The 121,896-nt window shown below is 44.7% G+C and overlaps 3 protein-coding genes across 3 annotated transcripts; 2 read left to right on the forward strand and 1 right to left on the reverse strand.

The window, feature by feature from the left end:
• The first annotated feature begins 20,206 nt into the window (after positions 1 to 20,206).
• On the forward strand, positions 20,207 to 28,465 carry MMP7 (matrix metallopeptidase 7). Its single transcript, XM_041772227.1, has 6 exons — positions 20,207 to 20,346; positions 23,164 to 23,390; positions 23,476 to 23,624; positions 24,986 to 25,114; positions 26,523 to 26,684; positions 28,196 to 28,465. Exons 1-6 carry the CDS (start codon positions 20,239 to 20,241, stop codon positions 28,210 to 28,212), a joined length of 792 nt encoding a protein of 263 aa, XP_041628161.1. The 5' UTR covers positions 20,207 to 20,238; the 3' UTR covers positions 28,213 to 28,465.
• Positions 28,466 to 42,063: 13,598 nt separating this feature from the next.
• On the reverse strand, positions 42,064 to 43,103 carry LOC121500423 (spindle and kinetochore-associated protein 1-like). The gene is given in 2 exon segments (XM_041772120.1): positions 42,064 to 42,620; positions 42,622 to 43,103. Coding segments are annotated over 2 exon segments (765 nt in total). The 3' UTR covers positions 42,064 to 42,337.
• An 18,163-nt stretch (positions 43,104 to 61,266) lies between these two features.
• TMEM123 (transmembrane protein 123) lies at positions 61,267 to 120,173 on the forward strand. Its single transcript, XM_041771891.1, has 5 exons — positions 61,267 to 61,496; positions 65,922 to 65,978; positions 114,767 to 115,012; positions 116,132 to 116,285; positions 118,179 to 120,173. Exons 1-5 carry the CDS (start codon positions 61,397 to 61,399, stop codon positions 118,201 to 118,203), a joined length of 582 nt encoding a protein of 193 aa, XP_041627825.1. The 5' UTR covers positions 61,267 to 61,396; the 3' UTR covers positions 118,204 to 120,173.
• The last annotated feature ends 1,723 nt before the right edge of the window (positions 120,174 to 121,896 follow it).

The following is a 121,896-nucleotide window of genomic DNA, read 5'->3' on the forward strand; positions in this document are numbered from 1 at the left end:
TCATGCTCTCTCTCTCTCTCAATGAAAAAATCTTTAAAAAATAACAATTTTTCTTCCAATTTGCACTTATTTTTTTCAAATAGTTTCTAAGTTTTTGAAACAAAAATAATAAGTTTATTTGGACTGAACTACTTCATAAATAGGGCTGTTGGACATCTCCTTTGGTCTGAAAGATTACTAAGACCCAGAAAACCAGAAACAAGAAAGTTTTAAGACTTCTAAATTAACCCACTTCAGAGGTGAGAAGAGGCCCAGAGGAGTCCAGGAACCAGTCCAAGATGATAAAAGTGAGACTTGGATCAATGAGCATCTGATTCGGGCAGCCCCCGTGGCACAGCGGTTTAGCGCTGCCTGCAGCCTGGGGTGTGATCCTGGAAACCCGGGATCGAGTCCCACATCGGGCTCCCTTCATGGAACCTGCTTCTCCCTCTGCCTGTGTCTCTGCCTCTCTGTCCCTCATGAATAAATAAATAAATAAAATATTTTAAAAAAATAAAATGAGCATCTGATTCCAGAGTCCTTCCTCCTGTCACAGCCCCACTCTGTCAACACCAAGGAACCAGGACCAGACTTTGCCTCCACCTCAAGGCGTTCATAGACTCAGTTGTGAAGGCTACACGCACTCCGACCAAATCTCGGTATCTCCAGCATACCACCCCCATCATCTGTAACTCTCCTGGAACCTCCATTCCCTGGTCCCCAATGGAAAAGATGGTTTCTGCACCCCATCCCCAAGTAAAGTAACTGTGCTTATAATGCATGGAAGCCTGATGTCAGCTCAGGCTAGTCTGTGACCAGACAGGGATGGAGGAAATTCAGAACAAAGGGACCCCGTGAATATGAAACCCATGGTGGGGTTTCATAGTAACCAAGGGGATCTTTCTGACTTGGGAGATTCTGACTCCAATGACCAGCCTAAGACATGATGCTGGAATTCCTTCCAAGGATTAAAATAAACATCAGAGTAATCATTCTTGTACCAAAGTGACTGCAACTTCTTCAAAACAAACAAAAAAACAGAGGAAAATCCTGACAGCAGAAACTGTGAATGTATCACTAAATGCCACACACGCAGAACAGTAGTGGCATGGTGTCTAATTTAATGGTGATTTACATTGAGAGGAAAAGAGGACAAAAATAAATAACATGCAAATTATCAAAAAACACCAGCTACTTTCACAGGCGTTGCTGTAGTCCCCAGCACCTTCTCCTCCATCCGTGCTCAACAACCGTGAGAGGGGTAAATTGAATCAAATTATTGGACACGAAGCTAAATACCAGAGTGAATTTGAAAATTCTACCATGAGCTAAAACAAAACTCTAACTAGGACTCTTCTCTTTAAAAAAAAAAAAAATCAACACCATTAGCAGGCAAATTTTATGGTATATAAATTGTAGCTCAATAAAGCTGAGGGTTTTTTTTTTTAAGATTTTATTTATTCGTGAGAGATAGAGAGAGAGGGGCAGAGACACAGGCAGAGAGAGGGGCATAGAGAGAGAAGCAGGCTCCATGCAGAGAGCCTGACATGGGATCCTGGGTCTCCAGGATCACGCCCTGGGCCAAAGGCAGACGCCAAAACGCTGAGCCACCCAGGTGTCCCAATAAAGCTGGTTTAAAAAAAACTATTAATATCTACAAGGCTCTTTTTAAAAAAATCACAGTTTAAAAGTTTAAAAATCATAGTTTAAAATCATAGTTTAAAAATCTCTCTTCATCTTGTAGAAATTACTCTATAATTTGTAGAGTAATTTTGTAGAAAATTACTCATTTTCCCTTCACATTTCTTATGACAGTTTTAAATTTCTCCAAGACATATGCTCATTCATGAGCATGCTTACAAAATCCTCTAAAGTGCAGGAGAATTGAAAAGGCAGTTTGATGATTAAGAAGAGCATCGGTTTTGGTGTCCAACTCAGTCGAACGCTTGGCCTTACCTCTTACTGGAGAGTCACTTAAAAACTTTGAGCCTCACTTTCATCACCTGTGAGATAGAGAGGATGATGATCGTAACAGTGACAGCAGTTTCCAGAGCACTGCCAGGCGTCTGGGGCTGTTCAAATAAGTGACATGGGCTGTAGTACCCTCACCTGCAGGGGATAGGCCCGAGACTCCCAGTCCACACCTGAAACCACAGGTAGGACCGAATCCTACGGATGGGGTGTTCCTCCTACACATACTTGCCCCTGATAAAGTTTAATTTGTAAATTAGGCTCAGGAGGAGATTGACAGCCGTAATTAATAGTCAAAGAGAACGACGGTAATAAGAACTAAATCAGGCACCTGCTGACTCTGCTGACTCCCAGCCCCGGTGGCAGAAGGATCACCCACTTCGGGCTGCAGTTGGCCCCAGGTGACAGGAAGTCCCTTGGGCGGGGGAGAACTGCTGTGCATCCCAGGTAGTCCTCACAACACACCCATAACTTAGGGACCAGGTCTATTTACATTTTGCAGGTGAGGAAGCCATGACTGAGGATCCCGGCACCTGGTTTACAGGTCACAGTCACACAGCCAGTCTCAGACACAGCGTGTGAACTCAAAATCTGTCATATTTGCAAAATGCTGCACTCCCAACTTCCTCATGGGGTTTCCATGAGTCAATAAATAAAACAGAGAAAGCTATAGAACATGGCCTGAAACGTGCAATAAATGTTAACTTGCATCAATTGTTATAACATAAAAAGCAAAAATTTCCCCTTCTCTGTATCCCACTGCCCTCCTCTCCCCAAAAGCAACCACTATTGCACATGGTTTATATTTCAATGTGTATTTACTTCTGTAAATGGAATGTATGTAAATACTAACCATATTGTTCAGCTACTTTTAACTCATATGTCTTTGGACACATTTCAATGACAGTGGGTAAACATCATTTAATTTAGGATAAAGATGATGGTTCGATTCAGTGGGAAAGATGGATTATTTAATTCACAGTATTAGTACTACCAGTTATCTTTTCTTCCATACAGTTCTGTTCACCATATATTGGGTCCAGGAGCCTGGGGCACACAGAATGTCCCCTCCCAGGTGAACAACAAGCTCCTGCATCTTCTACCTCTTACCACTAAGAAATAAGAGTGACAATCTTTACATTTTTGAGATAGCAGCTATCCTTCTGACCTATTTGGAAGAATGACAAGGCTCCCAGATTTAAATAGGATCAGATTTAAATAGAGGAATAATGTTATTACAGGTTCACACCTATACGACCTAACAAGACCCCAAAACAGAGTCCTGAGGCAGACCCCTGGGATCCTGGAGCAAGAATGTGCTCCCCAAAACAGAGACATATTCATGGCAGGAAGAATGCGAGTGATGGCCCAACCTGGCCTGGAGAGCATGTGTCACATGGACAGGTGGTCAGAACCTCTAGGTCACCCACACCTGTCCACCATGCCTTCCCCCCGCTCATAATCTTGTGGGGTTCTCTCTGAGTGATGCAGGGGAGGAAAGAAAGTTTTCTCCTGGATCCTCCTGGGTTCTCTGGCTGGCACCTATAAATTAGATCAACAAAAGACAGATTAAGGAGAAAAGCTGAAGTTTATTAACACAAGTGCCTTACGCCTACACACAGGGGCACCTGACTCATGAGTCAGGAGTGCTTAGAACTGGCCACAACAACAAAATTACATTTTCAGAGAAGGAACAAGACAAAGGAAAAGAAATCTAAATTTCTAGGGGCAGCAAACTGTGGGAAGGTCAATATATAGGGAACCAATGAAAGAAACCACCTCTTAGTAGAGTTTATCACATAAATGCCTCTGGGGCCCCTGGGGGCTGGCAAGGATATAGGGCTGCCCTGGGGGATTAACTTCTGTCCTTCCTGGAAGAGAGGGAAGTGGTGGGAGGTGCAGAGGCACGGCCTGTGTCCTAGTGAACCCGGACAGGGCAGAGGACACTTCTCAGCTGCCCTCAGATCAAAATAACGCCTCTGGCAAAGTGACAGCACCCTCTGCCCCCTTCACAAACCAAGGAGGAAGAATACATTCATGCCTGGGTTAGCGGCTGTCACCCCACGTGGGGGGACCTTGGAACGGTGGAGAGGGGTGGCGCTTCCAGCAAGCACAGCGCTGAGTCCCACAGTGCTGATGATAAGCAGTCATTAGCTCCGTGTGCAGGGGACAGACCGAAGTCAGAGGAGACATCAGTCTCTGGGTTTTCCCAAGTCACCTGACTGGTTCATCAGGGTCTGAAGGAACGAGACAGAAAGATTATAAGATCAGAGACAGAGAGGCCCTGGAAAGGCCACCTGCATGGACGTGCGCAGTTGAGCGCATGACGTGGGATCTCTGTCTCACCTGAGTGAGCCCGGGAGAACTTGTACTGAAGAGGAAGTGGGGCTCGCCCACGAGGAGGGTGGCGCGGCAGCCTCTGCCCGTGAACACGACAGGCCCTCGAGCAACGGTGCCTGGCGATGGGCATGTTTAGGAGCCCGAGTACCGTCAACCCAGCCACTCCGCGGCAGGTCGGCCTTGTCAGTACTGAACACTGCATCTGAGCCCTCAGGACGGGACCATCCTCAAGGGGAAGTGGACACACAAAATTAGAACATAACGTGGTGTGTTCGATGATACCGTGTTTGCTGAGATGCTGAGGTAGGGGGAGGAGGATCAGTTAGCCCAGCCTGGAGGCACGCTGAGGGCTGTGAGGCAGATCCATACCTTCAACGCCTGGTTTAATCAGTAGGTCAAAAGGGACTCGTTGGTCCCCTCAAGGGAAGATTCCAGGGATTACTCTTCATGAGTCCCCAGCCTCACCACCAGGCCAGACCACACACCATGTGCTTTATAAATATGTGGTAAATAAATGAACAAGCAACCAAATCACCCAAATGCTCCAGTGAGGGTAACTAAGAGCCATAGCAGGGCAGTGGCCATGGATTTGGGGAGTCTGGTAGGGTCAGCCCCGCTTACCACACCAAGATTATGACAGCCAACAACCCAGCCCAGGGGCTGGTGTGTAAGAAACATTCTACACATGTCTGCAGAATGAATGACTGCATGTGGGAATGAATGAATGAGCGGTGGCATGGGATCCTGAATAGGCTATGGACTTCTCAGACAGGCAGGTTCAAACCCCAGCTGTGCCACTTGTTACCGATGTAACTTTGAAACTCAAAGGGAGACAACAACTTTCTGAATGATTTGGTTGAGAGCATCAGAAAACCAACCCAACGACACACAATCAAAAACCAACTAGGACACCTGGGTGGCTCAGTAGTTGAGTATTTGCATTCAGCTCAGGGCATGATCACAGGGTCCTGGGATCAAGTCCTGCATCGGGCTCCTGAGGGGCCTGCTTCTCCCTCTGCCTGTGTTTCTGCCTCTCTCTGTGTCTCTCATGAATAAATAAAATCTAAACAAACAAACAAACAAATATATGGGGGGATTTTATCAGCTGGCACAACTGGGAAATTCAGGTAGTGAGAGTCCCTTCAGCTCTGGCCGAATGTAAGCAATCAAGTGGTAGGACTGGACACCTGAGGCCCTCTGCTCCATTTCATTCTCAGACAATGGTTCTCAGGCTAGCAGGACAGCCGTTAGCTGCTCCAAGCACACATGGTTCTCACAGCTCATATGCCAAAAACACAAGCCCCTCTCTCTACAGCTGTGCACACTGAACCCAGAGAAGGCTTCCCACGCCTACTCCTGGGGTCACCTGCCCACTCTTGAACTAGTGGTGTATGCGAACCCCTAGGGGGGAGGTGTCTGGGGAGCAGGACAGACGCAGTCCACAGAAGGAAAGTTTGCTAAGACCAAAAAGTCACACTCTTGCACTTAATAATCTGTCAGCACTGATGTGATGATTAACAGCAAAATCACATGTAAAGCACTTACTAAGTCGTGAAAGGCATCCAACACATAGCAGCTATTGTCCATAACAATGCCGTTAAGGGGAACAGAGTTCAAAGGAACTACAAGAATTATACATTCAATTTGAATTGTGTCCTTATTCAAATCCCCCCAAAAAACTCTTCTTTTTGAACGTTGAATTTCATGTGTCATATGCCATGATTTAGGAAACAGAAAACTGCAGCGGTCTCACCAACCAGCAAGGAAAACTCTGAATGTTGAGTTAGACCATTAGGCCTTCCAAGCACAGTCACAGAGATGTTCGATGTCATCATCCAACCAGCTTATCTGATTAGCACTCTGCTCTTGCTCATTTGGTGAACAGGATCATACCCTGGAACAGAAAAGGACCCAAACCAGTGAAATCCAATGAAAGCCCATAGACTAGGTAATAGTGATATGCCAATAAATGGACCCTGGTTAGGTGAGATGTTAACCTTCCAGAAAACTGAGGACAGGGTATTTGGGAGCTCTCTCTCTTCTATCTTTGGAATCTTTCTGTAAACATAATTTTTTTTGTAAACATAATTTTAAACTAAAAAGCTTTTTAAAGGCAAATATCAAAAGAACAAAATACTTGGAGGACCGGCAAAGTGGAGGACATAGAAAAAAACACAAGTCCCTGCTCTCAAGGACCTTGTAGTCCTATTAAGGAAATAATCTAGAAATAATTTATGAGCAATGTTTCATCCCGAGAGAAGCAGTGTTACACAGTGATTTCAAGGACCGACTGCTGTCCTTCCCACGTACTAGCTGTGCGATGCAGACTCTGCCCCTCAGTCACTTCATCTGTGAAAGGAGGTGATGATACCACTACCTGCCACAGGGCTGTTTGAACACTTAGCACAGAGCCAACTACATGGTCAACTTTATAAGGATGATTACTATTATGACGATATTATAAAGTACAAAAATATACAGCACTTGTTAAGGGAAGCAGGAAAGCCTAGAACAATCCATTTCAACAATATTGATGATTGGAACTTAAAAATAATTCAAAGACCAATTGTTGAGCTTTAATTACGTGTCAAGCTTGGTTGCTTTTTTTTTTTTTTTTAAGATTTTATTTATTTATTTCACAGAGAGAGAAAGAGAGAGAGCCCAAGCAGGAAGGAGGATCAGAGGAGGGGGAGAAGCAGACTCTCTGCTGAGCAGGGAGTCCCACATGGGACTCCATCTCAGCATCCTGAGATCATGACCTGAGCTGAAGGCAGACAGTTCACAGGCTGAGCCCCCCAGGTGTCCTCAAGCATGGTTTTAAATATGCCATGTGTATTATTTCATTCAATGCTCAAAATAACCCCATGAAGTACGTGCATCAGTCAGGATTCGGCTGAGAATGACAGGATTTGCCTCTGCAAGTTTTAGAAGAAAGGAAATACAGGGAATTAATTACCTGTTAACAAAAATCACAGAAAGCCCAGGCCTCCGAGAAGGACTCCCGGAACAATAGCATGAACTAACTGACTGTAGAAATCATTCATTCCACAGCCTGGAGACTAGGAAGTCGGCAAGCTGCTCTGTGCATCCCAGGTCCCAGGATGCCACCGTCAGATCTGCTGCCTCCCAAACCACTGTGCCTGCAGAGCCATAGGGGTAAATGTGAATCATGCTAACATTCACCAAAATAAAAAACAGATGAGAAGAAAACTGGTGCGAAAGTTCACAATTTCCATTTAGCTCCTATAGAACATCCAAACGGACATTTCTAGAAGGCAGTAGGAAATACGAATTTAAAGGAGACAGACTTAGACCAAATTTAGGCCAGGGAATGAGGCCAGTGTTTTACAAATATGTCCATTATCCTAATAGCAACTAAGTGATGAGATATAATCACCAAGAAAATGAGGTTTAGAGACGTTAGTACATGTCTGAGGTCGCATGGTTCATAGGAACCAGCCAGAATTCACAGTCAGGACACAAGCACTTCAGCACTGGACAAGCCTGGAACTGACTGTGGAACCAAGGTGAGTTCTCCATTTTGAGCAACGCAGTCCACTATTCCACCCTGCTGCCACGCATTTATACTTTAGTATGTAAGAGGGTCCCATTGTGCCTCCCCATAAGATGTTTGAGGTCAGAGTACGTGTCTGTTTAATCCTTCGTCCCTAGGACTAAGCATATATGATGGATAAATTAGTGTTTCTGTTGCATGAATGAATAAATCTGGGGATATAGACATATATTTCCTTTTTTCAAAAGATTCTATATTTAATTCACCTCTATGCCCCACGTGGGGCTTAAACTCACAACCCCAAAATCAGGAGTCACACCCTCCACCCACAAAGCCAGCCAGGCACCCCCTAGATATATACTTCTTAATGGTGCTAAATCCACCCAGCTCAAAGATGAGATCAGGGGAAAAGCCTTCTCTCCTGACTGGAGTCCTGTACACAAATGAGAGAGTTGCTATGATGAATTAAAAATATACCTACAAAGAAAGAGTTGTCAAACAATGCAGGAAGTATTGCTATCTGGTTTTAGGAAGACCCCCACTCCATTATCCCTTGTCCTCACCAATATTTACCTAGTCTGTGTGACTCTTTTTTTTTTTTTAATAAAAATCATCTAAAGCTGTGGCCCCAGTTCAACGAAAGCAGGTGCATTCTGTTGGCAAAGTGATGGTGTAGACGGAATGGCGTGATGACACAGCAACTGTGCACTCCTGTAGTTCTAGGTGTGATCCTGCTTCCTCTCCAACTCATCACGTTGGTGTCAGATCCGCAAAATATTTCAACTGATATACCATCCAAAATAAGGAAGCAAAATGGCAAAACACAAAGGAAATTTTTGAGAAGACTTAATGTCTTCAGACAGCAAGAAAAAAAGAAAGAAAAAATGACAGAACTTGCTGGCCAAGAGAAGGAAGATGAGTCTCTGCAGCCCACGTGGCTCACCTCCTGAAACCCGGAAGGGAAATAGCTTCCCCCTTTCCCACATCATGTTCAACAGAACCCTGTGTCTTGGAAATGCCTAAGTAATTAGAAATCCTTGGTCAAATAAGTTTGGGAAATTAAAAAATAATAATAAGTAAAATCATAGATTCAAAACACAGGTTTGCACGTTGGAGGCTCTAGGAAATTCTGCAGCAAGGAAACCTGTGAGCCTGTTTTAATATATTCTTTCCCAAAGTTATGTTGCCACAGCGTGTTTCTACTTAGTATCTGTTCATGTCCTATATTTATGTTCTTGGGAAGTCCTGCTGGATAGGCTGGTCTGCCGGTGCAGACCTTGGAGGCTTGGCAAGTGTGTAACCAAATAATCAGGTATAAGACACATCAGAGACATCTCCCCAGCTATGGTGAGCTCCTTGGGCTGCTCCCTTAGACCCCTCAAGGGTGCCTGAGTGCAGAGGTTTGGGAAGCACAGGTATAAGCAATAAGCAGCTAGCTATAGAACTCTTTTTTAGGAGACAGAGGCCCAGAAACAAAGCAGGGACTAAGGGAAGGCTGGAGGGGCTGGGGGCGGGGCAGGAGGCAGGGCTGGGGACCGGGGAAAGGGATGGGGGCAGTGCAGGAAGCGGAAGACACAGCTGGTGAGGGTTTCTGTAAGAACGAGGACGAGGATGAGGATGCTGGCACTGGGTTTCACAGGCCCCTCGGCGGGGTGCTGGGCAGTGACCCTTCCCCCGCCACCCCTACCGTCCAGTCCTGCGTGAGCCAAGTCCAGCTGTGGAGTTCCTGGGAGGAGATCAAGCACCCATCAGGGGAGGCAGGTGGGCACCTCCACAAGGTGCAGACCTTGCAGGCTGTGGTCCCACCAGGACAGAGGAGGAGAAACACCCGCTCCCATGTGCTCCCTTTGGTGCTGGTGGAATAGGAAGCACACGGGAGCAGAGCAGAGGCTGTAGTCCCAGACGCCTCTGTGCTCCTTCCTCCTCTGTTTCCTAATTCTAGAACTTTCCGTGAGCTGATGCTGCGGCTTCAGGGAGTGGTGACCTCACGGAGAGTCAGCGCTCCTACAGCAGCTCACACTGACTTGCGAGGGGCTTGGAGGCCACCTGCAGGGGCCGCTGGTCACTGGGCGGGGGCACAACCCGAGGGCCCGCCTCCTCTGTTGCGTCTCTGCCTTTCTGTGCTCTGCAGAGAAACCCGTCTTCTCCTGAACGTGAAATGTGTCTGTGCATTAAAAATTAATCTGTGTCTTGTCAAATGCTTTCTCTGCATCTAATGAGAGGATCATATGGTTCTTGGTTTTTCTCTTGCTGATATGATGAAATACATTGATTGTTTTACGAGTGTTGAACCAGCCTTGTGTCCAGGGGATAAATCCTACTTGGTCATGGTGAATAATTTTCTTAATGTGTTGTTGGATCCTATTGGCTAGTATCTTGTTGAGAATTTTTGCATCCATGTTCATCAGGGATATTGCTCTGTAATTCTCCTTTTTGGTGGGGTCTTTGTCTGGTTTTGGAATTAAGGTGATGCTGGCCTCATAGAACGAATTTGGAAGTACTCCATCTTTTTCTATCTTTCCTAACAGCTTTAGTAGAATAGGTATGATTTCTTCTTTAAACGTTTGATAGAATTCCCCTGGGAAGCCATCTGGCCCTGGACTCTTCTGTCTTCGGAGGTTTTTGATGACTGCTTCCATTTCCTCCCTGGTTATTGGCCTGTTCAGATTTTCTATTTCTTCCTGTTCCAGTTTTGGTAGTTTGTGGCTTTCCAGGAATGCGTCCATTTCTTCTAGATTTCCTAATTTATTGGCGTAGAGCTGTTCATAATATGTTTTTAAAATCGTTTGTATTTCCTTGGTGTTGGTAGTGATCTCTCCTTTCTCATTCATGATTTTATTAATTTGAGTCTTCTCTCTCTTCTTTTTAATAAGGTTGGCTAATGGTTTATCTATCATATTAATTCTTTCAAAGAACCAACTCCTGGTTCTGTTGATCTGTTCCACAGTTCTTCTGGTCTCGATTTCATTGAGTTCTGCTCGAATCTTAATTAACTCTCTTCTTCTGCTGGGAGTAGGATCTGTCTGCTGTTTTTTCTCTAGCTCCTTTATGTGTAAGGTTAGCTTTTGTATTTGAGTTCTTTCCAGTTTTTGAATGGATGCTTGTATTGCGATGTATTTCCCCCTTAGGACTGCTTTTGCTGCATCCCAAAGATTTTGAACGGTTGTATCTTCATTCTCATTAGTTTCCATGAATCTTTTTAATTCTTCCTTAATTTCCTGGTTGACCCTTTCCTCTTTGAGCAGGATGGTCCTTAACCTCCACGTGTTTGAGGTCCTTCCAAACTTCTTGTTGTGATTTAGTTCTAATTTCAAGGCATTATGGTCTGAGAATATGCAGGGGACGATCCCAATCTTTTGGTATCGGTTCAGACCCGATTTGTGACCCAGTATGTGGTCTATTCTGGAGAAAGTTCCATGTGCACTTGAGAAGAATGTGTATTCAGTTGAGTTTGGATGTAAAGTTCTGTAGATATCTGTGAAATCCATCTGGTCCAGTGTATCATTTAAAGCTCTCGTTTCTTTGGAGATGTTGTGCTTAGAAGACCTATCCAGGGTAGAAAGAGCTAGATTGAAGTCACCAAGTATAAGTGTATTATCATCTAAGTATTTCTTCACTTTGGATATTAATTGGTTTAAATATTTGGCAGCTCCCACATTCGGGGCATATATATTGAGGATTTTTAAGTCCTCTTGTTGGATAGATCCTTTAAGTATGAGATAGTGTCCCTCTTCATCTCTCACTACAGTCTTTGGGGTAAATTTTAGTTTATCTGATATGAGGATGGCTACCCCTGCTTTCTTTTGAGGACCGTTTGAATGATAAATGGTTCTCCAACCTTTTATTTTCAGGCTGTAGATGTCCTTCTGTCTAAAATGAGTCTCTTGTAGACAGCAAATGGTCCTGCTTTTTTATCCAGTCTGACACCCTGCGCCTTTTGATGGGGTCATTAAGCCCGTTCACATTCAGAGTTACTATTGACAGATATGAGTTTAGTGTCATCATGATATCTATTCAGTCCTTGTTTTTGTGGATTGTTCCACTGGACTTCTAAAAGGGGAATTTTAAGAGTCCCCCTTAAAATTTCTTGCAGAGCTGGTTTGGAGGTCACATATTCTTTCAGTTCCTGCCTGTCTTGGAAGCTATTTATCTCTCCTTCCATTCTGAATGAGAGCCTTGCTGGGTAAAGTATTCTTGGTTGCATGTTCTTCTCATTTAGGACCCTGAATATATCCTGCCAGCCCTTTCTGGCCTGCCAGGTCTCTGTGGAGAGGTCTGCTGTTACCCTAATACTCTGCCCCATAAAAGTCAGGGATTTCTTATCTCTTGCTGCTTTAAGAATCTTCTTTTTATCTTTGGAATTTGCAAGCTTAACTATTAGATGTCGAGGTGTTGAACAATTTTTATTGATTTTAGGGGGGGATCTATTTCCTGGATCTGAATGCCTGTTTCCCTTCCCAGATTAGGAAAGTTTTCAGCTATGATTTGTTCAAATACATATTCTGGCCCTCTGTCCCTTTCGGCGCCCTCGGGAACCCGAATTAAATGTAGGTTTTTCTTCCTCAGGCTGTCGTTTATTTCCCTTAATCTAACCTCATGGTCTTTTAATTGTCTGTCTCTTTTTTCCTCAGTTTCCCTCTTTGCCATCAACTTGTCTTTTATGTCACTCACTCGTTCTTCCACCTCGTTAACCCTCGTAGTTAGGACTTGTAGTTTGGATTGCATCTGATTCAATTGATTTTTAGTTTCTGCCTGATTGGATCTAAATTCTGCAGTCATGAAGTCTCTTGAGTCCTTTGTGCTTTTTTCTAGAGCCACCAGTAGCTGTATAATAGTGCTTCTGAATTGGCTTTCTGACATTGAATTGTAATCCAGATTTTGTAACTCTGTGGGAATACAGCATCCATTCCTGATCAAACTCTTCAGAGTGTAGGGATAGAGGGAACTTTCCTCGACATCTTAAAAGCCATCTACGAAAAGCCCACAGCAAATATCATTCTCAATGGGGAAGCACTGGGAGCCTTTCCCTTAAGATCAGGAACACGACAGGGATGTCCACTCTCACCACTGCTATTCAACATAGTACTGGATGTCCTAGCCTCAGCAATCAGACAACAAAAAGACATTAAAGGCATTCAAATTGGCAAAGAAGAAGTCAAACTCTCCCTCTTTGCCAATGACATGATACTCTACATAGAAAACCCAAAAGCCTCCACCCCAAGGTTGCTAGAACTCATACAGCAATTTGATAGCATGGCAGGATACAAAATCAATGCCCAGAAATCAATGGCATTTCTATACATTAACAATGAGACTGAAGAAAGAGAAATTAAGGAGTCAATCCCATTTACAATTGCACCCAAAAGCATAAGATACCTAGGAATAAACCTAACCAAAGAGGTAAAGGATCTACACCCTAAAAACTATAGAACACTTCTGAAAGAAATTGAGGAAGACACAAAGAGATGGAAAAATATTCCATGCTCATGGATTGGCAGAATTAATATTGTGAAATGTCAATGTTACCCAGGGCAATTTACATGTTTAATGCAATCCCTATCAAAATACCATGGACTTTCTTCAGAGAGTTAGAACAAATTATTTTAAGATTTGTGTGGAATCAGAAAAGATCCCGAATAGCCAGGGGAATTTTAAAAAAGAAAACCATAGCTGGGGGCATCACAATGCCAGATTTCAGGTTGTACTACAAAGCTGTGGTCATCAAGACAGTGTGGTACTGGCACAAAAACAGACACATAGATCAATGGAACAGAATAGAGAACCCAGAAGTGGACCCTGAACTTTATGGTCAACTAATATTCGATAAAGGAGGAAAGACTATCCATTGGAAGAAAGACAGTCTCTTCAATAAATGGTGCTGGGAAAATTGGACATCCACATGCAGAAGAATGAAACTAGACCACTCTCCTTCACCATACACAAAGATAAACTCAAAATGGATGAAAGATCTAAATGTGAGACAAGATTCCATCAAAATCCTACACAGGCAACACGATTTGTGAACTCGGCCACAGTAACTTCTTGCATGATACATCCACGAAGGCAAAAGAAACAAAAGCAAAAGTGAACTATTCGGACAGCAAAGGATACAGTCAACAAAACTAAAAGACAACCTACAGAATGGGAGAAGATATTTGCAAATGACATATCAGATAAAGGGCTAGTTTCCAAGAACTATAAAGAACTTCTTAAACTCAACACCAAAGAAACAAACAATCAAATCATGAAATGGGCAAAAGACATGAAGAGAAATCTCACAGAGGAAGACATAGACATGGCCAACATGCACATGAGAAAATGCTCTGCATCACTTGCCATCAGGGAAATACACATCAAAACCACAATGAGATCCCACCTCACACCAGTGAGAGTGGGGAATATTAACAAGGCAGGAAACCACAAATGTTAGAGAGGATGCAGAGAAAAGGGAATCTTCCTGCGCTATTGGTGGGAATGTGAACTGGTGCAGCCACTCTGGAAAACTGTGTGGAGGCTCCTCAAAGAGTTAAAAATAGATCTGCCCTACGACCCAGCAATTGCACTGTTGGGAATTTACCCCAAAGATTCAGATGCAATGAAACGCCGGGACACCTGCACCCCGATGTTTCTATCAGCAATGTCCACAATAGCCAAACTGTGGAAGGAGCCTCGGTGTCCATCGAAAGATGAATGGATAAAGAAGATGTGCTCTATGTATACAATGGAATATTCCTCAGCCATTAGAAATGACAAATACCCACCATTTGCTTCAACGTGGATGGAACTGGAGGGTATTATGCTGAGTGAAGTAAGTCAATCGGAGAAGGACAAACAGTGTATGTTCTCATTCATTTGGGGAATATAAATAATAGTGAAAGGGAATATAAGGGAAGGGAGAAGAAATGTGTGGGAAATATCAGAAAGGGAAACAGAACATAAAAACTCCTAACTCTGGGAAACGAACTGGGGGTGGTGGAAGGGGAGGAGGGCGGAGGGTGGGGGTGAATGGGTGACGGGCACTGAGGGGGACACTTGATGGGATGAGCACTGGGTGTTATTCTGTATGTTAGTAAATTGAACACCAATAAAAAATTAATTTATTAAAAAAAATTTATCTGTGTCACATGTCCTAACATCTGATTTACTCTGTCTTCATCTTTGTGACTTTCTACTGGATGTTTTCTTGTCCATAGAGGACACCCAAAGATTTAATTGATAAATACCACAAATGCTTTTCTTATTTAGAAAGTCAATAGCAACTATGATAAGACGATTTCTTAATTGCTTATTATAACTCGCCACATTATAATATTAAAAATAATTCATTCTGTCTCAATAAAAATTGGAATTATTAGCATAGTAAAATTTTTGGAACAAAACCACTTAAACTTCCTATTTTCTTTTATACCTAATAATATGATGACCATGCTGAGTTCATAGAGGTTCTGGTACATAAAAACTCCCAGCTTATGACAAGGACAATGATCCAATTAGCATTTATTATGAAAGTCTTCCCATGCTTACACACTTAATCCCCCCATTCAGTCCCCACCACCACCAAAAGAGAAAAGCAGCATCCCTATTTTTCAGATGAGAAGTTTGAAGCACGAGGGGTCAAGTACTTAGTCACTATGACACAAGGAGGCTTCCCAGGACTGAACACCTGCCTTTAATATGAAAAGTCTGTCTGGTCAGGACACCAAAGCAGAAAATCACACTACAGCAAAAGAGTGCAAAGGTATGAAAAGGAAATCTGTCAAAGATAAAGTGTTTACACACCTGTCAGGATGGCTAAAATCAACAATACAGGACACAACGGGTGTCAGCGAGGATGTGGAGAAAGAGAAACCCTCATGCACTATTGGTGGGAATGCAAACTGGTGCAGCAACTGTGGAGAACAGTATGGAAGTTCCTCAAGAAGTTGAAAACAGAGATACCCTTGACTCAGCAATTGCACTACAAGGTATTTACCCAAAGAATACAAAAATACACATTTAAAGGTTACATGCACCCCTGTATAGAGCAGCATTATCTACAATAACCAAGCTATGGAAGCAGCCTAAGTGTCCATGGACAGATGGATGGATAAAGAAGATGTGGTGTATATACTATGGAATACCATCAGAAGGAATGAAATTTTGTTTTACAATGACATGGATGGAGCTAGAGGGTATTATGCTAAATGAAATAAATCAGTCAGAGAAAGACAAACCATATGATTTTACTCATGTGGAATTTAAGAAACAAAACAAATGATCATAGGAGAAAGAAAGACAGGGAGGGGGCAAACCAAGAAACAGACTCTGAACTACAGAGAACACACTGAGGTCATCAGAGGATGTGGTGAGGGGATGGGAGAAACTGGGGATGGGGATGAAGGAGCGCATCTGTCATGACGAACACTGGGTGATGTAGGGAAGCATGGAGTCACTATATTGTACACCTGAAACTAATATGTTAGCTATATGTATTTTAACTAAGTGGAATTAAAAACTTTTAAAAAGAAAAAAATAATAAAGCATGTGGAAATAAAGCACAAGAAAATATAGACAAATTGGACTTAATGAAAATTAGAAACTTTTGTTCGTCAAAGGACATTATCATGAAAAGACAACCTACAGAGAGGGAGAAAATATTTGCAAATCATATAAAGATTTAACATCCACAATATATAAAGAACTCCTAAATTCAACAACAAAAAGGCAACTCAATTAAAACTACAGTCAGAAAGCTTAAATAGATATTCCTCTAAAGAAGATTTACCATGGACAACAGCACATAAAAAAGATGGTCAACATCGTTCACTGATCATTAGAAACACAAATCAAAACTATAATGAGATACCACTTTGTGATTATAATAAAGAAAAATTTTTAAACAGGGGAGATAGTAAATGTTCGTGAGGATATGGAGAAATTGAAATCCTCCTACGTTGCCGGGAAGAATGTAAAATGATGCCATATCTGTAGAAAAACATTTGGTGGTTCCTCAAGAACTTAAACCTAGAATTATTCTATGGCCAAGCAATCCCACCCATAGGTATCTGACTAAACTGATTGAAAACAGGGACTCGGACAGATATTTGTACACTGCTGACATTGTACAATCATTCACCATAGCCAAGCAGTGGAAGCAACCCAAAATGTTGACAGATAAATGGATAAATAATATGTGATACATTCATATGATGGAATATTATTCAGCCATAAAAAGGAAGGAAGTTCTGACATCTGCTACAACATGGATGAACCTTGAGGACATTTTGCTAAATGAAATAATCCATACACTAAAGGACCACTCTGATATGTATACAATCGTGTAAGTTGCCTAGAATAATCATATTTATAGAGACAAGATGTAGAATTGAGATCACCAGGGGCTAGGAAGACAGGGAGGAAAAGTATTATCATATAATGGATATAGAGCCTCTGTTTGGGATGACAAAAAAGTTCTGGACATAGGTATTGGTGATGGTTGCCCAATACAATGAATGTACTTAATGAAACCAAACTGCACAATTAAAATGGTGAAAATGGTCAATGTTATGTTATGCATATTTTATTACAATAAAAAAGCATGATTCTCCTTCTTTTGAAGTAAGTCACTTGTGATCGCTCTCTGCAGACCAGATCACCCCCATGAACTCTAGATCTGATTTTCCAGCTGAAAATACCCAAACTCAATACCCAGAACTGATGTCACAATCAACCCCGTTTCCCTTGAAAAATTTACTTCTTGGGTAAATTTTACTTCTGTACCTGGATGGTACAGTTGGTTGAGTGTCCAACTCTTGGCTCAGGGTGTGATCTCTGGGTCATGGGATCGAGCCTTGGGTAGGGATCTGAGCTCAGCAAAAAGTCCGCTTGAGTATTCTCTCCTCTGCCCCTCCCCCCTTGCTCTCCTTCTCCCTCTCAAATAATTTTTTTTTTAAAGAAAAAGAAAAATTTACCTCTTTCCCTTTCTCCAAAGCCTCATCTCTGTAATAGCAGCACTACTGTCCACAAAATCCATTAATCCATAATTCTGTCTTCCTCGCTCCCAAGCCCATCAGTGCTTAAGCTTGGTTTTGGCTTCAGTCTTACCTTCCAGCAGATCATGAACGGCCTTCCTCTTTCCCATTCCTGGGTGGGTCCTGGTCAGGGCCTCACCTTTCCTCTCTCGCCTGGATTATTCAATGACTTTTTTTTTTATTTGTCTGCTCTTCAAATACCATCCCTCCACGCTCCATCTTCAGGACAACCACCAACATTTGCTGACAACCTTACAGATCTAATAATGCTACTTTCTTCCTTTGAAACATCCCTGACACTGTTGGGGATAAAGTCAGAAGCCGGTAGCAGACACAACTGGCTCTTCACAACTTGACCCAAACTCCTTTCCCAGCCACTCATTTGCCAGCAACGCCAACAGTTTGCCCTTCATCATGTGTCTTTCCTTCCCCTGTACTCCTCCTCTGAGGCCTACCCAGGGCAACCGTGAACTACCCTCCCACATCCAGCTATAAGGCCACTTCCCACAGGGATCATTCCTCCATTCCCATAAGAAGGACTAGCTGTACCCCCTCCTGGATCACATCACATACTATAAGCAATTGTCCCATTGTTTTAAGAGTATTTCCCTCCCTGTACCCCCACCCCAGAGCATCAGCTTCTGCAGGCAGGAACTGGTACTTGATCACTTGATCTCGTTCATTTTTCTCTAATTACAATTCAAAGGAACAAGACAAAAATTTCTTTCTTGCTCTCCAGAAATAACTACTCGAGGGGTCACTGAAATTTATTTAAAGTATTTGTAATACCTGGGCAGCCCCGGTGGTGCAGCGGCTTAGCGCCGCCTGCAGCCCGGGGTGTGATCCTGGAGACCCCGGGCAGTACCGCGTCGGGCTCCCTGCAAAGAGCCTGCTTCTCCCTCTGCCTGTGTCTCTGCCTCTCTTTCGCTCTCTCTGAATAAATAAATAAATAAATCTAAAAAATAATAATAATAAATAAAGTATTTGTAATACCTAATGCTTTTTGAATTACTAAAAGTAACAAAAATAGAAAAGATAATATCTGGAGAATGTCTTTGAATCTTAATTCAAAGCAAAGATGATGGAAAAGCTCATATACCCCATATGAGCTGATCCAAATCTAGAAGTGTTAATTTACCCTATAAACATGCACTGACCTGTTACATGCCACATGCTGACTAAACATACAGGTTCTCAAGTACAGTTGAACTGTGATGATACAGAATTAATGCATTTATGTAAAGAGAGTAAATTCAAGTTATTGATCTGGAAAGTTTGCTAAGTCACAGCACTCAATCTCCAGATGATTTAGGAGTTATTTGAATAAGTAAATTTTTCAGCTCCAGCATATCTGGAATGTTTCCCATGATGTATTACAGTCCAAAGCCATGGGACTCTCCCAAGAAATGTATAATAAGTACAACAACAAAATGAAGAGGCAACTCTGGACTGGGAGTCAGGCCTACTATCAATTAGCTGCAACACTGGGGAAATACGTTAATCTGTTATTTGGGCTTCAATTTCAACTTTGATAAAAATAAAGAAATTAGGGGATCCCTGGGTGGCTCAGTGGTTTAGCCCCTGCCTTTGGCCCCAGGGTGTGATCTTGGGGTCCCAGGATCGAGTCCCGCGTCGGGCTCCCTGCATGGAGCCTACTTCTCCCTCTGCCTGTGCCTCTGTCTCTCTCTCTCTCTCTCTGTCTCTCATGAACAAATACATAAAATATTTTTTAAAATAAAATAAAAATAAATAAGTTGGACTCAAATCTTGACTTTGGAGATTGTTACAGAATGTTTGCTTGGTAATTGTTTGATTATTTTTATGTTTTATGCACTTTTCCATGCATTTCAAATCTTAAAAAATATTTTTAGGATGCATGTACAAGGTTCAGTCAGTGAAGCACCTGCCTTCAGCTCAGGTCATGATCTCAGGGTCCTGGGTTGGAGCCCTGTTTCGGGCTCCCTGCTCAGCAGTGTCTGCTTCTCCCTCCCCCTCTACCCTCTCCCTGCTCTTGTACTGTCTCAAATAAATAAATAAAATCTTAAAAAAAAAAAAAAAGTTACATGTACAATATGTCCTAAATGATGCTCCCCCAAACTTTAAACTGCAAAAGTTTTATCTGAGTAGAAATTTGATTCTGGCAAATAACATGAGTTAAATTTATACAGAAGACAGGAAAAAAAAAATCCTTTGAAAGGCAAATACACTGTGTGTTTCCTGACAATAAGGACATAAAACTTCCTTGTTGGCATTAATGAAAAATAACACACACTTCCAAAGTTCTGTAGACAACTACAAGAAAGAAAACAGCTGAATGAGTCACCTATTTCCACATCAGGGCTGAGAAGCTATATAAATGTCTGCAGCCTCTGGCAGAACCGAGCAGACTGAGCCTCGGTCCAAGAACTGTCCAGGGCAGCGGCGATGCGGCCGGCTGTGCTATGTGCCCTGTGCCTGCTGCCCAGCTGCCTGGCCTTGCCGCTTCCCCGGGAGGCAGGTGGCATGAGTGAGCCACAGTGGAAACAGGCTCAGGTAGGTCACAGGTCCACTCCCCGGGAGCTCCCCATCTCACCATCAGCATGATGAGGTGTGGTTTTTGATTTGGGTGGTTTTTCTGATTATATATATGTTTTAATCAAGTAGCTATTAAAAGCAGGCTGACTGGGGGGCTCAGTCAGTTGAGCATCTAACTCGATTTTGGCTCAGGTCGTGATCTCAGGGTCGTGAGATCAAGCCCCATGTTGGGGTCCAGGCTCGGTGCAGGGTCTGCTTGAGATTCTCTCTCTTTCTCTGTCTGCCCTCCCCTCTGCCCTCTCTCTCAATATCTTTTTCTCAATCTCTCTCTCTCTCTCTCTCTCTCTCTCTCTCTCTCAAAACAACACACAAAACCAGAGTGGCTTTATTGCTACCCAAACTGGGTTCACACCGCAGTTACTGCTCCCCTCACCAAGTAAACAGACATGAGGATGTTATTACACTTCTCTGCACTTCGACATTCTTTCTGACTTGGAAATTGGCAATGATAGTGGCATCACCAGGTGGGGTGCCATGAGGCACTTAACCCAGAGCCTGGAACACTGTGTCTACTCAATGAATTGAAGTTGTTAATGTTTTACTTATTGTGACTTGAGATTCTTTTCATAAAGAGCTGAGTGTTGCCTCTTAAGGTGAGGAATCAGGTCATGGAGAAGCTTGAAATCAAAAAACAGAGGTTACAGCTGGCTGCTCAGCAGCGGGGAAGATGATGGGCAGGTGCAAACTCCTGACTTTGCCCAGTAGGGACAGCCATACTATGTGCTCACAGGATTCCTCTCATGAACAAAGAAGTGACAACAATGCCAACAATCATGAGTACAATAATCATAGATTACAAAGTGCTCCATATACTTTGTGTCATTGAATCTTTAGCTCCAATTCCGGAAAAAGAAGGAGCCAAAGTGATATTGATTCACATACTTGGTAATGAGAGTGATAAGAGTCAAGGACAAGTTTTTCTGGTTCAAAAGTCATGGTCATTCCAATATACTACTTAATAAGCAAACTGATAAGTATAAATAATAATATTTGGTAAAATAATGGGTTGTTTACTCCTAACTACTATTCAAAAATTTAAGCTTTAAACATAAGAAAAGTCTACTTTTATTTCACAGTAACTTTGACTTTGAAAAAGCCCCAGTAATATGTTAGATTGAACAGTATTAAATTACTGATATTTAACTGGTTTTTTTTCCTGTAAAACAACAATTCCATAAAGTTCGATCTAATGGGTTCTCCATAAGGGATGCTTTTGCAGGAGCATTGAGTCCCTTGACTTCATGCACAGGTCGCCAATAAACTAGAGAGACACTAGCTGGGTTTAACAGAAGGCAGGAAAATTTCTGTCAAGAATGAAAAAAGATTTCTTCCAAAAGAGTGTGTTTGTGAAGCCTGTGGCTCTGGAAGAGATAAAATGACTTACTTATTTTAAAACAACAGATTCATTCTTAATTGTCCTGGATGTTTGTTGAGTGAAGTAAAACACAATCACTGGAATCTTGAAAAGAGAGCTCAGTATGATGAAGTTTACTTCCCTGACACGCACGCCCCTGAGGGACTCAGACCACACGTGCGTGCAGGTGTTTGAATCACTCCAACACCATCATGCATCCTACATCCCTCCGCATTTTTCTAATGAAATGGACTTTGGAGGTGGAACACGAGTTCAAATGCAGCTCCTCATGGGGTGAGCTCGTGCAAGTGATTTCCTTGTTTGAGTCACTAGTCTTCATGTGTGAGTAGGAATGATAATGCAACACCTACGTCCCAGGTGGCTTGAGGTCTGGATGAGATTTGCACAGAAAGCTCCTGGTCCTGTCACTCAGAGGTGCTTGACACAAGTTCTCGTGAAGGTGCTGCTCCTCTGTCATTGACTTTTAATGTGTCCTATTGAGGCCACTGGGCTGCCACCCTCGTGTCCACACACTGGAGTCTTTGAAGAAGGTCCCAAGGCCCCAGGTGGAGGACGCCTGAGAGAACAGCTGTGTCCTGTAGCCCACAGGACAGGCCGTGAGGAACTCAGGGCCAGCTCTGCTGCTAGATTAACATGTGGCCCGGGCACATCACTCAGCTCTCTGAGCTTTGCTATCTTCACCAGGAGAGTGTGCACAGTAAATGAAATAATTTCATAATACCCTGTCCTAAGACTAAATTCTTAAGACCTTTTAACCTCAGAGGACCAGTCCTCTGGAGAACCTCTGATATGGCTGGGGGACCTGGGACCTCCCACAGGGTCTCTGCTGTACCCCCCAAGGACATGCTGGGTGCTCTTCCTGATTGGCTCTTACAAGCAAGTCTGTGTTTTATAAAGCATACGGTGGGTTTCTCCTCAAAACATTTAATGGATAGGGGGCCTGGGTGGCTCCATCAGTGAAGTGTCTGCCATCGGCTAAGGCCATCCCAGAGTCCTAGGAATAGTCCCAAGTTAGGCTCTGGTCTGCTTCTCCCCCTCCCTCTGTTCCTTCCCCCTCCCCTATTCATTCTCTCTCTCTCTCTCTCTCTCTCTCTCTCTCTCAAATAAATAAATAAAACCTTTAAAATAAAAAAAAATCATCTTCTTAAAAAAAATGTAATGGGATAAAAGGGAAATGGAGGGACTCTTTGGCTCCTGAAAAAGAAGGACAATGTATCATTATCAATATTAGATTTTCTCCTCATCAACGCACACTTGTTTTACCTGGTGGCTGCATAACTACTCTACCTTCAAACCACTACTTGAGTCCACAGAAATCCGAGGCAAAGATGCATAGCCCTCTGAGACCTATAAAGGAGACAATAAATAAGATGGTAGAACAACCACTCTCTTTCCAACAGGACTATCTCAAGAGGTTTTATCCATCTGACTCAAAAACAAGGGATGCTGACAGCTTCAAAACCAAACTCAAGGAGATGCAAAAGTTCTTTCGCCTGCCTGTAACAGGAATCCTGAACTCCGGCACGATAGAAATAATGCAGAAGCCCAGATGTGGTGTGCCTGATGTCGCCCATTTCTCACTGTTCCCAAACAAGCCAAAGTGGACTTCCGAAGTCATCACTTACAGGTTAGTTTTACTTTGGCACGTTTTGGGGAAAGCAGCAAAGCCCTCTCTTCCTAAGTTCAAATGTTGTGTTCTTCTTGGCTTCCAGGATCGTATCGTACACCCCAGACTTACCACGCTTCAGAGTGAATCAATTAGTGGCAAAGGCTTTGGCAATGTGGAGCAAAGAGATCCCACTATCCTTCAGGAGAGTTCCAAGGGGAACTGCAGATATAATGATTGGCTTTGCAAGAGGAGGTAAGGCAGGCTGCTGTAGGCTGGTCCTGTGTGTGGTCACTGCCTTCCTCTTTTTAGGACTTAAAATCTTTATAATAGTCTTTACATATGATATATATGTGACATGTATAATATGTAATGACATATCTCTGTCATTATAGTTTTGCTAGTTTAATTTAAAGCCACTTTTTATAGCAGGAGATGCCAAATTACAGCCCATGAGCCAAATGTGGCCCACCATCTATTTTTGTAAATAAATTTCTATCTTTTTTGTGTGTGAGGGTAGTTTCAGCATTTTATGGAGAAATTTTTATCAGAACACAGTGATGGTCCTTCACTTACCTACTATCAATGATGCTTTGGGGCGACCATGGGAGAATTTAGTGATCATGACATCTCAGATACCATGAAGCTCATAAATCCTAAATTACTTATGATCTGGTCCTTTACACAAAAAGTTTGCCAGCCATTTTTTGCAGTGTGAATCCTGATGGATGTACATATGTGTCTGTAGTTATGGAACAAGTTAAAATATAGCTAACTAACATCAACATTAAACCAAGACACTGGGAGACAACCTCCAGAGGCCCTAAGTGCCTCCCCAAGGGCCTGTTGCCAACACCCTCAACGGAATAAGAAAGTAGAAACTCAGAGAACTCAGATTACAGGACTCAAGAACATAGAACCCATACACACAAACTATTAATTGCTAGCGTTTTATGGTGCAAATTTGAAGAAAAATGTCGTTCTTCTCGGTCTGTTCTAATGTTGAACTGCTTGGGTGCTGTGAATTTAGCTGAAATTTGAGCTTTGGCCACAATACTGACAACAGCAAAGAAAATGTCACAGAAGGCGTGGATCATGGCCACTATGTCTTCCAATCAAGGATCTTGAATCCATTGGATTCACATGGTTACAGCCTGATAGCAATTCAAAAACAAGCATCATAAATACCAGCACTAACAAAATTCATTTTGACACTTTGTGTGTGGTTCTCTGAGACTTTGTCTGTTCTACGCACAAAGAATAAGCTAGGTTTTTAAGAAAGATTGTACTAAATGGTGCACAAGTAACGTGATGAGTGCAGTGCACCACTCCTCCATCCTGCCACCATTCGGCCAAGTGCAGTGATTGGATTTAACCCTGGAAGTTAACTGTGATGTATTTAAAGTCTCATATTCTGGAAGCCTTCAGTCTCTGGTGGTTGTCAGGGCTGAGTCTGGACTAGTGCCTGTGACCAGTAAACACCCCAACCCCCTGGGCGCGCAGCTGGTAACCAAGAGCTCACAGCCACACTGGGCTGATCTTTGCAGCCTCTGTAATCCTGTAAACTCCCAGGTAAAATGGCTGGAGATCATTTCACTCACCCTATTTTCTTTCAGCTCACGGGGACTACTATCCATTTGATGGACCAGGAAACATCCTGGCTCACGCCTTTGCACCTGGGCCAGACCTAGGAGGAGACGCTCACTTTGATGAGGACGAGCGCTGGACAGATGGTAGCAGGATAGGTACGACACACTAGGGCTCTTCTGCTGCATGTGGTTCCTAAAAATCTGAACTTCCTATGCTAGCTTGAGTTTGATGATGGCTTTAGTTCATGCTAATTACCAACCCGTCGCTAACTGCCAAAGACTACGTGATTCAAAGGCATGACTTCAGGATGGAAGGAGGCTGAGCGCCCAGACACACTGGGCTCAATTCACCATAGCTCTACCAGCTACTCACCACATGTCTCTGGTCAGGTTATCTGACTTCTCTGAGCCAGTTTCCATCTATAAATAATTCCCACCCCATAGGATTATGGTTTGAAGTAAATGAGATCATGTTTACACAGTGCTTTACACGGTGTTGGGATATCTTAGTATTCGATAAATTACAGTTCTATTTCCCAAAAGTAAGTTTTTTTATTTAAGGAGAAGGAGGAGCAATGACTATGATATTTAAGAATTGTGTACAATTCTGAGATTATAGTCTGTTGTTCAGAAGGCAGCCAGTCCATTGTATTCATCACCTTACAAAGTAGGAGATTACAGACACTCCAGGAAACTAACAGGAAAGCTCTGGTATAAATCATACTAAGTGGAGAAGATTCTAACAAGATATTAATTAAATAAAATAGCATGGCTGCTCACTGTCCCTGAGAAGGAGATCTGTGCTTATGTTTGGTGATGGGAATTCATCTCCACAGCAACGCCTGACTGTCAACATCCAACCTTTGTGAGGTGGTGACACTGGCTGGCTTCCACATCCTGCGTGTCTGGCTCATTCCCCTTTCTTCCCCCTCGGGGTCAGCTCACTGAGTGTCCCTCCATCTTCATGCCACCCACTATCCGCACTCTGGCCACTCGGCAAACTCCCAGGCTCACCCCTTCCGCCTTATCAAATACATCAGAAACCAAACCCAGTGGCACTAGAGGACATTTCATCCCAGCTTCCTCAAACTGTCTCTCCTGGTAACTCACCATCAGTAAACAGCCATTATTTCCCAGAAAGTGGAAACTCCCAGTAGAATGACAAACCTACACAGTGGGAGGATTATCTCTGTTATCAGATGAGGAACTGAGACTTGGGGCGGTCAGTGTACGTGTCCAGAATCTGCACTGGTAGTAGCAGAGCCGGATGTCAAGCCGGGATCCTCGTGCCTCTGAAGCCTCGTGTTCCCCTCCAGAAGCCTGCTATTTGATTGCATTAGAAGCACATAGGCAGAAACACAGCAGAAGGGGCGATGAGATTAAAGCACTCTGTGAGTCTCTTCAACCGTCCAGTTGGGAGGGCCTAGAAACAAGGAAGTGAGCTGCAAAGGCTCTGAAGATGTGTGCATTCTTACAGTTCTCCTATTTTTTTTATTACGTGTTATGTGTGACGTTATTTACAGTGTAGCTCTTATAGTCACCGTGTGTCACTCTTGGGTTGTAGGAATTAACTTCCTGATTGCTGCAACCCACGAGCTCGGCCATTCTCTGGGCCTGGGTCATTCGTCAGATCCCGATGCCGTGATGTATCCGACCTACAGCATTAGAGATTCTAAGAATTTCAAACTTTCACAGGATGATATAGAAGGAATCCAGAAATTATACGGTAATGTTTAAGATTTCACATTGTCTCCTGCAGGAAAGGCTGGGAGATGGGTATCCACTAGGATAAACAAACTGGAATATACATCTAAAGGCCCATTGAGGGGAGAAATTTGAGACCTTAGATACTTGAAATGTTGCCAGGCTATTTTATCCTGTGATATTGATTTTAAGTTTTCGGTAGCATAGTATCATTCCATGAAATCAGGAAAATGACACTAGGCAGGTTGTTTGTTTGTTTTTCCCCAGGCTGCCACCCACTGTTTTTTCTTGCTCTGCTCAGATACTTTAGGAGATTGTCCCTAGGGGATGGACTGAGAAACTACCACCTTCCTCCCTAGTTGCCAGTCAGAATGACCAGAAGGCAGTGGAAGTGCTTCCAAATCACCAGGCGATGTCCTCAGGAGATAATCATTCCTAGAATAAAATGGATTTAAGCAATTGATCAAACCTAGAATTTACTATCAATGGTGTTTCCTAAACTGTGTTCCCCGAACACTAAGTAGTCCTACAGGACAATCCCCAACAGAGGAAGCTAGAGAAGAACAAGTTCAAGAAGCAGGAGCTCCCCTACTTCAGGTGTACATGATCTTGAGGTCCCCACTGTGCATGCTGACTCAGCGCCCCCAGGTTACAATCTCCTATACTGAACAGCGACTGAGCACTTGCCGATCAGCACTGCAGGGAACATATTTTGGAAGATACCATGTAACTGGGCCTGAAAGTTGTGACTCAAATTGCTGCGATTGCCAAAAAGTTCACGTGACACAACACTTGCCGATAAAGTGATCGCCAGCAGAGTAGAAACAGCGCCTCCCCTGCCATAAATCTATGGCCCATCGAATACTCCTGGCATCTGTAACTGTCCTAGAACCTCAAGAAAATTAGGAAGGGCTTGATCAGATTTCACATGAAGCAGACAGACCAGGGCATTATATTATTAACTATCAGACAATGAGGTGCCCTAGGCCACGGCGGAAAGAGGTAGCTTCTGGACAAATGAAACCAAGACTTAATGAAATAGGTTTTAAATTTAACCAGTTCATTAATCCAAGAAGCCCTATGAACAGAGAATATAAGTTCAGAAGTATATCATTAAACTCATGGATGTTCTTCTCAGAATCATAAAAATAATAGCTATAATGCACCCCGCGCGTTGGGCACCCAGCGTTCCACGTGCATTAGCTCATTGAACACGACAATCCAGCGAGTTGCCCTTACCCTCATCTCGCACATGGGAGACCGCACCTGAAGAGGGGCTGAGCGGTACCTTATCCTGAGACGGTGCAGCTGCTGGACGGCAGGCATGGGGCGCACAGCCACCCAGCCCCCTGCCCACGAGCACCAACACCTCCCTCTCCGCCTCTGGAGGAGGGTCCTCAGAACCTACATTCCAGGCACGAGAAGGGGGCTGGGGGCGGGACAGCTTGTGACACGTCTTCTACTTTTAGCATCTCTCAATGGTTTTCATGTGTTGTATATACCATATCAAATGATCTCATTTTCTCTCAACAGGAGAGAACAGAATTTAAGGAGAAATTTGGAGCTGCAGGGAGAACACACTTCCATTCACTGGATTCGGTGTCATTGTCCTCGAGCAGAGGTAATGCACACGGTCCCTGAGCTCCACTGAGTACCTGGTTCGTTCTGCCCCATGCCGTGGTCATCACGTGTCTTGCTGTCCCAAAGAGAAGCTCTTCTATGGTGCAAGTGCCTCATTCGTCGATGACTTTGCATTTGGTGAATTTTAACAAATGCACAGATAAATAAAGTTTTTATTCCATAGCAAAAGGATTTCTATCAGGAAGCATTGTTTCTGGGTCAGAAAAGACAGGCTATGCAACAAAATCAAGACCAAAGCAAACAAACAAACGAACAAAAATCCCACCTCACCCCAGGTCCTCCATGGCACACTGACCTGTCACCGTGTGGGCAGGGCAACCCCAGCTCTTCCTTGTTCCTTATGAAGCCCGTGGAGGCACCTAGTTCCCCTTCTTCTGCTGGCCCAGGCTTTCACTCTGAGTATTCTGGAAGTCCAGTTCTTCCCACTAATACATGTGAATTCCCAATGTTTTACATTCCTGTCATCACTTCTGGTTGAGTCCCTACCCCTGACCTGACTTCACTGTATCTCCCCTGACACTGTCGCACCTGTGTTCCCTTTCCTGGGCCCGGGGCCAGCCCCGAAAGACTTTGGTGACACACTGAAGACGTGCCTCCGTAGTGGGATTTCATGTAGTACGAGGTTGATGGAATTGGACAGTATCCCCATCCCTCAAAACCTCCTCCTGCCCCAGCATCAGGGGTTTCTCAGCAGCTGCCTACCTCCCCAGGCCCCGGCCCCCTACCCCCGGGTCTACACCCCATCCCTCTGACTTCTCCCAGAAACTCATTTCCTGACGTCCACACAGCTCTCCCTGCAGCACAGAGGATGTGTTTCTGTGGGAGAAGCACTCTCTGTGGAAGAAAGAATCAGCAAACTTGAAAGTAGGGCATTGGAAATTATCAAAACTGAGGGAGAAAAAGAAAAAGAACTTAATGCCCCTGTGGGACACCATCAGGCAGACCGTAGTGGGAGTGCTGATAAGGAGGGAGGCTATGCCTGAGAAAGAATGGAGGCCTGTGGAAGACATCATCCCTTCCACTCGATTTTGCTGTGAACTTTAACCTTATAGATTAAACATTAAATTACAATCTGGAATTTTTCAAATCAACGAAATTGACAAGACTTTACCTAGACGCACTAAGGGAAAAAGAGAGAAGGCTCAAATCACTTAAAGTTTAGCTCTGAAAGTGGGGACATTACTAGTGACTCTACAAAAATAAAGTTTAAAAGTAAGAGCCCTGTAAACAATTATATGCCAGCAAATTGGATAACGTAGACTAAATGGAAAAGTTCCTAGAAACACAAAACCTGCCAATATTAAATCATGAAGAAATAGAAAATCTAAATAGACTCATAACTAGTAAGGAGATTAAACCAGTAATCAAGAATCTCCTGACCAAGGAAAGCCCAGGACTGAAGGCTTCACCAGTGAATTCCACCAAATACTTAAAGGAAAATTGATACCAATCCTTCCCAAACTTTTCCAAAAATTTGAACAGGAAGTAACACTCCTTTACTCATTTTATAAGGCCAACATTACCTATATATCAAAGCTAGACAAAGACACTACAAGAAAACCACAGACCAACACTCCTTATGAAATTGATACAGAAATTCTTAACAAAGTACTAGCAAACCACATTCAGCTGCATAGTAAAAGGATTACACACCATGAAAGTAGGATTTATTCCTGGAATGCAAAGGTGTTGCAATGAGATGAAAATCGATCAATGTAATAGACCACATTAACAAAAGAAGGGGGATACTGCATAATCATCTCAATTGATGCAGGAAAGCATTTGACAAAATTCAGACTCTTTTATGATAAAAACACTCAACCACTAGGAATTAAAGGAAACTCCCACAACATAATAAAAATATGAAAAACAAACATCATACTCAGTGAGGAAAAATTTAAATCTTTTCCTCTAAGATCAAGAACAAGACAAGGGTGCCCGCTTTTGCCACTGCTACCCAACATCATACTGGAAGTCCTAAGCAAAGCAATCAGATAAGAAAAATGAATGGCAGCCAAAATAAAAAGGAAGGCGTAAAATTATCCCTGGTCACAAAGATAAGATCTTACACACAGAAAACCCTAAAGATCTCTCTCTCTCTCTCTCTCTCTCTCTCACACACACACACACACACCTGTTAGAACCAATAAATTCAGCAAAGTAGCAGGACAGAAGGTCAACAAGCAAAAATGGGTTGCATTTCTGTACACTAACAATGAACAATCTGAAAGGAGATTAAAACAATGCCATTAATAATTGTATCAAAAAAGAATAAAATACTTAGGAATTAAGGAAGGAGTAATAGAAATCAAAGAAGGTAAATTAGTGGGAAAATCTCACGTTCATAGACTGGTGGACCCAATACTGTTAAAAGGTCAGTAGTACCCAAAGTGATCTACTACAGATTTAATGCAAATGACAAAAACTTCCGCTAAAATTCGTATGGACTCTCAAGGGACCCTAAAGAGCCAAAACAATCCTGAAAAAGAACAAAGCTGGAAAATTCACACTGCTGAGTTCAAAACTTACTACAAAGCTACAGTCAAAACCATAAGGTGCTGGGGCAACTGGGTGGGTCAATCGGTAAAACATCTGCCTTTGTCTCAGGTCATGATGTCAGTGTCCTGGGATGGAGTCCCACATTGGGCTCCCTGCTCAGAGGGGAGTCTGCTTCTTTCTCTCCCTCTACCTGCCGTTCCCCCTGCTCATTCTTTCTCTCTCTTTCTCTCTCTCTGTCTCTCAAATAAATTAATAAAATCTTTTAAAAAAATAGATAGTACTGGTGTAAAGAGAGACCAATGAAATAGAATAGAGTCCAGAACAAACCCCCACATATATGGTCAAAGGATTATTCCTGTAACTACACATGAGACATAATTTGATCATTATTCTCAGCATTCAACAAACATTCATTGAATCAGGAACCTGCAGAGAGAAGAAGCACGGAAAGGTAAAAAACAACAACAACAACAACAACAACAAAAAACACATAGTGTGTACCTTCCAGAATCTAAAAGTTTGGTGAATAGAACAAATATTCCAGAAATTACTATAATATACCACATTAAGTGCTACAATAAATGACTGAGAAATGGGTAATGGGCTCCGGAGCTCCACTGTATGAATTCTAGCACAGATTATATGCAAGTCCAAAACTCCAGTTTGACCAGATAGTATCCTGGACAAGTAGGGCCTCTCTAGCAGGCTTGGGACTCACATTGGCCTGACTGAGACTGTCTTACAACTGTGATGTACCCTAATACCTCACAGAGTCCTGACCCACATCATGGCCTGGAGGCTCCCTCCACCTGCTCCATTCTTTTCCCCTGTATCCCTCCTAGGCATGGGAAGGATACCCAGCAATAAATCTCTTGTGTGTCTAATCATGTCTTGGCATCTGCTTTTTGGAGGACGTGAGCTAACATAAGGGGTGTTTCAGTAACCTATCACTGCACTAAATAGTGGCTTACACCAACAATCCTTTTATGAAGTCCCATGATTTTGTGAGTCTGAAATTTGGGCAAGTCTCCACAGGGCAATTTGTTTGCTTCATGGGGTGGACTGGCTGGTTTGGAGGGTCCAAAATGGCTTCCCTCCCATGTATCCATGTTGTTCAGGTGCTGGAGATCTGGGCTCAGCAGGGACTGCAGCTATATCGTGCGCACGGTCCTCCAGCTTGGAGATGGGAAGATGATGGGACTCCACATGTGGAGGCTCCAGCCTCCAGCAGCAGGTGTTCCCGCAGGCAAGGAGAAGCTATATTGCCTTTTGCATCTAGCCTCCGAAGTCACAGAGCTTCAGTCCTGCTGTAGTCACTGGTCAAAGCAACCCCAAACCCACTAGATTCAAGATGAGGGTGTGTACAGGCCACCTTGATGCAGGAGGTGCTGAAACATTGAGGTCATGTTTTAAAACTGCCACAGGGGGTCACCCTTTCTCTTATGAAACCATCTATCATTTAAACTGGAGGAGCTCTATTCATTCCAACTGAAAGTACACTTGCTTCAATAAAATGCTGTGTGGATCAGCAAAAATAAGTCCTAGTTTCTACCCTCTTTGCCACCACAGCCCAGATATCAATGCCCCAACCAACAAAGAGGGAATTCAGTGCTTCAGTATACAGGAGACAGATGAAGTTGGAGAACGTGCCTCTGGTGACCACAACTGTTTCTTTATATTTTCTGCAAGGATGGAAGCTGTCACGCAACACGATGCCTGCCCACATATTCAGTGATCTTTCCACGTGTGTGACAAGAGCCACTCCGATGCTAATGGCCATGGAGAGCACAGGGACTCGCACTTTGACCTGACCTCCAGCTAAGGGACAGCTGTGACCCACCAGGCAACTTCACCTGGTGACGAGAAACATGGTGTCATGGTTACCAAAAGATGATGGGTCAAAGTTTAAGAAACAGCACCACTTTGAGAACTACCTCAGCATTCTTCAAATACGTTTGAAAGGCTGCTTCTTCTTCTTGCATCTCAAATTAGCAAATTTTCCTAGCCCCGAAAAGAGCAAGCAACTATATAGAAAAGTTGGGAACCTTACATAATAGGTTAAAGTTCTGTTCAAACTTAACACCTAGTCCACATCCTCAGGTTACCTGTAACTAGATCACACACAGGAAGTATCTACCTCAGCGTTCACAGACCACAACCTCATAATCTATGGCACCATTCTGAATCCGTGCTCTAACACTTCCTTAAGCTTCTCCTCCCCTGGTGATACCAGCAGGAACAGTGGAATTCTCGGCAGAAAAGGCAGAGTCTGTGTCTGAACTGTTTGGAGTCAGAAGCTTAATGATTAGCATGATCACTGGTACAGAGAAGTCACTTCATACACATTTGTTGAATGGTCAAATGAATGAATGAATGAATAAATATTAATTTGAGTTAACTTGCTCAATTAAAATTTTCATTTTAGAGATCTTTCAGATGATGATATAAGTCAAGAATGATAGGCAAAATACAGGCTACTTTAAATTTGAAATAGCTAAATGGTTTCTATTCAGCTTGATGAGAATTAATACTTGGAAGGATATTCATTAAAATTTACTTAGATAAATTTCCCCTGAACTTCATTTCTTTTGTGTCCAGACCAGAAAATGATGCCTTTTTAGTGAAACTCTAATATTCTGATTATCTTAATAACCATCACATCACCAAAGACTAAAGGGTATCATTTTAATTACTTTCAGACAGGGAAGTTATCTGTTTTGTTCAGTACCTAGAAGAGCATGTGATAGAGAGTAGACACCCATTTAACATTTGTTGATGTTAATGAATGAATTAATTGACATATAAATGGTCTGGAAAAACATCAAATGGAAATTGACTTTTTCCTGAATGAGAGCCCTTATGCTGGGCTCCCTGGGATACTGGAGTTCTGTCTTTTGAAGCAGACATGCTGCCAGGACACAGGATTCAAAATGAGGAAAACAAACTCCATTTCTCCATGGGAGAGCATGACAAAGAACATGAAACCACCTTCAATCCGCCCTACCTGCTGACATTCTAGGAATTACAGCTACCCTGAGAGGTAGGTAGTATCTCATCCACTTCATAAAAGAGGAAATTCTCGCAGCTGCCATGTGATAACTCTTGGGTTTGAAGATATGTTTGTGCATCTCCAGTCTTTTTTACTGCCTCTCTAATAAGATACCATTAAGGATGTGTACAAAATAAAACCAAACAAAATTACTTGATACCTACTTTATGTCTTGCTCATGTGTCTCATTCATGTACCTGAAAACCATGTTATTTATAGAATTATCAATCAGGGCCTTGTGTTACTTTTTGGCTCCAAATACTATGCCTTTGGGATTTCCCGTCATTGTGTCCACAAAAAAGACATGCATTCCCTAAGCAGTCTGACATGACCCAGACAATGGTTCCTTCACCAGTGTGTGGCCAGTGCTCATTCTTTGAATGAGACTATGCTCACCTGAGTTGACCACACAGATTCCAACTCCAGGCTAACTTGACCTAATAACACTATCACTTTCTCTGCTGATGTGTCCTCTGAAAAAACAAAATAATGTTCAATAATGGCCTACCCTAGCAATCATAATTCCTCCCTACTCCCAAGTCCTGAAGATATTCCATATTTTCTTCCAGGAATCTTATTCTTCCATATTTAGCTTCTTACTTACTTTTAATATTTTGAGCTTCTTTTTCTATTTTGCCAGAGGTACAGATCTAATTTACTTTTTTTCCATATAGTGAACCAATTTTTCCTACAAAATGTTTAATTAACCCAAACTCTTATGGGCCTCTTTCTGAGTTCTATCCTGTTCCTTGGGCCGTTTGTATGATTCTATGTTCATACCACGTTGTTTTTCCCACTGTGGTTGGGTAATACGTCTGACTAGTTAGTAGAGTGAGTCTGTGTCCTTGTTGCTTTTTTTTTTTTTTTTATGATTGTCTTAGGGATCAGGGAATTCCAGCCCATGGGCCAAAATCTGCCCACTGACTATTTTTGTAAATAAAGTTTTATTGGAACACAACAAAGTGTGCTTACATATTTTCTGTCAATGGCTGCTTTGAGCATTACAGTAGAGTTGAGCAGCTGTATCCAGCCACCAAAGCTTAAAATGTTTAGTATTTTTATAGAAAAATTTTGCTGACTCCTGGTTTTAGTTACTCATAGTAGACTTGAATTCTTCCACACAAATTTCAGAAATATTTTGGCAAGATTCTCAGTTCCAAGTTCTTGATTACAAGCAACAGAAACTGTTTCTATCTGATTTAATGCAGAAACGAATTTGCTGCAGAAGGCATCAGAGTTCACTGGAGCTCTCAGGAAAAAGCCTAGAGAAACAGGCTCAAAAAATGGGCATGCACCAAAGAAGAACAGACGGCAGCATGACAGGGCTACTGCAGGGAGCACCTATTTGGGATGCCAGTGTGGCTGCTGCCATGGTGAAGTCTTCTGAACTCTCCCTGCATCCCTGTACCACTCAAGACTCAGAGCCCTGAGAAGGAGAGTTTTTTGTTCAAGCTAGGATCACATACTCATGTGCGAGCTTCCAAAGAGCAAGGAGTGAGATACCTGGGTGGTTCAGTGGTTGAGCATCTGCCTTCAGCTCAGGGCATGATCCTGGAATCCCAAGATCAAGTCCCCCATCAGGCTCCCCATGAGGGGCTTGCTTCTCCCTCTGCCTATGTCTCTGTCTCTTCTGTGTCTCTCATGAATAAATAAATACAATCTTTAAAAAAAAAAAAGAGCAAAGAGTGTCTGGCCCTTCTTCCACTTCCACAGAGAGAGGTGGGAGGTGGGTTCCTGCCTTCTACCAGGACTTACTCAGTGAAAGGTTCATTCAAAATATGAGCAGGGCGGGATCTCTCCAAAGGTGGCTGTGACTTTGCTTGAAATTGCATTAAATTGAGGCAAAATTGTTATCCTTATATTCTGCATCCTCATTCATGAAGATGATTTATCTCACTTTTAACTCCGCTTTCTTCATGCCCTTTGCTAGAGTTTTAAATGTTCTTAATGGTCTTGTGAATTTTTGTCTCATAAGTCCTCGATATTTTACAGTTTTGTTATTGTTGTGTTGGATGTTTTGGTATTTTATTGTCTATTATCTTCTTGATTTTATTATTGCTGGTATTGAGAGATACCTCTGATTTTTGTATATTGATCTTATAGTATTTAAACTTTCTTATTACTTCTAAAAGTCTGTTAGTTTTCTTTAGTCTTCCATGTAAATGATCACAATACTTGCAAGTGACAATTTCATCTCTTTCCATCCAATCTGTACATTTCTTACTATTATTCCCTGTCTTATTACTTTGTCCTGAAACTTCAGTGATACTATGCAGAACATTCTGTTACCACCATGTATTCTGGTGTTTTCCTGGTCTTATGCATAGCCAATGCTTTTCAAGTTTTTCCAGGTAAAAAGACAAATACCTTTCTATCCCATTAGAGGAGTTTCTTTTTATTTCTAGTTTTCTACTAACTAAAATTGTAAAGAAGGTGCTTTTTCTGCATCTGTTGAAATGTTCCTAAGTATTTCCTTCTTTAGCTTATTAGTATGTGAATTTACATTAATAGATTTCTTTTCTAGTGTAGAATTTTCTCCTTGTATTACTAAAAATAAACCATAATTTATCACTATATATTTTTCATCATTACTGAATTCAGTAAGCTAATATACATTAGGGTCCTTGCATCTGTATTCACAAATGAGACTGGACTGTAATCTACTTTTATTGTACTGTTTTTATCAAGTTTTGATATTAGGCTTAAATTGGCTTTTTATTTTTTTAATAAATTTATTTGTATTGGTGTTCAATTTACAACATACAGAATAACACCCAGTGCTCATCCCGTCAAGTGTCCCCCTCAGTGCCCATCACCCATTTCCCCCTCACCCCCCGCCCTCCTCCCCTTCCACCACCCCTAGTTCGTTTCCCAGAGTTAGGAGTCTTTTAAATTGGCTTTTTAAAAGGAGGTGGCAATCCTATCTTTCTTAAAGAAAAGAAATGATAAAACTAAGGTTATGGATCAATAATATGGGGAATTTTTAAAAGCAAAAATGATTTCTAAAATCACAATTTGTTCTTCAAAAAGGTTAATAAAAACAAAAAAAATAACCAGGTGCCCATACTCCCCAATCTGCCCTGGAGGCCTCCATGTTACACCCTCTCCTAGCACAGTTATTCACTGCAGCCCCTTTTAGCCAGAAAATGTCACTGCTGGGCAGCAAAATATTCCCAGGGGTGAACCAGCCATGTGGACATGGGTTTGATGCTGCCTATTAGCTGGATCGTGTGGCGAAGTCACTGGCCTCTCTGAGTTTCAGGTTTTCCATCAGTAGAATAGAAATTGAAGAGTTGGAATAAAGCAAGTAAACTCTTAACTTCTAAACAAAAGTTAGTTGATTCCAGCACCAGCGATCACCAACCCAGAATCCACAGTACGGAGCAAGGATCCCAGCACCCAGACTCAACCCAACAGAATTCCAGAGCTGTCTGGACTAGAGGCAGGGAAGTATATGAGGCCACACCGTAGTGAATGACTGTCTCTGCCCCAGTTCCTGGCACAGAGCACCTGAAACCCTTTTAATGTCCTAAGTGGCTAGAGCACGAGGAGCATCTTTTGTTCTAATATTTGGTCTTTGACCCCAGTGCATGATTCAGGGCTCCTAAAACTCTTGTACTTTCCTAGTGATGAGTGCATCTTTTACTCTTATGAGGTGATGCTGGGTGGGTGGGATCCACACAGAGACCAAGCCATGATTGGAAGCCCCCCATCATTGTCTTAAGAAGGGAGAAGGGATGAAAACGGAGTTAATGACCAATCACACCTACATGATGAAGCTTCTATTAAAAATATATATACAAAATAAGAACCTCTGGGAGCTTCCAGGTTGGTGCACAGATCCATATATTGGGATGGTGACACACCCCAAGTCCAGAAGCACCATGCTTGGGACCCTTGCAAACCTTGCCCCACACACCTGTCACCTGGCTGCTCATCTGTACCCTTTCTCATGTCCTTTAATAAACTGGTAAATGTGGTTCCCCAAGTTCTGTAAGCTGCTCTAGCAGGTGATTGACTCCAAGTAGGGTGATCATAGGAACACGAGATTGTGGCCAAGTTGGTGCCAAGTTGCAGCTAACTGGGAATCTGCGGCTGGAAACTAAAACGGGCAGTCTCTCAGGACTGAGCCCCTAATATGTGGGGTCTGAGGCAGCCTCAGAATTGAGTTAAATTGCAGGACAGGCAGCTGGTGTGACCGAGAGCCAGAGTCAGAAGTGCTGTGTGTGGTCGTGGCAGAGAGACCCAGGAGGAAGCATGGCTGTTTTTCCCATGCCATCGCAGTGCCCACCGCCCCACCACCTCCTGCCCTCCCCACCACAGCCTTGAATACAGGCTCCTGCAACGCTCCATCCTGAGGACCAGGGAAGCCCAAGTGCAGAGACCCCACTCTCAGCTGCCACCTGCCCTGCCCAGCCCTGCAGGGCCTGGGGTCTTCCTTTCAAGCACCATCTCCTCACCACCCATACAGGGTGTGATGTTCACACCACTTCAAAGCATCATCTCACCATGTTTGTTTTTCTCTCTTATCTTTGATGTACTAGAAAGTGGAATGGAAAATATTCTTTCTCATCTTTGGTAAAGTCAGCCTTCCCTTCCCTAGAGCAAGGAGAACATGTTTTAGACCAGAGCAAGTTTTTTTTGTTTTTTTTTTTAAGATTTCGTTTCACTCAGCATAATACTCTCCAGTTCTATCCACGTTGAAGCAAATGGTGGGTATTTGTTGTTTCTAATGGCTGAGGAATATTCCATTGTATACATAAACCACATCTTCTTTATCCATTCATCTTCCGATGGACACTGAGGCTCCCTCCACAGTTTGGCTATTGTAGACATTGCTGCTATAGAGACTGGGGTGCAGGTGTCCTGCTGTTTCACTGCATCTGTATTTTTGGGGTAAATCCCCAGCAGTGCAATTGCTGGGTCGTAGGGCAGGTCTATTTTTAACTCTTTGAGGAACCTCCACACAGTTTTCCAGAGTGACTGCACCAGTTCACATTCCCACCAACAGTGCAAGAGGGTTCCCCTTTCTCCACATCCTCTCCAACATTTGTTGTTTCCTGTCTTGTTAATTTTCACCATTTTCACTGGTGTGAGGTGATATCTCATTGTGGTTTTGATTTGTGTTTCCCTTATGGCAAGTGATGCAGAGCAGAAAATAAAATATTTAAAACAACGGCAACAACAAAAGAATTAACAGAATCCATGTAAGTTGTAAGACAGGCTGACCACCTGAGCCACAAAAGCCCATGTCGTTTCTTTTCTTTCATCCCCATGTGGCTAAATATAGAAGGAAGTAAACTACACCCATTTTTTTCAGAACAATTAGAGACCAACCAGTTCCACCCTATTTACCACTTCCTCTTTTCACCAAATGTCTTAGAAAAGAATATACAAAATCAAATAGAAAATGTCAACTTCTTCAGTAGACATTTATGTATTTCAAAAACATGAGCAATTACATTTTTTAAGGCATTTTGTCTTTTTAAAAAAAGATTTCATTTATTTATTCATGAGAGACATGGAGAGAGGCAGAGACACAGGCAGAGGGAGAAGCAGGCTCCCTGCAGGGAGCCCGATGTGGGACTCTTCCCAGGACCCCAGGATCACTCCCTGACCCAAAGGCAGAGGCTCAACCAGCCACCAGGTGTCCCTAAGGAATTCTGTCCTAACACTGACAGAGTGAAACAGTTAAAAAGCATATTCTAAGAGTTACTTTGCAGGTAGTACAATATCTAATTTGCAAAAAAAAGACAATTTGCAGATAATGCAGTTGAATTGCTGGTTTTCTAACCCATTTTCCTGAAATGGATCTGCTTCTTTGTTATTAGAAACTTCCTGGAAAATGGACAGTAAACACAGGTGTTTTTTTTTTTTTTAAGATTTTGTATTTATTTATTTGAGAGGAAGAGAGAGTATGGAGGAGCAGGAGGGACAGAGGGAGAAGGAGAAGCAGGCTTCCCCGAGCAGGGAGTCCGACCCAGTACTCAATCCCAGGACCTGAGATCATGACCTGAGCCCAAGGCAGATGTTTCACTGACCTGGCCACCCAGGCCCCCTAAATATGTACGTTTTATTTTCATGTTAATTACAAACTTGTCAACAATCTGCACAAATCATAGTGGAGAGATTCTTCCTGTGAACTTCCCCAGGGAGAGTGGTCCCTTGAACCAGGAAAACACACAGGGTAGCCGTGTTGGGAGGGCACCAGGATTTCCATAGATACTAGAGATCTGTCTCCATGGAAGGCGCTAGACTTCTACCCTGGGAATGCGCTAACTGCAATAGGTCTTTCCTTCCCCGTAAACACCTCCTCTTTGATCCTCCCACTGACTCCAGTGGTTATCCAAGTGTGGCTTGGCAGCATCAGCAGCTCTTGGCGATGGGTGAGAAATGCAAATTCTTGAGGCCCACGCCAACCTACTAGAGCACAAACCCCAGGGTGGAGCCCAGATGCCATGTCTGAACCAGCCTGCCTGAGATGCTGACCTGTGATGGTAACTCCTTACGGTTCAGAGGTATTTAACCTTTCACAATCCAGGTCCCCTCACGGAGCTGAGAAAGAAAGTAGGGCTGGGAGCTGGCCTGAACTCATGACATGGCCCTGGGGTACAACATGAACAATTTCACAGAACATCTTCAGACCAGGCCACTCTGTGACCTCATCTGAACACAGACAGGAACAGGAACATGTCCAAAGCACAAAAATAACCAAAATGTTTTCCATCCTAGCTAAAAATGAGTGCCATTGTCTCCTAGCCAACTAAAGCTGTAGATTCTGTTTCCCTCTGCCCCAGACCAACACTTAGTTCTGGAACTTGCTGACACCATCCAACCCCGGGGAAAACCCCAGGTCTCAGTAGGACTGAACACAGGCTGAAATCCCTCCTGAAAGGTCCTTTCTGATGAGTTCTGAAAGAAATGTTGCAGGCATGCAGCCTCCCTCACTGCACTAAGTGACGACCCCACTGTCTTAAGACAAGTACGTTCCTGGTGCTGTTTGACTGGATGGTGCTAACACGGGGATCACTGCACACACCCCCGGCCAGCGGGAACTGTGCCCCCCATGAAGCATTCACCCCAGGCCACCCACAGTAAGTACAGGAAACACAATAATTTCAGAAAGTGGTTTTATGTCTGTTGAATCTAAAAATAGGTCATCGGGCTTGTATTGTGTATACCAGCTATTTAAATTTTATTTTTCTAGCCATTCATAATTGTGCCTTAAAAATGACCAAAATTAATTTTTTTTTTGCTTGAAAACTGTCTTTATTACTCTTTGATGAACACAAGTCTACCAATGTAAGCCCAGATTAATGTAACAAATTACATGCTAATGATTAGGGACTAATTGCTCACCTCGGTACCCATTCTACAAGAATTAGACACATTTATTGCCACAGTTGTTCACTATGAGTTTTAGGAAGATATAGTTCAAGCAGATAAAGTGTTTTGTTTTGTTTTTTTTTACAGAGAAAAATCAAGCAAGACTTAAAACTGCAAAGTAAAGGGATAATGCCATTGTTTTCATATGTAGAAAGACATGAAATATTAAACACACCTACATTTAAATTAGGAAGAAAGGATAACACTATGTTGTGCCTATAACACACAGTTATCACAGAGACAGTAGGAACCAAGCCACCAGGCCTAGGACAGGATTTTTCCCTCTGCTACAAGGATCGACCTGCCCAGCAGATAGCACAGACAGTGATGGTCAGCTTTCTGTGTCAACCTGCCTGACTGGCCATGGGGTGCCACATTACACCTTATTTCTGGACACATCTGTGAGGGTGTTTGGACTCAGCAGACTGCTGTCCCCAGTACAGGCGGGCATCATCCAATTTGTGAGTGACCTGAATACAATCAAAAGTGGAGGGAAGAACTCACTTTGTTTCTTCCTGCTTCACTGCTGGAGCCGTCACATCTCATCTTCCCTGGTTCTCAGGCCTTCAGACTAGGACTGAATTACACATGGGCTTTCCTGGGTCTCCAGCTTGCAGACGGCAGGTTGGGGCACTTCTCAGCCTCTGTGATCACATGGACCAATCTGAACCATGGGCCATGGGCCCATGCCCCTCTGTGTGTATCTCCTATTGGTTTTACATCTCTGGAGAACAAGGACTAAAACACATATAGCCAGACACTCCCTCTAAGTGCGGAGAGAAACATCCTAAATTCTTGCAATCCAACTCCCCCCCCCCTCCATTTCCCAGGACAACTATCAAACTACTTACATGTTATTTTATCATCTCTTTCATTTCATTCATCATTATATACCTAGCACAGAGGCTCCTCTGGTAGGGGGTTAAATAGGTGCTGAAAGATAAGTGAATTTTAAAATATATCTGCTTTATTTACTAAAAAGTTTTATTTTTATAGGAAACTATAAAAAAAAAGCCAAAGAAATCATATATAAAGAAATTACATATAAGGCAGCTCCAGGAGTGGCCTCTATACCCTACAGTTGGCCAGACCATAAGGCTTCAGGTTATAACGTATCTGGTGAGGCCGCCCCCTCGGATCTCTGAAAGCCTCCGGCAATGTCGTAAGATATTCAGTATCACATGAAACCGCTTGTCGGCTTTCAAAGCTGTGAACTCTTTTATATCAGCTTCCACTATGAAATATTGACCTTTGGTATCCTTTGTTTCTTCGTCAATAAATCTGTGATAAAGATTTCTGGCCACGGAACTCATAGACTTTTTTGGTTGATGTAGAATCTTGTATTTACTAACTACTGCCTTGTTGATTTCTTTAACAACATCATATTTGACAATAGGTTAAGCGGGATTTCACGTGCGCTGGAAGGCCATTAAATTCATCAGAAGTTATAAATGGCATTTCTTTAATACTTCTTTGTTCTTTGGGGGGCTTCTTTGTGGGTGCAGTTTCCTCAACTTTGACTGGTTCTTCAGGGTCAAGGTCTGACACATTAGCTAGGTTCTGGCTGACTGTTATTTGAGGTAAATGGGGAGGAATGTTTTCCTTGAGATGTTCCACATCTTCATAATCCTCTTCAAGAGATTCACAGAGTTCCTTGAGTGAATGGTTGGTTTGCTCTTGATACTGAATCTCCGATTCCAATTTATTTAGAAGTTCATTTACTACGATGATCTCATCTCCTATTTTATCTAACATAGTCTTCAAGGTAGGTTCCTGACCACAGTTTCTCAGGGACAACATTCTCTTGATGTTGCCAATCTTCTCATTGATGTAAGAGCACAACTGTTCCAGATCTGACCATGCCATGGCTTCAAGCCTCTGCAAAGCCGAGGATCGCGACGCGCCACTCCGGGGGCCAGATTCCAAGAGCCCGCCCGGACGCGGCGCCGCAACATTAAATCTTAAAAAGAAAACGGGCACTTTGGTGGCTCAGTCGGTGAAGCGTCTGCCTTGGGCTCAGGTTGTGATCCTGGGTCCTGGGATCAAGCTCATGTGGGGCTCCCTGCTCAGCAGGGAGTCAGCTTTTTCCTTTCCCTTTGTCCCTCCCCTTGTGTGCTCTCTCTCTCTCTCTCTCTCTCTCTCTCAAATAAATCAATAAGATCTTTTTCTTAAAAGGTTTTATCTTTGAATCTTGAGCCACCCATGCATCCCAATCAATAAAATCTTTAAAAAAGAAAAACCAACCGAGTCCCTGGGTGCCTCAGGAGGTTAAGCATGCAACTGTTGATTTTGGCTCAGGCTGAAATCTTGGAGTTCTAGGATTCAGCCCTGCATGTGGCTGCATGTGGCTCCCTCCCCCTCAGTCTCCCCACCCCTGCTTCCACACAGGCACTCTCCCTCCTAAATAAATAAATAAATAAATAAATAAATAAATAAATAAATAAATAAATAAAATCTTTTAAAAAATAAAAAAAAAAAACACATTGGCTCTTCATCTCCAATTTTTGGAGCTCAATCCCAAAGGGTCCTCTAATACTTTCTCAACACTGCTCTCCCAGTAATCATCTTAAAGTTAAACCCTTTCTCAGTTATCTTCAGCATAGTCTCCTCTGTTTTCGTGTTGCAAAGGAAGCTAACATATTTTGAGCACCTACCATATACTAGTAATTATGCAAATTTAAATACACCCAATACCTAGGAAAGAATTTTTTTTTTAATTTTTAAAAAATTTTATTTGAGGCGTGGGAGAGGGAGAGAGAATCTCAAGCAGACTCCTCAGTGCAGGGCTCGATCTCAGTACACCAAGATCATAACCTGAGCAGAAATCAAGAATCAGATGCTTAGCCAAGGCACTCTAAGAATTTTATTTTTAAATTTTCATTTATTTTTAAGTAATCTCTGTGCCCAGAGTAGGGCTTGATCTTACAACCCCAAGATTGAGAGTTGCATGTTCTCCCAACTGAGCCAGCCAGACACCTCACCAGGAAAGAATTCCAAATAAATATTAGCATCCTCTTCCAAAACCTACTTCCCAGTGTTTTTATGGGTAAATTCTTTTAGACATCAAGGAACATATATCTCAAATGTTATTTAGAGAAGAATAAAACAGGACAGGCTTCCTGATTAATTTTTTTAGAGACCATCCTAGTACAGCAAACCTGATCAACATAGCATTTGAATGTTAGCATGCAGCATCGTTAGAACTGATGCTACAGTGATGTGCTAGACCCTTCCTAGAATCTGTTCCTGGGCTGACATTGGCAGGTGCTTGCTGAGTGTTGGATTGTCCATGCTCATCAGCAGCCACATTCCTACCGCCTCCCCTTCTTTCGATAATAAGCCATCATCCGTGGCTACAGGAGCAGGTAAGTGACACAGGCAGCACTGGTCAGAATTCCTCATACCTCTGGCCTCACTGATGGACCGAGAGGTGTGCCCATGACCCACAGTGAGTAAACCCGTGTTCCCCAGAATGGTTCTAACTACAGGTCACAGCAAAGTGCCTTCTGTCCTTTGTTGTGAGCTGTTAGGCCAGTAACTGCACTCGCCAGTACAGGGAGAAGATCTATCTGACACGGAAAAAGTAAATCCAAAATGCAGAGACACTAGAACAAGGGTGAGAGCAGGAGTGCGTGGGAGACTCTCAACCCTGTGGGATCCCTGGGGCTAGGGTGGCCCTGACGCCAGCACCTTCTCTTCCCCACCCAGTGCTTGGCTTCAGTCCAAATGCCAAAATTCCTTCTTTAGTATGAGATAGTTGGATTTCATTTTCTGTCACTTGGAACCCCAAAGCCCTCCTGACACAAATCTTCAGGGAGTGGCAGTGGGCAGAGGAGCGAGTGCTGAAGACAGACAAATACACTTGTCCCCACCTTGCAGGTCTGGGAGCACTGGTCCCTGAGCCTCTCTGGGCTTTGTTCACTGTGTTTGTTTTCAGGGATGGAAAACAGCCAGTCCTTAGACTTACCCGACAACCTTTGGAAAGACAGGGGGTACATCTTATCTTCTTTGCTGTGTCCTCAATACTTAACCAATTCTCACAAATTAGGCCCTTAGTAAGTGTTTACTGAATAAAATGACAAATGAGAGCATAAATCGAGAGCCTAAACACAAGACCACCAAGGCTCCCAGCAGGATGGATGGCGTGTGGGAGGCGCTCACCTACCTTGCCCCGTGGAGGCAGAAGCATCTGTCCTCAGGTCCTGGGTGCCCTGTCCCTCCTAGATGAGCTGCCTCACTCACCTTTTCCCCAAAGCATGGTGACCAGGGTGAGGATGGGGGGGGCAGGGCCTGCAGTGGTCAACTAGGAAGCTGCCTGCATTCAGGGGCTGCTGGCCACCGAGGGACTGCCAGTGGCTAGGGGTTCAAGGCCAGGAGTAAAGATGGGTGCTTCCAGGAGGGAAGGACAAGGGAGAAATCCAAGAGGACGCCAGGATGACAGGCATCCCTCCCACTGCCACCACTTGCTCATGCCCCTTCAGCTCCAAATAGTCAACCCACCAAGATGTCATCATCTGGGGCCGTGAGCCTATCACTTGAAAACCAGAGTGTGGTGCGGCCAACATCCTCACGGCAATAGTCAGCTCTATGACCTTTCCGTACTTTTACTCTCACTTACTTGTTCATCTTTGAAACTTCATAACTTCATCCATTTGTCCAAATCTTGTTTTCTAAATGTCCTTCTATCCTTGATCAGGCGTGTGCATGCATCTCGCTGTGATGGTTCCCCAAGGTCGCTGGCCCTACACCACTGACCAGCAGGTCTGCCCGGCTTTTCTCATGGAGCTCCATCCACTGATTTCATTTTGAAAACAGCCCCCTTGCTTGCATTCTGTCTTTAGTATCACAGAATATGGTCACATCTTAGCCCCGTTGGTCTTTCTTCTCACAGCTCCTCACTAATTTGTCCAGGGTTTCCCAGACTCAAGACTATCTAACCTTTAAAGCGAATAGGTGCTCAAGATTATATGCAATTTTTATAAAATGATCAGTAAAGCAAAGCAGCTAAGAGCATGAATTCTGGATCCAAATGTCCTGGCTTCAAACATTCACTGCCGCTTAGCTGTGTGAACAGTGCTGCTTCCTCGAGGAAAAATGGGGTGATGGTACCAGCACTCTCCTCCTCGGGGACTGAAGAGGCATCTGTGTAAAGTTCTTGTAATGTGGCCACATAATAAGTGCTAGACTGTGTTTATTTCATTAAAATCGTAATTCTGATTAAATGATTGAAATTGTTATTGCTACCCGGCACCTGTCAGTGACAGCATTTAGAAATTAGTAACTTTTTAAAAAGGATTTTATTTATTTATTTGAAAAAGAGATTGGTAAATTGAACTCCAATAAAAAAAATATACAAAAAGAAAGAAAGAAAGAAAGAAAGAAAGAAAGAAAGAAAGAAAGAAAGAAAGAAAGAAAAAGAAAGAGAACACATGCGTAGTGGGAGGGCAGGGAGAAGCAGACACTTCATTGAGCAGGGAGATAGACGACGCAGAACTCCATCTCACGACCCTGAGAACATGATCTGAACCCAAGACAGATGTGGTTGGACGGAGCCCCCAGGCACCCCTAATCAGTAAGTTTTTTGCATAATCCTGGAGGCTTGTGCTTCCTCCGGCTGGAAAAATCTTAGAGAGCCTGCTCACGCTCAGGGGGACCTCAGAGAAGCTGGACCTTAGTGCTTCAGAGAGAGAGAATTAATGGTGGACACCCGCTGGGCTGGGCACAACTGTGGGGCCTTCAGTGCACTCCCTCATTTCTCCTCTCCTACGACACGGTGACAAAGGTACCCATGTTGTCCTCCTGTCCACATTGAAGAAGTGGACGTTCTGGGGCCAACCTTACGCTGGCACAGGAAGGAAGGACAGACAGACAAGAGGTGGCAGGTGGCACCATGAGTGTGTCTAACTTGGTGGGTGGCAGCCTTGAGTCTCTGGGGTCAGCACACATGCACGTACCCTGAATTCACAGGGGTGGTTCCACGCTGCCATCATCACATCAATCCTCCTAATGTCACCTAAGGGGACAATCGGGCCACCAGGGCTCCAGGGCCACCAGGAGGCTGACCTCCCGACTGTTACACGGAGTCATCCGCGGCGACTTCCTTAACCTTGAAGCCGCCTGGTTTCCCTGGTGTTTTATAAAGTATCAGATTTATCTGATGTGGGGAAAATACAAATTTTGTTAACATAGACATTCAGCGAGTTGAAAATTTTATTAGTTTATTATGGTTACATTTATGATTTATAACAAGCATTAAAACAAGACAATATTATATGGTCTCATTCATTTGGGGAATATAAAAAATAGTGAAAGGGAATAAAGGGGAAAGGAGAAAAAATAAGTGAGAAATATCAGAAAGGGAGATGGAACATGAAAGACTCCTAACTCCGGGAAACGAACTAGGGGTGGTATAAAGGGAGGTGGGTGGGGGGTGGGGGTGACTGGGTGGCAGGCACTGAGGTGGGCACTTGACGGGATGAGCACTGGGTGTTGTTCTATTTGTTGGCAAATTGAACACCAATAAAAAATAAATTTATTAAAAAAAAAACAGGACAATACAGAACCAAACAATTGGAACAAAATTACCTTCAAAGAAGTAGCTGGTGTTTATGTTAGACTATAATGCCTCTGTCAGAGCCACACCACGTTTCTCATATGCTGGACAGTCACATAAGCCATCTAATTAACAAGAAATCAGTATTTTAGGCTTCAGTGAAACTTCCCTTTTCTTCTGAAGCGCACTCACTATCTGTGAACAGATACAGAGAAATGTGTGTGATGACCAGGAAGGCTGCCCCCAGTGGGAATGAGGAGCACCACCTCCTTGGGAGCTGCCCCAGGCCTGGCTGGCCCATCAGTGGCTCCCAGCTCCCCATCCCCGCCCCCAGCACGGGCAGCTCAGTGCAGAGCAAAGACCTGCAGGCCCCGCAGCTGACTTAGGTCGGGATGCACCACCAACACGGGGACGCTGCCGGCAGCTGAGCTTGGGCTGGGAACTGGATGTGCTCATCTCAGCCTCCCGAGCACGCCGCCCAGTCCTGATGCCTGGGGTGGGCAATCCTGCTTCAGAAGGTCATAGGGATGAATGAAGACTTGGTAAGTTCGTGGACATGCTGGGACTGAAGGTCACAGACAGAGGCTCCGATGTGGCCTCTTCCTCCTGCGCTCACAGGCAAGGTTCCTGCAGAAGCACAGAAGGTCACCTCAACTCACATGAGCCTCACATGAACCAGCCATGAGACGTGGCTGATGAAACAATTTTAATGCAACCTCAAGACTGAGTTAGCAGCAGTTCAATGCTCGAGGGAAAGCCAGCTGATATGGGATTCTTCCTGCTGCAACCATGTCTCCAACATCCCAAAGGCCATGCCCAATTCCAAGGGAAGTGATCTTTCCCACACAGAGCCTCTCCCTTTTGTTCTGTTGACAGGGTTTTCTCCCACCACAAAAATTCTTCCCATCTCCACTGTCCTCCTGGGGATCCTCCCTGTCCCATGTGCCAGTCCCCTCAACCCCAACATATTTCTATTTCCCCCAAATCCCTATTACAATATATTGTACTTACATTTTTTACCCAATATTTCCATTATTTATTTACATGTCTTATTTATCAAAGAATGTCAGCTGCAAAGCACTGATCAGAGGCAAGTGGTTTTCATGATTTTTGTTGTACTTGCTTCCTTGCACATTTCACAGGCTTCGATTATTAATCTTCTAAAGGCCAGTGAGAAACCAAAGTTGTTTCTTTTCTTTCCTCTGACATTATGCACTACGCCCAGCTAGTTGCTCTGGGAAAAGAGCAGAAGTCACTTGTCCACGGCTGACTCAGACATGTACAAGCCACAACAGGAGGAAGGAGACAGACTGGCAAGGAGCAGGAGCCAGCATGCTCTCCAGGCCAGGGGCTGGGCGTTGAAACAACTCTGAGTATATAGATTCATGTACATAGCTCGCATGAGAATTAAGCAACCAAAAATATAAACAAATAATTCCCAGAACAGGAAATACAAATGCCCAAGAAAATAACCAAAGCTGTGCCATCTCCCTTAATAGGAAGGAAAATGCAAATTGAGCAAAATGAGCCTCCATCATTCATTTATCACCCTAGCAAAAGACAAACGGGTCATGTTCAGTGTTGGCAAGAGCAGGAACATACATTTTAAAATGCATTTTACAATACTGATCAGAATTTTTGAAACATATATGCCCTAAGTACTCACATTTCTAAGAATATGCTCCTCAAAATTACTTTTTCCATGTTGCCAGATTTTGGCTGAAGGATGCTCACAGTGCCATGAATTTTTATTAGTAGAAATCGGAGATGACCTACATCTCTGTCAAAATAAGTATGTTTACATAAACAACACATCTATGCTCTGATGCTTCATAGTCATCACACAGATGAAGTATATCTCTTTCTGTGGATATGGAAAAATAACCCACAATATATTGTCAAATTTAAAAAGCAAGTTGCAAAACAGTAACTAGGGTATAATTCCTTTTTTCTGTGGAAAAAAAAGACATATGTTCTAGGTTTCCACATTCATATAAATGCACATGCAAATTTCTACATAACTACGTGTGCAAAGACAAAAACAAACATATAAACAAAAACAGGTCTGAGGGGCAGCCCCAGTGGCCCAGCGGTTTAGCGCCACCTTCGGCCCCAGGTGTGATCCTGGAGACCCAGGATCGAGTCCCACGTCAGGCTCCCTGCATGGAGCCTGCTTCTCTCTCTGCCCCTCTCTCTCTCTCTCTGTCTGTCATGAATAAATAAATAAAATCTTCAAAAAAATAAAATAAAATATTTTTAAAAAAAACAGGTCTGAGAAGCAAACCCCCCACACCTGTGGTTTCCCCTAGGGAGGTAAAACAGGAAGGGACTTTTTACGCACCTCTGTGTATTGTTTAAATTTCCTTCCAGCCTTTATGTAAAACTTATGGCTTTTTTCAAATAGAAAATAAGCCCAACAAAAGTAGAGGCTTTTAAAAGTTGTTATAAAATGTTTGAGTATTTGCGGAAGCAGTCATCAAACTTCAGAGACTGCATGCATGAGTAATCTCTTTATTTTAAGTATTCTTTAGAACTCTATGCTCACAAAATTATTCACATATATTTGCGTCAGTTACAGAAACCTGAAATCCTGTGTGGTTGCCCAGAACAGTCACTTCCATGTTGTAGATGTGATAGGAAAGGAACTAAAAGAAAAATAAATGTCTCTGACACTTTGCTTTTAAAAAATCGACACCCCAAGCATAGGGCTCTCAAAACAATTCACCTGATGGCTGATTGATGCTCTAGGATTTGCACATTCATGTGCCACTGGACAGGGAAGTAACCAGGTGAGAAGATTGGTGCAGCCAGTTAGAATGAGCAGGTGAGCAGGTGAGCACCCTGGGACGTTGGGAGGTGTGCTGCCCACAGCTAGCTAAGAGCTCTTCCCGCCTCCAGCCTGACTGACAGGACAGACGGGTTATCCTGGATCTCCTAGCATTTCTAGAGAAAGCAGACATCAGAATTTTTCGTTGCAATACCCCCAGCTTTTACATTTTAACAACTAATTATTTAAAATAGTAAGTGCTATGCTGGTAAATTGCAAAGGCCAAACAAGACCTGTCTCCCACAGGATTTGGCCAGCTGGATTTCCCACTTGCCATATTTGGGTTCCACTGTCCTCACGGAGTTTCAGGGGACTCATTCCAACACATCTTAATGACCCCACATCAGTCCACTCTTCTTTCATCAGCCTTTGGCCATGGAACTCTAGGACATCAGAGTTCAGAGATGTTTTAAAAATATCTCATTGGAAAAAAAAAAAAAAGAAATATCTCATTGGGGGCACCTGGCTCAGTGTGTTAAGTTTTTTACTTCAGCTCAGGTCACAACCCCGGGGTCCTGGGATTGAGCCACAGGTAGTGTGAGTCGGCTTCTCCCTCTCCTGCTGCCCCTCCCCTGCTTATGATCTCTCTCTCTCTCTCTCTCTCTCTCTCACACACACACACACACACACACACACAATTTAAAAAAGAAATATCTCATTAAAAATCTTTAATTAATCTAATCTCTCATTAAAAATCATTTTGGGGAGCACCCATGTGGCTCAGTGGTTGAGCATCTGCCTTCAGCTCAGGTCATGATCCTGGGATCCTGGGATTGAGTCCCACAATGGCTTCCCTGCAAGGAGCCTGCTTCTCCCGCTGCCTGTGTCTGCCTCTCTCTGTGTCTCTCATGAATAAATAAATAAAATCTTTTTAAAAAATCTCTCATGTTTCACTGTAGTCAAATATAAGATAAAACAATTTTATGTGTACAATGCAGTGGCATTAATTACATTCACAGGGTTGTACAACCATCACTACCAGCTATTTCCAAAAATTTTTAATACCCCAACAGAAACTCTGTACTCCTTATACCCCCACCACCTTGTAACCTCCAGCCTGTTCCAGGCACCTCAACTGTCTGCAGTCACCTATTTGCCTTTTGCATCTGGCTTATTTCACTTCACATGATGTTTCCAGAGTCCATCCACATGGTACCATGCATCAGAGCTTCATTCCCTTTGCTGGCTGAAGCATACTCCACTGTATACCGTCTATCGTGATTTTTTTTGTTTTTAGTTGGGCTCCACACTCAATGTGGAGCTTGAACTCATGACCCCAAGATTGAGAGTCACACGCTCCACCAATTGAGCCAGCCAGGTGCCCCAGTATTGTGGTTATAGTAAGAAACAAACATATATTTGGTCTTCATTTCCCTTTCAGGCATGAGAGCTTCTAAACCCTCAGAATTTCCCGAACTGTCAGAACAGTCAAGGTGTCTTTTGTTATGTTAGTGAGTGGCTTTTGGGTAAGCCCCTTGGTCACCTGAGGATGAGAACTAGTTGCCAGGGCAACCAACCAGGAGATTTGGGGTTGGAAATTGCAGTCCCACCCCCTGATGTCAGGGAGAGAGGGTCTGTAGGACCTGTAGGTAAAAATGCCCACCTGCGGCCAATGGTTACATCAACCATGCCTACGTAATGAAGTATGAAGTATCCATCAATAACCAAAGAGGACAGGTTCATAGAGCATCCAGGGTGACACTGTGGGGATCAGGGCGATAGCCATGTCCCGAGATGGTATAGCTCCGTGCCCTCCCCCACCATTCCCACTGATCCTGAGTTCTGTCCTTTTATAATAAGCCAATAATTCAGTGAGTAAAAGGGTTTCCTGAGTTTAGTGAGCCAGTCTAGCAAATTAATCCAACCCAAGGACAGGCCGCGGGAACCTCTGGTTCACAGCCAGTAGGTCAAAAGCACAGCTAAGCTGACTGGCTGTTGGCCTCTTAAGTGTGTGTTTGTTGGGAAGCTGGGACTGAGCCCCTTACTTGTGCAGTCTGATGTTCTCTCCCCATAGACAATATCAGAAGTGAGTTAAATTGGACACCCCGCTGGTGTCTGAGCACTGCTTGTTGGTGTAGGAAATTGAGCTTAGAACATTTTCTATGTGTCTACCATGTTTGGTTTATCTGTTCCTCTGTTGATGGGTTGTTTCCACTTTTCAATGCTGTCAAAAATGCTATGAATATTGGCTTAAAAATATCTGAGTCCATGGGGAATCCCTGGGTGGCTCAGCGGTTTAGCGCCTGCCTTTGGCCCAGGGCGCGATTCTGGAGTCCCGGGATCAAGTCCCGCGTCAGGCTCCCAGCATGGAGCCTGCTTCTCCCTCCTCCTGTGTCTCTGCCTCTCTCTCTCTCTATGTCTGTCATAAATAAATAAATAAATAAATAAATAAATAAATAAATTTTTAAAAAAAAATATCTGAGTCCATTTTTTATTCCTTCAGTCTATACCTAACAGTAAAATTGTTGGATTATAGAATAATTCTATATTTAACTTTTTGAGGAACTGCCAACCTGTTTCCCACCATTGGTACCATTTTACAAACCCACCAGCAATGCATGTAAATCCCTTATTTTTAAGGTGAAGAAATCAAGGGTAAAACTGGTTAAATAACTTGACCATATTTGACAGAAAGTCAACTGTAGAGCTGATTCCAGAAACAAATATCTTGAGTACCAATACAATCCTCTTTCCAAGGTTAACACTGCTGAGATGTAAGTCAGATGATTAGGCAAATGGCAGTGATGTCTGCACAAAGACTGGACCATTGGAAAGAGACTCCTTAAAAAAATTTTTTTTCAAATAAAAAAAAAAAGGAAAGAGACTTCTTGGTATATTTGGGGAAAGAATTTGAATAAGCTCTAGATTTTGTTCCCCATATAGAATTTTTAGTCTCTTCTTCCTCAGGTCTAAGCTCTAAGAGAAGATTAAATCATGCTTGTCTCTTGCCTAGTACCTAATTGTAGTCATAGGCACATATTTGATCATTATTACATTTACAGTTCTAAAATAAGGGCTTAAAATATTAATTTAAATGCAATAAGTGTTCGTTTTAGAAAAAATGGCAAATTCACAAAAGTGGGGAAAAAAGATTACATACAGAACCATCTATCAGAAAAATTACTACTAAAGCCTGAGTACTTTTCCCCCCATTTTTTTCCCTAAAAATGGTGGTTTTGTTTGATATATATAGTTGGAATTGCAAACTCTTAAAGTTTAAGAAAATTATTGCAATATGGGGGAGGCAAGCTTAAAAAATAGATTAAGGAAAAATAGATACTCAGTTCTAGGAAAGGGCCCAATATACCACTAGTGGTTCCTCCTACCAACTCAGCAGCCCTCCTAGTCTTTTGGCATCCCTTTTGGTGGTATGTTATTACTTAACTGTTTATAGAAAACTTTCATTTATCCAAATATAAGAGCCTCAGAAGCTTGGCCATATCTTATACTATTTTGTTCCTTCCTCCATGCTACAACTACAGTTGGTGCTCAGCAAAGAAGTTTTGGATGATTTTCGCTGATTTCATATCACCCTCAAGGTCAACATTCCTCTGAGTCTTCAGTAAGGGGTAACCCAACCCAGGCCCTACAGGGCTTCCCACTCCACATTCAAAAATTAGTTCAGCCATCAAAGGCCATTTAAATATCGTTTGAGGGGCACCTGAGTCGCTTAGTCAATTGGGCATCTGACTTCTTATCTCAACTCAGGTCATGACCTCAGAGTCCTGAGAGTGAGCCCTGCATCAAGCCCTGCATCCAGCTGCAAACTTAGCAGAGAGTATACTTGAGGTTCTCCCTCTCCCTCTGCCCCTCCTCCTGCTCGCTCACTCTCTCTCTCTCTAAAATGAATAAATCTTCAAATGTCATGTGAATCTTTTGTTTGCCTAACTTGAAGAATACTGAATGGAATTCAACACATAACCCATAATAACACTTCTCCCCCCAGGCCCCAGCTCCCTCTCTCCAAGTCTCAAGGCTACAGGGGACTCAAAGCCCAGTCCCAAAATTATCACTAAAAATTCTCTCTGAACTCCATCCTTTGTGGTTTTTGGTCTCACTTTTCTTTCCTATTCCTTTGATTTCTATTGCTTCTTCCTTCTAGCCATTAAAGACAGCCCTTTGAGTCTTGGTATGCGTTCTTGCTCTTCCGGGTGACCCTCACTCTTCTGGGCCACTGATCATGTGTTATGAGAGCCCGGGCATGGCGGTGGCACACTCAGCCACCCTCTTGGCAAGAGACACAGGAGTTAGGACTCGGGGGAATATGGGAGGGACTGGGAAAAATCACAAATGCCTGTAATGTATTATCCTGACTTTATTCTCATTACACGATGGAATTCTCACACATTATTTATTTGAGGTGGACTATAGAAAGGTCTTTGGAAAAAATTACTTGGCAAACTATAAGGGTAAGATGATGAGTTTTCTTTGAGGAAGAAGGTTCCTGCATATGTGTCCTCTGCTCTTCAGAGTGTCCACCTTGAGGACACAGCAGACTTGATACAAATGGTTTAACCCTTTGATCTTACCAAGCAAAGCCTTGGGCCTTCTGACCCTTGAAACTAAAAACTTCCTCTGGAGTCAGCTCAGAGGTCCATCTCTCGTGGGTATAATGAGGCCATCACAAGGTACACTCTCTTGTCTTCCACACAGAGAAGTTTTCATTTTCCTCTCTTCTACTTTCTGAATAATTTGTGTGAAATTCTCTCCAAATTTTGTAGTCACTTTAGCTCACATCCATGTTATTATCACTGATAATACTTGCCCAATATTGAAATCATGTTGATATAGAGGGGTCTTTTGTTGCACTCTTTCAGCTTTATTTCCCCAACACTCCAAGGATCCTCCAAAAAACCAGTTTCATCTCTTCAACTATATTTCTTATTTTCCTCTCTGTCCAGTCAGGTAATAGCCACAGTGCACGACTTGTAGGTGAGAGGGCACTTCAGTAACACCCAGAGCCACTCAGTGACCTCCTTGACCCAGGAAGACACCAACACAGGATCATGGAAATCTTTGGTTCCACCGGGGGGGCTCTCTGTGTGCCTTCTGGAGGGAGGCTGCTCTGAGGAGCTCAGAAATGACAGAGGGACAGTGAGATAGAGTTCAGAAAGTACGTGTGAATATTCTGGGCCACCGGGTGTGGAGCTACTGCCCACCCACTTACTGAAGCCACAAACTGAGGGCTCAGCCTTAATATCTCTTTCCTCAAGTACCACATCCAGTTGAATCCACACCCCAAACCCATTTGCTGCTTCCATTGTCATTACATACATAACAGGCTCCTGACCAGACTCCCCGTTTCTACTCTTGCTCCTCATGAGCAGCCTGTGTAACCTTTCCTAAAAATATAAATCGTAATGTGTCGCTTTGTCAGTTCTCCAATGGCTTTCCATCTGCCCCGGTTCACTGGGCTTTGGCCACAGTGGCTTCCTTTCTTGTGCCTCAACACACCAAGCTTGGTTGAAATGTACTACCTCTGGTTTTTTCACATGGCTCCTTTTAAGGACTCAAGACTGTAAGTGTCCCCATTACCTCCTTAGAGAAGACTTCCTTGACTACTTATCCTGAACAACTACCCTGATGTTCTGCATCACACTATGGAGCACTCACTTCCAGGGCTTCCTTGTGGGGCTGGGTTCACTCAATGGCTCTAACTCCTGTTGAGCTAGTGGAGCATGAGCCCTCTTCCTCTCCTTCGAGATAGGAGGCAGGAAATACCCAGCAGGGATCAAGATGACAAGACCTTTATATCAGATCTTTTTGTACTTCCCCATAATGGCTCTTTTATCTTTTGTCGCTATGATTAGCCATGAGTCTTGCTACAGAATGTGCTCGTGGTCCAGGGCAGCTAGTGCTGCCGGGGACTTGCAGCCAGCTCCATGGGAAGGCTCACAGAAGTGAGGACGCTGCTGGGGAGGGGGGGGGGGGGTTGGGGGCAGGTGGCTTTCACTGACCGGGTCCCTGCAGCCTCCTCCAGAGAAGAGCCGAGGGTGAGAGCAGGAGCTGACCTACAGCCTGGCACTAACAGCAGTGGAAGAGCCCAGCACCTTGGCCTTGGCCCCTGGGGCTTGTCTTCCTCCCATCCTCAAGGTACAACATAATCCTGTCCAGGTCACATATGGGAAACTAACCACCCCCCAGCTCCCCCACCTCCATCACCCTCACCTCCCCCCTCTCCCGCCAAATCCTTTGGATTCAGACACAGCTCCCTACTCCTTTTTTGTGAAGTCATTCCTTAGTAGTCCAGGAGGAACTCTCTCTAATCTGACTTCCTTGTTTGGGGAGAAAACTCCACCTGTGTAGGAGTCCATTGTTCCTGCTGGATCTTCCCCTTAACTTGTTTCTGGCTTGTTGTATTTTTGCTTATGCTGTTGCCTTAATGTGAGAATCCTACAGAGCACTGAATACAAAATCAATACCCAGTAATCTTTTTGGATTACTGGTACTCTGAGGGAAGAAACAAGAAGGAAAAACAAGAAGCAGAGGGAAGAAGGCCTGAGAAAAGCCGGGGCTTCCAAGCACAGGGAGAGGAAGCAGAGGTGCAGGAGAGGGAGGAAACCCAGGGAATCAGCTTTCACTGGGAACTCATAATCACCATGCATGACATGCTGCCCATCTGCCAGAATGGAAGGCGACAGGAAATTGGCAGGAACAGGGAAATGGCCACGGACCAACTCACACTTTCCTTACATCCTCCCGCTGCCTTGTCATGCTTGCTGCTCCCTCACGATCCCAAAGTCCCGCAAATTCTGATTCCTTCCTCATACAAATACTGACATCAACAGACCGGCTTGTACGTGGCTAGACCTGTGCACATCTAACCAGATGACCATTCCCTTATCACCTCTTTTTCTTTTGATGAATAAAAACTTACTGTGGGATATAAGCAAGTTTCAGTGATAAAACATGGAATCTCTATCTCTGTATCTCCTGTACAGTCATAACAGATGCATCATCTGCCACTCTTACCTCCCTCAATGGGATCTATCATTTCATGGGGCAGGTAAATCTGTATTATTTGCTATTTCCCAGCACCTAGCATCATGCCTGGTGTATGACATGTGTTCGATAAATTTTTGGATATCGATTACTTGAATGGATGATGGTTCTAGTCTCTGCTTCATGTTCGGGTGACCTTCAGTCTAAGACACAGACGTGTGGGAAATACAGAATGGACAGAACAGAATTGCTGAGCGAGAAGAGTAACAGAGGTTGGCTCTGCCTCTGTCTACCCAAAAAACCCACACATGTAAATTGAGTGCCTTCAATGTGATGGGACATGTGTTAGATTCTCAGATAGGGAATCTAATCCTGCTTTTCCATGATCGCATCGTAGTGTCCATCACACTCTGTCAGCCACTAGACTGTGAACTCTGGCAGGACATTGGTCATTGTGTTGTAAGTGCTCAATAGTTGACAAGGCACCTAAATGGACGTGATAGCCTTCTGGGGGAAGAAGACATATCCCATTGTATAGAGTCAGGATCCTTAGTTGAGAGAAGAAAAGCTGACTGTTACTGATGTAGCAGAGAAGGAGGGCGTTGAAGATACTGGGTGGCTCTCTAGATTGTTGGAAGTTGTAGAGAATCATGACCAAGGCTAAGTCCCAAACCCGGCAAAACTAGTCCAGTGAGAGACAGTTTCTATGGCAGCTCCCAGCCAATACTACACCTGCATCAGAAACTCAATCTTACCTCCACTGAGAAACTGCTGTTGCTGGGAGCACTGCCAACCAAGCCAGTCACCTCTCCTGCTATCCACATCAGCAACACAAGCAACTGCAGACAGGGCCTGTGTCCTCACTCAAACCCAGATTTAAGTTTCACGTGGATGAGCAGGATTGGCACAGCCTAGGTCACCTTCTGGAGCCCAGTTGCAAGGGAGGCTGGGGATTTAAGATCTAAAGCAAGACAAGCTATTCCAACAGTGATGAGTGACCAAAAATATGACCAGTGTCCACTGTATTACAGCAGTACAGATAGGAGAGAAATCTGAAATATGCTCTCAGAGATAGTGTCTGGTTCTCAGGGAACTTGCATCCTTGAAGAAGAGACTAACAATAAGCATATAAATGACCCTAATGACGGATAGTGCTAGATGCTACAAAGACACATAAAACTGTAAGGTGGGTGTCTAAGACAAGCTTTTCTGAGCTGAGTAAACACCTACATGGCATGAGGGGCAGCCAGCAGAGTCCCTGAGGTAGGAACTGATTTGTCATTTCTAAAAAAAATAAAGGCAGCTGGGGCTAAGTAAGTGAACAGGGAGAGGGTAGAAAACGGGGCTGAAAGAGCACTGGGGCCATATGGTGTAGGGCCACGATTCTGGCCTCTGGAAAGTGGCAGGGGAAGAGCATGATCATTCAGTATTCTAGAACGATCATGCTGGCTGGCTGCTGTGAGAAGAGGGTGGAATCAGGTGAGCAAACAATCAAAGTATGGGTAAGTGGATCAGGTCCACCTGATTTCTGGGGAGAAGTGAGACATGGAGAGAATTTTGAGAGATGAGTGAAAAGTACCCAGGAAAGGAGGTCAGGAGGCATCCTGGCAAAGGGAAGAGCAGGAGCAAATGCACAACAGCATGGAAGGCCCTGGAATATCTGCAGAATGCTGAGGAGCCTGGTGAGGTTCCAGAGACAATAGACATCTAGGTCTCCTAGACTGCCAAGGCCTCCAGTGCTGCTCTATGTGAGTAACTCCTCACTCACCAAAGTAAAGGGCAGTGATGGGGGCAGAGCCAGACACGAAGCTGGGGACAGATCTTCCCCAGGGAGTCCAGGCCTCCCCTAGGACTTCCTACAAGTGCAGGAAGGTCATAGTTCCTTGTCCTTCTACCACTCCCTCCTTAGACTGGAGGAAACTGTGGGCCAACCCAGTCCTGTGCCGTTACCATCAAAGCAAAGCTGGTAGTGTGGAAATCAGATAACAGGCAAGATCTAAGGGTGTCAATGCCATTCCCAGGAGAAAATGCCAAGTGACATCTTGTTTTCTATACTTTCTCATCTCTCTTCTGGAGGCAAGTTATGTTCCAGTCCAGACTCCCAGGGACACATACCCTGAGCCCTAAAGGAAGCATTTGAAGTAGGCTGGCCAGAAGAATAAGAGGAGAGTATTTCAGAAGAGAGAACAATATGCAAGTGCCCAGGAACCAGAAGCACCCGCGTCCACGGTCAGGCGAACCAGGGCTAGAAAGGCCGGTTGGACTCAGGTTGTGAAATCCTTGGCTGATGGGCTAGACAATCACCTGAGCAACTGATTCTCAAACCAGATTCCCCACTTGGGTAAAGAAATCAAAACCTCAATGTGCAGTGTATGCTTTAGTCTGCGTGGATGCCAGGGAGTATGTGCCGGCTGGCTCCCATCCACAGATGGAAATCTTCAGATTGAGGGCAGATTGCCCCATTTAGTCTCTACCATCAATCCTGTTCTTACTGGTAGACTTATCTGAGGCCTAAAAGTCCTATCTGTCCTCAGTTTTGGGAATTTAGCTGCAATGATGTGGCCTTTATATCACAAAATCTGGGTCAGATGTCAAAGATCTGCACATGTAGAGGGTTGCAGGCAGGGGCTCACCGCCATTTCAAGCACCCTGCACCCTCTGTCCTTCCGCCCAAAGCGGGACCTGGGCTGCTCTGCACCTCAGCTGTGGGTGTCTCACGTCCCTCCCCCGGTCTGAGCAATAACCAAACGCGGGCCTGGGAAGCACTGCAAGTGAGCAGGGGCTGCGAGGGCTTCGGAGGGACTTGGCCAAGCACTACCCAGGTCAGGTTCTGCCATGCGCGCAGGGCCCCGGGAAGGAGGCCCAGGTGCAGGAGCCGGGGCCGGGCATCAGGTGCACTGTGGGGTACAGGTGCCACTCTGCGGCACCACCCCCCCACCCCCCCCCCACCCCCGTCTGCGCTCAGCGGACAGCGGGTATGGGCACAGTGTCAGCCTCCCAACACCTTTAAGGAAACACCTACATCCATGCCCTCCAGCTCTTTTCCTGCAAGCAGATTCCTCGGGGGCGTTTGTTAGCAGGACAGGCCTTTCCCGAAAGCATCTGGCCGAGCGGGCTTCCCCAGAGGGGCCCACGGCTGTGCTCCGCGTGCACCGGAGCGCTTACCGTGCACTTCCCCGCCCCAACTCGGCCTGGGTCACCACAGAGCTCCCGCGACCCCTGCGACCCTGCACAAGCCCCGCCCATCCGAGCTCTGCTCCTCTCAGCCCCGGCCCTCCCGCCACGATCAAAGACTTCCTTCCGGGCCTCGCGAGGCCCATCCCCAGGGCCGGGAGAGGCCGGGAGAGGCCGGGAGAGGCCGGGCTCCGGCTCGGCTCAGCTGCAACAGGACCGCGGCTTCCGACGAGAAAAGAAACCCCGCCACCCGCCGGGGGCCTGTCAGTCAGCCAGCCAGGCCCCGCCCCTTCCGGGCCTGGCCCTCCTCTCGGCCCCGCCCCGCCCGCTTCCCGGACAAGTCCCGCCCCCGCCTCCTGGCCACGCCCCTCGCAGAGGCCAAGCCCCGCCTCCTCGCCTCGCGCCGGCTCCTCCTCCCCCCGCCCCGCGCGCCGCTTTGCCGCCCCACCTCAGCCCCGGCCCCCGCCGGCCCCGCCCCCGCCGGCCCCGCCCCCTCGCCGGCCCCGCCCCTCGCCGGCCCCGCCCCTCGCCGGCCCCGCCCCGCCCGTCGCCCCAGGCCGGCTCCCGCGCCCTATTTGGGCATCGGGGGGCCGGCGGCGGGAGGCGGCGCGGCGGACGCTGGGTCGGGGAGCCGCGAGGCGGCCGCGTCCTGCCGTCGGAACAATGGGAGTGGGCGCGCGCGGGGCCTGGGCGGCGCTGGTCCTGGGCGTGCTGCTGATGCTGGCGCTGCTCAAGGCGGCTGTGGACAGCGCGGGCCTGGACGGTAGGTGCGGGCGGGCGGGCGGGGAAGCTGAGGCTCCGGCGGGCAGGGAGCCGCCTGCGGGTCCGCAGGGGCGGGGCGGGCGGGGCGGGCCCCCTCCCTAAACCCGCGTGTGGACCCGGGCCGGGGAGCCTCGGATGGGCCCCGGGGAGCCCGGACGCCCCAGGCGCGGGAAGGGGGAGCTGTGGGGCACTCCCCGCCCCGCCACGGGGGCACCTGCCGCGGCGCACCTGCGGCGCACCTGGGGTGGCGGCTGCCGGGGGTGCGCCCCGCGCCGTGGTGCAGCGGTTCCGGGAGCCGGGGGCGGGGGGGGGGGGTCTGGAAAGTCCCGGAGGAAGAGTGGGGGCGGGAGGGGCTCGGGGAAGAGTCTGGGGCGGGGGTTCTCGGGGAGGAGCCTGGGGGGCGGGCGGCTCGGGGAACCGTCTGGGGGGCTGTGAACCTCATTTCCTTTGGTCAGCGACTGGAGCTGCTGGTCCCCATAATGGCCGGTAAACTACGGTAAGTTATTTTAAGTGACTCGAGTTTTCCCTACTTTTAAGTTCTGTCCACTGGCTGTTTGTTGAGCCTTAGAGGAGTTTTATCCAGGAAAAGATAAAGACCTCAGTTCAGGCACAGCACCTGCTTTGCTTAGAATAATCGGGGTGAAAGAGACAACAATTTTCCTTTGTTTTGCTCATCTTGTTGTTCTTTGGCTTTGTTGAATTGTGCACGTCAGAAGTCGGCTTTGCAGACCCGATTCTGAAATTATTTAAGAAAACAATGATAAGCAAATCACATCTATCCTGTTTTCAACAGATTGTAAGGTGAACAATCTGGAACCAAATCAGTCTATTTTGGTGCTAATTTCAAACCAATATTTTTAGGGGAAAGTCTCCCTTTTTTGCTATTTTGTGAAAGTAAACCTTTTTCTTGTCTCTCTGATGAATTACTGATTAGAGAAACTAAGTGTCCTTGCTTTACTTTTTTTTCCCCTAATAACACAGATTTTTTTTTGCCCTATTTTAATACTCACTGTTATGTTTATTAAAGTCTCGCTAGAGGTTAATGCTATTTGGAAATCTTGGAATGAATGCTCCATTATAGGAGAGCCTTCATTTCATGAACGAATATAGCCAACATGAGCTGGGATCCATTTCTACCAACTCTAATGTCACTTTGAAATTAGGGTAGAAGGTTCTGTAGAGAATTTCTCAAAACAAGTATCATTATGAAATTCAGTGACTTTTAACAATAATACAAGGGCTTATACAGTATTTTTTACTAGACACTCTTCCTGTGTATTCCCCATTATGCTAATTTAGGCCCACATATCATGCCATTGGATCCTTGCAGTATTATTCTCACTTTATAAATGGAAAAAACTGAGGCTTAAAAATTGCCTAACTTTTTCAATGTAAAACAGCTATTACATGTTTGATTTCAGAGATTAAAATCCCAACTCTCAATTTGCCATTTTGCCACTCAAGCCATTTTAGGTGGTGTTGGCTATTCAAGTAGATAATGCTTAAATGTATAATCTGCTATTGCCCAGAATATTGTAGGAGAAGATAAGAACATGGAGATTCTTTTTTTTTTTTTTTAAATATCCTGCACAGTCTGCTGTGTAGCTTCAAAAATATCCTTAGCTGGAGGAGTGAGGGAGGTGATGAGCAGGTGAGCAAAGCAGTGAGCAGGATTGATATTGGCAGTGCAGGAAGACATGGTGTGGGGGTGAGGTTATTCAATCAGGACCTTTGGTGGCAAGTGGCCAAAACCCACCTGGAACAACCTTAGTGGAAAGCAGGGACTTTACTTGGTCTGCCACTGGAAGTCCAGGGTGACTTCAGAAATGCACTACCAAGTGTTCTAATAGGGCACCAGGAAAAAAGCCATTCCCACTCCCTTGATTACACCTGTCAGCTCCCAGGGGAGCTGAGCCATTGTTCAAGTGTTGTCAGCCTGTTGGTGGGGATGATCGTAGGGTTCAGGAAGGGACTTCAAGTAGCAGGGACTTTCTAAAGTGAGTCCCAGGCGCCAGGCACCATCACAGTGGGCAGTTAGGAGAGTAAATTAATCTCTAGTCGGTGCCACTTCATGAATGTAAGTTTCTTCTCTTCCATTTAGTGCATCGTTGTATGTTAATACTTAGTCTCTGTCAAGTAAAGCATCATCCTCTTTATAGTTGGATGTCCTGGTATTCTTTGTCTCCTAGGATACAAAACCAGTGCCTACCCACAGTAGGTGCATCGTAATTGATTTGAAAAGGAGAAAGGCTCTAAAAGAAGAAAGGTCCTAGAGCTACAAAGATCATCAGCTTTTGTCTCCTTTTTTCAAGCAAAAAAGGTTGCTGGGACATAATATATCCTGAGTGATGACAGCAGGGAGAGAGAAAGAGGAGGCTCCTGCTGTGGTCTAGGCAGAGGGCTGTGGCACATTGGCCCGTGTATAAGTGCATGGATTCCTTTTGTGTTTGGCGGGGGGGAGGGGTGGTGACACTGAACAATCACCTGCAAACGGACTGGAGGAGAGAATGGGGACACACAGGAATCGAGGATGACCTCTTGGTGTGGGGACTGAACAGTTGGTAATTCCACCACTGAGAAGCCTGGGAGAGAAGCAAGTTTATAGTAGAAAATCAGCCCTTTCTTTTGGCACTTCTACATATAGGCTTTGTAGTCAAACAGCTTGGTCCAAGTCCAGGCTCTGTCACATACTAGCTAGGTGGCCTTCTCTGGGCCTCACTATCCTGTCACTGCAAAGTGGTATATTCCTGTCTCAGAATTGTTGGCCAGGCTAAGTGAGCTAGTGCAAGTTACATGCTCCCCAGGAGGCCTGGTGTGGTGGAAGCTCTTTATAATACTGGCAAGTACTTGATGCCAGCTGTTGCATACAGCAGGTATGCACTCGATGCCAGCTGCTGCATATAGCAGGTATACACTCAGTGCCTGCTTCTGCCTCCAGTAGGCTGGTACACAAAGCCTAGAGTCATCCCTTCACGAATCCCTAAAGTAAGGGTTGCCCTTAGAGGCATCAGTAAAGGGTCATCTCATTCTAGCAGAGTCATGACCTTGATCTTCTTCATGTTTAATCTTCACACCACATCCTTTGTGATAAATGGAATAATTGCATTAAGAGGAAGAAATTTGCACAGCGTAAAGATAGGTCCTTCAAAGTTGTTATTTCTTACCTTGTAGTTTGAGAGGCATTTGGGTTAGGGAGTGCTACCTTTGTGAATAATACACTTATTCTCTTCCCATATGCTACATATATTCAATATCCCGTTATACAAAGACCCAGATTGAGTAAACCACTCTGAAAAGTTGCTTAACTGGGGCATAGAATTCTTCTGAAGTTTTTCCAAATCTTAAGGTACTAATCAAAAATTAAAAGAATCCTACTTCTATAAATAGGCTTGCAATTAAAAATGAAAATATATAATGAATATATATTACGTATAAAGAATATAACATCACCATCAGGAAAATGAAAATCAAAACCACAAGGAAAGATCATTTCACACCTGTCAGAATGCTAGAATAAACAAGAAACAACAGGTGTTGGTGAGGATGTGGAGAAAGAGGAACTCTCTTACACTGTTAGGAATGCAATGGTGCAGCCACTGTGGAGAACAGTGTGGGGGGTTCTCAGAAATAGAGCTACCTTGTGATCCGGCAGTTCTACTTCTGGATGTGTATTCAAAGAAAATGAGGACAGTTATTTGAAATGATATGTGCACCCATGTTTATTGCAGCATTATTTACAACGGCCCGAATATGGAAGCCACCGAGTGTCCCCTGGTAGGTGAGGGGGTCAGGGAACATTACTGGATTATAAAAGGAATGAAATCCTGCCATTTGCAACAATGTGGCTAGAGCTAAAGGGTATTATGCTAAGTGAAATAAGTCAGAGAAAGACAAACACCAGATGATTTCACTCAGATGTGGAGTTTAAGGAAAAATGAACAAACAGAGAAACAAACTCTAAAGTATAGAGAACAAACTAGTGGTTGCCAGAGGGGAAGTAGGAAAGCAACAGAAAGTCCTACCCACTCATCTTGTGTCCATGGTATGAAGTTAAGGGTCTCCATGGTAAGAGGCCCCGGGTGCTGAGCGTAGAAGGGGCCCTCACAGGTGGTCGGCTGTGCTCCCAGAGCGGAGCTGCCTGTGCAGCACGTGTCCTTGTGTGGGCGCGCGCACTGCACTAGCCAGCCCACGGTCAGTACCGCGTAGGCCCCGTGTGTTCTGCCCTGAAAACCCCGGTAAGATAGTCCCGTGCTCCCTGGCAGTTGAAGGTGTTTCCCAGCAGCAGTGGCCGAGGCAGAACCTGCGTGCAATGCTGTGCCTTCCCGCACGCCCCACCACACCCAGCGGCTGGTGTCCTTAGATGTTGGATGCTTTTTCATCACAGGATGTGTTTTGTTTTTATAAGATCTCTATTTTTTTTTTATAGGATCTCTAAACACAAAGAATTCAATGCCTTCAGGAAACCACAGTGCTAACCCAACAGGTGAGTTTAAGAAGGTTTGAGCAATAGATGTCACCTGTCTAGGATGCAGCAGGTCGAAGAGGCTGGGCAGGTACAGGAAGCTGTGCCCCGACTTGTGGGCACCATGGCTGCTGGTTCCCGAAGCCCAGTGGCTTCCATCTGGGTGGCCGTCCCAGGCATCGTAAGAGCGGCTGCCGCGTGGATCATCGTTCTCCGCCTCACCCAGTGTGAGTAACTCTGAGTCTTTCCGTCTGAGCATCCTGGGCTTCCACCCTGAGTTTCCAAGCCCATTTTTAGGCGCAAAGTCTTTGTCCGCCGCATGTAGATTAGGAATAGGACTCCCGGCATCTGCCGGCCTATGGGTGGGACAGGCCACCCTCACTGGTCAGCGGGGGCCACCTCCAGGGAGCCTGCCAGAGTTTCGCCTACCGCGTGGCTCCCCTGCCTGCACAGTCTGGGACAGAGGGTGTCCCCTCGGGAGGCCTGAGGCCACAGGGGGAAGGAGGTCCGCAGTCAGCCACCGCATGCGTCTGCTCATCTCCTTCTCTGGGTGCTGAGCTGGACGTGAGGAAACGGCACACGTGCCTGTCACCAGCCCTGTTTGTCTGCCCAACACTCACCAAGTGTCCCCCATATGCCAAGTCATTGTAGGGCTGAGGTACCAAGTTGTCCTGGCCTGGCTCCTGGGAGTCGTCATGGGCTTTTTGTCTTATTTCTCTGTGGGAGAATACACACAACAGGACACCAGCCAGGGAGCCTTCCGCAGTGCACATTTGGGCGGCAAGAGCACTCACAGTCCTGTGCCCCCTGTGCCGCATTGTTGGCAGCATCTCACGCTCTGCCCACCTCACATTCTCACCCTCATCCCCACTTCTCAGCGTCTCTGCCATGGCTCCTGGGTTCCATCTGAATCGAGAACCTTCTATTTCATTCAGCTTTCCTGATTCTGCAGCAAAGTTTTCATTTGGGGAGAAGAGACTAGAGCGGTTGCTGCAAACTGTAATAATGATTATTGCTGGGCACATAAGGGAGGGTTTTTAAAAACATCTTGTTAGATTATTAGGTGTCTTTTACTGAGAGCCTACAATGTGGGAGAAACTTCTCACACATTTGCTAACTGAGCAGTGCTGAGCTGGGGATGGTTCTGCATCACACGGGTGGAGCGAGCAGACACCCAGACTGGTTAGGACCCTGCCCAGCGTCACACAGCATGCTCGGGATTTGATTCCAAACCTGTGCCCCTTCACCACATTTCCTGAAACTGTGATATGGTCTTACCTTTGGAAATGTTTTTCAGTGGAGAAGTCCCACTGCTAGCAGTTGTCAACAGTTGTCAGAGATTAACACGGTACTTTGAGATCACCTCCAGGGTCCATGCGATGATTCAGATGCCCCGTCTAGCACTCGGAAATTCACAGGAAACAAAAAAAAAGAAAGCATTGCCTCAAAACGTTTTCCTAAAGACAGCAGATAATACAGTAATAAAAACTTCGTGTAACACTTCCCACAACCGTTACAGTATTCTTCTTATATCCTCTTTGAATCTTGAAAATTCTTAGGTAACATGTTGAATGTGTGTATTTTTGTAGGACATGGTGCTTAGTATTTTGTCTTTTGTGGTAACAGGCCCTTCTTATGTGGAAACACTGTTTTTGAACATTACCAATTTGTTTGGTGCTGTTGGTCTAATGTGGTTTATTTGGCATCACTTCCAAAATGATAGTCACATTTTTCTTTGGCAAACTCCTATGCTCTGTTACTGGAGGCATACGGGCCTGGGAAGCATGCAAACCGCCCACAGTCCTGCTGGCAGCATTGTTGCTTATTGCTTTTATAGGGTTCACCACGTTGGGTTCGGCAAATGTTCTTTCCCCGTTTTGTTTAGTTTTTGGTCTCTATCTAATTTCCTTGAGAGTGGGACCCATGACTTACTCATCCTAACACTGGGCCTGGTACACAGGAGGGAATGCACGTGTTGGTTAAGCTGAACTGAGGAACCAAGTGCATATTTTACTCCCAACTCACTTTATGGACGAGCCACTATGTGTGGTTTGCAGACATACCTGGTCCATGCTCCAGTGTGACCCATTATTACAGCTGTTTTGTCGTCGTCATTGTTTGAACAGTAGGATGGATACTTGAGGTCAGAGAAGCAGGAGTTGAGGTCACCCTCCTGTTGTACCACTCTGTTATATGTAAGCGTTGTGTTTCCTTTTATGCCCTAATCGTTATCTGAGGATAGCCATATCTTTGACCTTCTATGCAGGGCCTTATTTAGTTTTAGTAATTATACAGAAATTTTTCCACTTGGGGGGTGGACAAAAAGACTACAGGATTACCCAAAATGTAATCATGATTATTGTTGGGTAGTTATGAGAGGAGTTTTTTAAAAATGTGTTTTACTAGACCATTTGCATATTTTCAGCTTATAGAGAAAATAATTTTTCCCACTTTAGATGTAGTCAGAGGGCTTCGATTTTAGGGTCTGTGGATGGATGAATTTATTTTTTACGGTGTAAGGATGTCACATACCCAGATTTTTTTTCATAACAGATTTGGGCAAAGATACAAGAGAATGTGACATGGTTCAGAATGGACAGCATTTCTCATCCGTAGCCAGAACTCTGAGCCAGTAGCTCAAATGCCCTCTCCTTGACCTCTTATCACTGATGCTTCCCAAGAAGAGGAATCCGAGAGGTGGAAGGGATGACTGTCTGGGGGGAAGGCCCTCTTCTTGGGCATAATTTGAACCAGGCCAGTTTCAGAGAAGTCCATTACCCTCAATGTCCCATGTGTACAGAATGGCTTCTGGCGTGGTAGCCCACCCTTGGTTCCACCATTTTGGCCTCTTGTTGGTGTGGTTTTATCCACAGATGTGGCAGGACTATAGCAATTTTGAGCAGATGGACTTGGCTTGGGCTCAGACTTCAGCAACTTCCCTAACTGTTCTGAAAAACTCGCTTGTTCTTACAGAACCACATCCGTTTCTCCAGGACTGGTTGTTGTGTTCAACACATGTTTCTGGGATGGCATTTGAAAATGAATGGTAACTTTTAACATCATCAGATGTTGTCTTAAGGAATGCAGAGTGGAAAATCTTGTAATATTATGTTCATTGAACAGATGTTTGTTTTGTCTGCCCACTGCACCAGGCGCTGTTTTAGTCTCGGGCAGGAAGTGGTGAATAAGACAGGTGAGTCCCTACTCCCATAAAGGGTACCACACCAGCAGATACAGACTAAGGAGAGAAACAACTAAGGAACTCGGGGTCAGGTGGTGATTGACAAGAATAAATGGCGTAGACTGAAGATATACACAAGTCAACTGGGAAACATGGCAAAAGCCTGGGAAGGGCTACTTCAGATGAGGCTGTTGGGGAGGAGCCGCCATCTGACAAGACTATGATGGGAGGGAGGACAGCCCTGTGGATACGGAGTGGAGGACACTGCAGGTAGACAGGTGCCCTGAAACAGGACTGGGCCTCTCGTGTGCAGGGACATGGGCAGGTCATGGGCTGGCACAGTGGTGGCACGAGTTACATCATTACATGTAGGAGAGGAGGAAGTGGAAACCATGTTTCAGATGCACTATGATATTTTGAGATGTCAAAAATATAATAGAGCAGGGGTGCCTTGGTGGCACCGTCAGTTCAGCGTCTGACTCTTGTGACTCTTGATTTCAGCACAGGTTGTGATCTCAGGGTCCTGGTATTGAGTCCTGCATTGGACTCCCTCTCAGTACAGTCAGCTTGGGACTCTCTCCCTCTCTCTCTCTGCCCCTCCCCCATCTCATGCATGCTCACTCTCGCTCTTTCTCTGAAATGAATAAATAAATCTTAAATGTGTGCGCGCGCGTGCGTGTGTGTGTGTGTGTGTGTGTGTGTGTGTGTGTGTATAGTAGAGGAGACCAGAAATGTGGATTCTGGCCACTATGTTCACTTTTCTGGGTCTTTCTTGTGCGAGGCGTAGTAGGGTAGTTAGCTCTCAGGCATTAAAATGCTCCAGTGTTTCTGGATCACTGTGCACCCCAAAGACTGCAGGTGCAATGGTGAGTTGGAACACTCTTGGTGTTTTCTTCACTGAAGCATGCCTCTGTCCTAAACTAGTTGTAGGAGCCAAATGAGATGCTCCCAGTTCACATCAGAAAGTGCTGCTCTATTTTATTGTGATGTGAATAAGAGAAAAAGAAGTTTGAGGAATATTAGAATGCAAAGGCAGGAAGAACAAAAGACGGTATAGAAGACAAACTTGCACTTGTCTACCCTCCCAGCACCTGCCCCATGAAAGGGTTGACCCTGGGCAGAAGGCTGGCTCCCAGACTGCGGTGTCCCATCTTGTAATGCCTGTGAAAGTCAGGGTCATGTACACTGGGGTGCAGGAGGGCCCTTCCAAGCCTGAGCTTGGGGATCCAGCCCATGGGAGCATTTACCTTTTTTGATCCATAGAAAGCTGGTAGGCTTGCTCCGGGCTCCCCCGACATCTGTCAGACTCATTGACGGCTCCCGCCTCGTGTGTGGCAGTACAAGGGGATTTCTCAAGAATGTTCCCAGGTGTACAAAGGTGTCTCTTCCAGAGACATGGATATGCTTCTTAGAGTGTCCCATAGGGGTGTCGGGCACTTACTTGGGCTTTGGCATCTCACCCTTTTGTTCATCTATTATCTTACTTTTTCTTACTATGTAATTTCTTCACAACTAATTATAAAATACAAGGAAGGCACATACGTGATGAAAAATTTCATGCAGTGCATAAACACGCAATACGTGCTTCCAGCCTTCCTGTGGGCACTGAGCCCCACCCAGCCCTATTCCCAGGTGTGCTGTTACAGCTCAAAGCCCAATTCCTTACTTACACCCAGAGATCTTCTCCTGTGTTTATCCCCGTTAATGGAACCACCATCATATGGTGTCTATAGCCAGAAATGTCACCAGTTTCACATGGATCCTTCCAAAAATTCATGCAAGTATAATTCATCTATAGTATAGACGCTTGTTATTAACATAAATGTGTAATGCTGAGTGTACTATGCTCTGCCCAGCTGGTCTCACCTAAACCTCATTGCTCCTCAAGGCTGATTGCTCTTCCTCATCCTCAGCCACGTGCTCTTCCATGGAACAGATGCAGCATAACGCACTCACCCAGCCCCCTGTTGATGCACATGTAGGTTATTTGCAGCCTTCGCTGTGTCGAGTGGGGCTGCAGTGAGTGTCCTCCCTGGTCCACCTTGGTATACCTCTGCAAGGGCTCTTTTCTAGTGGTGGAGTTGCTGAGTCACATGGTGTATTATTTTAACTGGGTATGTTGCTAAATTTTCTTCCAAGAACATAACACATGTTTACTCCCACTAGCAGTAAAAGGAACCTGTTTCCTACAGACTCAGTGGCACTGGGAAATAGCAAGCACTTTACTATTTGCTAAACTGAGATGTGATTAATAAACATGTCCTATTTGGAGTTAGTCTCAACTCAGTTGAAGGAATCTATTTTCATATTGATTTGGAGGGCTTTTGGGGGGTTCTTTTTAAAAAAACCACTTCTTTAAGATATATTTCACATACTGTACAATTTCAAGTGTACAATTTGGTGGTTTGTGGTATATTCACAGATATGTACGGCCATCATCACAGCCCATTTTAGAGCATTTTCATGTCTCAGAGACAGATTTTCATGTCTCATCCACCAGCCGAACCCCTGCCCTAAGCAACCACTGATCTGCCTCTGTCTCTGGATTTCCTCTCAGACTTTGATGGGTGTGGAATCCTGTGGTATGTGTCTTCAGTGGGCAAAGTTTCCAAGGTTCATCCACGTTGTAGTGCATCTTGTATGGCCGAATGCTATTGCTCCTGCATTCATTTGTCGATGGACACGTGGGCTGTTTCTGCATTTCAGCTCTTGTGCCACAGCTATAAACATTGGTGGACATGTTTTGGTGGAAGTCTGTGCTTGGGCATGTCACTTGGGAGAGTTGATGGGTCACAGGAAAGTACTGTGCTTAAGGACCTGCCAGGCTGTGCCCACCACTGCCACTGCACCTTCAGTTGTGCCGGCAGCGAATGACAGTGTTGCGATGGTTTGAGTCTGCCTGTCCTCGTGGGTATGGGCGATACTGAGATTTGTAAGAAGCATGTATTGGGTCATTCAGATGGCCAGAATATATTCCCCATGTGTATTTGGTCATCGTCTATGGTTCCTGGCGGCCAGCTCCTAAACCCATGGAGTTTCCTAGAGTTTCCTAAGCCTTAAGAGTGGTCAAGTTGTTTTTTGTTACACTAATGAGGTGATCCTAGGGCACAGGGCAAAGGTGGGGCTGGACCAGCCACTGGGTTAAATGGTTGGTGCTCTGCCCACCCACAGCCCTCAAAACTCTGGGGGGAATGGGGGAGCTGGAGATTCAGTGGCCCATAGCTAATGACTTGGGCACAACTGTGTGGTGAAGCCTCCATAAAAACCCAGACAGCTTGGGGAGAGCTTCTCATTGGTCAACAGGTAGGGATGCGGGGAGAGTGGCACCTGCTGAGGGCCTGGAGGCTCTGCCCCTTCCCCCTGACTCATCCTTGTCCTCCAGCCCTCCCCCCCCCGACTCCCCGCACCTGTTCTACACTTCCTCTGGCTGCTGCTTCATGTCCTTAGTCCCTGAGCTGTGAGCCACTCTAGCAAAGGAAGGTAACTCAGGTTACCTGAGGTCATTGGAACCTCTCAGCTGCAGCAGGTGCTCAGAAGCACAATGACTGGGGCACAGGAGGGGGCTTGTGGGTGTTATGGGGGCCCATGCCTTCAGCCCTGGGATCTGATGCTGTCTCCAGGTAGGTAAGTGAGGACAGTTCTCAGACACCCCGCTGCTGTCCCAACAGTTATAGGGACCCTCTCACCCTGAGTTGGGATTGGGAACCCATGTTAGTAGGAAACCACATCTCATTGTGGCTCTAATGGGCTTCTCCTCATGGACTAGTGGGGGTGAGCATCTTCTCACATGTTCATTGGTCAGTGGTACATCATGGAGAGAAGTCTGTTTGCATCCTTGCCCACTAGTTAACTAGGTTGTCCTTTCAGTACCTTGTCTGTGCTGCCTCATTTTTTTATAACTATGAAAATAGCACATAGTTTGGAAATATATTTTTTAAATCATTTAAATTAGTCTCACCGAGTATTTTTAGTTTTTTTAGAATTCAAACTTAACTACACGGACATCGTTTCTTAAAGAGGGAACTAACCCTCTTGTATAAAACCCAACACTGGGGAACAACTAGTTAAAAAATGACAAATTGAGTGTATTCCAAGTTTGGTTAAGAACAGGTTTGACTGCTTTCACCCTACAGTGAATTTGATTTGCTGGAGTTTTGTGCCCCCACCTCCTGGTTACATGTGCTCTCTGACATTTTGTGACATTTTGAAGAAGACAGAATTATTGCTTTGCTCTTCAGTGAACTCGGGCCAGTTATTTAACCTCTTTATGCCTCACTTCCTTCTAGAGGAAAAAAAGCTGGTAAAGTACAGGTGTTTCCTGGGACAAATGAGATAATAGGTAGAGCACCTGCCTTTCATACAGCCCCTGGCACAAACTAAAAATTAAATGTGCTCCTCCTTGCTCTCTGGTCACAATGACCTTTTGTTGGTCCCTCCTGTGTCCACCTTCTTTGCCAAGGGGCCTTTGCACATGCTCTTCTGGTTCTCTGAAGAGCTCTTCCCTCTTGCCTCTGCCTGGTTAACACCCATTCAGCTTCCCATTTCTGTGCAAGCTTCTCTGGGTTCCAGACCCACAGAGGACCCTCTCTACCTGATGGTTTAAGTCTGCCTCAGCAAACAAGTCAGCTCTGCCAGGGGCTTGCTGGCTTCAGGTACCATCTCGTTCCCAGTGCTCTGGAGAGGAGAAACATGCTCGGGGAGGAGGAAGTCAGTTTCCAGTCTCCAGCCTCACCGGTGAGATTCCTGGCAGTTCCTTTGTCAAGGTAAATCATGCCCAGCACTCCCCCCAGTGTGCTGGGAATTGGAAGCAGGGCCTTTCCCTCCACGGTGACGAGGAACAGGGCTTCAGTGTTAATGGGAGACTTGCTGCACTTGTGTAACTGTGACCCAGGGGAATGCTGTTTTCTTGGCTTGTGTTCTGATGAAGCCTCCCAGCAAAGCCTGATGTGATGAACAGGGAAGTAGTCAGATGGACCGCTCAGATTGAAGAGGATGGCAGGGACCTGGCCTGGCTTACCAGGGCCGTGATGCTGAGCTGGGGGTACTGGGGTTCAGCCCGGTGACCTTGTGGCTGTGCCCTGACCTGAAGGAGTGGCATGAAGGTGATTGGGGGCTGGGGGTTTGGGGTTTAATAGCGCCGTGGGAAGCCACTGCAGCTTTTGAAACAAATCTGCCCAAGTGGGATACAGGTCTGGATGGCAGTGACAGAGATGGAGAGGAGATGCTGGCTGGCTGGACGCAGCAGGTGTGCAGAGGGGGCAGCTGGCAGCTGGGTATTGAGGTTGGTGCTCAAGTGGCTTTTTGGCCAGTAAAACCAGACACCTGGCACTGTGGGCCTCAGGTTTATCACAGGTGGAGAAGTGAGGCCTGAGGACAGCAGAGAGATGCCTGCAGGATGGAAGGCAGGGGGGCAGTATCCCAGTGGGGACGGCCTCGTGAGGATGACAGGCCACAGGACTGCACTTAGGTCATGTGGGGAGTGAAAGGATGCCCCCGTATTATGCTTCCTGGTCCCAGAGCAAGATGGTGTGTCAGTGTGGAAATCCTGCAGTTTGAATGGTCGGCAGCCCACTTATCAGATATGAATCTGGGGGAATAAATCTCAGACAAGGTCATCTGTTGGTTACATTATTCCATTTTTATTTTATTTATTTTTCTTATTAAACTTTTGTTTTAGTGGGTCTCAAAATTCTGTGACAGATTTTTGGTCAAATTGTTTCCATTAAAAAGTACTGATTTAAAAAACTAATAACTTAAAACTGCCACACACGCACAGAAAAAAACAAATGGGCCACAAAACATTCTCCTTTCCTTCTGAAGGTTTTACGATGCATTATCATTAACCAGTCTTTACTATTAAACTTAAATGGCCAATTGACACACAGTTCTTTTTTTTTAAATTTTTTTGAAGAGTTTATTTATTTATTCATGAGAGACACAGAGCCATAGGCAGAGGGAGAAGCAGGCTTCATGGAGGGAGCCCTATGTGGGACTTGATCCTGGGACTCCAGGATCACACCCTGCGCCAAAGGCAGATGCTCAACCACTGAGCCACCCAGGTGTCCCTTGACACACAGTTCTGAGACCGTTCTTCCCCCACTGATTAAGACTGGGGTGGCAGGTATTGGGGATAATATTCATTTAGCCTTCTGAGCTTTCTGGGCAGACTTGGTGACTTTGCCAGCTCCAGCTGCCTTCCGGTCCACTGCTTTGATGACACCCACAGCAACCATCTGTCTCACATCACGAACAGCAAAACAGCCCAGAGGAGGATAGTCAGAGAAGCTCTCAACACACATAGGTTTGCCAGGAACCATATCAGCAATGGCAGCATCCCTAGATTTCAAGAACTTGGGACCATCTTCCAGCTTTTTTCCAGAACGACGATCTATCTTCTCCTTCAGCTCAGCAAGCTTGCAAGCCATGAGCTGTGACAATCCAGCACAGGTGCGTATCCAGCACTGATTTGGCCTGGATGGTTCAGGATACTCACCTGAGCCATGAAGCCAGCTGCTTCCATTGGTGGGTCATTTTTGCTGTCACCAGACACGTTGCCACGACGAACATCTTTGACAGATACGTTCTTGACATTGAAGCCCACATTGTCCCCAAGAAGAGCCTCACTCAAAGCTTCATGGTGCAGCGTTAAAGCACTGTCATCCCAAGGGAATTAATCTCCGTTAACTGTTTACCCCATAGTCTGATAAAGAGAAAACCAGCAGTAGCTTTATAGGTAACAGAATCATTATTGTGAATCATTTATGACTTTCTCCAGAGAAAACAGACTTAACACTGTGTCCTACAGAAACTCCGGTAGCTTTTACCATAGAAATGTATGTATTAAGATCGCCTGTTTCACAGAGACATGAGGACACTCTTTTTTAAATAATTGTAATGCTAGTACTACACTTAAAAGTTAACTTTTTTAATGGCTTTAATGAGGAATAATTGACATTGTGTAAATTTAAGGTGTGAGCATAACTGCTTGACTTACACTGTGAAGTGATGGCCACTCAACACCCATCATCTCATAGATAGAAAAAAAAAAGGAAATAATAAAAAGAAAAAATGCTTTTTTTGTTCATATGAAAGAACTTTGAGGATTTCCTCTTAATTTTCCTGCATCTCATACTGTGGTGTTAACCAAGGTACCGTGTGGTGCATTACATCTCTGGTATTTACCTTACACCTGGAAGTCTCCTCCTGGCACACCTTCATTCACCTCCCCCTCCCTCACCCCTGCCATGACCACAAAGCCGATTTCTTTTTCTGTGAACTTGGTTGGTTTCTTTGTCTTAAATTCCACATGTAAGTGACATCATGTAGTATGTGGCTTTGTCTCAGTTTTCTTAACATGATGCCTTCAAGGGCTATTCATGTTGCTGAAAATGGTGGGAATTCTAACTTTTTTATGGTTGGTAATACTCCATTGTATATATTAACTCGCTCATCCACTGATGGGCATAGATAATGCTGCTGTAAACGTGGGGCACAGGTATCTTTTGGGCACAGTGATCTCATTTCCTTTGCATAAATATCCAGCAGTGGACTTGCTGGATCTCATGGTACACCTATTCTTCATTTTTTGAGGAATCTCCATACTGTTTCTCCAGTGGCTGGACCACTTCACAGTTCTGCCAACAGTGCTCAAGATTTCCCTTTTATCCACATCCATGTCTTTTTTATCTTACCCATTCTAACAAGCATGAGAGGACGCCTTCTCACAGTTTGATTTGCATTTTATTTTACTGAGTGATTATGAGCATCTTTTAATGTACTTGCTGACCATTTGTATATCTGGTTTGGAAAAATGCCCATTTTAATTGGATTAAGGATGTTTTGCTATGGAGTTGTAGGAGTTCTTTTAATAATCTTTTTAAAACGATAGTTGGCATACAAACTTAGCTTCAGGTGTTCAACATAGTGATTTGACAGTCATGTACATTACAAACTGCTCACCACAGTAAGTCTGGTTACCATCTGTCATCAGTTATTACCTTATTCACTATACTCCCTCTGCTGTACTTTAAATCTCTGTGACTTCTTTATTTTATAGCTGGAAACTTGAACGTCTTAATCCCCTTCACCTGTTTTACCCATCTTCCCATCCTCCACCCTGATGGCAATCATGATCTCTTTCTTATATTTGAGTCTCTTTTGTTTTTTCATTTGGTTTTTTAGATTCCACATTTAAGTGAGATCGTAAAGTATTTCATTTCTCTTTCTCTGACTTACTTCATTTAACATAGTACCACTAAGGCCATCCATGTGGTGGTGGATGGCAAAGTTTCACTCCTTATGGGCAAGCAATATTCCACTGAACAATCTATGCTCATTATATATCCTCTATTCATTGATCTATTGATGGACACATAGGCTGCTTCCATAATCTTGGCTGTTGTAAATACTGTGGCAGTAAATAGGGATGCAGTACCTTTTTGAGTTATGGTTTGCATTTTCTTCAGATAAATACCTGTAAGTGGAATTGCTAGATCATATGGTAGTTTTACTTTTAGTGTTTTGAGGGACCTCTGTACTGTTTTCCAGAGTGGCTGCACCAATTTACATCACTAGCAATAGTGCATGAGGTTTGCTTTTCTCCATATCCCCACCAACACTTGCAATTCTTTTTGATAATAGCCATCCTGACAAGTATGAGGTGATAGTTCATCGTGGTTTTGATTTGCATTTGCCTGATGATAAGTGACGTTGAGCATCTTTTCATGTGTGTGTTGGCCATTTCTATGTCTTCCTTGGGGAAAAAAGTTTTTTCAAGTCCTCTGCCCATTTTTTATTCAGATTGTTTTTTGTGTTGAATTGAACAAGTTCTTTATATATGTTAGATATTAGCTCTGTACCAGAGATATCATTTACAAATGTCTTCTCCCATTGATGGTTTTCTTTGCTGTATAAAAGCAAATAGTTTGGTACAGCCATGATTGATTATTTTTGCTTTGTTTTATCCTTGCCTGAGGAGACAAATACAGAAAATACTACTAAGACTGTTTTCTCCTGGGAGTTTTATGATCTCAGGCCTTATATTTAGGTTTTTAATCCAGTTTGAGTTTATTTTTATCTGTGTAAGAAAGTGGTCTAGTTTCATTTTTTTGCACGTAGCTGTCCAGTTTTCCAAATACCATTTATTGAGGAGATATCTTTTCCCCATTGTATATTTGCCTACTTTATCTTAGATTAATGGATCATTTAAGCATGTTTTTTTTTTTCTGGGCTCTGTGTGTTGGGCTCCACTGATCTATGTCTGTCTATATTCAGTGCCATACTATTTTGATTGCTGTAGCTTTGTCATATAGGTTGAAATCTGAATGTGGTACATCCAGCTTTATTCTTAGGATTGCTTTGGCTTTTCAGGGTCTTTTATGGTTCCCTACACATTTTAGGATTATTTTAGTTCTATGGAAGATGTCACTGGTATTTGATAGGGATTGCATTAAATCCATAGTTTGCTTCAGGCTGTTTGAGTATCTTGACAATGCAGTATACATCAGAAGATTGCAGGTTTGGTTCCAGACCATCGCAGTAAAGCAAGTCATGAATTTTATGGTTTCCCAGTACATGTAAAGTTGTTTACACTATAGTCTATTAAGTGTACAATTGGATTATGTCTTTAAAAATGTACATACCTTAATTTAAAAACATTTTATTACAAAAAGAATGCTAACCATTATGAGCTTTCCAGGAGTTTTAATCATGGATCACTGTAACAACAACAACAAAAAGAGAATGTTTTAACTATTCTGAGAATAACCAAAATGTGACAGACACGAAGTGAGCCAGTGCTATTGGAAAAATGGCACCAGTGGAATTACTTGATGATGTAGTATTGCCACAACCTTCACTTTGTGGAAAAAATTCATTATCTGTGAAGTACATAAAGCAAAGTGCAGTAAAACAAGATATAAATTATTCTCTTCCATGAGCGTGGCATATCTTTCCATTTATTTGTGTCTTATAGTTTCTTCCATTATTGTCTTTGGTTTTCAGAGTACAGTGATTTGGTTAAAGGGATAGTTTATTCTTTTTTTATTAGTAGGATTGTTTCGCTTTTCCATTTATAACTGCTGTATAGGTACACAACCAATTCAGGAATACAAATTTTGTATCCTGCAACTTTATTGAATTCATTTATTTTAATAGTTCTTGGGTAGATTCTTTAGAATTTTCTAAGGATAGTATCCTGTCATCTGCAAATAGTGAAAGTTTACTTCTTCATTACCACTTTGGACGCCTTTTATTTCTTGCCTGACTGTCATGACTAGGGCTTCTAGTTGAATGAAAGTAGTGAGAGTGGGCCTCTTTATCTTGTTCCAGATCTTAAAAAGCTCTTAGCTTTTTTACCCATCAGTGTGATGTTAGCTGTGAATTAGTCATATATGGCCAATATTACGTTGAGATTTGCTCCCTTATTACCACTTTGTTGAGAATTTTTTATCATGAATGGATGTTGATTTTTTTTTTTGTCCAGTGCTTTTTCTGCATTTGTTGAGATATTTTTATCCATCATTTTGTTAATGTAGTGTACCACGTTGATTTGTAGGTAGGGAAACATCCTAGTATCCCTGGAATAAATCTCACTTTGTTGTGGAGAATGATCCTTTTGATGTATTGCTGAATGCTGTTTGCTCATGTTTTGTGGAGGATTTTTGCATCCATGTTCATCAGAGATATTGGCCTGTAGTTCTCTTTTTTGTTGGTGTATTTGGCTTTAGAATCAGGGTAATGCTGGCTTTATTGAATGATATTACAAACATAACTGCCTCTGCAGTTTTTTGGACTAGTTGGTAGGGTGGGTATTAATACATTTTCAGATGTTTGGTAGAATTGGCCTGTGAATCCCTCTGGTCCTAGACTTTAGTTTGTTGGGAGTTTTTTACTGCCAGCTCAACTTCTTTTCTGGTCATTGATTTGTTCAAATTTTTCATTTTCTTCTTGGTTTCTAGGTTGCCCAGTTGTTGGCATAATTATTCACAGGGGTCTCTTACCCCTTGTGGTTTTGTATTGTTGGTTGTAACTTGTCCTGAGTTTCTGATTTTGACTTCTTCCTTTTTCTTGATGAATTTGGCTAAAGGTTTTCAAAGAATCGTTCTTGGTTTCAGTGATTTTCTTTTGGTATTTTTTGTTTTTCAGCTTCTCTAAGTATCTGTGTTGATTTGAAATTTCTCCTGCGTCTTAAGGTAGGCCTGTATCACTGTAAGCTTCCCCCTTAGAAAAGTGTTGACTGTGCCACAGATTTGGGGATGTTTTCCTTTGCATTTGCCTCAGGGTGTTTTTTTATTGCATCTTAGATTTCTTCCTTGACCCACTGATTGTAGTGACATGTTGCTGAGCCTCTACCTGTGTTGTTTCCAGTTTTTCTTGTAATTGACTTCTGGTTTCATACTCTTGTGTTTGGAAAAGGTGCTTGATAGGATTTGTCTTAAACTTACTGAGATTTGTTTTGTGACCCCACATGTGCTCTGTTTCCTGTGCCCTTGAAAGACAGTGTGTCTTCTGTTGTGTTTGGCTGGAAGGTTCTGTCCACATCTGTCCGGCCCATCCATCTGGTGTGTCGTTTACAGCTACTGCTTCCTTGACGATAGTCTGTCTGGGCAATTGATGTAAATGGGGTTGAAAGTCCCCTGCTGTTGCCAGTTTCTCCTTTATTTATCTCAGGAATGTAGATACTAAAATTGCTATAGCCCCTTATGGAGTTGATGCCTTTATCATTATGTAACACCTTTCTTTTGTGTAACACCTTTCTTTTCTTTCAGTCTGTTTTGTGTGATATGAGTATTGTTTCCCCAGCTTTCTTGTTATTTCCATTTGTGAGGACTATTCTTTTCCCACCCTCATGAATGCGCTCAGTGTGTGTGTGTGTCATTGAGTCTGCAGTGAGTCTCTGAAAGGCAGCATGTGGATGGGTCTCTTCTCCCTTCAGTCACCCTGTCTTTGGACTAGAGGGTTAAGTCCATTTACATTTAAGGAAATTATTGATATGGCAGTACTTGCTGCCATTTGGTTGCTTCCTGATTTTTGTAGTTCTTTGTTCCTTTTTTCTCTTGCTCTTCCCTTGTGATTTGATGAATTTCTTCAGTATTTGGATTTCTTTTTCTTTGGTTTTTGTGAACCGGCATACCTTGAAGATATAGCAGTTTCAATTTCAGTCTGCCACAATAAAATGAGTTAAATTAATATTTTCATTTCCCAGTGTACTTAAAAGTTATGTTTACACTGTAGTCTATTAAGTATGTAATAGTATTATGTCTAAAAAACTACATATCTTAATTGTAAAGGCTTATTGGTTAAAATACTAGTATCATCTGAGCCTGCAGTGAATCCCGATCCTCTTGCTAGTGGAGAGTCCTGCCTCAATGTTGGTGGCTGCCAAGGGGTTAGTGTGGGGCTGCTGAAGGTTGGGGTGGCTGTGGATTTATTAAAATAAGAAAACAGGGGGATCCCTGCGTGGCTCAGCGGTTTAGCGCCTGCCTTTGGTCCAGGGCATGATCCTAGAGTCCCGGGATCAAGTCCCACATCGGGCTCCCTGCATGGAGCCTGCTTCTCCCTCTGCCTGTCTCTCTCTCTCTCTCTCTCTCATGAATAAATAAATAAAATCTTTAAAAAAAATAAAATAAGAAAACAAATTTTGCCAAATTGTTTGACTTTTTTTGCATGAACGATTTCTGTGCCATGCAATGCATTAGATAGCTTTTTATACATATTACACTTTTTAAAAGTGGAATCAGTCCTCCCAAACTTTCTGTTGCTTTATCAACCAAGTCTATGTGATACTCTGAGTTATTCTGAATGTAATATTCTGAAATATTCTGTAATACTTTGTTGTCATTTCAACAGTCTTCACAGCATCTTCATCAGGAGTAGATTCTATCTCAAGAAACCACTTCCTTTGCTAAGAGGCAACCCCTCCTCCATTCAAGTTTGATCATGAGATTGCAGCCCATCAGCCCCATCCTCAGGCTCCACTTATTTCTGATTCTCGTTCTGCAGCTATTTCCACCCTATCTGCACTGACTTCCTCCCCTGAGGTCCTGAACCCCTCAGGGTGCTCTGAAACTCTCCTTAATGTTGGTATTTTGACTTCTTACCATGAGTCAATATTCTTATTGGCATCTAGAATGAGAATCCTTTCCAGACGGTTTTCAGTTTACTTTGCCCATATCCATCAGAGGAATCCATGTCTGGCATAGCCATGGCCTTGTGAAATATATTTCTTAAGTAATAAGTTTTGAAAATAGAAGTTTGTTCTTGATCCATAGGGTGCAAGGTGTATATTGTATTAATAGGTATAAGAACATTAATCTCACTGGACATCTGCATTGGAGCTCTTGGGTGACCAGATATATTGTAAATGAATATTTTTTTAAAGATTTTATTTTTAAGTAATCTTTACACCCAATGTGGGGCTTGAACGTACAACACCAAGTTTAAGAGTCACATGCTCTGCCAACTGAGACAATCAGGTGCTCTAGCACCAATATTTTTAAAGAAAATGGTTTTTCTGAGCACAAGATCTCAGCAGTGCACTTAAAAGAATACAACATGGCCTTTGGATCTGTTCCCCCATCTTCCAGTCATTCGCCAAGATGACCACCACAAAGGAAAAGAGAAAAGACACCTGCTGTGTATTCTTTAGGCCTCTTAGAAAACGTGGCATTGTTCCTTTAGCCACATACATGTGAGTCTTCAGGAAGGGGATGCTGTTGATGGGGAGGGAATGGGCACAGTTCAAACAGGAGCACCCCACAGTGTTAGCAACACAAAACTGGAAGAGCCTACAGAGGCTCTTACTGCTGGTGCTGCTGGGAATAGGCACGTTAAGGGAAGATTCTTGCCAAGAGAAGTAATGTACATACTGAGTGGAGACAATTTCCTGAAGTGAGTGAAGGGAAATTATCAGGGAAAAGGAGGAGGCCAAAGAGCAGGGTGTCTGGGTTCAACCATAGCACCAGCCTGCTCCACTCTGAAAAGAACACTTTGCAAAAACCAGTAGAATGGAGCCTGAGCTGCTAGAACCAGTTCCCTATGATCATGGCATAATAGGGGTTAAAAAAAAAAAAAAGACCTAGACTATCAAAGAATTTTAAAACTTAAAAATTAAAAGGGTGCCTGAGAGGCTCAGTCAGTGAAGCATCTGCCTTCAGCTCAGGTCATGATCTCAGGGTCCTGTGATCGAGCCCTATGTCAGGGTCCCTGCCCAGTGAGGTCCCTGCCCAGTGAGGAGTCTGCTTCTCCCTCTCCCTCTGCCCCTCCCTGCTTGTGCTTGCTTGTGCTCTCTCAAATAAATAAAAATCTTAAGAAAGAAAAAAAATTTAAAATGATGTAAACAGTTGTGCTCTCATCTAGGCTTTGTTCAACTTCTAGAGTACATGCAGAGTAGATAGAGGATAATTTTCAAGGGCTGGGGATTTTCCCAATCCTCAATGAGCATTGGCCTCAACATAGCCTCACCTTTGCCTTTATCTTAACAAAAGTGGCAGCCTGTCCTTTCAAGCTCTAAAGCCCAGCATGATCTCTCTCCAGCTGTGAAAGTTCTGGATGGGGTCTTCAGTGAAGGCCATTTGTCTATACTGGTAATCCGTTTTGTTCAGTGTAGCGGTCTCCATCAGTTATCTTAGGCAGATTTTCTGAGTAACTTGTACAGCTTTGACATCTGTGCCTGCTGCTCTGCCTGGACTCAGATGCTATGGAGACGGCTTCTTTCCCGAAGCCTCACCAGCCCACCTCTTCCAGCCTCCAATTTCTGCACCTTCCTCAGCTCTCAGACTTTGGATTAGCCTTTGACTTACAGGAGCATTGTGGCTGGCTTGATCTTCCCTTCACACCCTTAGAACTTTCTCCGTATCGACGATGAGATTGCCTTGCTGACTTTCTTACTCATGAGCTCGCTAGAGGAACACTTGTTACTTTTCTGGGGAACTTTCCCTTTGCATTCACAATGTCACTGTGAGGCTGAAAGTAAGGCGTCTTGTGCCAGTCTCCACTTTCAATATTCTTTCCTTATAAGGTGTAGTCACTTCTAGCTTTGGATTTAAAGTGTGAGACCTGAGACCCTTCCTTGTACTTGAATACTTCAGAGCTGTTAGGCAGCAAGAACATTCTGTCTCCTTGAGGTTATTCTAGCTAGAGTGAGAGAACCAAGTGGACCAGAGATGGATTAACAGGAAATCACACTCAATAACGTCCATATGAAGAATCCACACAGATGGGGAAGTTCCCAGACTGGCACAATGAGGCATACATGTCCTCCTCAACTAAGGAGAAAGGAGTGGGGGTCTGAGTCTTCAAAGGAATGAATGCCATCCTCTGAAGAGGGAAAGTGTGCTGGGCCCCTGCCAGTCCACCATCCCTTGTTCATACCAACATGTAAGCATCTCTGGTGACTGCTCTCTTCCCTAAATGGGCCCTCCAGGTGGATTCTTCTGGCAGTTATGGAGGAGGTCGAGAGCTTTTCCTGCATCTGCTGAGTCTTGATGGCTTTTAACACAAAATAGGCTTCATGGCAGAGCGGCCCATCTTGGGGCAGCTGCCCTGTGGCCCTACAAGGCCACTGTAGTATTACAAACTGGTCTACTGCCAATACTGTTGTGTCTCAGGGAAGAGGGAGGTTGAGGGGAGGGAGAGATGAGGACAGCCAGTCAGTGCAGCAGTCAGCCCACACACAGGTGCACTCTGTGGTGTCCGAAAAGAGCTAAGACATAACCTCAAAGATGATCACCATAACAAATATATGGAAGTGTGAAATAATGTGAGAATTACCCATGTGTGGCACAGACACTCAGCGACTGTGTTGGAAAAATGGGACTTAATAGGCTTGTTTGGTGCAGGGTTGCTGTAAACCTTCATTTTGTAAAAAAATAAAAAATAAAAATAAAATAAAAGTCACACTTATAAAGCACAGTAAAGTGAGGTACAATAAAGGAGGCTTGCCTGCGTTTGTTAGAGGTTCTGGAAGTTCATGTATAAGACCATGAGTACAGAACTGTCAGTTTCTAGTTGATGGTCTCTGAAGTTGGAACATATTTGAAAAACACTACATTTTTACTCCCTCCACATTTTACATATTTCACATTATATCTTACATCTTTTGTTTTGTATACCTTTGGACTATCCTAGAGTTTATTTTACTACTTTTCTCTATTAACCTTCATGCTAGCTTTTGAAGCAGTTAATTCACTACCTTTATTCTATGTGTGCTTTTGCCAGTGAGGTGTTCTTATTCTGAACTTTTCTCTAGTTATGGCCTTTCCATTCCTGCTTTCAAAAGTCCCTTTAACATTTCTTATAAGGTTGGTTTAGTGGTGATGAACTCCTCTAAAAAAGGTTTTCATATGAGAAACTCATGATCTCTGCTTCAGTTCTGAATAATAATCTTTCTAGGTGGAGTATTCTTGCTTGTAGTTTTTCTTAAAGCACTTTGAATATATTCCTCTCCCTTGTGACCTGAAAAGTTTGTGCTGAAAAATCAGCTGGTGGTTTTTGGAGTTTTCCCTTTTATGTGACTAGTTGCTTTACTCTTCCTACTTTGAAGATTTCCCTCTTTATCTTTAAATTTTGACATTTTAATTACTTGTCTTGATGCGGACCTCTTTGAGTTTATCTTGTTTGGGGCTTTCTGTGTTTCCTGGGCCTGGATATCTGTTTCCTCCCCCAGGATAGAAAACTTAATTATTTCCTCAAATATATTTTCTGCCCTTTCTGTCTCCTCCTTCTGGGACACCTGTAATGCAAATGTTGGTGTACTTGATGCTGTCCCAGAAGTCACTTAAACTGTCCTCATTTTTATAATTCCTTTTTGCTGTTGAGCTTGAGTGATTACCACCACCCCGTCTTCCAGATCTCTGATCCATTCTTAGCTCCGATTGGTCCTATATTTTCATATTTTCTGTTTCTTTGAAGTTCTCTGTGTGTTTATCCAATCTCCTAATTTTGGTGATTATCTTTTGACTCTCACTTTGAACTCTCAGATGGATTGCTCATCTGTTTCATTCAGTTATTCTTCCTGAGGTTCGGTCTTGTTCTTTTGCTTAGAACATATTCCTGCATGTCCTAATTTTGCCTAACTCTGTGTTTACTGCTTGTATTAGGTCAATTAGGTACATCCCCTGATCCTGAGGGAGTGGCCTTATGGAGAAGGCATCCTCAGGGCCCAGAAGCACAATGTGTCAGGCTGTCAAAACTAGGCCCTCGAGAGCTATCCCCTGTGTGGGCCTCATATACTGCCCCCACTGTGGCTGGGGGTGAGCTGATGGGCAAGGCTCCCACCCCCACCCCAAGGCAGGAGCTGCTTTGGAGGCTGCTGGTCCCAAGGCCCCCCGCTGTCTGTGGTGGGTGGGGGACACCCTGAGAGGGTGCTGGTCCTGTCTGAAGCCATGCACTGATGCCTATTACTTCATTACACTCCCTAAAAATAGTCAGCAAACTTCCTGCATGTAGAGCTGGGTGCTTTTCAAAGTGTTGCTTCTGTGCTAGGTCTCCAGATGAGTAAGTCTGAGTGCAGGCTCCTTAAGAGTGGAGTCTTGATTTCCTGTCACCCTCTGCTCTCCTGGGGTTAAGCCCTGCTGATTTTCAGAGCTCCCAGAGTGAAGCCCCCCATTCTGCAAAGCCAGACATGACCAGGCCTCCCTCTCTTGTTGCAGGCCCCCAGGGCCCTGCCAGTGCAGGGCTGCCATCCTTGATCTCAGGAAGAACATCTGCATCTGTGACCTCCTGTTTGGTGGTTGCCACACAAGGGTTGTGAGTTCTGACCAGACTGTGTCTCTGTCCCATTTCCCTTTTTCAACATTTCAACTTTTTAAATGTTACTTTTTATCTTTAGATGTGAAAGAAGTGTTCTGCTTCTCTTTGGGTTGTCCTCAGAGAGTTACTCTGTATCTAGCTGCAGCCTTGGTCTGTCTGTGGGAGGAGGTCAGTTCAGGAGCCCTGTACTCTGCCATCTTCATTGGGATCCCTATGTAGTATTTATTTTTGAATAGTAAACCTTTATCAGATATTTGGTGATACATATTTTTTTTCCCCATTACACAGATTGTTTTTCATTTTGTTGTTTCCTTTTTGTACAAGGTTTCTAAAAAAAAGATTTTATTTATTTGAGAGAGAGGAAGCACAAGCAGGGACAGAGGGAGATGGAGAAGCAGACTCCCTGCTGAGCAGGGAGCCTGACGTGGGGGCTCGATCCCAGGACCCTGAGCCGATGGCAGATGCTCAACCGACTGAGCCACCCAGGCACCTCTATTTCTTTGTTTCTTAATGTAGACATTTATTGCTATAAACTTTCCTCTTTGAAATGCTTTTGTTGTATCCCATAAGTTTTGATACATTGTAGTTCCATTTTCATTTGTATACTTAACTGTTTCCCCTTTAATTTCTTCTTTGATCTATTAGTTGTTCAGGAGAGTGTTGTTTAATTTCATTTCTTCATGAATTTTTTAGTTTTACTGCTGTTATTTATTTGTAATTTCATTGCTTTATGGAAAGAGAAGATGCCTGTAGCTTTTGTCTTCTTGAATTTGCTAAGAGTTGTTTTGTGGCTTAACATACGGTTTATGCTAGAAAATGTGCATGTGCTTTTGAGAAGAACATGTATTTTTGTTGTCAGAATGTTTTGTACATGTCTGTCGGGTCCCCTTGGTGTACCTTTTTCAAATCTGCTGCTACCTTGTTCAATCCATCTGATCTATCCCTTATTGAAAGGTGGGGAATTAGAATCTTCCACTCCTGTATTACTGTTTCTCCTTCTGCCTGTTAGTTTTGCTTTATATTTTCAGGTGCCCTGATGTTTGGTACATAAATTATTACAACTGTTACATCTTTTTAATGGACTGACCCTTTTATCATTACCTAATGGCTTTCTTTTTGTATTTTTACAACTTTCAGTTTATTTATTTATTTTTAAAGATTTTATTTATTTAATTCATGAGAGACACAGAGAGAGAAGCAGAAACACAGGCAGAGGGAGAAGCAGGCTCTGTGCAGGGAGCCGGATGTGGGACTTGATCCTGGGACTCCAGGATCATGCCCTGAGCCAAAGGCAGATGCTCAACCGCTGAGCCACCCAGGCCTCCCTACTTTCAGTTTAAAGTGTATTTTTGTTTACTATAAGTGTAGTAACACCACTAATTATTTGTATACCACTGGCTTGAAATAACTTTTCTCATCCTTTCACTTTCAGTAGGTGTGTTGTAAGCAGCATATCACAGATCTTGGATTTTTTAAACCCATTCAGCCATTCTGTGTCTTCTGATTGGAGAATTTAATGCATTTCTATTAAAAGTTTATTACTAGGTAAAGATTTACTTTTGCCTTTTCGTTGATTTCTAGCTGTTTTGTAGATCCATTGTTTTTTCATTTCCTGCTTTTCTTTGTTGTGTTTCTTGATGTCACATATGCTTTGACTTCTTTATCATGTTCTTTTGTGTAATTATAGGTTTTACTTTGTAGTTATTATGAGGCTTACATAAAATATCTTACAATTTAACACCCTGTTTTGAACTGATACAACTTCAATAGAATTCCTAAACTTTACAATTCTACTTCTGCTACCTCTTATATTTGCGGTTATTAATGTTAGTTTACATATGCTTTTTGCATGGTGTAACTTGTAACAGATCTATGGAGTTTTTTGGTGAATTTTTAGAGTAGGATTCTAAATGAATTATGCATCACCCTTACCACAATATAGAATACAATGGCCTATGTTTATTGTCAGATTCTATAAGCATAGACCATTATCATTGAGTTTTATGCTACTTTATGTTTTGGTGATACCTAGCATCTCTTAAATTCCACTTGAACTCCCTTTAGCTTTCCTCACAAGATAGGTCTAGTAGTAATGAATTTGCCAAGCTTTTGTTTGTTCTAGAAATCTTTCTCTCTCCTTCATTAATGAAGGTCCACTCTGCCAGGTATAGAATTCTTGGTTGACAGCTTTTTTTTTTTCTATCAATATTTTGAATATGTCATCCTCTTCCCTTCTGACCTGAAACACCATTGTTGAGAAACCTGCCTGCAATCCTGTGGGCGTTCCCTTGTATCTAATTTCTCTTTTCCTTTGTTTTTGTTTTTTGTGGTTTTTTTTTTAAGATTTTGTTTATTTATTCATAAGAGACAGAGAGGGGGCAGAGACATAGGCAGAGGGAGAAGCAGGCTCCTCACAGGGAGCCTGATGCAGGACTCAGTCCTGGAACCCTGGGATCATGCCCTGAGATAAAAACCGACACTCACCCACTGAACCACTCAGGCGTCCCTCCTTTGTTTTTTTAAAGAAATCATTCTTTATCTTAGACTTTTGACAACTTAATTAAAGTGTATCTTGGTATAGCCCTGTTAGAGTTTGACCTTTTAGGGCTCCCCAGGGCCTGATGAAACTGGATATTCACTTGTCTCCTCAGGTTTGGAAAGTTTGAAAGCTGTTATTTTGATTCCTTTGGTGACAAATCAGTAGATTTTTCATGATTCTTGATTTTTCACATGGGTTCTGTGCATTTCAGCCAACAGTCTCCTCTCCTAGTCTTTGCAGGTTGGCAGAGACAACTCCTGATCATTCAGCTCCATCTAGGTTTGTGGAGGCATCTGCTGTTAACCTGCCTTGGGCAGGTGGGACTTGCTGTCTGGGTCTGCCGTGGGTGGGGCCACTGCCCTGGTTCTGCTGTCTTAGAAGGCCGTGTGCCTCTGGTGAGGACAAATGGACAGGACTGCCCCTGGGTTCCCTTCCCAGGTGAGACCACGGTGGGACAGGCTCTGTAGGCGCCTGGCTACTCTGGGTTCTGGGCAGCTTACCGTCTATGCTAATGGTGTAAGCAGCAGTAGATGGGGCTCCAGGCTAGTTTCTCTGCTCTGGGTATGGTAGCAGGACCGTCTCCAGGGCCTATGCTGAATCAGGCAGGTCACGGAGTGCCCTCACCCGAAGGGGCCAGTTTTTCTCTACAGACAGGTGAAACCACCAGCCTTGCTTTTTCCTAGCACCCCTGGAAGCAAGGCCTTTGCAGAGATGATGCAGCTTCCTGTGTCTTCTGTCTCATGTCCCAGGGCAGGTGCACGCGGCTGTGAGTTCGTGTTCCAAACTAGTAGAGAACTAGCTCCACTGCCAGTGAGGCCTATGTCCCAAGCTTTCTGGTTGAACAGGGCCACTGCTTCATCTACTGCTATGCAGATTCCTGGCGTTCTTGTAAGCCTGTTTGGGCTGTCAGGGCTGTGCTGTGACTTGGCTCCGCCGCCTCAGCAGGACCGGAGTACCAGTCCCGGACTGCCCGCAGGAGCCTCCCGCTGCACTCCACAGCACCCTGGGGTAGGATCCTGCTTCCTTGCCCTGGAGGCAGAGCAAGCTCCAGGGCCAGCCAGGGTCTTCATTTGAGGATCCAGAGAAGGCAGAGCTGTACACAGCACATCCCCTGGGGGTACCCTGACTGCTGGAAGTGACCACCTGGAGGTGGGTAAGCCTACAGGGAGCCTGCAGGTAGGAAATCAGCTTGCCAAGATGCCTGCTAGGCAGAACCTGGGCGGGGTTCCCAGAAAACCCCCTACAAAGCCGGGGAGCTAGATATCCACCCTGGGTCCTTTCCTGCCTGTGGGAGCCTGTGCGGGCCTGGGATGGGGTGATGCACTTGGCTCGTGGTCACTTCTCTTGCCTGTGTCCTGGGCTCCGCCATAGGCTGTGGTGCAGGGGCTCCTTCGGCCTCACTCTAGTGTTCTAGACTCTGGCAGTGGTGTTTTGTATGTGAACAGTTGTTAGTGGTCGTTCTGGGAGAGCAGTCAGAAGGCCCCTGCCGCCACCCTGGAACCCTCGTTCCATAATTTCACACACACGGACACACGGGCAGTGCTGTTTAAATTACTTTTCTGCGATCTGTACTTTAGAAATTTTAGGAAAAGGAGTAATAAAGTATTTATAAGTAAAGGAGTAGATTTCGGAAGTCTTTAAAATGAGAATATCCCTGATCTACCTCCTTTCTTGATGAGAATCCCTGTTTGATTGAGTAAAGTAATATGTGGCTCCAGCTCCTGTGCAGAAGGATAGCGGTGGGCTCGTGACATAGCATTGAAGGCCCCGTGAATTCTGGGAATCTGGCTGTGTCTGGCATTTGTGCCAGTCGTGGGCCCTGGGTAGAACGTGAAACTTCTACCTCCGAGAATGCTTTGATTTTCATAGTTTATTTTTGAACCAAAAATAGTCTAGTTGGCTTCAGTATAGTAACACTGCAGCAAACAGACATGGGCATTTATGTTTGCATGCTTATTAGTTTGAGGAAATGTCTTCTCAGGGCCAGAGTGAAAGATTCATGGAGGAGTGTGACCATTTCTAGGAGAGACATCTCACGTTAGAAGCTGCGCACATCTGTCCTGCGGGCATAGTTGAAACGTGCATTCTGTTGGAAGGAAAAATGTTTTAAAAACTGAAGAGAAACCATAAACATGATGACAAAGAACAGGAAAACAAGAAGAAAGTAGACCTCACCCGAGTTATGATGGTTAGGGTCAGGAAAGAACCGAATATCTCTTGGTGCCTTTTACTCAGATTCCCAGGAGGCCCCGACCAGCCTGGCTGTAGTTCCAACGCCCCACGCTGAGCAGTGAGCAAATGAGGTCCCTGCAGGAGGGAGAGGGAGACAAAGTGGCCATTCAGGGCTCGGCTTACACGGCTGTGGGCGCAGCAGGGGCTCTGTCTGGCCTGGAGCCGGTGGTTCCCAGCTGCTGGCCTTCACTCCTTTGCACATGAGCAGCCAAGCCATTGGTGCGCTTCAGGCTGGTGATCCGTCACGTCCCATGGACCCAGAATGTCTCTTTCAGTAGCTTTGTGAACTGTCTTGATAACCAAGAGTTTCCCACATGGGGCAAACATGCAAGAATGAGCAGCCCATCCCCCCATGAGTGTGTTCCCTGGAAACACTAGCTCTCAGCAGCTGTGTGTGCACCTTACATCTCAGCAGAGATCGTCCCTATCTTCCTGCTGAGCTGGCAGGACCGCTGTATCTCACATCTCCTGAGAACCCACTGCCCTGTGGCAGCTCTGTGATGGCCATGGGCTGGTGCCAGCCACCTCCTGTGAAACCCCCATTGTCTGCAGAAGCCAGCGAACAACACCTGACTTAAGTGTATGTGGGAATGGAGGCTGCATCTGACATGAGAAGACCTGTGTCAGTCTCTGGGCCGCCCCACGGCCACGAGTGCCTGCAAGAGTGAGGGCGTGCCCAAGGCCAGCAAGTGCACAACACAGCCCAGAGCTGCAGAACCTCCAGTAGGTGCAGGATGCCTGGGGCCAGCAGGGGCTCCAGGGATGGGGGCACCCTCAAGTGCGCTAGGGAAGGGTGGGAACACATATCCGCATGGAGGAAGAGGGAGGAGCCGCCACTGGGGAAGGAGCACCCAGCAAGGAGGAGCCTCCCTCTCTGTGCATAGGAAGGTCTTCCCAGGGAACAGGAAGGAACATCCTTCAGGAAATTTTAAAAAGCCAGCCATGAACAATAGTGTTGGTCAGTGAGTTACTGGATGGCAGGGGTGGATACGTGTGAGTTCCCACCACACAGAACAGTTGTAAACAGAACACATAAAACAAAACCACCAGACCCTGGCCACTGAACTCTAGGGCTCCATCCCATGCCGGATGGTGAAGCGTTGGCTCCTGGAAGACTCCATGGTGCCTCCTCGGGGAGGGTGCATCAGGGCCTGTGAGGGACATCCCTGACACCCTGGAGGGCCGCAATGCCAGCAGGTCAAACATAAGTTCTTGAATGGTGACTGGAGTCACTTGTCTAGGACTCGATCAGGAAACGAGGAACCAAACTGCCTCTGTCCCCGGGAGGCCACGTGCTCATTCCATCTTGATGTTTGTGGTAAGTGAGTCTGCTTTCACGGAACACAGCAGCGACAAGAGACCCTGAAATCCCTGCCCGTCTCATTAATTGTGAACTGGCTGGTTTTTCCATGATTATGAAGTTAAGACACTTTGTATAACTTCCCTGAGTAGCTGAAACTTCTGAAGTTTTCCTTTTTCGGGAGAAAGCTGACATAAAGAAATTGACCCTAAGTCACCTTGCACCCAAAACACAGTTTTACTTAGATAGGTTTTTTTGGTTTGCTTCTTTAAAATCCTCCTGTATTCAGTTTGTTAATGTGCTAGTTACTGCAAAGCAGCATCCAGCGGGCAGAGCCTTGGAGAAGCTGCCACCCACAGTGCCAGCGGTGCTGGATTAGAGTAGGGGGCAGGTCATGGCCGGCAGCAGGAACTTCGTTTCCTGGGGGCTAAGCATGAATAGCCATTAAAACACGAATGGGGGGGGGACAATAAAACAGGCCTGATTTTAACCCACACGGATTTTATGAAGTTTTGGGGGGCAAACTGTAGAGTGTTGTGATGCTTGGTGACTCATCCCATGCCCTGATGGCACGTTCAAACCATTGGCTCCCATGGACTGCTGTGAGCTTCCTCAGCCTGCTTATCTTACATGGTTTATATGAGCTGACGCACGTCCGTGCCTCGGTCTCCCTGCCAAAGCACACAGGTGGCGGTGTGGGGGGCTGCACACATGCACATCACAGGTGCTGTGTGAGCACTGCAGTTGCAAGCTCTCCTGGGGCCTGCAGGTGCTCAGCCTATGCCCAGGAACATCGATGGAACTGGGCCCAGGGGAGGCCAATTTCAGTGAAAAGGCAACAAGAACAGAAGCAGCTCTAATGGACAATGAGCATGCTGGCTGCAGAGCCTGCAGGGTGCTCAGAGCGGGAGGGGGCTTCCAGCTAGCGGGTAGCTGAAGGATGAGGGGAGGGGATGTGGTAGTCAGAGATGGGGCAAGGGAGGCCAGACGTGTCACTGGAGTCACAGTGTGAGGACAGGAGTCAAGAGGAACTGGGTCTGTGCTACAGAGGAGGGGCAGGCCATCCTTACATGCATGTCCTCTGGGAAATGGCGGGGATGGGGGGCCATGTCAGCGGTGGGTTCGATGCTTAGGCCAGACCTGGGATGGGCACTGCCCATGTTCCTGACCACCATGCAGAAACTGATGCAGGCTCATGTCTTCACTCCCACCTGGGCTCAGCAAACACACTTCGTGCCTCCAGCATTTGCCAGAAACCTGAGTTTCTGAGAAGAGAACTCATGAGCACAGAGCAGAGCCGGGCGGCTCCACACTCACCCTCTCCCTCTTCCATGTAAGCTGGAGGGTGCAATCCGATGATGAAGTCTGAATTCCAAGCACGGGATTCAAGGTCTTCTGTGCCCCAGGTTTGTTTCCAAATCTGTAAAATTACAGTAAAAATATTGCATAGGTCTCAAGGTTTCTTGTGGGTAAAAAAATATTGTCTGTGGAATACTTAGCTTATACACGCTGGCTTATACATGCTATACTCATAATCCCAGTCCTGTGAAACCGTTACATCCTCAGGGGCTTCTAGTCACATGGGGGTCTTTGCTCATAGGCTCGTGGGCTCTGTTGGCTATGCTCTGATGGCCTGGATGGTGGGTCTTACGTTGGCATCAGGCCTCCCTCCAGGGGCCCCACCTCCCTCCATCTGCTGCTTTGAATCAGCAGTCAGCTAGAAAACCACATAACAACTTGTTACCAGTGTGTCTAAAATTAAAGAAATTTTCTTCTGTAGGGGCTGAGAAGTTTTTTTAATCTCAATTGATTCAAGTTTTTTAATTTTTCTTTTATTGTGAATGGGCTTTGAAAAAAAAAACGCAGAATAGGTGCACGTAGTCTTTCAAGCAGTGTAGGAGCACATAAAATCTAAAGACGAATCTGGTCCCTTCCTTCCTAGTAATTCCCCAGGAATATTACTAGTGCACGTATACCAACAAGTATATACATAGAGTCCAGAAGCTTGCTTCTGTGACTAGAAGACAGATGTATTGTGTGGTACTGGTTATTGCTGCAGACAGAGCCTGGACTCAGTGCACAGAGACCATGCTGTTCCTGGCCCCTGCGTCAGGAGTTGGGCAGTAGCCAGGTGCTTCTCTGGGGTGGGCCTGGGGTGGCAGTCAGGAGGACATGAGCAGGGCTCAGGGACTTTCTCCTTAGGTGGCTCCGGGGAGTCAGGCTGGCTGTTGGCAGGCCTCCGTTCCTCTCCTTCTCGTGTTGTTGGAGCATCTTCATGACATGGGGGCACACATCCCCTAAAGTGAGCAGTACCAGAGATCCCTAAATCCTTAAGAGCCAGACAGAAGCTCTCCTTCACTTAGAAAGAGATCCCTAAGTCAGGTCTCTGTGCAAGGGAAGTGGAGTGGGCCTCACCTTGCAAAGGAAGACCCATCGGAGAACCGTGGATACACGGTAACCCCATCACGTGTGCAGCCTATGTCTTTCGTGCCCATCTCTGCTATGTTTCATGAATAGATGTACTGTGACCTTCTCAGCCCTGCCCTCCTCAGCATGCACCTCCTTGTGATAAGTCTGCAGTGAATGCACACTTGCTGGGGTGGCCAGATTCTCGGACACCGAATGGTGGGCTCATCATGGGGTTCCATGCGAGGCCCACAAAGATGGACTCTCTCACACTCGAGAGCCTGGACACACTCTGCCCTTGAGCCTTGTTCTGGGCAGACTGGAGTTAGTCCTTGCACATCATCAAGCACAGAGACAGCATTGCCAAACTAAAGTCCTAAGGCAAAGTTAAATCCTGCAAGAAATGAAGCAGAGGAGTAGGTCTCAGTGAGAATGGACCAGTTAACTTAGTGCTGAGTACAGAAAGCAAGAGCAGAGCCTCTGGCCTGAGGCCACTGGTAGAAAACTTAGACACATGGTCAACTGTGTGACTTGGCTCAGAAGTCATGTGAAGTGAGAACATGAAGAAACCAGGACACGTTCAGGATAGTGGTGACTCCAGGGACCGCATCCAGGAGAGCGCTCCTTTCAGGAATCCCTCAGTCAGCAGATTTTCATTCATCAATTCATCAGGATGGTGAGGATGCAGATGGTCCTGTTGTTATCTGTAGCTTTTTGCATGCCTTAGTTTTAGTTACTTAGCTTCTTGCTTGATTGTTTGCTTAAAAAAATTAAGAGGCCATTTGGTATTAAATACAAAGATGTGTTTATTGATAGTGATTCAGTGCTGTGAGAGTGGTTGGTGGTGGAACAACTGAGGGAAATGCAGGGCTGGGGTTCTAATGGATCCTCATCAGGGAATGAGGCACGAATGCCAGTGGAAAGGTCACCACGGCCCTGCGAAGGTTTGCTTACTGCCTCCTGCAGCAATTTGGGGCATTTCCCTCACCTTGGAGTCCATGTTCTCCTCTGTGAATTGCAGGGAACAAACCTACTTTTTGGTGCTCTTACACAGATCACATGATATTTTTAAAACATTAAACCTGTGCAAAGCACCTGTACGCAGTGACTGGATGCCACAAATGTTCAGCATTTTCTCCCTGTTCAGTTACTGCCTTGGTGGTCCCAAGGCCATATCTAGCATTTGAACAAATAGGTATTTTTAATAAGTGAAAAGTTGATGTTTTTTTTAGTCTTGCAAGAAAAAAATGTTCATATTAAATATTTTCGAATGCCTTTCTCTAGTGAATTAAAATTATTTGCTAGTGGCTAGTGGACTGTAAGGTTGTCATGTCTGGAAATTTCTTTTTGCTGACATTTGAGCAGATCACTTTTTCACTCCATGAATCAATCTCTCTTTGTGGTTGCACCTTAAGCTCATTAATGACCAGATTCTCTTGTGGAAGCTGCACGTTGCAGGTGCATGTTCTCCGTGTTTAGAGAGTAAATCTTCCATAACAATGACAGCTCCACTGCACAGCATTCTGGGACTGCAAATAAGGTCATTTCAGAATATTTCAGACAAGGAAATGATTTATCTGGGTGCAAGAAGCTTGTGACCATGACGTGTGTTGATGATGGGGATGTGCTGGTGCTGTGTCCTGGCTGTCAGCTTGTAGGTCAGAACATCAGGACTATTTGGTGCGTGCCCAGCTGAGGATGGTTAAATATGTGGAGAATTCTGAGAATATTATTTTTCTGTCTATGATCTATTTGCCAGCATGCTCTTCACCAGCTACTTGATGAAGGCCAACAGCGAGGCAGGGACAGTTACTGACCCTGACCAGAGATTTTCGACTTGGTGACACTGCTTTCCACATGGCTGGCAGCCAAATACAGGGGCCAAGAGAACCGACTCGTAAGCTGGGCTGTCCAAGTCCCAGTCGTCGTGGCCTCTCTCCCTAGTTATGCTCACACTACTGAACCTGCGTGCCTCAGTTTACATCTGCCTCCTGCAGGAATTAGGACTGTGCCCGCTCAGAACGAATACTGATACATACGCTCTCAAGCTCACACACTGGGCTCAGCTTGGAGAGCTGATTCCCAGTTGGATCCGTGCCCACATAGCGAAGGGGGAATACAAAGCAGTAGCATATGGTGCTTTCTTTCTCTTTGACCAAACCAGAAGCTGTGGAGCCGAGGAGCCTCGTGTAGCTCCAAGGGCCTTCTCAGGGCAGAGAGTAGGCAGGAGACACTGGGGACAGGGTCTGGAGGGACAGGCAGGCACTATCCATCACAGGTACTGAGCCAGTGTCTTCAGGTGTGTTTATATATAGTGCACACATGATATGTATTCCTGTACTTATTTCTATATAAAATTATTCTCTTCCTATAAATGTTTTCTAATTTACTACAGAAAGAAATTTAATTTTGGCACTTAACTGGGAGGAAAACTAAAATGATCGTAGTCACTTAAAATGATTGGAATTGGTCTGATGCTCAGACGGGAATGTGCGCGTGTGACACAGGCGTGCCTCTCGCCCCATACTCCCCTTTTCTCTTCTCACTCTGTGCCTTCCTCACTTTGCGCTAAGTGGGAGGAGGTAGATGTATGCTTCCCACTCCAGCACACAGACATGTGACACCTGCAGGTCCACCTTGCAGCTAGCTCATCTCAGGCTTGGGGGGAGGAAGTACCATTATGCCCCCAAGGCTGGACCCGCTGCAGGTGCTTGCCTGAGGAAGAACGTTGACAGCCAGCATGTCCATTCTAACAAAACAGGTCACCGTCATGCTTTATGGTGTGAAAGCATGAGTTCTCCTGTTAGTGCCTTCACAAACTGTTAACACTTAATGGACCAACAAGCAATGTGCAGAGTTAGAGCCTGTGTCCCATGGGGGGCCAGAGTAAGTACTCGGGCTTCAGAACTGCACGGTGTCTCTCTGTGCTCTGCTCGCTGTGTCCCCTGTGTGCTGGCAGCCACACACAGCATGGAGACAGACATGTGGCCACATTCCAGGCACACTTGGCTTATAGAACAGGTGGCTGGCTGATGGTGGCCTGTGAGCCACTCGTCCACAGGGTTTCTGAGCAGGGAATTAAGCCTCTAGAGTGCAGTGTCCAGTGGGGCAGCAGATCCCAGGAGTGCTCACGGGTGCCTGGGGATGCTGGGGCCCTATGAGGGGTCACCTCCTTGCCCCTGCCCCACCACCTGAGCCCTCACCTCCCAAGCCTTCTGTCCCTGGTGTGTCCTAAATGCTGCTCATGGCATAGCCACTCTCTACCCAGGAAAGCAGGTCCTCTGTGCGGTGACCCTGAACCACCTGTGCGGCCCCCTTTCCCATCCATGGTGTCAGCACACACCCTGCACTCCACTGTGTACTCTGCACACGTGTGTCCTGGTGCACACCCCCCACCCCCATCCCAGGAATAACCTGCTCGGTGCTTGCGTCCTCCTGCCCCAGACCCGGTGAACATCCCTCCCTCCTGCCCTCCTTTCTTTCACACTTGAGCTCTTTCTGTTCCCACTGCATCTGTTCTCTGTAGAATAAAATATCGTCCATACTGTGTTTGAATAATAGAAAATACATATCTGATATTCCGTACTAGGTTAAATGTCCTTAGAGGAGTTTTTCTTTGTAACACTTGTAATATTTACCATGTCTTATATAAAACAGGCAACCAGTAAACACGCATGTTTATTCTATAATTAGGCAAAATTTGTAGACTCAAATATTGCCGAATTTAACCAAATTCAGCTTTAAGTAAATAGCATTCTGTTCCTTTATTTTAGGGCTCACTATGAAAGGCTCATTTGTGGCCACTGGTCTATCTGTCCACCTGACCAGTCCACCTTACCATACGCTTGGGAAATGTATTAGCGTGTGTCAGTGCCCAATGCATAGTAGGATGCTCAATGTTCAGTGAATCAGTGGGTGATTGAAATTCTGTAGGAATACGTGAAGATCAAAGTGGTTTTTTCGTATGATGTATACTTTAATTTTTAAGAACAATGAACAAGAAAGCTGAAAAAGCCATCGACTTGAATGCACAAACTTACAATAAACTGTGTCCAGAAGAATCATCTTGAGATGCTTTTCACAGCCGAGCTGTAATGAAGCCGGATGTCCCCAGGTTCATTCTCCTGGTCCAGGTGAGCACCTGCCTTGCAGGAAGCCTCTGGAAGTAGACTTTCAACTTTGCAACCTTCCAAAGTTCTTATGGTCCCCCCCCCCCCCCCCCCAAGGAGACATCTGGGGAAGTTCCTGCAAGGTTGTGTGTGCTCTGAGCTGATGAGATCTCAGAAGTCTGTGTGAACCTACATTCCTTTAATGGGTTGCATTTCAATGGCAAACTCCTCTCTGTGCATCCCTTGAGTTTAGCTCACAAGGTGTGACACACCATAGGTTCATTATCAAAAAGTTTTAAATTTTATATTGTGATTTTTAAAATTTAATCTATGGGTAATTGATAAGTGTAAATTTTCTAATGCTTTAGGAACTGGCTATCTTCTTAATGTTGATTTTAGCTTAAATTCACAATGGCCAGAACTCATATTCTAATTCTTTAAATCCTTGAAAGTCATTGACTCTTGTTTTGTGATGAAAGTCAGGTTCCTATGTGCTAAATGAACCCTGTGCTCTTGAAAAGTACATGAATTTTAGTTAGATAGAAATGTATGTATTGATTAAGTCAAATTTGTTAGTATTATAAATTCTTACTGATTTTTTAAAAAAATCTGCTCATTCTTTTCCCTCAAGTTGTCAAATTTTTTTTTTAATTTTATTTATTTATGATAGGCACACAGTGAGAGAGAGAGAAGCAGAGACATAGGGAGAAGCAGGCTCCATGCACCGGGAGCCCGACGTGGGATTCGATCCCGGGTCTCCAGGATCGCGCCCCGGGCCAAAGGCAGGCGCCAAACCGCTGCGCCACCCAGGGATCCCTCCCTCAAGTTGTCAAAATTCCAGGTCCATAGATTGTTTGTTTTTCCCTATTGGGTCATTCATTTTTTGCTTCGTATATTTTTTCTGATATATATAAAATATACATCCTGCTAGGCTGATCCTTCTATGAAATGTCCTTTCTTAAAACATTTCTGGTTATGACTTAAAGACTATTGCATATGATTATTTATAGTTTCATCACTGTATTTTTTTTTTTTTACGATAGTCACACACAGAGAGAGAGAGAGAGAGAGAGGCAGAGACATAGGCAGAGGGAGAAGCAGGCTCCATGCACCGGGAGCCTGATATGGGATTCGATCCCGAGTCTCCAGGATTGCGCCCTGGGCCAAAGGCAGGCGCTAAACCGCTGTGCCACCCAGGGATCCCTCATCACTGTATTTTGAAGTATAATTGGTAAACATTATTTGCAGGTGTAGAGTGCAAATTGCAGGTGTAGAGTGCAAATTTGGTATTTGTACAGTGAAATGATCACAATGACTCTCGTTAACATTTGCCATCATTTGTAGTTAAAAATTCTCATCCCAAGAGGAAACTGTAAGATTGAGTCTTGCACCTTTCAGATATTCAGTACAGTATTAACTGCAGCTGCCATGCTGTGCATCACATCCCCTTGACTTCCTTACTTTATAACTGGAAGTTTGTACCATTTGACCCCCTTCATTCATTTTGCCTCCCAAACTCCACTCCTGCCTCTTGCAGCCACCAAAGTATCATGTCTGTGAGCTTAATTTTTTCAATTTCACATGTAAGTGAAATCATACAGTATTGTCAAAAGGCAAGATTTTATTTCTGTTGGCTGAGAAATATTCCATTGCATGTATGGACCACATCTTCCTTATCCATTCCTCTGTCCATGGACACTTAGGTTGCCTCCATATCTTGGCTACTATCAATAATGCTGTGATAAATACAGCAGTGCAGATAGTTTTCAAGGTAGTGTTTTTGTTATTTTAAGATAAATAACCAGAAATGGAATTTCTGGATTATAGGATATTTCTACTTTTAATTTTCTGAGGAACCTTCATATTGTTCTCCAGAGTGGCTGCACCTGTTTGCATTCCCACCAACAGTGCACGAGGGTTCCACTTTCTCCTCATCCTTACCAACATGTGTTGTTTCCTGACTTATTGATTTTATAGCCATTCTGACAGGTGTGAGGTGGTATCTCATTGTGGTTTTGATTTGCATTTCCCTGATGGTTGGCAATGTTGAGTGTCTTTTCTTTTCATGTGTCCGTTGGCCTGTCTATGTCTATGGAAAATTGACTCTTCAGATCCTCTGTTTTTTTAAGTGGATTCCTTCTGCTTTTCCTTCCTGCTGCTTCTTCTGCTGTTGAGTTGAATGACTTCTTTACATATTTTGAATGTTAACCCCTTATCAGGTGATCTGCAAGTACCTTCTCCCATTCATCAGGTTGCCTTTTCATTTTGTTGAAAGTACTTTGCTGTGCAGAGGCTTTTTAGTTTGATGTAGTCCCATTTGTTTATTTTTGCTTTTTTGTTGTCTTTGCTTTTGGTGTCAAATCAAAAAAAAAAAAAAAAGCTGTGACTAACATCAGGAAGGTTACTGCCTATGTTTTCTGCTAGGCATTTTATGATTTAAGTCTTAACATTTAAGTCATTAATCCATTTCAAGTGAATTTTTTTTAATTTTTTTTTAAATTTTATGATAGTCACATAGAGAGAGAGAGGCAGAGAGAGATAGGCAGAGGGAGAAGCAGGCTCCATGCACCGGGAGCCCAACGTGGGATTCGATCCCGGGTCTCCAGGATCGCGCCCTGGGCCAAAGGCAGGCGCCAAACCGCTGCGCCACCCAGGGATCCCTCAAGTGAATTTTTATGTGTGATGTAAAACACTGGTTCAGTTTGCCCAGCACCGTTTATGGAAGATTCTGTTTTCCCTGTTGTATAATCTTGAAGTCTTTGTCATAAGTTAATTGACTGCATGTACATGGGCTTATTTCTGGGCTATCTCTTCAATTGATCTGTGTGTCTGCTTTTTTTTTTTTTAATGTTTTTTTTTTAAGATTTATTTATTTACTTATGATAGACAGAGAGAGAAAGGCAGAGACACAGGTAGAGGGAGAAGCAGGCTCCATTGGGAGCCCAACATGGGAGCCCGACGTGGGATTCCCTCCCGGGACTCCAGGATCACGCCCTGGGCCAAAGGCAGGCACCAACCGCTGAGCCACCCAGGGATCCCCATGTGTGTCTGCTTTTATGACAGTAACCTACTGTCTGGATTAGTACGGATTTGTAATATAGTTGGAAATTAGGGAGCATGATGTCTCCAACTTTGTTCCTTTTGTCAAGATTACTTTGCCTATTTGAGGTCTTTTGTGATTCCATACAAATTTCAGAATTTCCTATCTCTGTGAGGCTTTTGATTGGGATTGTACTGAATTATAGGAAGCTTTAGGTGGTTTGGATTTTTAGGAGTATTAATTCTTCCAGTACATGAGCATGGAATATTTTTCCATTTGTGTCCTCTTCAATTACTTTTGCCAGTGTTTTAAGGTTTCCAATATACAGGTCATTCATTTTCTTAGTTAAGTTTATTCCCAGGTATTTTATTTTTCTTGATGCATTGTAAATAGGATTGTTTTCTTAACCTTGTTTTCTGCAGGTTCCTTATGAGTGTTCAGAAATACAACAAATTGGGATCCCTGGGTGGCGCAGCGGTTTAGCACCTGCCTTTGGCCCAGGGCGCGATCCTGGAGACCCGGTATCGAATCCCACGTTGGGCTCCCGGTGCATGGAGCCTGCTTCTCCCTCTCCCTGTGTCTCTGCCTCTTTCTCTCTCTCTGTGTGACTATCATAAATAAAAAATAAAAAAAAAAAGATTTAAAAAAAAAAAAAAAGAAATACAACAAATTTTGTATACTGATGTCTATATCCTGAAACTTAATTGATTTCATTTATTAGTTCCAACAGTTGATTTGGTGGTGTCTTTAGGATTTTCTGTGTATATTATCTTGTCATTTGCAGATGGCAACAGTTTTACTTTTTACTTTTCAATTTGTATTTTATTTTTCTTGCCTAATTGCTCTGGCTGGGACTGGTAATACTATGTTGAAGAAAAGTGGCAAGAGGCGGTATCCTTGCTTTGTTCCTGAGCTTATAGGAATAGTTTTCAGTTTTTCACCATTGAATAGGATGCTTGCTCTGGGTTTGTCATATACAGCTTTTATTATGTTTAGCTGTATTCCCTCCAAATCCACTTTGTTGAGAGTTTTTATTGTGAACAGATACTGAATTTTATCAAGTGTGTTTTCTGCATTTGTTGAGGTATGATCATAAGACCTTTGTTTTGTTCATGTGGTGGATAACACTGACTTGCAGATGCTGAACCATCCTTGCATCCTTGGAATAAATCCCCCTTGATCATGGTAAAGGATGCTTTTAATAGATTGATGAATAAAGTTTGTTAATACTTTGTTGGGGATTTTTGCATCTATGTTCATCAAGGATATTGGGCATTACATTTCTTTGCTTGTGGCATCCTGATCTCGTTCTGTTAATCAGGGTAATGCTGGCCTGGTAAAATGTGTCTAGAAGTGTTCCCTTCTCTTCTATTTCTGAAAGAGTTTGAGAAAGATTGTTGTTATTTCTTTGAATGTTGAGCAGAGCTTACCAGTGAAGCTATCTGGTCGTGGACTTTGCTTTATTGGAAGGTTTTTGTTTACTGATTCAATCTCCTTAGTAATAATAGGCCTAGTCTGTTCAGATTCTCTTATTTCTTCATGATTCAGTCTTAGAAAGTTGTATGTTTTTAGGAATTTATCCATTTCTTTCAGGTTGGCATATAATTGTTCTTAGTATTCTCTCATGGTGATTTGTAATTTTGTGGTATATATTGTGACATTTTTTCATTTCTGATTTTCAGTTCTTTTTCTCTTGGTGATTCTAGCTAAAGATTTGTCCGTTTTGTTCATCCCTTCAAAAAATTAGTTCTTTGTTTCATTGATCTTTTGGGTTTCTTTCATTTTTTATTTCCACTATGATCTTTGTTGTTTCCAATTTTCTATTAACTTGGGGCTTTTTCTTTAGTTTCTTGAGGTATAAGGTTAGGTTGTTTGAGATTTTTCTTGTCTCTAGAGGTAGACATCTCTAAACTTTTCTGGTAGAGCTACTTTGGCTGCATCTCATAAGTCTCGGTATGTTTTACTTCCATTTGTCTCATGGTATATTTTGATTTCCCTCTTGATTTCTTCTTTCAACCATTGGTTAAGTATCATGTTATTTAAACTTCACATATTTGTGAATTCTCTGGTTTTCTTCTAATTGATATCTGATTTCATACCATTGCTGGAAAATATGCTTGGTATGTTTTTTTTAATTTATTAAGACTAGTTTTATAGTCTAATATAGTATCTATTCTGGAAAATGTCCCATGTGCACTTGAGGAGAATGTGTATTCTGTTGCCTTAGGATGGAATGTTCTATGTATGTCTGTGAAGTCCATCTGATGTGTGTTATTTAAGGTCAATATTTTTTTTAATTTTTCTGTCTAGTAACTTTTTTTTTTAAGATTTATTTACTTGAGAGAGAGAACGGAGTGGGGGGAAGGTGGGAAGAGGGAGAGAGAATCTCCAGCAGACTCCCCACTGAGCACAGAGCCTGACACAGGGCTCAGTCCCACAACCCCAAGATCATGACCTGAGCTGAAACCAAGAGTCAGACACTCAACCAACTGAGCCACCCAGGAGTCCCTCTAACAATTTGTCTTAATGAAAATAGGGTTTTAAAGTCCCTGGTATTATTTTCTATTTCTCCCTTTTGGTTTATTAATATTTGTTTTATACATTTCGGTTTTCTATGTTGGATGCCAAAATATATACAAATGTTTTATCCTACTGTTGGATTGACCTCTTTATTTAATGCCGTTTTTGTGTTTTATTACACTGTTTGTTTTAGAGTCTATTTTGGGAGCCCCTGGCTGGCTCAGTTGGTAGAGGATGTGACTCTTCATCTCCGGGTTGTGAGTTCAAGCTCCACATTGGATGTGGAGCCTACTTTAAAAAAAATCCAGTGAAATCTATTTTGTCTGATAGAAGTATTGCTCTCCTGGCCCTCTTTTGCTTCCCATTTACATAAAGTATCTTTTCCACCCTATCACTCCGAATCTGTGTCTTTGGGTCTGAAGTCTCTTTTGGCATGGGTCTTGTTATTTTATCCATAGAGTCACTCTTTTCTTTTGTAGAATTCAGTCCACTTGCATTTAAAGTAATTATTGATAGAGGTGTACTTACTGCCATTTTTCTCATTTTTCTTCTGGCTGTTTGGCTGTTCCTCTATTCCTTTCTTCTCCTAATCATACCATGGTGTGATGAGTTTTAGTGGTGTGCTTAGATTCCTTTCTCATTGTGTCTGTGCATCTGCTATAGGATGCTGCTTTGTGGTTACCATGAGACTTGGATAGGATATAACAACTTATATTTATGACAGTCTTTTTTAAGTTGATTACATAGTTTGAATAAATTCTAAAGCTCTACATTTTTATTCTCCCTTCCCCCAGTGCTTTATGACTTCATCATATTACATTTTCTATATCATATACCTCTTAATTACTATAGTTATACTTTTACTGCTTTTGTATTTTTTTTTAAAGATTTTATTTATTTATTTAACAGAGAACATGAAGCAAGCACGAGCAGGGGAACAGCAGAGGGAGAAGGAGAAGCAGGTTCTGTCCCAGGATTCTGAGATCATGACCTGAGCTGCAGACAGACGCTTCACCGACTGAGACACCCAGGCGCCCCATATTGCTTTTGTCTTTTAACCTTTGTATGCCTTTATAAGTGATGAATCTACCACCTTTACAACATTAGATTCATCTGAATTGTACCTTTATTCTTTCATATGTTTGCCTGTTACTCATCAGCACCTTCTTCTTTTGGCTTAAAAAATCCCTTTAATATTTCTTGTGGCCAGTCTGGCTGTGATGAACTACTTGAACTTATGCTTTTCTGGAAAACTCTTCATTTCCAAATGACAACTTTGCCAGATGGAGTATTCCTGTTTGAAAGTTTTTCTTTGAGCACTTAGAATAGATTGTGCCACTCTCTTCTGGCCTGCAGAGTTTATACTGAAAAAATCTGATCATCTCATGGGGGCTTCTCTTGATCATAAGCAGTTGTTTTTCTCTTCCTGCTCTTAAGATTCTTTCCTTTCTCTAATGTTTCATGTTTTAATTATAATTTGTCTTGGTGTGGGTCTCTGTGGTTTCATCTTATTTGGAGCTCTGTGTGCTTCCTAAATCTGGATGTCTGTTTCCTACCCCAGGTTAGGGAAGTTTTCAGCCATGATTTCTTCCAGTTTTCTCTCCTTTCTCTCTCTGTCCTGGGGTTCCTGTAATGTCAATGTTGCTCGTTTGATGTTGCCCCATGAGTCCCTTAAGCTGTCTTCACTTTTTTCCATTCTTTTGTGTTTTTGCTGCTCCAATGGGGTGAGTTCCATTGATCTGTCTCCTGCTCAATCTAGTTGGCTGTTGAGCCCCATCTGGTGCATTGTTCAGACCACTTGCTGTGTTCTTCAGCATTTTGGATTCTTCCTGGCACTTTATTATATTCTTTCTCCATTGAAGTTCCCACTGTGTTCATCCATTCCTCTGCCAAGTTCAGGGAGCATCTTTTTAGTATATGTGCTGCTGAAGCGAGCACAGGGAGCATCTTTTTGACCATTATTGTGAACTTTTTATCAGGTAAATTATCTCTATTCCATTAAGAACTTTTTCTGAGGTTTTCTTGTTTAATTTGGAGTATCTTCCTATTTCTTCATTTTCCTTTACTTTCTGTGTCGGTCTATGCATTAGATGAAACAGGCACCTCTTATTCTTGAATGGGTGGCCTAATGTAGCAGAAGAACCGTACCATCTATCCTGCCCTAGCTTGGTTGTCTTTCATAACTCTGATTATTAAGCACCATATTTTATGTCTAAAGACTCCCAGGAATTGAGAGTGTGCCAAGCCCTGTAAGTGTAGGGGATAGTCCCAGCACCTGGACTCGGGCTGATTATAAGCCATGTCCTCAGGTACCAGCATTGGAAGCATGCCAGCACACACAGGGACTGTATGCATAAGTCCTGCTGCCCACCAGTCAGGCCATCTGGAGGTGTCCCCTGGGCAACAATTTCAAAAATGTGGGAGCCAGGCAAGTGTTCAAGTTCCTTTCCATGAGATGCCAGTGAGAGTGTGTGCCTGGAGAGAGGCACACAGTGTGTAAAGGTGCCCAAGCCCAAGGGAATGGGCCTCCCCCACAGAAGGATGAGTTGTGCTTCCATCTGCTATGTGTGCAGTGCCTTGGGGTGGCAGTCTGTCCAAAGTGCCTTTCCAGTTGTCACAGTCCATGGGACCCAGGAATGCAATCACCCTGGCTACCAGAGCCAGGCCAGCACCAGGGGGGCAGAGGCTCCTCTCCTGGAGATACTGGGGAGCTGGAGTGGGGCAGAGGGAGAGAGCAAAGATGCCCATATCCATCTCTAGAGAGGACCCGTCAGGCCCCTAGATGTGTGTTAAATTCCATGTCTGCCATTCAAGCCAACACCTGGACATTAGCAGAGGAGCCTCTGACATAAAGCATAGGCACCTATCACTTGGCTGCCTCTGTGCTTAGTCCCTGGAGTGAGCAAGACTGAGCACATGAGCCCCTTTCAGTCAGGTCCCTGTAGCCAGTGAGTCTGCTGGGCCTGAGCCCCGTCATGCTGGAGGGCCCATGGGCTCGTCTCCCAGGCATAGGTGTAGAGGTGGGGGTACCTGATGTGTGGTTCAAGGAGAGGGCTGTGAGCTCCCTTGTGACTGTGGGTCATAGTGCTGGGGTGAAGTTTATGGTGGGATTGTGTGTCAGCCTCTCCCCCTACTTCCCTGGGAAGGTTTCAGCTTTGCTCCATGTGTAGGCCTTGCTCACCAAGGTAGTGGTTTCTTCCTGGAGGTCACTGCAGATCCAGTATTGTGGTAGGAGGTGACTGTAGGATCTGCTGCATTGCCATGCAGAGCCTGTTTTCTGGTCAGTAACTGGTTTGTGGTAACCTCTACGCTTTTGCCCTCTGTACTTTCCAAGTTTGCTGTGTCTCATATAAAGATAAGTCGCTTGTAAACAAAGCAGTTCATGGAGGTTTTCTTACTGTTGGATAATCTTCACCTTAATGTACCTTCAGTGTGACCTCTAGGCTGGGCCTTGAACAGAAACAGAACTTCACTAGACTGAGATGGGGGGAGGCACTGTAGGTCTCAGGAAGGAGGAGCGACAAACACAGAAATGGACTGGCCGTGAGGGGCAAGGGAGCAAACGCCTCTGTTGCTGGACAGTCTAGAGCACAGGCCAGAAATGATTATGTTCACCCACAACCATGCCTGGCACTATGAGTAAAATGAAAATCCAGGTGTGTAGTTTGCACAGTTAATAACCAGCTAAATGTTTTTTTCTATTGAAAAACAAAATAAGGTATGTTAATTTGGGGGGGGCACCTGAGTAGCTTAGTTGGTTAAGTGTCAGACTCTTGATTTCTGCTCAGGTCATGATCTTAGGGTCATGAGTTCGAGCCCCTGTTAGGCTGCCTACTCAGCAGGGAGCCTGCTTGAGATTCTCTCCCCCACTTCGTGTGCATTCTCTCCTTAAAAAATAAAGATACACTAATTTTTATTTAATAATACAATGAAGAGTTCAAAATAAATGAAAACCAGATGGTTTGATGAAAAGGGAAATGCCTGGGAAGGAGTTGGAAGTGGAATAATGTGACTGTGCTGTTTGCATGTTGCTTGGACTGTGAGCTCCTTGCAGGTAAGAACTGCATTGTCTGTGTGTTTGCAGAGCCTGGGAGCATACTTTCAAGTGGGGCAGGAGTGCGTGGGGGGCAGGGAGCATGTGTGCATGGGGCAGGTGTGCGGAGCCTGCACAAGCAAGGCTGGAGCATGCTGGGGACAGCAGGGAGTGAGTTCTGTGCTATGGAGAGCAAGAATCTTGGGGATGAGAGGCATGGCCAGTTTTGAGCAACAAGAGAAGGAAGTTAACTGTTCTTGCAGATGCCCTTGTGACCATGATCCAGGCCTTCTTTGTCATTAGCCAGGGTTACTAATTAATTGGGAGTTGAGCGTGTGGTAACAGAACAAAGTGGGCAGGAACTCAGGTGAAGGCACCGGCACAGCAGGTCATAGTCTGGTGGCCAGGAAGGTGGCGCCCACTCCTGGCTCTGCTCAGCCCCCTGCAGCTCTGGGCCAAGCAGACCCTGGTGGAATGTATTGTGGAGACCTTAGTCCAAACACCCTGGTTATTTTTCTGCATTTATATAGTTGGCTTTCCTTTTTGGAATTTTATTTTTTTTTTATTTTTTTATTTTTTTCCTTTTTGGAATTTTAATTTTGAACTTAGATGTTTAGGAACTTGCAAAATATATTGGATTTTCAGACAAAGCACAGTTCTTTATGATTATAATAGTTTTCGAATTTTTTTAAGGCCAGTTTCCTCTTAGATCCTGTTTTAATCTAGAGTTTTCAGTTCTGTGGATTTTTGGTCCTCGGGTCATGAGGATTCAGACTTTTAAGAACCAGTCTCCCGTGTGTGCACGGGGAGGGAAGACCTCTGCTCTCTAAGAGCACAGCCGGGAGAGAGCTGTGGTTTTGCTGTGTTCCAGAGGACAGAGGTTCTCCGGGGGCCACACGCACGGTTTTCTCATCCTTTGCTCAGGCTGCGGGTCGTGTTCGGAATCCCACACACTCAGAGTAACGTACGGCACCACAAACTCATGACCGGTAACTGTCATAGGAAATGAAAAGGTACTCCTATCCTGTTTAGAAATAACTGCGATTTAAAAAACCTCATGTGTATTTTCAACTCCAGTTTGAGCGTGTATTTGATGCCCTGATGAAAGAACTGTCACCTTTAACCTTGGAATTTTTAGGTTAAAGGGGAAAGCGGTGTTTTGGGGCTCGAGGCTATCGGGCAGGAAAGTTACTTAACACAGACCTGTAGCGAGCAGCAGGACTCTGCAGGGTCAGGACCTGTACTTGTGTCGGGGAAACAGGCCTCGCTTCTTTGGAAAATCGCCTCAAAGAACCAAAGAACCGATGGCCACAGAGCCTGGTCTTCCCAGTGATGCCGCCGTGCTGACCTCAGGCCAGGAGAGCTGCCGGCACCTGCCCCTCAGCTTCCCTTGGGGACCTCCGGGTGCAGCTCCTGAGAGGAAGTGCATTTCCCAAAACTGATGCTCTGGGAGGGAAGAAAAGTCACCGAAGGTCTCTGTGTGGCAGATGCTGTGTGGCATACACCGCCCCCTGGCTCTGTTTGCTAGCCGTGCCCATGCGTTCCCAGTTTCTTTTTTCTTTTTTTAAAGATTTTATTTATTCATGAGAGACAGAGAGAGAGAGGCAGAGACACAGGCAGAGGGAGAAGCAGGCTCCCTGTGGGGAGCCCGACGCGGGACTCGATCCCAGGTCTCCAGGATCACGCCCTGGGCTGAAGACAGGCGCTAAACCACTGAGCCACCCGGGGATCCCATCATTCCCACTTTCCAGACGAGGCAGGAGCATGAGCGTCCGGTTCAGTGAGGTGTGTGAGGTAACCCGCAGGGAAGGGGCTGAGCGCCCGAGGGGAGCGCAGTGCATGGCTCACCCAGACAACACCCAGCACCCAGCACCCACCACCGTAGAGTCTCATCCCTTCTGCAAACTTTGTCCTGAGGATTGTGCTCTTACCGCCAACCAGTGACCGAGGGCCGATGGCCCTGGCAAAGCGCACTCCTCTCAGGCGCCATCAGTACCCCCTTCCTTTCCCCTGAACTCGGCACCTGGCGGGAAGCCGAGTGCGTGGACACATCCCTGCCACCCCTCACCCGCCGTCCGCTCACCGTGTCCTCCGACAACAGCAGCCGAGACTTTCTCGTGTCTGATTGAAGCCCTTCCATGGCCTCATTTCATCCATGGGAGTTCTGTGTTTTTGGACAGATGCTCAGAGGAGCCAGCTCCGCCCGGGCGCCACATGGGTGTACGTGACTGTGGGTGACCTGAACCCGGCCCCACTGGCTAGCAGTGCTGGCCCCAACACGTCCTGCCCTCCTGCCCCCTGCCCCCTGTCCCCTAACCCCTCTCCCTCCATCCCCTCTCCCCCCCTTCCCCTGCCCCCGCTGCCCCCCTGCCCATTTCCCTATCTGTAAGGTCCCTCCTGGTGACTCGTTTTAAGTTGATTCCTACGGAAAGCTCCATCTCTCAGTTAACATCACACCCTAAGGTACTGGGGATACCGTGGATTAGGATTTCAGCATGCGCCTGGAGGACGCAGTTCATCCCAGAACTTAAGCCCCGACCACTGTGTGGGCCACGCCCCTTCCCAGCAGCCAAGGTACTGGGCTGCCTCATGTCCACCTGCTGGAAGAGTCCTTGTAGGTCCGTCTGCTGCCTGGAATGATGCCAGACGCTGACACTCTGTGGTCACCCAAGCTCGGGGATTCTCCCCTCTGCCAGCCAGGGCCTGCTTCAGGATTGGAGGGTCGCTGTGGGCGTGCAGGTGTGGCCGTGGGGATGCGGGGTGGCAGTGGGGACACGGGTGTTCCCAGCTCCTTCCCGGCTCCTTCCCAGCTCTGCCCTGTCCCCCTCACTCCTGCTGATTCTGAGCTGACGGGTAGAGGGTCTGGGGGAGGAAAGCCAGTTGCAGGAAGGCTGGGACTACATGTGGCGTTGGCACACATGCGGTTCCCCCAAGTGATTCCTGGGGTTCCTGCAGCAGGAGCTTCCCCCCTGCCCACCCCCGTCACCCACCCAGCGCCCTGGTGTTGGGGATTGGCTCCCTGCTGGTCACCCTTCCGTGCAGAGCTATGTCCTGAGGCTGCGGACTTGGTGCGGGAAACACGTGCCTCTGCCATCTGCATGTGCAGCCCCGGACCCCTCCAAACGGCTTGTCAGGCCCCCGTCACTGGTGGTGTCCATTTCTTGTCACGTCCAGGGGCTCCGCATGCTGCTGCAACCTGAGGGCAGCCTCCTCTGTCCTCTGCAGACCCTCTCCAGGCACAGACCCTCTGTGCCTTGACAGTGGCTGCGAGCTTCTCGGTGACAGCACAGTGTCAGGTATTTGCATGAGTCAGCATTTGCATTGACTGTGAAGGACCACAAGGAGTCCAGTAAACACCGGGGACCGTCCTCGGCATAATTTTCCCTTCGTGATGACAACTTTTAAGTGTTACCCTCGGCCACCCTCATGCACTGTGGCATCGACTCCTTTCCCCTCGCCACCTGTTCCATCCCCCATGACTTAGGAAACCTGTACCTGTGGACCACCCCCGCCCTGCCTCCCGCACCTGCACAGCACTGGTCCCCCAGGGACCCAACCCTCGGGGCCCAGACAAGGACACTGATCTTGGGCGCTTCCCGGGATTGCTGTGGACGCATTTACACCTCGTGACTCTGTTTGATACAGAACTTGCCTGTTTGGTCAATTTATAGAAATGTTCAGCTGCTTGTTTCTCTAACACACTGGGATTTTCCTAGTTGGATGAACCCACTCCGGCTCCCTACCTCACCCCTGTGGCTCCGTTCAGTGTCTCTGACAAAGGGCAGGAAGCTCACGAGTGGGCTGCCGCCAGAAGCTGGACATGTTTGTTGTTTTACTCTGCGAAGCCCTCTGTTCTGAAGATGTGACATGAACACTGGTCCTTTGCTGTATTTAATTCCACTACAATAGCATTCATGCACGACTTCTTTAAACAAAGGGGAATATTTCCACTCTAAGTGTATTATCTCTACATGGAGAGCATTCAGAGTAGTTCATTTTTATCGTTTGTATCCTCTACTTGGAATAACTGTAATTTGTTGGTCTCTATAGTACAAAAGTTTTCATTTGGCCTTTATTAAAAATTACATATGACTCTGGGTGAGACCACACAGCAGGGACCCAGAGTTGAGAAAATGTACTAGGAGTTGGAATGGGAAAAGCTGAGAGGCAAATAAGCAGCACCATTAAAATCAGCCTGTACAGTTAAACTGGAAAAAAAAAAAAAGTATTTTAAGTCTTCCAAGAAAAAGTCCAAAGTGACTAGAAGACGGGATGGGGATGTTGGTATAGGATGCAAGGATTGCGGGTGCGGTACAGCACTGTGGGGGCCGAGACCCCCTGGGGAAGGGGAAGGCGGGCGGGGTCACTCCTTCACCCAGAGGTACGGCATCCCCAGGTGGTGGATGGGAGCAGGAAGCCTGCAGTAAGCTCGGAGCCTCAAGACAAATGCAGGAATCCATTCATTCCCAGTAAAAAGACCGAATGAGGGCAGCCCGGGTGGCTCAGCGGTTTAGCGCTGTCTTCAGCCCAGGGCGTGATCCTGGAGGCCGGTGCTCGGGTCCCCCATCGGGCTCCCTGCATGGAGCCTGCTTCTCCCTCTGCCTGTGTCTCTCGTGATTAAATAAACAAAATCTTAAAAAAAAAAAAAAAAAAAAAGACCGAATGATAGCAAGACTTCAGTCCCTGGACAGCACATACTACAACAACTGGGGCTCCTGTGGGCTTCCAGGGAGGTCCTGTGGGAGGCAAGCAGGTGTAGTTAGAACCACAGCACAGTTCACGTATACACATGTCTAGCACAAAGGATTTTTCCAAATGGGAAACAAGCTTTCTTTTTTTTTTTTAATAAATTTTTATTTATTTATGATAGTCACAGAGAGAGAGAGAGGCAGAGACATAGGCAGAGGGAGAAGCAGGCCCCATGCACCGGGAGCCCGACGTGGGATTCGATTCCGGGTCCCCAGGATCGCACCCTGGGCCAAAGGCAGGCGCCAAACCGCTGCACCACCCAGGGATCCCGGAAACAAGCTTTCTTGTTTGGCATTTCGGGGAGTAGTGACATGATGAGTACCTGCTCCTTTCCATGAGACCCCCATGTCAGGTGTGAACCGAGTTGCTGGTTCAGGTGTTGAATTTCTGAAGCCTTCAGAACCGGGTTTAGTAGAAGTGTCCCCCCTAATGATGGGAAATTCTTCCCAAGCAGCCACACTGGGCACCAGCAGGTGGCATCCTATCAAGCGATAGCCTTCACCTCCCAAAGCAGTGTGGGCTCCTCCCCACATCCCACATGGGGGGTTAAGGCACGCCTGCTGGGAACGAGGTAGCTAGAAACCGCATCTTTAAAATCCTTCCCTCCTCCACCCACCAGTCCCATCCTCCACTCACCTGATCCTTGGGACAGGACATAGGTATGAGGTTCAGACAGCATCAGTTTAAGACACAGTTCTTGTCCTGAAGAAACTCTGCCCTCGGGGGTCTTATTTCCTATCTTCACCAAGCTCTTAGCTTCACAGGCAGGCAGGCGGGATCCCACACAGTCGTTCATGGTCTGAGATACTGGCTGCCACGATGGGCTGGCTGGTGGTGGGCTCGGGATCTTCCATGCTGTTCCACCTGTCTGACCAGGAAGGCCACAAAGAGTGGGTACTAATTCCCTGAGTCACTGTTCAGGGGTAACATTTCTTGGATATTCCTGCAGAGAATGTCACCTTTCTGACCTCCAACTATACGAGCCAGTCCACCACCAGCTCCACGAAACTGCTGACCACGCCACTGTCTCCTGTCTCCAAGACGGCCACAGCTACAGCCAGAATCACAACAGCTGGGGTCTCGGCCAACAGGATCTCTACCAGCTCAGGTTCCCAGAACACAACCCAGGCGACGCTGGCCACGGAGACCATCGCCCACAACAGTTCAGCCACAGCCCTTTCTTTATCAGCAACAAGTACGTATCAAAGCTGCCTTGTTTCTGTACTGAAAATAGGTGTCAAATGCCACATTTCTATTTTCCTGTTGTGCAAAAAATAGAAATGTGGACAGTGGTGTCATATTACACAATCCGTGGCATCAATCCTGGTGGTCTTGTTCTTGTAGAAAAATGAGTTTCTGATTTAGTCAGGTCCATGAGGACTGTAAGGGATGTGCTTTGAAAATGTGTCCTGCTTGGAACTCCTGGTCCCTCGCCACAGACCAGAATTAGGCGCCTCATCCACTGGGCTCTAAACCCCAATCATCAATTCATGGAGGTTTTACTTCCTTTCTGCTTCCAGTGTTCTGATACAGAACCTGAATGTTAACTTTTAACATATTAAGAGTTCAGCTAGTGACTGCACATATCAAACAAAGAGCAGACTTCACAGTTTCCTCTGTTTTTGTAGGTTTCTCTCCATTGTTTTATTAATATGGTTTATGTTCTGAAATCAACTGTAATGTCTCCAGGGCTGTTGATGTGATAAAGCCAAAATAGTTTGAATCCCCTATTTATTCAAAAGGAGAAATTTCAGTTAGAACCATTCATTCAGACTGGATCCATGGTGCCAACACCTACCGTTAGGCCTGAACTCTCCCAGGACCAACAAGGAAACAAACTCCCCAAATCCTGTGGCCTTGGAGGCTGTGGTCAAAGGTTGGGGTCCAGCAGCAGAAAGACCCTGAGATACTAAGGGGCAACCCTGGTGGTGGGGGGGGGTGAGATGTGGGCCTGCAGGTCCTGGGGGGGGTGGGCGGTCAGCCCCGGGGTTGGCAGGGGGAGAAGACCTGCAGGTCCTGGGGGGGGGGGGGTCAGCCCTAGGGGCAGGGAGAAGACCTGCAGGTCTTGGAGGGGTCAGCCCTGGGGTGGGGAGACCTGCAGGTAGGTCCTGAGCGGGGGTCAGCCCCGGGGTTGGGAGGGGGAGAAGACCTGCAGGTCCTGGGGGGGCGGTCAGCCCTGGGGTTGGGGGGGAAGAAGACCTGCAGGTGCTGGGGGTGGTCAGCCCTGGGCACAGGAGAGAAGTAGATAGAAATTCAGATTGGCAGCTTATTATGATAATGTTGAAAAGCAACTAAAGCATATTTTTTGTTCTAGTCACACCAACTATTAATTCTAAAGGAAATCCAGGATCAAAATTTGATACTGGCAGCTTTCTTGGCGGTATTGTGTTGACACTGGGTATCCTGTCGATTCTTTACATCGGATGCAGAATGTATTATTCAAGAAGAGGCATTCGATACAGAACCATGTGAGTTTTGCTGGCCAGCACTGGTTATTTCTGTTTTTCCTTAAATACCACAACAAAATGCCAGAACAGGGCCACAGGTTTATGAATTACATCCCCATTAATCCTCAGTGCCCAACATTACCTGCAAACACAAACAATGCCCATGCCTGTGAAAGTGCTGCACTGACTCATGTCCCTTTCACGTACCTCCAGCTGTAAGCAGCACCTGTTCAGGAGGCTGTAGAGCTGGTACATCCGGCACTTGTCGGGAGCACGGAGGTACATCCTGGGTACGAACATGGATTTACAGAAATTCTTCTGCAGTCTCATTTTCTCTGATAACTCATTGTATCAAATATCCTATCATTCTAACAAGGCCCCTTTGTAGGCCTGTAGGTCCTGTGCTGTTTGCAGGGGTCACCCTTAGCTTTTAGTCCTCAGAGGCCTTTGGGGGTTTTGACTCTTACTGGAGCACAAGAGCCAGTTTATTCTTTTGATTGTTGAGGTGTTGTAGGGTGACTCCTGTCCAGAGGACACACATGTGTGTCCCACATGGACCTGACATGTCAAGTGCATTTGAGCTGATTTAACAAACTGAAACAGAACAGGTTCCTTGACCACAGAAGTCACTAACGCTTGGATATGTTATTGCACATTGAGTTTCCAGAAGGGAACACAGCATGAAAGTATTTCTCAAATTTTTCATTGAAATGCGAAACTTTAATAAACTCACTTTCAAAGAATATCAAGGTTTTGCCAAACTAAAAGCATATTCAGAAACATTCTTTAGATCATGAAGGAAACAGACTAGAGTCAACTTGTTTTTTTGTTTTTGTTTTTGCTTTTTTAAAAAAAGATTTTATTTATTCATGAGAGGGAGACAGAGAGACAGAGAGAGAGAGAGGCAGAGACACAGGCAGAGGGAGAAGCAGGCTCCATGCAGGGAGCCTGATGTGGGACTCCGGCCCCGGTCTCCATGATCACGCCCTGGGCTGAAGACAGCGCTAAACCGCTGAGCCACCCGGGCTGCCCCTCAACTTGTTTTTGATACACTTCTGTGCTTGTAGAAATATTTATAGTGTGCTTTTGGTAAATTTCACCAGTTGAACAGAAGGGATGTTTGATCAGTATATTTTCATAGTTGATCAGTTTTCATTGATGTAAATGAGGCTGTGAAATAGTGACGCAGTTCCATTGTTTTCATTTTAGCTTGCCTTCACTACAGAGCATGCTGTCCTGTGTGTGCCTGTGGCATCCTGCTGCCTTCCCCTGGCTTCAGGGGCCCAGCAGCAACCCCTCGGCAAAGGGCGGCAGACCTAGGGGACCTAGGCCCCCACAGGCCCAGTACATGTGGCTCTTCCTGTTCCCCACATTTTGGCACGTCTGAAGTTAGGATGTATCTTCGTCTGTGGCTGAAAAAACAGTGTTGCAGTTTATTTGGCCGTTTTTCTTACTGCATCTGAAAGCCAGTAGTTGCTTTGAAGTTGTGAGGTTCCTATGCAGGGCAGTATTTGATGTCTAGTGGTGAGCACTACCAGGTTATGCGGGGGCAGGTGGGGAGGGTCTGTGGGTGCAGGGATGCTGCTGACTCCGCACGGGACCTGCCTTGGCCCCTTGGCTTCTGGTCCCTGTGAGATGAGCTGATTAGATGAGACAGACAGAGTCATCAGCACAGCGCCTCATACAAAGTCTGTGTTTGAGGAGTTGTGGGTGTGTGATTTAGCACAGCCACTAAGAGGCCAAGCAGAGACTGCCTGAATCCTTAACCATATAGTAAACCAGGCACTTAAGATTTTACAGAAAGAAATGACAATGTGGATTCTAGGGCCTGACATTATTTATTTAAAAATAAGAACCCAAACTGTTTTGACATAAATACAAAACAAAGTAATTTTAACTTTTGATATATTACAGTGATGAACATGACGCCATCATCTAAGGAAGTCAAGGACCAATGGAAGAAGATTGATACAGCCCTGTCAATTAATTTCAGTTATTAGGCCATGCATATAATATACAATGTGCTGTATAAACATGTAGAGATTCCTCCTGGTTACTAAAGGTAAAACAGGTTTGGTTTGGGTTTTTTAAAGGAGTATTTGGAACATATAGTTAATACAATGGTTATAGTCACTTTTAAAAAATGCACAGTAAGACAAGGCCTGCCCTTTCCTTGTATGGCACTGGTCACAGCAGGGGAGTAATTGGCAGACATGGTCCCTGATGGGCGCTGTGCCGTCCCAGCATATAAATAAGGGCCTCAGGATGGTAACAGAAATGCCACACAGCAAAAATTATAGGAGTTAACCAGCTCGCAAGCATAACTTTAAAGCTTTGTACCTGGTGCACTGCCCCCAGGCCCCAATCAAACTAGAAATGATATCTGGGCTTTGCCCTACTAGGGAGAGCCTGAACTGTCAATGATAGTTAATCTAAGTATTTTTTCCTCTGTGTATTTCAGTAAATTGCAACACTGAACAGTGTTGTAAAGATTTAGTTAGGCTATTGCTGCTGTGAGACTAGCGTCACTACTGGAAATTGCTTTTTTTCATATGGAACAGTTATTTTCTGTTTAGTGAATATTTTTAAGAGGTGTAAAGCTTTCTGTTCCTAGAATCGCTTAATGTCCTGTAAACTTCCCTAACATAGGCTCCTCCTGTGATTTCCAAACCCACCCCACAAGCTAAGGCCGTGCCAGTCTGTCCAGGGGCCGCAGGGCGGCACTACCTACACAACCCCTCGGGCTCCCACCTACATGACCAAATGCTGCATTTTTGTGCACTGTTGATTTTACTCAGATTTGGGGAAATAGCATTTTTATACTAAAAAAACTTTGGATTAAATTTTTAAGACTTTTTAAGATAAGCTTTTATTATTCTTCAGGCCACTCGTCTCCTGGGGGCGGGCATGTGGCTATATTATGGTAGCAGAGAAAGCACCGTGTTGTAGGGACCCCAGGGCCAGTCAATGTAGTTCCTGTTACAAACAGCCAAAACTCGGTCATGTTTGGCAAAAAAAGGGTATTTAGTCCGACTGTATGACCATCTGAGAGAGTATTTCTATCTTAGTAAATTTCTGCTAATCCAGAAATACACTAAAATGTCCTAATGTCCCTCATCTGCACTGAAAAGTATTTAAATGTGACTTGTGATCAGCTTTTGTGTTTCAGAGGATGCTAGGAATTTTTATGTAAAAGCATCACTTCTGCTCACTGTGCATTACGGCCTAGTCTGCTGAGGACCAGGTGATGCCGCAGGCCTGAGATGTGTATTGTAGAGGGAATCCAAGAAAGCCTGGGTGGGTGGAGTTAGTAACAGACCACACACTTGCCTGGTCAGGACCCCACCATTTCTATTTCTTTGCAAAATGATGTGGGGGGGGGGTGTTTCAATTTTACCTTTTTCATCTCCTGTGTTCTTTGTGCTTCTCGGCTTGAGGTCCATTAGAACAATGTAGGCAGGCCTGATTTTGAGCACTCGGAAGATAGGAAACCACTTCATGTCCCTGAATGCCTTTTCTGTGGCGTGAAGACTGTCTTCTCTGTGTGGAAGCTGCATTGCTCACTTCCCAGGCCAACCACTGCTCCCCCTAGTGCACATTTCACAGGCATAAACTCATACCCTTGTCCTGTTCACTTCGGCAAATACTTGCTTTTGTTTGCGTTGAGAAATGTATTCACTTGAAGATACATTAGAATCCAATCCAGAACTTTAGATAATCCAAAACATGAATATTCCCATTCAGATAAATGAGAGTTGACAATATATTAGTGAGAATTTTGTATTTTTAAGGAGAAAAACTTAAAGCAAATTCCTTTAACTCTTTTTTCCTTTTATTATAATGACCAGCTTTTGGTATTTCATTGTCACTGAGATCTATTTTTAGAATAAAATTTTGTTCTTCATCTAAGAGTTTTGTGTGTGTGGTTTTGCTTCATTTCTTCAAACTCAAGAGAAATGAAAAACCCCAAATAAAGAGGCATATTTTAGGGTTAACACGACACTAGTTAAGTGTGGTTGGCTGGACCAGCAGTACCACCGGGAAACCTGGTGGAAGAGGAAATTCATCAGCGCCACTCTAGACCTTCTGAATCAGTGTTTCAATGATCCTACCTGGGGGTCAGAGCATCACACCCCTTCTTTATTCTATTGGGTAGAATTATACAAATATCCGCCACAAATGCCTCAAAGTACAGACCAGCACAGTAACATGCTGAGGGCTCTCTCCCAAGCCCGCAGCCCCCCAGCATGGTCTGGACCCCTGGGAACCTATGACAGAGCAGCAGGAGACTTGCAAGAAGCAGCTCTTGGTCTGAAGACATCAGACGGATGCTCTACCTGCAGTGCCCAAGCTGTTGTCCAACCAGCACCTCTGCTCGCCTACAGAAGCAGAGGCAGCAGTGCTCTCTGTTCAGGGAACCAGCTGTAGGTCCGCCTCGTTCTGATCTAGAAAAGAACCTCACCACCACAATCTGGCCAGAGCTGAGAAAAGCCCTAAAAGAAAGAGACACATGAGGAACCTGCAACCTACCAAGAATGAATCCAGAAGGAATAGAAAATCTCGGGCAGTCTGTGGGTGCTCAGCGGTTTAGTGCCACCTTCGGCCCAGGGCGTGATCCTGGAGACGGGATAGAGTCTCACATGGGCTCCCTGCATGGAGCCTGCTCCTCCCTCTATCTGGGTCTCTGCCTCTCTCTCTGTCTCTCTCATGAATAAATAAATAAAATCTTTTAAAAAAAAAATCTCAACAGACCAATTAGGAGTAAGGAGATTAAATCACTTGTCAAAAATCTCCCCATAAAGAAAAGCTCAGGACCAGATGACTTCATTGGTAAATTTAACCAAAGAAAATTAATGCTAATCCTTCCCAAACTCTTCCAACAAATAAAGGAAGGAACACTCCCAGTTTTTTTAAAGTGACCTCTACACCCAACATGGGGCTTGAACTCATGACATCAAGAGTCGGACGCTCTACTGACTGAGCCAGCCAGGGCATTCCCCCACCCCTGAAACCATTTTTAAAAGCCAGCATTACACTAATGTACACTACACCAAAGCCAGAAAAGGACACCACCAGAAAACTAGAAGATAACGTCCCTGATGAATATAAACTCAAACATTTTTTTCTACTACCAGAATTCCGCCCAAAGGATCACTCACCATGCTCACCGGGGATTTATCCCTGGGATGCAGGGATGGTTTGACATAGGCAGATAGGTGTGATGCACAACACTTGCAGACTGCAACCATGAAGTTTAGGTTCTTTCAGAAGAAAGGAAAGCATTTGACAAAATTCAAGACCCGTATTTGATTTAAGGTTTTACCATGAGAACAGAAGGGATGACCTTCTGTAAAGTCCACATAGGACAGGGCTATAGCCGTCATCAGGAGTCAGTGATGGCAGGGGCAGGAGGGAGGCAGAGGGTACCACTCCACACAGCATGAGAAAGCCTAGCCAGACAGTTAACAAGGTAAACAGCATCAGAACTGGAACAGAGGAAGTAAATTTTTTATTCGCACACAACATGTTTTCATAAACAGAAAATCCTAACAACTCCATCAAAACCTTTTAGAGCTAATGGATACACTCAGGAAAGTTGCAAGATACAAAATCAACATTCCAAGAGCAGCAG

Source organism: Vulpes lagopus, chromosome 10 (genome assembly GCF_018345385.1).
Source record: "Vulpes lagopus strain Blue_001 chromosome 10, ASM1834538v1, whole genome shotgun sequence".
Classification (NCBI taxonomy): domain Eukaryota; kingdom Metazoa; phylum Chordata; class Mammalia; order Carnivora; family Canidae; genus Vulpes; species Vulpes lagopus.

Excerpts from the sequence above, each read along its gene's own strand:
- MMP7 (XM_041772227.1), top strand. The coding sequence starts at position 20,239 with ATGCGGCCGGCTGTGCTATGTGCCCTGTGCCTGCTGCCCAGCTGCCTG. Across the intron at positions 20,347-23,163 it reads CACAGTGGAAACAGGCTCAG|GACTATCTCAAGAGGTTTTA; the intron begins GTAGGTCACAGG and ends TCTTTCCAACAG. Across the intron at positions 23,625-24,985 it reads GATTGGCTTTGCAAGAGGAG|CTCACGGGGACTACTATCCA; the intron begins GTAAGGCAGGCT and ends ATTTTCTTTCAG.
- TMEM123 (XM_041771891.1), top strand. The coding sequence starts at position 61,397 with ATGGGAGTGGGCGCGCGCGGGGCCTGGGCGGCGCTGGTCCTGGGCGTG. Across the intron at positions 65,979-114,766 it reads CCACAGTGCTAACCCAACAG|AGAATGTCACCTTTCTGACC; the intron begins GTGAGTTTAAGA and ends ATATTCCTGCAG. Across the intron at positions 116,286-118,178 it reads GGCATTCGATACAGAACCAT|TGATGAACATGACGCCATCA; the intron begins GTGAGTTTTGCT and ends GATATATTACAG.